General features: G+C 36.9%; 1 long non-coding RNA gene and 1 other non-coding gene across 2 annotated transcripts; both read right to left on the reverse strand.

Annotated features, from left to right (window-relative positions):
* Window positions 1-11,825: 11,825 nt before the first annotated feature.
* LOC132426049 (uncharacterized) lies at window positions 11,826-81,390 on the reverse strand. Its single transcript, XR_009519579.1, has 4 exons — window positions 74,997-81,390; window positions 63,830-63,957; window positions 17,952-18,094; window positions 11,826-11,894 (listed from the first exon to the last, which is right to left on the reverse strand). It is a non-coding gene; the product is annotated as an uncharacterized lncRNA (long non-coding RNA).
* TRNAR-UCU (transfer RNA arginine (anticodon UCU)) lies at window positions 24,766-24,838 on the reverse strand. The gene has a single exon. It is a non-coding gene; the product is annotated as a tRNA-Arg (tRNA).
* Window positions 81,391-144,179: the final 62,789 nt, after the last annotated feature.

The following is a 144,179-nucleotide window of genomic DNA, read 5'->3' on the forward strand; positions in this document are numbered from 1 at the left end:
TCCTATGTGCTAAAACCACGCCTGAAATCTGCAGGGGTGCCTTGATCACCAGTGCCCTTAATGACATTATTCTATAGGTGCCTGACTGCGAGCTGGACAGAATGACTGCTGAAAATGCACAACTCAGGATAACTCATTTGGAAAAGAGAGCTGCACCTTCCTTTCTTGCCTGAAGATAGCATGTATTCTGTGTTCTTTTAGTTGATGGGCAGTTAGGTGTAGCCACAAGAGGGGACACAGAAGGGACAGAAGAAAACAAGTTTATTCTATTCCTAGGTCCTAAAGAGGGGATCACCGCATGCCATGCGGAGTCACAGGGGAAGTGCCATGTTTTGATCAAATAGCAAAAGACAGGAGTAAGCAGAAAGCTTAGGCAAAAAGCTCTATGGAGTTTCCATGAGAAAGTCAAAACAGGGTAGAGAAAACAGTTAGGCTTGGCTAGTTTGCATAGTTTTGTTGGGCTTTGGGTCATAACGGTGGTCTCTAGCTGCCTGGTACCTAACCCTGGGATGATTCAATCAGAGGAATATTGCTTCCTTCAGTGTATGGGCCAGATAGAGGCGATTTGGATCTGGACTAGTTAGTTTATATATCAAAGGTATGCTCCCAGCTGAGTCCTTTGCTGTCTCTAAGCACTGGCTAGCCTCAGGAGGGACAGTCTCTCCCCAGCCAGAAAGGTTTTTTAATATGGCAAAGCATCATGATATACAAAAAAATTTTAAAGATATATACAATACAGCATGGTTGTGAAGTTTCTTCTGCAGATGGGTTTCTGGATTGTGACAAACATATCTCGAGACATCCACTGACGGTGAAATCAGCTGTGGCTGTGCTGTTGAAGATGTAGTTTCTGAAACAAGAGGCTCTCCAACCCCTGAGAGCTTATGAGGCATGCAAATTCTCTGCTCCATCCCAGATCTCTAGAACCAAAATTTCTAGGGTCTGGAAGGGGAAGGCGGAGAGAAATTTATGTTTTAATCAGCTTGCCAGATTGCTATTCTGCACACGAAAGCTGTAGCCTTTAGTAGCCCATACAAGTGACTATAAGAAATGAGAAAAGAAAAATAATTCTACTTATCAGAGATTCAGTTGCATCTAAGGTAAAACTTCAGTTAATGAGAACCAATTAAGTGGAATCCTAAGGACAATTTTAGTTCTTACTCTACTGTGTATTTGCTTGGACCCTCAGGAAATCACATCCTATCCAAGATTCAGCCACCCGATTGGTAAAATAAGAAAGATAATGATCTTGGAATTTACGAGACTTAAAGGTATTGATGTATTTAAATACACTTTGTAAACAGTAAAGTGTAGACAAGTATTAGTTGCATATTAATAATCCTTATTGGGCATGCCATTTGAAGACAGATCACAATGAAACAAGTTTACAACAGGACCCGGGTAATACCAGCTACTCTGTATTTATTAGATTCATATTGTGTGCCAGACACTGAGTTAAGCATAGTACATACATTATCCTATTTAACTCTCAAGACAACCATATTAATGAGGCTGTAAAATTGTATCACCACAATTTTTGAAAGAGAAAATTAGATAAAAGAAGTTAAGCCATTTGTTATAGGACACGCAGAGTCCCGTGCCTGTGAGTCACACTCAGAGCTATCTGACTTCATGGACTTTCTTAACCCCAGCACAATTCCTCCTCTGGGAGAAGAAAACAATTTTCACTGTATTTTCTAGTATCATAACTTTATCTAAGTCTTGATCTATAGTACCATGATTACTAAGCAATAATTATGCCCATAAATTATAGTAAGATGCTTAGAATTAAAAAAAAATGTGGGTACTATGAGTAGTAAAATAGAAAAAGATAATGTAAAATATTTTTAAAAATTGTAATAGCATGAGAAGATGCTAAGAGGGGTTATCTTAAGGCTTCACAATTAAATTAATGTTGTTCTAAAGTATTTTAATTATTCAGGGTCTCACTGCCTTATATAAATATTATACAACACATCTTATTGTGGGAGTCCCCCAGGAACTGTGGTGTGATTTCTGATATATGTATTTTGACTCATCAAATATACAGGCATAAAGTAAAAGATCAGGATATACCTAAACCAGAGACATTTCAGATGTCAAGAGCTTACCTATTCTTATAGCAAGTTCCCAGAGCTTGACAATATAAGCTGTTCCTTGTTTGGTTTGATTTATCACTGCCAGGGAAACAAGGGTTTGGAGTATTTAAAGTGACTTTGTACTGCTGCATCCTCATAGCTTGTACATCCCAGGGCTGACACTGCCTCCCTCTCTTTCTTTTCCCTCGTGTGTGTGTTGGGGAGTGGAGAGAGAATTTCTCTTTCTCTTTTCCTTAAGGAGACTTCCCAGGCATTGCTACTGAGTAGTTTCTTTGTAGACTAGACACTGAAAGAAACTAAAGCAGGCAAAAGGATAGGAGAGAAACAGAGCAACAGAAAGACACAGTAACAAGCTACCTTCCTGAAAGGAGAGCCATTGTGTCCCACAATGGTCCGAGTATTTCAATGCACAGGGCAGAATAGAATGCCCCAAACTGTCCTTTGCTCATATCCTGAAACATGAAAAGGGTTGTCCTAGTTTCAGTCATTTGCTTTTCTTCTTTGCCTCAAAGGGAGCTAATGAAACAAAAAGCGAGGTCTATACAAGTGCTGCTCTCTGAGCGAGCTGCGGGGGAAGTGGCATTTCCATCCTTAGTCTTGCTATTCTCAGATTGTTTCTGAGCCCGAGTAAGCATTTCTCTTGGTGAGACAGATTCTCCTGGATGGCAGGATCATCTTCTCTAAGTTCCTAGCTTTTCTCATCAAGTCCAGATGAATATCATGTAGTCCACTGACCAATTTGATGGAACATTAATATAATGGATGCCAAGAGTTATCAAAGGTATGAGATCACTTCTCCTTGTAGGAACTGATAGCATAACCTTTCCACACTTGCTCTCTTTCTCTTGATTACCAGATAGTTTGGACACAACATTCTGGGAGGCCACTTTATGGTGGAATAGACATTTTTAAGCCTTGTGAACTAGAGAAATACACTTAACCTTTCTGAGTTTCAATTTTTGAATATGTGATCAGAAGAATAAAGCCTAATTAATGGGGGAATGAGCCTGTAAAGTTTAAGTTAGATGAAATGTTAAACTATTTCTTCCTTCATACATTTGGCTGACAAACATTCTAAGTTTTTTCTATGTTCCAGTACTATACAAGTCCTGGGTATATTAAAATGAAACCCTTAAAGAACTTATGGTCTAAAATTGAAACAAAGATCCTAGAATTCAGGTTCTCCATGAACTTGGTTTGAAATAATAATTATGTATTTAGTTTTGCTTACCTTTAGTAAAATCTAGCATTTGTTAAAATCAGGAATGTAGACAACAAGCCACAGTAGTACTTTGGCACAAGTAGAAATTACAAATATATTAGAGTGGCAGAAGATACCCTGAAATATTGTTTTTACTAACCACCACTTCTAAAGTACAATAATTAGTGGACTTGCTGCTAGGCATTCTTAATTAATACTTTAAAATTTTTATTAAATATATTTAAAACATATAATACATTAGAATATGTTTTGTTAATATTTTGGTAACTTTATATCATTATAATTTTTTCTTTGTAATCAAATTTTTTTGTTGCTTTATGTGTTTAAAAACATGGTTCTGAGGATGGGTCTACAGGCTTCATCAAATCGCCAAAGGGTTCATGGTATGAAAGTGTTAAGAATCCTGGCTCTAGAAAAAGTGATATTTAAGTAAATCAACAATTCCAATACATTGTAATTAATGTTATTGCAGCAGTGTAGTTAATGTTGTGGTAGGAATAATGTCACAGTCTGGGACAGTGTGTATGTGTGTGTGTGTGTGTGTGTGTGTGTGTGTGTGTGTGTGTATTTGTGAGACGGGGGTTTTGGGGAGAGCACTCCTGGGAGGTTAGTCTTGGAAGATCTCAATGGTAAATAATGCTTTAGCTAAGCCTTGATGAGGAGGTGAGAATTAGCCAGGCCAAATAGGTCAGGTGAGGTTAAGGTATGAGGGAGGGAAGATGGACATTGCACAGCAAGTGTAAAAGAGGGATGTGTGAGAAGGCTGGGTGTACCTGGCAACGTGTACATGCGACAGCATGGGAGATAAAGCCAGGGAGGTCAGCAAGGGCCAGACCAGGCAAGGATCTGGATACCTTGTGAAGGAGTCTGATCATTACCCTAGATGAGGTGCGGGACCATGGCAGTATTTTTAGCAGAAGGATGTTGTCAGCAGATTTGTGTTTTAGAAAGATCACTCTGACTATATTGTGGAGGATGGAATACTGGGGCATAGCAATTGTATGGGTGGAAGCAGGAGGCAGTCAGGGGAGGAACAAGAGCTGTTATGAGCCTTCCGTAGCAATCCAGACAAGAAACAATGAGGGCCTGAAGCATGGCAGTGGCAGAGTGTGAAATTACTTTGTAGAGTGTGAAATGTCACAGTGGCATTGAGAGAAGGAAGGAAGGAAGGAAGGAAGGGAGGGAGGGAGGGAGGGAGGAAGGAAAGAAAGAAAGAAAGAGAGAGAGAGAGGGAGGGAGGGAAGAAAGAAAGAAAGAAAGGAAGGAAGGAAGGAAGGAAGGAAGGAAGGAAGAAAGAAAGAAAGAAAGAAAGAAAGAAAGAAAGAAAGAAAGAAAGAAAGAAAGAAAGAAAGGAAGAAAGAAAGAGGGAGGGAAACAGAAGGAAAACAGTAAGGGAGAGAAGGGAGACAGAGGAATTGAGTTTTCAGCTAAGTTGACATTTGAAGTCAAAGTGTTTCATTAAACTACAGTCACAACTGTTAGTCTGCCCTGAGGTGCGATAGGATTGCTAGTACGCCAGGTCTCAGCCAATCAGCCAGAAGGCCACTGATTGGTTCTACTGAAAACTAATCAGAACCTTCTTCAGTGGTTCAATTGCTGTGCAAATAGCCACAGCCCAGGTGAGCTCACTGAACAGAACATGTTCCCAAATACACATCCAAAAGGAAACAGGAAAGGTGGCACAGTTTCTTTTTTGACAGTCAGCAGAAGCTAGGTTTGTTTACAAGTTCCCAGAGACTGACAGCACACACATATACACACAATTCTGGAATTTTGCATTTAAGGAACATAATATAGGCTGTATTTCATAGTAGATTCAGTATGAGGGAGTTGCAGGAGCACATCTAAGGGTATATTCTGACCCAGAAGAAGTAAATTAATATATGCTCATTCTAACATGGAAAATTCGAATGGAAAAATATTTTCTAAAAGCAACCACACAAAGTAATATCTGAAGATGGCTTCAAGAGAACCAAACTGTTCTTATGAGCTCAATTATGTCAATTCTTCAGTTCTTTTTCTTTCCTTTTTTATATTAATTATTGATGTCAAGCAGGAATCACCTATTAGACACCACTGAAGCTATTTTTGAGTTGTTATGTTATTGAAATTTGTTCTTCTACATGACTCTATTCCAAACAAATGACATTCTGCTTTCATCTTGATGAATTCCTGAGTAATTGAATAATTGTCCAGAAGAGAGCGAGTCTGATTTTGGAAAATACTCCAAGTCAAAGATGCTAAGAGGGGAGTCCCCATTCAAAACATGTGGTTATACAAATGAATGAAGTTACATGTAATTCCAAAAGAGATCTTAAACAACTCTCCCCATTCAACAACAAAGGTTCTATTCAAAGTTCACAATTCAGCGAATCTGAATCCAAATCCACTTATCAATAGATTACTTTTTACATAATGGAAGGGTAAGAGAAAGGTAGATAATCCCAAATAAAACAGGAAAAGCAAAGGACTCACTTAGTATAAAAGTTCACGAGAGCAGTGTCATCACAAAAGCATAAAATTAAATTTGAAAAAAGGATGTCAACATAGCTTTTTTAGGATAAAACTTACATGAAGGGTGCTATTTCTTTATTAAGTAGATTAAGATTTAAATCTCTGTTTTATACAATGTTGATGGTACTTCGTAAGATAAAGCCTGGTGCATTGTTGTTCCCAAGGTTTAGGATATAAAAAATGTGTGCAAGTTCTATCCATGAAACCCTTGCGCCTTTGAGGAACTGGGTTTGTGGGAACATCTGCCAGACCAACAGAAAGAAAAGCTCTTATTTCACACAATTTTCATAGAGCCAGAAGCATTTTCAACACATTCCAAAAGCCCCTAATGATACTTCACCCAATTCAGCCTCTGAAGCTTGGTACATAATTAATGAGGTAGTGGAAGTTCTCAAGAATTAGTTTTCATCTAAATAAAGGTGCCCGATGTTTATCTGTACCCTTTGTACTCATTGTTGCCTTGAATATACCGAGCTTCCTGTTGGTGGTACAGGGAACTATAGATTTGCTGACTAATCTTTTTATCTGATCATTATAGATTGTAACTCTCAGTCTATAACCTTTACACACACTGCTATTGTGGTTAAATAAAACACAATACAAAATAATTAACATGTTCCTATATCGGTATTTCTCTTCCAGGCAAGAGCAAAGAGAAGTGAGACTTTGACTTGACAACTGGACATTCGTATTTTTAGAGAAAAATATAAATAAAAGTTGAATATACAATCTTTACTTCTTTAATATAAATTACTCAGGAAGAAATAGTATGGAGCCTTGGGGAAATCAACAGCTTCTTCAATTGGATTGCTTCTGTCACTGTATGGACACAATCTTGTTTGATGTCCTCCCACCATTTGTCTTGTATGGAGTCTTTTATCTAAATCCAAAGTAATGCAGTCATAAGGGCTGCAATTCAATAATGGCTCCACAGGAGCTGTCATCCACAGTTTGCTATTCATCTTGTAAAAGGCTTTGAGTTTTCAAAGTACCAACTAAGGTTGGCATTTCAATGCCGCTGGATAGATCGCTTAAAGTTCTTTTGTGTTCACAAGAAAGGGAGTGAAATGGAGAATGGGGTGAGATTAAATGGCCAACCTGCTACTCTACCTGACTACCTAGGGGTAACCCTGAGCTACCCAAGGGAGCGAAGACATTAGGTGATCTGACCCTCGCAGTAATGGGACATTATGATGAATGGGGGACTCATTGTGTGGTGTTTCCTTCACACTGAGCTCCACTGCTATAATTAAGAGGCAACAAATTTATGGAAATTGACACAGAAAAGGCAAAGTTAAAAAAAAAATAAGGCAATGATGAGGAAGAGAATTTCTTGAAACATTTTCAGAATCAAAGCATCTTAGAATTAAGAACATCCTTAATGGATTTAAAGATGGATAAACTAAAGCTGAAGATGTGAATTAATAGGTCCAAGTTCTCATGTATGGCTGTTGCTCTTTGTATGTGAACAGCCTGGACTGGGATTACCATCACTGGACCTGACCGTTTAGCTCTTTGGCTGGAAGTATGGATATTTCCCTGTTCTATTCAGACTCAGTTTCCTAGTTCTTCCATGACCATGATATATGTACATTAGGAATGACTAGACTAATAAAGCATAGGGTAAGAGTTCCTGGAACCATGAAGTCAGTAAGCCAAAAACCACTCTCCCAGACCACCAACATTCAAATATTTGCTTGATAGTCCCTGAGTATAAAGGAGTGTGGAGACACTGAAGCCACCCAACTCCTGCACTAATTCCCTGCAATTCTGGCTCAGAGCTTGCACTTTTGGAATGAGGATATTAGATGAGAGGAGCTATAACATAATAAAAAGAGTTCAGAGCAGTAGTGAAAACCTACATTCTAAGTCCAGTTCTGTCATTGTGATTAACTGTACAATCTTGAGCAAGTCATTTGGTTTCTAGGCTTCAATTTCCCTAACTAATGAGAGTTTTAAAATAAAAGTTTTCAAAAGTACTTTTTTTCCCAAACACACTATGATTCTGTGAATGTAATAGGTGATGACTATAGTTTTTGCACATGTCATAGGTTCATCCACTCACTCACTCATGAAACATCATAATAACAATACTAATAACTATGTATTGAGTTTCTTCAGTTTGTCAAAGTGCTGTGATAGTGGCTAAGGATGGAATGGGTTTAAAAAGCATATTTTGTTCCTGTCCTCATAGAACTTGCACTCTAGTGAAGAAAACAGACATTTTATCTATCACAGCCACAGGTGTACATTTACAATTGTGATAAGTGCTAAAACTGCAGGGTGCTGTGAAACTCACCTAGTTGAAGAGATCAGGGAAAGCCTCCCTGAGGATGTAATAAATAAGCTGAAATCTAAAAGCTAGTGAGGTGATCTCTTTTGCCATGATCAGTCGAACCTTCTTCCTGAAAAGAATCAAGAATCACTGGAAGATTTTAAACAAGATATAGCATAATCAGATCTGTATTTGCCTCAGATTTCAGAAAGACCATTCTGCTGAAAGTATAGAGAAAGAGTTGAAGGAGAGCAAAGCTGAAAGCAACATTAATGTTCCTTGTAAGACAAAACAAGTGGAACTAATTTTCAGCAGGAATATTAGGAGATACAATAGTGCTTAAACTTTGCATTGCCAAGAATTGAGGCAAGACACAGGTAGAGAGCTGTGTGTGATTGTCCCTTCAAATCTAGCTCTGAGAGTTGGACCCTAAATTTAAAAGTATTGCTTTCTTCCAATTTGTGACAATGTTATAGGGTTTTCTGTCAAATCAAAAATGTTGGTTTAAAGAGATATAGGTTGACTTTAAAGAAAACAAGATTTCTTCATCCCCATGTGACATTTAATGATGAATTGCCATGAGAGCAGCTGTTAATATCTGTGGCAATTATAAATAATTCTGGTGAATTCCAAAGCTGAATCGTGACTTTATAATGGTTGGACTAAAATGATCATCCCACAAAATTTTGCTAGTTCTGCAGTATGGTCCATAATCTTTTAAATGTTATTTTGTGAACATGCTTCTCTGAAAGGTCACAGGTAAATGGGAAATCTTGATTGAGTATTTTAAAGGCTGTTCATGGTGACTGACATATTACTAAAAAGGAGGAATTTCCAAGCAGATCCAAAATATTTCTTCAGAGTAACTTCTAAATGTTCTGTCACATCCATAGTTAAATTGGGGAAGATAACTTATTTCTGCTTGAAACACCCTTTCCAATTTTCTTATTACTCACAATTCTTTTCACTAATATATTCATCTTTCCAAATTGACATTCTCAGTGTTCCAAATTGACATTCTCAGTGTTCCAAAATAAGCTTCATGTGATTTCATCTTCACTCTTTATATCAACTCATGCCTACATGCTTCATCTACCTCACAGTCTCCTAATCCAACTCCTATCATTCCTTCAAGGCCAAGTTCAAATTTTTCCTCCTGAAGGAAGATGTTCCATTGTCTCTCAATTTTCTACAGGTTTTATTAGCTATAGTATCCTTGATCTTTATACCATTATACTAGATTATTGTATAATGTTTTTTTATATTTATTATATTTATTATATATTATTTTATATTATATTATATTTATTTGATATATATCTTTTAATGTATACTTAATACATATTTAATATCACCTGAAAGAATAGATAAGAGATATTTGTTGATTGGATAAAATAATACCAAATGAAGAATGCTTCAGATCCTTCAAAAAGATTATATAGAAGAGTTTCAATATAAAAAATAAAGTTATAGTCATGATATTACCAAGGAAATTGATTGACTTGGATTAATTTTTCTAAACTGGATGTACCAGCCAAATGTACGGGATGCTTTCTAGTAGAAGCATTATTAAAATCAAGAGTTAATATGGTGATCAGGGAAATAAAAATAGATTAAGAATTATAAAACCTGGTCCCAAATCTCTGCTGCAACTTGGGGCATTCATGTAGTGAATACAGCCTTTGCTAAAATTAATGTTTTGGACCATTATTAGAGGACTTTATGGTATTAACTAGATATTAATAAAACTTAAGAGGCAGACACTCTCAGCCTTTCCATAACCCATCAAATTATAGCTCCCATGACTTTCCTTGAAAACTCTAAAATAAAAAAGAATATGGAACCTCCAATTTATTGAGGGTCTGGAAAATTATTGTAGCACTTACAGAAAGCATGAAGAATACATCAGCAGAACTGTGTGGTCTTACCTTGGCTTATAAGACCCTGCATGATCTGGTCCCTGCCTCCATTTCCAATCTCATCTTGCACAAGTCAGCTTGGGCTCTAGCCTCAGTGGATTTCAAAGACCAGAGTCTGAACATGCAGAACCCATGCGTATTCTGGCTATTCACTCCGCTTGGAATGTTCTTTGCATTGATCATTTCATGGCTCACTCCTTCTTGTTATTCATAGTTTAACTGAAATGTTACCTGTTCATATTGGTCTTCTGCCCAGCTGTTTTGGAGTAAGTCTCCATCAGTCAAACTCAATCTCTATCATCAAGATTTGTTTTCTTCATAATACAGCATACCATAGTATAATAGATGATATATATGACATACACATGTTCATGTCTGGGCCAGTAGAATCACTCACACATACTTCCCCCAAGGTGTGAAGGTTCTTCTTCATCTTGAACATCTCTGCTTTGGTCCATCCAGCAGGATAGCAGTGGTTAATCAATCTCAGGTCTTCCAGATTTCTATTACGAAAGTCGGATACCATTAATTACATCCTCTTCAAAATGCAGGAGTTTCCCATCAGGCTCTTAGTCGTCCATTTAAGTACTGGAGGTGAAGGATGAAGGAACCCCATCTCTCACCCTGGGGGGTTGGATGGGCTTAATACCTCGGTGTTCCCCAAAGACATCTTGCCTCCCATCTCCATTATTCCTGTGATGTCTTCGTACACCTCAAGTGAAGCGTGGGAGAGTTTGCTAGTTAGTACCCAGACACTACTATATAAGTTCTATTTGATGCTCAGTTTCACATCTCATGATATTACCTGATAGGTGCGAGTTTCCATCTTAACCCAAATCTCTGTTTTAATAATTCAGCACCTTTAAATTTTTTTTATAACTATTATATTTTCTTCCTCAGAAAAAGAACTTCTTCGTCAGATCCCACTTTTGTTTTGTATTTTGAAACACCAGGCAAAGGAGAAAAGCTAGAGAAAAACAACAAAGTCTAGAAGATACATGGAGTGGGAAAGAAAGAAAAACAAGCAAACAACTACAACAAAAACAAGCCCTGAGTTTACCAGCTCCAAAGAAAATATATGATCACTGTTAATTTAAGGGGAAAAGATATGTCAACTCAATGAATTAGGTTCATCAGTTCTCAAACATTTTGATCAAATTTTAAACTCTTAAAAATTAATGAGAATCCCCAAAAGTTTTTGTTTATGTGGATTATATCTATCAATATTTACTGTATTAGTAATTAAAAGAGACATTTTAAAATACTAGAATATATGTGTGTATGCCTTTCACCATCAAAGCAATATCATCACATTTCATGCAGCTTCTGGAAAACTCCACAATTCATTCATGAGAAAATAAGAGTGAAAAAGGTAAATAATATCTTAGTACTATTATGAAAATAGCTTTGACCTCTTGGTGCTCTGAAAAGTGTCAAGGATCCACAGGTATCGCAAGACTCTATTTTTGAGAACTGCTTAACTAGGTTGTCAGTAACTAATATGACTTTAGTTTATGAGGGGCTTTCAAAAATACAAATGTGAATTATAACTACTCACAGGCAAACTTTCATCTCAGGCCACTGCCTGAGTATAAACATTTCCAGAACTCTCAGCTCAGATAAAGACTCAAACTGATGGAAAAAAAAAATTAGCTTGTCTGGCTTTAAATAAGTTCATTTAAGATACACCTAAATCAATTAATATTTCTTATTGTACTTTATTTATTAACTATATTCACCAGAAGAGAAATAAACATAACAATTTTGTCTATTTACATTGGTGTATAATCTGTACTTACCGATGGATCTCAAAAATACAACTTTTCTTTTTCTCTTTTTGAATAAGGTCTGAAAATTATTCATACCTGCAACATAAAATAAACTTTAAATTAAACTATTTCCAACAGCACTGGGGAATGTCACCTCAAAGATAATAACATAATAGTAGTTACTCAGAGCACCAAACTTGCATGAGTTCCCTTCACAAAGGATAGCCTGGCCTACTTTATGAAACACCCCAGAGGATATTCCAAGTATCAATATCACTGACTCAGACAATTTATTAAGATATTCTTCAAAAAGTATTCTCTAAGAATTATTCTTTCCTATTTTGTAGTTAAATGATCACCTCCATACTTTTTTATTAAGAATACTTGCCCTGAGGGAGGTATTTAACAAAAGTTCCTGCATGTCCAGAGTGGCAGAGATGGTGGTTAAAACTGAGATTCAGTGGATGCCCCATGGGCTTGCTGTGATCAGTTTTGGGATGAACAACTCATGCCTGGTGCGAGATGAAATTTACAGAGATTTGCATCTCAGAGAGCCAGTGTCAGCCGGAGCAGGAGCCCAGCCAGCAGGGGAAGAAAGTGATCTCCTCACCCAGCTTTGCTGATTCAAAGAATACAAATTTCACCCAGAGGCAACCAAAATGAACACAACCCTCCATTTTTGCCAGGATAATAGGTACACCCTGCTACAGAGTTTAGGGAAAGAAAAGAAAGACAGGAGAATCCTGAAAGAGAGATTTCATTTAAAGTGGAAGTTCCCAAACTGACCGTGAATTGACAAAATTCGGTTTTAAGTCAGTGGGAGAAATAGAGCCTTGAGAACTAAGTTTATTTCAGACGTAGAGAAATAATGAAAAGTAAGTCTTTGAACTTTGCATTCACAGAGTGTTGTGATGGTGAATTTTATACTTAGTGCATGAGAATATAAAATACTTGTTCAGGACCATCCCACTGATGACAAAATACTACTTAACGTGGGAGAACTTGAATGCGAGGCAATATGCAAGGCAACCTTACAATTTTTAAATACACTATATTTATATATTTTTAACTGTCACTTCTTCCTATACTCCCATCCCAAGGGAAAATCAGGGAGTTTCACCTGCTTTGTTTATTACTATATTCCAGTGCCTGGTACATATTAAATGCTTAATAAATATTTGTTGAATGAATGACTGATTTGACAAATGAATGCATTAGTCAGAATCTCCTGGAAAGTTCTTTAAAGTGTAATACCCAGCCGCAGAGTATCTCTTGAGTGGGCCCTGAGTCTGGATTATTAACAAACTCCCCAGATGATTCTGATGTACTTTGAAGTTCAAGAATTATCCTGTGACTGGACTGGTGGATAGGGGAAGCATAGAAAACCAGATAAAGGGAAAGGAGACTCAACGTGTACTTGGCATTAAATCTCTCCATAAAATGACTCCTCAGCCTACCTTTGTTTTAATTTCTACCTTAATAAAATTGTGATATTTGCATTCATGTAGATCAGAGAAAATGGTGCATTAGGCTACCATAAACTTTAAAGTTGATTTCCTACATCTCGACAGTGTTTTTTTGTTTTTTGTTTTTTGTTTTTTTTTTTTTTTGCAGTACGCGGGCCTCTCACTATTGTGGCCTCTCCCGTTGCGGAGCACAGGCTCCAGACATGTGGGCTCAGCGTCCATGGCTCACGGGCCCAGCCACTCGGCGGCATGTGGGATCTTCCAGAACCGGGGCACGAACCCGTGTCCCCTGTATCAGCAGGCGGACTCTCAACGACTGTGCCACCAGGGAAGCCCTCTATAGCCCCAATCCTAAATCCAGTCTTTATTGACCCTAATTTGCTGCCTATTGACTGGTTTAACAAAAAAATTTCAACAAGCATGGCTTTTTTTTTCCCTTTTGTACCATATTAGAGGCAGAAAAGTAGGAGAGCAGGACACTGCATGAGACAGGTGCAAAAAGAGAAAGCTGATGCCTTATAGCAAGACAGAAGAAATAAAAGGAAAACAAAACAGGGTAGAGGATATCCTGTCTCTTAGAAGGTCCTTTTCTCTTAGAAATGGTGGCCCAAAATCATGGAGAAAGATTTAAATTACATATAAATACAACTCTTTTTAGGAAGACAAGTAGGTGAATAATTCATTTTTATAATGATTTATATTAAAAATAGTTTACACAATCTGTCACTTGCAAACCTCAACTACTTAGAAAATTGACATTTGACTTTAAAAATGATAAGCCAGTGAGGGCATTATTGCTACCTCTTCTCTTGTTCAAGAGTCTTCAAAGTGACATATCTGACAATCTGCAAATGGACATGGTCATCTTCCCTAACTTTTATGCTTTCAAATGCTCTTTATCAATCACTAAGTCCAGTGTCTATATTGTTTCCTATTTCAAGCCATCATCAAAACCAGTGCATTAATTATCACTGTCTTCCCACTTTCCCTGTCACAGTCTCGGCATAGTCTAGGTCCTCATCACGGTATACCTGTATTACTAAAGTTGGCCACTTCGGGCTACTTAGCATCCATTCCCCTGTTCTTGGTACAGTACCCTACTTTTGGCTCAGATATTAATTCTTGCACCTCACAGCCCACATGCCTCAGAGAAGCTGACTTCTATCCTGTCATAGAGGTGGGCCTTGTAAAATCTTAGCCATTTGGCCACAGCAAAATTATTTTGGGATGAGTACATGACCTAAGAGCCAATCAAAATGAAGTCCAAGACTTTTTGGACTTTTTGGTTCCATGGTTGAGAGAAGAGGTACACTTTGCTTTTCTGCATATATACAAAGGGTGTAGTAGCCCTTGGAGGTGCAGGCAGACATCTTGGGACCGTAAAGAAATATCATTGCTGAACTTGGATTTAAGACTGAATAAATAGAGAAAAGAAATGGAAAGAGAGAAACCAGGGAATATTTTGTGTTTGACTTCTCATATACCATTAGGCTCCTTAGTAATGAAGGAATATATGAAAAAGTGAATAACATTTGTCTTTAATACAGTATTAAGAATTTTTGAAGTGCATCTATGTACATCATTTAATTTGAACAGCATTTTTCAATTACAAAAAGTAATTACATATTTTAATTTACTCTATACACATATATGTTATAATGAAAAGAGCAAAGATTTTTGTGTCAAAATTAACTGAGATTTTCATCAGACTTTGTTGTGTGTTCATTGTACGATCTTTGGTAAGTCACACACTCGCACAAATCGTAACTTTCCATATTTTAGAAATGGAACTGCCACATAGCATGATCAAACAGGAAGATATTTTCACTTTATATTTTATAATATTTATGTTTTCTAATGCATAAATATCAATGTAACTTTCAAAGTTTTAAAATAAAGCCAACTTTTAGACCATATTTTAAAAGATTTTTGCACACTTCTAATGTTTGAATCAAGAATATATTTTCTTATTTCTTCATATATATATATTTACTTTGCAAAGTAATACATATACGTCATAGAAATACATATACATTGTAGTGTTACATACATTATATATGTACAAATACATAAACATTGTCAAAAATTTAGAAAATACAGAGGAACTAGAAGAAAATTAATCCTATCATTGAAGTAATAAACATTGACAATATTTTGGCATATATCCTCCAATTTTTTTCTCTTTCTTTCTTTTTTTTGTTGTTGTTGTAAGAACACTTAACATGAGATCATCCCTCAACAAAATTTAAGAGTACAATTAACTGCAGGTGTTAACTGCAGGTGCAATTTTGTACAGCAGATCTCTAGAACCCTACTACTTGCTTAACTGAGACTTTATACTTGTTGATCAGTAACTCCACAAGGAATGTATTTTTAAATTGACATTTTATATACTAATTCTAAAAATGTGGTTTCACAAAGTATTTTTAGTAGTTTGTAGCCATATTACTTATTCCCATCATATAAAATCCTAAGACTGCCTTCTCTCTGTTGGTAGGAAAATCACATTATCTTTAAAGAATTTTCTTCTCATGATTCTTTTAAAAAGCATTCAATATCTGATTTTTTTCCTTGCTCAAATCCAAGCCAGACTTCATTATTTCCTAACTATCACCATAATTTGTTTTGGTAGACATTACTAGTGTTCACCAATATCTGGTTCATTCTAATTTTCAGTCATCATGCAATTGGAGGAATTCATGAGACTAGATCTGGCCACTGGCTGTGGTCAGGTAAAACATGTGAATTTCTGGGCAGAAGTAGAAAAGAGCTGGTCAATACCTTTCCAACTGTCTCTTCTTCCTCTACCACATTGACTGAGTAGATCATGTGTCTACACAGGCATAGGATGATGGGATCTCCCTCAGCCTAGATGGCTGCCTTAGTAAGTGGAGGACAGTTGCCCTACAGTTGAGGCCTCAAGAGACAGTTAAGCCCTAATTTGTGAGGGCAAATTGACTTCTCTCTTACGCATCTAGAATGATGATCATATGTATCATCCTACAGAGAATTGAAAAAACAGCTCTGTTGTGAAAAGCTGCCCTTAAAAAGGTGCTAGACTTGCAGTGGACTTTGCCTGAATGAAAAATAAACTTTGTTGAGCTTAGCCACTGAGACTTTGAATTTTTTTTTTTTTTTGGCGGTACGCGGGCCTCTCACTGTTGTGGCCTCTCCCTTTGCAGAGCACAGGCTCCGGACACACAGGCTCAGTGGCCATGGCTCACAGGCCCAGCCGCTCTGCGGCACGTGGGATCCTCCCGGACCAGGGCACGAACCCATGTCCCCTGCATCTGCAGGCGGACTCTCAACAACTGCGCCACCAGAGAAGCCCCCCCGCCCGTTTTTTTTTTTTTGGTTACTACAAAATAATGATGTCTATCCTAATACTGTTGTTTTAGGAAAATCCTACCTTGAATAACCATTTCAAATTGTCTCAGTGTGAGAAATCCCAAACCACGTTTTTTTATATGCATGTAATTTAATTCTTCATTGAAATGGCCAAAATGCATCAGTTTTCTCTGTTCTCAGGGACCCACAATTACATCTCCATCTCTCTATACTCTTACAGCACTTATTTGTATTACTCTATTTATTTATATTACAATTTTCCTCTTGACGTGTACTTGAGTAATATTTAGATAACTCTTATTATTCCAGCCTGAAAGAGAACATCCGTGATAGTCATAAATATGGTCTGTGGCTCTGAGTTTCCATTCAACGTAATTTCTAATATATAAGCATTCTAACTCCCTCTGTCTTCAGGCAGAGTCCCAAGTACCTCATGTGATTTCGTTGGCAGCCATTCAAATTCTGATAAAGCTACTAGTGCCGACCTCATCCCTACCAACTACCCTGAATCTGCTGCTTTTCTGCCTTGTGACTTGACCTTGACATTTCTGCTAGAATGTGACATTACTATCACCTCCCACATTGTTGTCACTTCCCTTTGTCAGTACCAATGGTCCTTTTTGAAATAAAGGGGTACCTCTGTCTGCATCCCCACCCAGTATTACCAATGAATACTAAGAGAAAACTTAACTCAGTGTTTTGGGCTAACTCACAGTGTAGGGGTGTCTTTAATGCTCTTTCATTAGCAATGAGTTATTGATCCTAAGATTAGGAAATATGGCTTAATTATGATTTTCATTGGATGGTGGCACTTAGATTGCTGGAAATACATAGTGCTCAGTCTAGATAACCTCAAAGAATGTGGCAGACCTGAGCTTGCTCTCATGGACCTAACTGAGAAAGAGATGTGAGAGTCAGGCAAAAACCAGATCCGGGAGAATCAAAGTGGGAAAAGAGGAAGACAAGGCATACTATTTTAAATATAATGAGTTTGAGGTAACTGTGATGAAATTGGGAACACTAGTCAGTGGTTTAGAAAAATAGAAAAACACATAGCTTTAGCAGTCAGCAATATAAATGAAACTGTGGAAGTATATATATGAGGATTTTCTATCTATCTGATTAGTTACAAGGAACTGCCACACCTGAAAACGTGGCTAACTAGATACCCAAAAAGTTTTCTGCTATGAAACACCTAGGAGTATTGAATTGTAATATAATAATCATCTTTAAAAATACATAGCTGAGCTTGCAAGTAAAAAGAGGTTTCTTTAGGGGGACAAGATCATAAAAGAAGCTGAAAATAAGAAAATAAGTGGGGTGATGAAGCTATACCTACCCTGACTGCATGTATAAATCTTCTGTCACCCAGAGACTTGTGTTTCAGTGATGCTGGGCTCACTCAAGCTAAGGATTTAGAATTAGAAGCCAGAGTCCTTACGGGGCCGTGTGAAAGTATGGACCAGAAGAAAAAATATCTGCCTGAAAGGAAAGGGAGAAACAAAGGAAACATATATTTTAGCTCAGACTTAGATGAACACAAAAGTTTCTCTTGAGAATTTATTAAAATCAAGCCATCCCTTAAGTGGAGTTGGAATTATTTGTACTATTTATATGATCTGACAAACTATATGCTAAAAAATAATGAATTCAAAATGATTTCAGGTTAGTAGAACCCTAGTGTGTCAAGCAGAAGCAAACATAGATATTCTCTGGAAAAATGTGCTCTAATAAAACGCCTGCAGAATTTCTCCAGATAAAGCCCAACCATTTGGACAAGAATTTGTAATTCAAAATTAATAACACAAAGGGAAACAGGCCACCAGAATAAAAGTCAGAAGAATCAACCAATAATAGAAGTAGACTTCCCAGGAACTTCTGATACTGAAATTCCCAGCCACAAAATTTAAATAAGCATTTTAAAAAAATAAATAAAAAGTAGAATTGAAACATAACAAGAAGTTAGACTGTCAAAAGCAGAGTTGAAAAAATAGAAATTCTCAAAATAAAAAAGTATAATCATTAAGATTAAAAACCTCAGTAAAAGTGTGAAATGTAAGATTAATCACAGCTGAAGAGAGAATTAGTAACCTGGGAGAAACCTGAAAAAAAAATACCTAAGATCCAGCACAAAGGAGCAGAGGTGTCAAATATGAAAGATTGTTTTAAAATATGGAAGGTAATGAGGTCATATGCTTCTAAATGGAGTTTCAGAGGGAGAGAATACAAAGAATGAGCTAGAGACAATATTTGAAGGGTTAATAGCTGTGAAATGCTCAAAGATTCTAATTCTCAGTGTGGGAGACTGCTCTTGGCACAGTAAACTAGTTTTTCAAGCCCCCCTGCATTTAGGAGAGCCATTCAACTAGTTCTCAGAAAAAGAATGTAAGCAGAAAAAAAAAAATGAAATGGGCACTTACTGACTTATATAGTTACAAGTAGGTGCACATTTCCCATTCCCCATTTCTCTCTCTCTCCACTAAACGTGATGAAATCATGTCAAACTTGAAGAAACCTGGATTTCAGAGTTCTTCCTTAGAGGATAACAGCCCAGGAAAGCCACTCCCCAGGAACATCTGCATTGAAATTTGCATGAGCAAGAAATAATACTTGTAGTATGTTAAATCAATGACTCTGGGGGTTATTTGTTACAGCAGCTAATACACTGAGACACAGGAAAACCAGTGAATCTTAAGCATGGTAAATAAGAAACACTTATGGGGATTTCCCGGGTGGCACAGTGGTTAAGAATCCACCTGCCAATGAAGGAGACACGGATTTGAGCCCTGGTCCAGGAAGATCCTACAAGCCATGGAGCAACTAAGCCCATGCGCCACAAGTACTGAGTCTGTGCTCTAGAGCCCATGAGCCACAACTACTGAAGCCCATGCACCTAGAGCCCGTTCTCTGCAATGAGAAGCCACGACAATAAGAAGCCCGCACACTGCAATGAAGAGTAGCCCCTGCTCAGCAAAACTAGAGAAAGACCGCATGCAGCAACGAAGACCCAATGCAGCCATAAATCAAAATAAATAAATAAATAGAAATATGATGTATATCAGACTAAAACAATAAGAGAACAACAAAAGTAAAGAATAATCTTAATCAGAAACCAAGTTCTATATATTCTTCCTTTGATATATCTCTCAAAGTTGACTACTTTTTCCTGTTTCCATCACAATTCCCTAAATCAAAGCATCTGTCATCCTTCCCATAAAACACTGAAAGAGCTTCCTAACTGATCTTCTATCCTCCACTCCTGTCCCTCTTCCAATTCTTTCCTCATCTATAAGAAAGTAAGATCTTTAAGAAGTGGAAATCCACTATTACAATACTTCTGCTGTAAAATTTAAATGGACTTCCATTTCTCCTGGGTATGGTTCAGACTTTATAATTTTCAAGGCTTTCATCAATGTGACTAAGCCTACCTCACCGATTTCATCTCTTGCTATTCTTCTCATTGTCTCTGACCATACCAGACTTACTTTATTTCATTTAATGAGTCATTCTCTCATTTAATGAGTCATTCTCATTTCCAGCTGTTCTAGCATTCTGTTTATTTACTTGAAATACTTTCCTTTTCACCTAAATATCTTTTATGAATTCTTCAGGTCTCCATTCAAATGTCCTTTCACCTGAGAAGTTTCCTCAGATAACCAAGATTAGTTTCAATCTTTGAGTTTCACTTTGGAAGCACTGAGAATCCTCCCACAGTAGATATGATTTACTGCTACTTTTGAAGCATTTACCATTATAATAATTATTGGTTTATTCTGATTCTGGGATTGAACCTTAGTTTGTGTCTTAGGGGTTGGGTTTTTTAACTTCTTGATGGCAGTATACTGAATATAGTTGCCAGTGCATAGTAATGCTCAGTAAATATTTCTAGAATGAGGTTGAATAAATGGATGAATGAACCAAAAGAACAGAATAAGATCATGTTTCAGGAATTTTTCTGCTTGTTTGAAAGACTGGTATTTGATTTTGGTCTCTGTCAGTAAAATAATCAAATCTTGGCAATTAAAGTAAAAAAATGTCATCTCTCGGGCTTCCCTGGTGGTGCAGTGATTGAGAGTCCGCCTGCCGATGCGGGGGACGCAGGTTCGTGCCCCAGTCCAGGAGGATCCCACGTGCCGCAGAGCGGCTGGGCCCGTGGGCCGTGGCAAAAAAAAAAAGTCATCTCTCATAATTTGCTCTAAGTATTAATGGACTTCAGATGCACAAAATGGTGTTAACCACAAACCTTGGTACATTTGGATTGTGAATAGTAGTATATTCACTCACTTATTTGCTTGTTTGCTTATTTGTTTGCTGGTTTATTCATCTACTCATGCATGAATTCATGCATCCAATTGTAGTGGTATTATAATGAAAATTTGTGAACGCAGTATCCAACCTAAGACTTGAAACACTCTCCTTGTCCTCTGACTTGCCCACTCTCTGATGTAAGAACTATCCTGGGTCTTGTGTTTATCATTTTTTTTGTTTCTTAGAATTATATTATTATGTACACAGATATACCTCAAGTATATGTGTTTACTTTAGGTCCTAATTTTAACTACAGTAAAGGGTATTTTTCAGCATGTCATCTGGGACATTTTTGCTCAGTATCCTATTATTGAAATTCATTCATGTTTTTGTATGTAGCTGAGTTTATTTATTTTGCTGCTGTTTAATATTTCATTATATATATATATTTATTATAATTTATTTATTTATTGTTTGTCCTACTAGTGGGCATTTAGTTGTTTCCAGTCTTTTGCTTTTATACTTCTTATGGACATTCTCATACATGCCTTTTATGGTAAATGTGGAAGTATTTCTCTTGGGTCTATATGTAAGAGTGGAACTACTGGGCCATGAGAGATAATGCCAACTTGTCTTCCAATATGTCTATACAAGCAATGTGTTTGAGATCATGTTGATTTATAATCTATCAGACACTTGGTATTAACAGACTTAATTTTTGCCAATTAAATTGTTATAAAATTTATTTCCTGGTGGTCTTGTTTTATATTTTCCTTTGCTTTCTATTATTATAAAATATTCAAAATCAAAATGACCTACTTGCAAGTTAGTGACCTCCTTGCTTTCGAAATGGCCAAAGATTAATTAGATACTCAATTGATAGGGTTTCTTCTTTGGGCCAGGCTTAGACCATTCATCATTCATTCAACAAACATAATTTAGCATCATGTTGGATTCTAAGGATATATCAGGGAACAAGATAAGCCTGGTTGCTGCTGTCATGGAGAAAGACTTCTAAGAGTCAATTATTAATGTGATGAGTACTATGAAGAAGTGTAGCGAGCTACAGAGTGAATGACATAAATATCTGTTCTGATCAGAAGTTGGGAAGGATGTAGGGAAATCTTTCCCATAGTAAGTGACCCCAAAAGCTTAAACCTGAATTATGCATAATTTTACCTAGGAGATCAGGGATTTTGTGGAAGGGCTCTCCTCAATAGAGGAAGTAGCACGTGAAAACACTGTCTTAGATTTCTGTCTGCATTTCCTCTCTCCTAAGGCTTAAACAGAATTCTAGGGTCCAAGGCAGAAATTAGTGCCTCAGCAGCCATGTTTATGTTCTCCCAAACTTTATTTCTCCCAGACAGGGCTTCCTCTGCCAAAGGAACCAAAATGTAGCCTCCGGCTGGGGCCTCGTACTACAATTAAAACATAATGATTATTGAGCATCTCTGAGAAAGAAATGCAACTTCAGAAAACAGGTTGGGGAGTAGACCTCACATAAGATTGGCTCTTAACATGAGAGCAATCTTAACACCTCTAATACATTTTTAATAATATGTATTAACATATATATAACATATATAATATATTAAATATACAATTAATATATAATATAGATAATTTCATGTACATACCTTCTCTTATTCTGGGGACTAATTCTGTGTTTTTCATTTTTGAGTTGTTTTCAACTCAAGATGCTAAGAAATTAAAAGGTTGTGAACCTACTATAGAAAGTTTTTTTTTTTGGGGGGGAGCTCCTAACAGCAGAAAAAACTCAATAAATAATCAACAGTATTTTGGGGAACCTACTAGATATTTATTGCTATTCTCTGATCTGAAAGAAGCCAGACAAACATAAGATGCCATATTTGAATCTCGTCTTGTTGGGTGTATTTATTTACATATCTGTGTATTCTTTTATTTAAAAACTTTATACCCTATATAAATGTACACATAATTAATTATAATTTAATATATGTACTCTAAAAATGTATATTATTTATATATTAAGCTTTCTCTTCTGAGGCCTTAATTTGGAAAATTGAACTTGTTCTGTCCTATTATAAAGCTTATGCATGGCCTTCTAATATTCTTTGTGAAATCTATTTGACAATAACAAACTTGTTCTCCTTTAATCCTTGGGACAAACAGTCATTTCTATTTATTTAAGTCTTAGTTTTCTGACTATTAATGTGCAAGGGGTTATACTGTGAAATAAAAGCTTAACAAATGTCCTCTTTGGAATATCAGTGAGTTACCTTTAATCATTACAAGGAAAACGCAAAGATTCTTTGAAAAAGTAAATACTAAACCGTCACAAAACTCATTTTGGAAAAAACGAAATGAAAACATATTCATTTGACACTGCCTGGCTTACAGCTTGTTTTCAGGCATGGCATGGCAGCTATAAATCTGGAAGTCACCTTACAGCTCCTAAAATAATAAAGTCCCTTCACCACCACTCCATTCCACAGATAAGGAGACTGAGGCCAGGAAAATCAGTATGAATCCAAAGTCACACAGCAACTTGATGCAAAGTCAAGCTTAGAATCCATGGCTTTTGACACCTGATTGACTGCTCTTTTCACTGTACTATGGTTTACCCCTGATAAGCAATTTCATCCCAGAAAAGTGTTTATGTCCATGGTGAAGCATTAAAAGATTAAAAAAAAAAATTGGATTGGTGGAGTGGGCATCTTTTTCTTGAAAATTTTCTTGAACTGGCATATCTGCCTGCCTACTATAACACCCCCCACACACTTACCCACTCATATATACAAATACAAACACACATAAATGATTGTGAGATACTGAAGAATGAGGCTGTCTCTTAATCCTTGTGATCCCACAGGAAAGAACCTAGTTCCTTGCACATAATAAGCTGAACTGAAATTTTCTAAGCACATTTTAGCATCCCTAAAGCACCCAAGTGTACCTGTTTTATATAGTAAGCTTCTTTTTACACTCTTCATTTTCATCCTCTCTCCTATTTTGTGTTGGGACGGGTGGCTGTCTGGTGTGAACAAAGGAGTTCAGAATTTGAAGTCAGACAAAACTGGACTGCAATATTTACTTAAGTTTTACCATATGTGCTACATTGGAGAAGTTAATATTTTAACATTAAGCATTCAGTTATCTGGCCCTAGTTCTCAAGTAGGTTATTATACAAGTAGTTGCGTGGGCTGTCAGTTTCTGTCCATATTCTCTCAGGCCTTATATTTCTGTGCACACCAGCCTAACTTCTAACTCATAGTATCTTCATCTTTTTGCTAAGGGCTTATGTACACAGCAGGCTGATGGTGCCCTGGAATTATCTCCTGTCCACCAACACTCTCGTACCATTAGCAATAGCCCCTCAAAACAGTGATGAGTGGATATTGGTGTATAAATAATCAGCTCCCTCACCCTCCATTTGAAACAACTGAGACATATGTTTGACATTGATTTCCAGAGTTCCTCAGCTGATTTATGTTCTGGTTGCCAAAATGGTAACTTGTATGATGATTTTATTGGCTTTCCTCCTTCCCCTGACTCATTTCTCCACTCCCCTACCAGAGTTGCCTGGACTCAGCTTCCTAATAAACTATTTGTACTCAAATTCTTGTGTCAGCATCTGCTTCTGAGTGAACTCAAAGACTGAGACAGACAAGTGAAGAGACCATTACAAAACAATGTGTGAAGTTCTATGAGAAAGTTAACTCAACATTGTAAATCAACTATACTTCAATAAAATAAATAAATAAATAAATTATATATATAAGAGTTAGGAGTGGGATTTTGCAGAAATATTGATATTTAATACACGTTGTAAGGGGCTTTGTTCAAAGAACATTTCCTGGAGTAGGTATTTAAGATGCTTTTTTTTTTTTTTTAGCCACACCGCATAGCTTGCAGGATCTTAGTTCTCTGAACAGGGATTGAACCTGGGCCCCCTGCAGTAGAAGCACAGAGTCCTAACCACTGGACCACCAGGGAATTCCCCTTGAGGTGCGTTTTTTTTGTTTGTTTGTTTGTTTTGTTTTTTTGCGGTACGCGGGCCTCTCACTGTTGTGGCCTCTCCCGTTGCGGAGCACAGGCTCCGGATGCGCAGGCTCAGCCGCCATGGCTCATGGGCCCAGCCGCTCCGCGGCATGTGGGATCTTCCCGGACCGGGGTACGAACCCGTGTTCCCTGCATCGGTAGGCGGACTCTCAACCACTGCGCCACCAGGGAAGCCCGAGGTGCATTCTTGAAAGTATGAAGAGGTTAGCTAGACAACCAAAAGATGGAGGGTTCCAGTAAGGAGGAATTACAAGTACAAAGTCTTGAAGGCAAGAGACAGTATGTTATCAATGTTTAAGGAGCTGAAAGTGGTCAGATGTGCCTAAAAAAAAAAAAAAAAGAGTGAGCATTAGGGGTAAATGATGAGAAGAAAGCCTGTAGAGGTAGGCAAGGGACAGACCAGAAAGACTTTTATGAGCTAACCAAGGAGATGCTCCTTTAGGCAAGAGTCATAAAGAGGCATTGTGGCAAGTTAAGCAAAGCAGTGATATCAGATTTCTGTTTCAGAAAGATTCACATTTGATAGCACTGGGGAGAATAGATTGCAGGGATCAAGATAAAAAGCTGGAAGACCCATTAGAAGCCTGTGGCAATAAGCCAGGTAAGAAATGATATGAATCTGAACAAAGTTACTGGTAGAGAAAAAGAAGAGAAAGGACAGATCTCAGAGATATTGTCTGCATCACATCAACAGGACTTTTGACTGATTGACTATGCAGGGTAATGGGAAAGCTAGAATTTGAGAATGACTCCGAAGTGTCTGGCATTGGTGATTGAGTCAATTGATGCAACTGAAGTGGTAGTCACAAAGGGAAAGGTATGGCATGACACGGGGTGATGCCAACATTTAAGGGGCAGGCGGAGAGAGAAGAATTCCATTAGGAGACTGAAACATTGGCAAGAATTGAGACGCCAGCTGCGTGGCATAAGGACCACCAAAACCTATTCATGTGCCCACAGCACACGTAGTAATTCATCACAGATCTCTTTCACTTCATCCTCTGATTTAGCCTAGAATCTTCCTCAACTCGGCACACTTGGAGTAGCAAGGGTCATAACTACTACAAAAAGCTGTTGTGTGGATTAAATAAGATAAATATGTAAAGCACTTAGCATACCACTCCACAAATTGGCCAGAACCTAATAAAAGATATATAACAAATGATAGGGTTGAGTGCATATAATTTGGTCATAAGAGACGGGGCAGGGGAAGCTGAGCGAATTCTCTTCTGAAAGTCTTTATTTTCTCTGAAGTAGGCATCCAGGCTATCTATAAAGAGGAACAGAGGAAGTGGTAGGGGAGAAGCATGAGGAAATTGGAGATGGTTCCAGATAGCTATTGTAGGAAATGGGTACAGGAGCTGACAAAAGACCCACACAGGAATTTTAGGGAATTGCTGCAGACCTGGATGAGGCTGGACACAATAAATGACTTACCCTAAATAAAAAGTTTTGAATCATGGTCTCATTTTCCTTCAAATGTGAGACAATGAAACAACAAACAAACACTACACTAGCAAAAAGGAAAAAAGGGAAACAATGCTCATAGGTAAAATAATCCCTATGCTACGTGTTACATAAATTACATAAAGTTCACAGAAACTACCTGAGTAGGATATTATTATTTCCATTTTTTATATGAAGAAACTGAGGCTAAAGATTTTATATCAATCACCCAAGATCACATTTGTAGTAACTGGCAGCGCTGGGATGGAATTCAGGTCAGCCTAGAACCAAGTCTCTGCTATTGGCAGACATATCCTTAATGTGGAATCCACATCTCCATTTTTTATAATTGCTGATGTATTTAATCTTCTTTCTGCTCTGTTCTGATATTTCACTACTCATATCTAAGGGAATTCCTTCATAGTCAGCTATGAAGTAGACACTGAATTGCTGTTAATGATTTCAAACCAGTCTTTGTTGTCATGCTGTTTTTTTCTTCTCTTATGGTTGTGGAGTATTTGATCTACTTCAATTGAATTTGATTTAATGCAAAAAATTAAAATAAATGCCTTTGTCAGCAGAGATGAATATTCCAAAACAAAAGACATTTTAATACTATTTTAATACTCACATTTTTTATCCTTTTCTCTGTTCTCTGCTCTCCCTCTCCCTTCCCTCCTTCCTCTCTCTCTCTTTCTCTCTCTCTCCCTCTCCCTCTCTCCCTCTCTCTCTCTCTCTGCAGGTGGTTCTCATTATACACAGTCACTATGTTTATAAAATCTCCACAAAAACTGAATCAATCAATTACAAACCACTGCTCCTAGGAGAAACACAGAGTTAGGTTCCTGTGAGACTCTGGTTACAATATTTTTGTCAACCCATAAATACATTAGCCTGTTTTATCTGTATTTCTGTTTAAAAACACCTTATTCAATAATATTGTTGATTCATTAACACTGAACTCACAGCCAGCTGCACTGTAACTTCTGCCTGAACGAAGCTTACCTGACACATGTATTTTCTCCCTATGGCACATCACAGCCTTCGTGCACTCACGCACACTAGACAGTGCTGTGCTTGGGGACGATTTTAAATGGTAGAATCACCAAAAAAAAAAAAGCACACAAAAATTTGAAAAACGTGGCCCTAAATAGACCACGAAAGGACGCTTATTTATAGCATGAGAGTTGAAACAAGGAAACAAAGCACCACCGTGTTAGACTTAGCTCAGAACATCAGCAACTCACATTTTCTCCACTCTGTGCAGGTCTGCGAATGACCAAAGTATACCATGAGTATTGATTGTGAGGTTTCAAATACATTTTAACAAGTTGACAGGTTCAAGAATACAAAATCTGAGAATAATGAGGACTGGCTCTGTGTGTGTATGTGTTTGTCACAAATTTAAAAGCTATCCCAGCTTCCAGCTAATATTTCTTTAGGTATCAGAAACTGTCCCATGCCACAAACAGAAAGGACTGTGTATTGATGGAAAGTTCCATGTGAAGTTTCCTTGGGAAAAGATCCTTGGAAAACCTTGTGAAGTTTGGAAACTACTAGAGAATAAACTCCTAACATTTGACCTGCTTTTTTTTTCTTTTAATAATATGTCTCTTTTGAACTGCCTTCTTTCCATGAATTTTTATATCTTTGCATCTCTTTCAGCAGCAGCATGTCAAAAGAATGACTATATTCTGTGCACATAAAGCCAAAGTACAACACTGGACTGGAAAGACCTTGAAATTTGTTTAAAGCATTTCTGCTTTTGCCAGAACATTAGAAACTAGTTTTTGGCTTTTACTTTTTAAACAGCGGTTGTCAGGATATACTAATATACATTTTTAACCAATCCTTTAGATTACGGCACTTCTATCCTTCAACATTTTGCCTGCTGGAGTCAGAGGCTCATCGCCTCTGGTGAGCACAGTAGCAAAGAGGATATAAACTCTGCAGTAATGCACCCCCTTCACCTTCAAAAACAAAGTAGAGTATCTTGGACTCTATTCCTGGACCTATTGCTGTCCTAATGAATCATGTTTTGTGTAAAAATTGTAATGACTTTTTTGCTGCAAAACAATTGTAGAAGCTGTAAATGCTTTGGGGTCCTCAGTGAGCTTCCCCTCAGATATTCAGAAGTCCCCATCTTCATGCCATCACGCAGCCAAATTATCTTCTTTTGCTACATCTTGGGTAGAATGGTCAAATTCTTTCCATCCATTGCCTAAATAATTTCAAATCAAAATAGATTGTATGTCCATTAGGGCTTGATATTTAAAATCTCTTTTCAAGAACTCTCTATCCTCTAGTTAGCTTCACTGAGTAGGAATGTTATGGTAAAAGCCACTCCAAGTGTATCTTCAGAGCCCACAATATTATCGTACAATAAGTTATCAGCCCTAGGCTGTACCCTCCCCCAAACACTGAGGCCTTATTCATTAGGAACAATTCACCCCTCTAGTGGAAGAATGTGGGTATTGCAGATTGAGTTCTGACAAATAGCTAACTTGAGCTTAAGGCTGGAAAAACCCCTACAGCGCTTTTTTTATTGTAAGATTCCCCCTTTTCTGCTGATTTTATTAAATATAAGCCAAAAGAGAAATCTCTTTAAAATGTTCACTTGATTTCTTATGTTTATACACCGGAAAATGCTTAGAGCTATAAACAGGCAATACTAGCATTTGACTAATAGATTTCTGTTTATATTCATCTCCATTTTTCCCTTGTTCAGAGTCAAATAGAGATTGATTGAAAAAATGGTGTGTTGTATACTTTACAAAGTTAAACAGTAACAGAAGATAGCTTTTCTCATATGCTTCCTATAAACAGTTAGGTTATGTTAAAATCCACAATTTGGCAGCAAAGGGGAAAACTGTTCAGCTGAACTGGATCATAATGGGAAAACAACGATATCACTACGGGTAAATACCAGTAGCCATAGTGGGAATGATGTGAAAATTCTGATTTCAGCTCTGTTATTGTGATGTCCTTGTCAGTAAAAATGTTGGAGTTGAAAAATGCTTCCAAAGATTTACTAGTCCAAAAGTCTGAAGGGGTGAAAGAATTTGTCCTAAGTCGCACAGTTAGTGGCCAAGCATGAGTCCATTTCAGAAATTGACAACTCTTCCTAACACACTCCTGGTCATCACGGCATGACTCTGAAGTCTGGCTGAATGAGTTTGAATCCCACCTTTACTGTGGACTGTCTGGACGATCATAGACACGATCCTTAACCACTCTGCACTTTTCTATTCTTATCTGTACAGTAGGGGTAATGGGGATGCCCATCTCAGAGATGCTTTTGCAAGGATTAAAAGGAGATGCTGCAGGAAAATTACTTATCATAGGACATAATGCATAATATGTATTCAGTGTGGGTTGACAATAACTCCTATTAGGATTATTACTACTATGGGCTTTTCTCTCTGCTGTTTTGGAACATTCTAAAAACAGAACTGCTTTTCACTCCCAGGAGTAAATGAGTATGTAAATTAGGGAAATTTAAGTCTTTGTATTTTATTCCATTACTCATAAGTATTTCAGTACTATGAGAGCATTACTAATCTTCCCCTTCATTTATGCAGTGATATAAGGGTGATAACAGCTGTTTTAAGAGAGAATTTTGATTTTTTTCAGAGTATCATATGCACTGCCTCTATTAAGCCAGATTTGTAAAATAATTCTAGTATAATTTAGATACTGTGGTATATTAGAAACCAAAGATTATAAAGTGTAAATGAGATTTTTTTTCTTCTGCTGACATCATAACAGTTTTTACAGGGCCATTATCATCTCAATGGATACGGATGTCATGCAGTCATCCTCAGATCATAACGAGGTGGACCATTAGTGCTTCCTTCAGAGACCTTATGGTCTGAGATGTTAATGAGCCTTTGGGGAACCCTAAATCCTGGGATGGTTGGGAGGGTACTCCAGACCATAACAGCACCTTCTTTGCAATGACAGTGGATCCTGTCAATTTCTATTAAGGAGCTTCTTAATTCCCCAATCATTAAGATAGTGGAAGGACTTATTATACTAGCCCATAATTAAGGAAACTTTCAGCCATAAATCCCTTCCGTAGAGTAGAGTCCTTCCTTTTATTCAATATGGAATGAATAAAAGGTAAGTCTTCCATAGGAGGAACAATGTAGACATCATCCACCTCAGGAAAAATCTTGTAGAATGAGAATTCTCTCTGGTTTCCCCCAAAATCTTCAGCCTCTACTCACTCCTTTATAAAGGCACACAACAAATGAGAGCCCTTGAGTAAAAACTAGAGGTTCCCCAGCAATGGCTCAGTGGGCATCTCTTGTCACAACTGTCATTTGAATTGAACGGGGTTCGAGTATTTATGCTAGGCATTATGACAGAGAAACACACAAGCTCAAAGCGCTATCTCTGCCCTTAAATAATTCACAAACTGATTGAAAAGAGTGAATATGAAAGGTATAGTAATGACATCAGAATTCAAGGCAACAACACAGAGAGAAACACAGGCAGTACCAGAGTGATTTTCCAACAGTGGGTACAAAGAGTATGCGCTATGAATTAAACGACAAACTACGCATAGAAGTTGATGCTTCGTGAGTATTGCATCCTATTTTAGAGGAGGATGAGTTCAGTAGGACTTGTTTACTATTGACCTTATTTCTTTATGCCTCAGTTTCTCAATAGGTAAATGACTAGATTAACATCCTGCTATAAACTATTACCAGAAAATCAAATGATCATGTTACATTTTTTTGTTATTTTCTATAAAAGGAAGTGATCCCTGGCGTGCTAAAGTGACAGGTGCTATAGAAATATTCAGATAGGGAGAGATACAGGCTTCATTACAAGTGAGGTTTACTATCATAACCCAAAATTTATTGCTTAAAGAAAAGCAGGGAGCCAACTAAGAACAGAAATTATGTGCTGTCATAAAAATCAAAAATGAAAAAATCCAACCCGTTGACCTTGAATGTACAGAAACTTGAAGTTCCCTCATTCTTTTTGATAATCCCAGACTTTTCATCTAAATTTCATTCGACCTCAAGCAGACCTGCATTTGGCTTATTACTGAAATTTCATTGCTGAAATTTTCCAGTGTAAGAAGTTTTCTAATCAGAAGTTAAATTTGTAGAAAATCTCCACTATATTGAAGAAGAAATATATGTCTGCTTATGCATTTTCTGCTTTGGGAATTTGAGTTAGTTTTATTGTGGTGTTTCCAAATCAGGTCTTCTTCAGTACCAGCAGGGGAAAGAATCACACAGCACTCCATCTCAGAGTGAAAGCCCTGAATGAATTGAAGATTTATAAAGGGGTCTGAGCTTTGCTTTAAGTTGTTAATAAGAAACTCCTGGGTTTCAGTCTCTCATCTCAGGTAACTGGCTCTTTAAGGGCATTCAGAAACCAAGGTCTATGATACGATATTTGAGACTTTCTTTATTGTTCTATTTAAGTTCCTTGAGGCAATTCATCTTTTTGGTTGTCATTGTTTCTCCTCTGCTTCTAATCACTTTGTATTTGACTGTCATGTCAGGGAAATCTGCATAGCTCTACTAAGCCTTAAAGATAGGTGCAGTAAGCTAGCTGGCTTGAACATTTTCAGCCTCCAAGGGCATTTCACTAGCATTCCTCAAGTTTATCCATCATATTCACTCCTCCTACTTCTCGTAACAGGAAAGGCCTTTACAATACTGACCACCCTCCGCTGATGCCCAATGTGAGCATACAGCCTTCTGGACACAAAGTTGCTTAAAAGGAAATGTGAAAAGCAAAACAACAATAACAACAGCAAAAGGGAGTGAGGCACGTGGCTTCTTGCTCCCTGCCTGCTTCCTGGATCCTGGATATGTGCTCATGCACACACACACACACACACCACATATGGTTTTTCCTCCCTCTACTCATACCCCTCTGCCCTCCTGCAAAGAGCAGCTCTGTGGAGAGAGGCTTTCATTTAGAAATTCAGAGAGCATTTCAGAATTCCGTTGACTATCTGAATAAGCCCCAAGTATACACAAGCTCTGACTCAGGAACTGAGCTTCTTCTTAAAGGATAGTTCTGTACTCTTAACAACTGCACAAGCAACTTTGGCTGCATTATCCAACAGCGTGCCCCCTTGTTTCAGTCTTCAGATGTGGGTGATGTGCATTTATGAGAGATATATACTGGAGCTGTGAAAAAATGATCTGACATTAGTCCCAGATCAAATTAGAGATTAAAAAAAATACTCAACCAAATATAAGCCCTTGAAGGGCAGATATAAATTGGATAAGCTTCCATATTACAAGACTAACGAGAAAGAATTCTGAGACAAGAATGAAAAGCAGAATGCATCCACTCTAAGTAGCTGCTGAAGGAAAAGAGAGAGTGAAACGTGGGCTCATGGGTTGCTTTTCTTGCTTATACAGGAAGGCATTATCTGGGCATCCCTGGGATACCATGGCAATTATTGGTAAGAGCTACATTTCCCTCGAGAGGTGTCCAGTTATACTAAGAAGAGTCAACAGCTTCACCTGGGATGAGGGAAGGAGGTAGGATATAGAAGCTGATCTCCTGCACAAGTGCCTTCCAACTTGGGCATGAAGGATGCTGTTTCATGATTCCTGGTTCATGTGACTAAAATAAAGAAAAATAAATATCCATGTGCCCGTTCTGATATAAATAAGTGATTGAATAAATAAGTAAATGGGGAAAAGAAACAAATCTCTCATACAGAAGCATTCCAAATAATTTATATTATGTAGCTATATCTCCTTCAAGGGTTAATGTTTAACTTTGTATTTATTTACTTACTTTTTTTATTATTGCTGTTTATATTATTTGTGATATTGTTGTTAACTAAGGGCATGGTATACTGTTTGTTTATTTATTTTGTTTTAAATTAGGGGAGAGTAACATAGCTAAGAGATACGGCTGAAAGTCAACAAGGAGTGTATTTAATACCCATTCCATTAAATGGGCCAGTGCATGGAGAAGAAGCAGAGAAACTGGTAAAATAGTGACATCAAAATGTATCATCCACCAAATATTAATGTTATATTATGATGCTTCAGGTATTAAAATTGGATTATTATTCGCGTGGTTTTTCCCAAATTGGTTATGTTTTATTTTGCTGCAATTCTACTGTTATTTGTACTATAGAAGAAACACCTATGTAGGAAATTTCCTCCAAGAGTACAAAACCCTTTGAAACTAACCTTCATTAATCTCCCCAGCACCATCTGTGTTAGGGGACAAGCTCTGTTCTTCAGAGCTGCTACTTCAAGACTCAAGTTGATGAGCTTTTTAGGGCATGCGGCTAAGCCAAGATGGGCTGAGACCCAACTCATGGATCCAGTGTCTGAATACGCGGCAACTTCTAGGCTGTTTCATCTGAAGAATCCATAGAAGTAATGAAGACGCTTTCATCTGAAGTTTGCCCTGTACCAGTGTGACCCCTGCATTTTCCTAATGAATCTGCATGTTGAGAGAGGTTAAAGGAGTTAGTCCCCCAATGAGTCAGCAGTGTTCCATGGAAATAAGCACGTGACACCAAACCTTCATCCAGGGATCTTTCTAAGATGAAAATCAAAAACTACAACTATGTTCCCCCACCAATTGCTTCAACATTATCAACGACCCCCTCAATGCCTTGGGGTAAAATGCAAAACTTCTGGGCATATAAGGCAGACCCTCGATGATTTTGAACTGCCTCATCAGACTCATCTTGCATAATCCCTTCATACATTTCTACCAATGAAACTAAACTCCTGATGCATCCAAGCCCTCAACCCATGCTGTGCCTTTTTTGCACGTTGTCCTCACAGCCTGCCACTGACTCCCCACCCCTACTTGTACCTCCATATGGCCCACTTGGCACATGGCTCATTTTACCATTCAAATCTCTCATCTGCAACTTCTACTACCACATAGGGTGACAAACCATCCCAGTTTGCATGGGACTAAGTGGTTTGTAGGGACTCAGAATTTCAGTGCTAGAACCAGGAGAATTCCAAGCAAGCTGGGACAGGTTGGTCACACTGTGCCACCCCTCATTGACAGAATTAATCTCTCTCACCTCTAATTTTCCTCCACTTTTTACTTTTAATGTTTCTGTGAGGGGCACACTACATTGCATTGATTCACACCTTCTCTTTTAGAGTGTAAACTCAGAGGGCAAGGAGGTGGTTTCATTATCTTTGTAGCCCTACAAAGTACCCCTTAAGGGCAGCAGCATGTTAGAATTGGCCAGAAGGTTTGTTGTTGTTGCTGTTTTAATACCCTCTAACTTCCAAAGATTCTGAATGAATTGATTGGGGTGAGACCTGGGCATGGGTTGTTTTCTGAAGCTTAACCAAGTGATTCTAATGTGCAGTCAAGGTTGCTAACACCTGCTCTAGGATGATGATTCTGCACTGGGGGTGGTGTGTGCCTCAAAACTACACACAGCACCCCAGGTCCAGCTGCCCACAGATTCCAATTTAGTTTATCTGGAACGGGGTCCAGGCAGCTGTATCCTTTAAGCATCAGGTGATTCTAATTCATAGCGGTCATTAAGCCCTATTTAATTACATATGTACATATAACCAAACTAAATTCCAGGCCATTCCTATTGCCCTTAACTCTTGCCAGGCGTCTATAAATAAGCGCTGATCATAAACAGATATTAACATCTAATGGAATTAATACTTCAATTTTTCACTCATTCCATTATACAAGCTTGTTTTTCTCAATGAATCTCTCCAAGTTGGTTCCTTCATACCTAGATCAACCAAGTAACTACTCCTTCTCTGCCTTCAGGTCCTTGTTTATAAAAAGCCCTTCTCAAAGCCTTTGTCCTAATCTCTTTTTCATTCTATTCATATTCATGATTTTATCTTTCTTCCTTCCCATCATGTAGCACTTGTACAAAGATTAGTTTTCCAGCTCTGCTGTGCCAGCTCTCTAATTCTCTCCTGGTTTCCTACTGCTCCCCAACTCACCCATCCACCCCCCACCAGCACAGCCCACTGACACACTGGACTTCTTTCTCTCTCTTGAACACACTAAGCTAATTCCCCAAATCAGAAACCTTTCACTTTGGCTGAAAGAATTTGCTCGCAGATTTTCAAATGTCCTGCTTCTTTCATGTCACTAAGGTATGAGCTCAAATATCACCTCCCGGGAGAGGCCTCTCCTGTCTGCCCAGTCCAGAGGAACTTCCCCACACTCATGGTCCCCTATCCTTCCAGCCCCTGTTAGTTGTCTCATAGCATTTATCATTTTCTGAAATTACCTTGTACTGTTATTTGCTTTTCTTTTTATGTCTAACTCCCCTTTAAAGAATGTAAGCTCCATGAGGAAAAAGAATTTGTGCATCTCGTTTCCTGCTGTGTCACCAGCACTTACAGCAATACCTGGCCAACAGTATGTATGGAAATGAAATAAATACTGACATGTGCGCAAGAGCATAGGAGCTAATTAGGTAACCAAATCTCTGAGTCTGGAGCTATTGACTTTTCTACCAAATGGACCTATATGTAGTGTAATTCAGACTCCAAGCCAAAAGTATGTCTCCCCAGCCAAAATTTATGGCAACATGGTCAAGACCGTGTGATTTTATGAAATAATGTACTCTGAAGTTAGACACTCATTGCTTGGAATTCCATCTGACACTTCCCAGCTGTATCATCAAGAGCAGTTTAATCAGTGACCATCAACAGTAGCATCATCTGGGAGCTTGTTAGAAATGCAAGTGTCTGGGCCCCACCCCAGCCCTACTGAATCAGTGTCTCCGGAGATGGTGTCCAGGAAATTGTCCTACCAAGCTCTTCTCATGATTCTTGTGTACGCTGAACTTTGAGAAGCACTCATCTAGGTCAAATTAGGACACCCTTTGAACCCCAGTAACATCCTTTATGTTGCAATAATTGTTAGAGGACTAAATGACAACGATGTATGCAGAAATGCTTAGCACAAAGGAGGTACTCAAGAGATAATGGTCTCCTTGCATTTACCTTTATTAAAAAAAAAAAAAAACCATTGTAGACCTGATTAATTTCTGTTGGGCAGAATTCTGACAATCTGCATTTTTTTTTCTGGATATCCAACCCACTAAGAAAAGAGAGAAAGTGAAGGCAAGCTAACTGTGTATCCGTAAGGAAAGAAACAGAAGCACCATAAAAAGGATATCCATCTGGGGTCATTTAGGACAGGGGCAACCAGTCCTTCATACCTCAGTAGCCCCCTACACTACAGCACAGTTCAATAACTGATGTCTGTAATGATGATCCTGCATTATTGAATGAATGCAAAAATCTTCTATTAGGAAGATTTCCATCTGAAATATTTAAATCACTTTCTGGGGGCCCAAATGGGACAAGTTTGGTTACTTGAAACATTTTACTGGATAAAATTATCTTGTTCTCTGCAGATTCCAGAAGAATTAGACATTAGTGTGTGTATATATATACACTTATATGTATGTCAACATATTTCTCCTAGTGAATAGAGCACCCTTTAACAGAAGGGGCTGTGTCTTCTCTGCCCTTGGAAATCCCATTCAGCACCTAGTTCAAGTGACTCTACACAAAAGCTCCCCCAGAAGTTCTGTGGTCTGAAAGGCTGGTTGAACTCAGTAACCTGTATTTTCTGCTGAGAAGAGGATGGGTCATCAATATAATCACTGCCCTCTTGGATACCCTTTAAGCTTGTGCTCTTGCCAGATAAGCTAAAGGGAGAGCAATTCTCAAAGTCACTGGCATTTATTGAAAGCCAAAGAAATTAGTGAGCTCTGACATTTATAGGTCTTAAACATTAAAGAATTTCGAGCAAGGTCCAAGTCTCAAATGTAATTTCATAAGAGTTGCTGTTAATTCTCTAATAATTACTCTGTTTATTATTTTAACAGCCAGATTTACGGTCCTGGTCAGCCCTAAGTTTAACAACATTGTCTCTCACATTTCAAACTTTTTAGTTTCCCAATAACATAAATTGTCTCTGATTGGGCATTCCCAAATGGTTCACAATTTTGAGCACTTACTATAGGTCAAGATTTGTTACAGTTGCTTCACGTGTATTAATTCATTTAATCATGAAAATAACCCAGTAAGGCAGGGACCATTATGAAATTTGTTTTACAGATGAGGATTCAAAAGCACAAAGGCTAAGCAGTGTCCCCAGAGTTCCACGGCTAGTAGGTGGGTACACAGGCATGCTTTACACTCAGAGTCTGTATGCTGAATCTTTCTGCAACACTGTCTTCCAGTGAAGTTAAGTTTCAATTGAGGAAAATACAATAAACTCTTAATTATTCATTATGTGGGATAGAGGCTATAAAGCTCTGATTTAGGAAAAACTAGAATGCAAGGAGACCCTTCCGCCCCATTGGCATTCTCCCCCTTTCTCTGCTTCAGCACCCACATCCCCCATCCCTCAGCAGCACTGTGGGAATAGAGGGAACTGTCTCTCAAGTTCACGTAAAGCACTTGCATGACTTCTCTGCAGCACTTGCTGTTCCAAACTTGGTGCAGGTAGTCTGGGCAGCAAGAGCTTTGGGAAAAGATTTTGTTGCAAATGAGGTCAAAACCATTGTTAATACGAGGTTTGGACAGTCTTTGTTGATTTGACTTTATGCAGCTATTCTTGGTCTTGGTCTCCATTAGAGTCAATAATTGATGCCTGGCTACATTTCTTTAGCAATCACTGACTTTGAACGATACATATATATGCATACATATATACACAGCACATTCATATACATGTATATGTGTATATACACTAACATACATATATATCCATATATGTGATATACATACATATATATGTATGTATAAATCTGCACAGCTAATGCCTTAGCCTATAAGAGAAAATAGTGGAGGGTAACACTAGTGCAAAACTAATCCAAAAAGGAGGCAGGCATTTGCTTAGTTGTATTGAACAAAGTAAACAAAACCTGTCAAACAGGCTTGAACTATAAACAAAATAAAGCCTGTGATGAGCACAGCAGGTTCATCCTTGAAAGAAGCCATTTTGTCTGGACAGGTCTTGAGCCTGAAGTGCGATGCACGAGCAGATAGGAGCAGCCTCTTTCACCTCTTCTGGGCGAGATGCAGGGCTCAGTCGGTATGGGTGAATGAGAAAACTCTTTTGGCTTTTCAGTGAATACAGAATAAATGTCACTTTCTTTGGAAATGACCTTTCTGCTATTCTCATCTTTGTATATAAAGTTGCTGTGTGAGAAAATCCATGCCTATGAATTTCATTTCTGAAGGTACAACAGAATCATTCCATAGACATTTTCAAGATGGATGGGCTAAAAAGTATCAGAATCAGAGATGAGAGTCGATTTCTTCAGTGATCTTGAAAGAATCAGGGTTCTCATCCAGTGTAATTCAGTAGGGGTTTTAGACTCTCATCAGATGAGTATTTGGATCGAAGTATGCAGTGCATTTCTTAGAAAGGGGTTTGTCTGAAATTGTTTGGCTTTCATCTCCCAAAGAAAATCGACAGCATGTACCCTTCATTGGGGATTTTTCTTGGCCTTTCTGTCTATAAAACAGAGCTCAGATTAATCCCCTTGAAATTTTAGAGATGGGCATATTCCTGGTGGTGTTAATGAAAAACAAAAGTATATACCCTTTGGTAGAATGGCCAGGAAAAACACAGGGGTCTAAAGCACAGGTATTAAATGGCCAGCATTTATAAGACATGGATATTCTAGCTTGTACAAACAGAGAATTGCTACAATTGTGTTGCATCCTTCCAGGACTAATAACACAACGCCAAAAACAATCAAGCTTTTAAAAAATCTCAGCTGTCCAGCAAATGGAGGATCATTATTACAGCAAACCACTAAGCACCTAAGAACAAATGAAGTTTATAGTGCAGTGCAATCCAACCGTGGGATTTCATCACCAGCTCTCCAGGGTCGTACAATCTCTCATAGGAATACAATTGGTAATTTCAATCTGGAGACCTAACCAAGGTCTCATTAAGAAACAATTGCAATCTCCTCCCACTCCTCTCTCCCTAACCCCCCTCCCCACCCCAAATCTGGAAGCTTCCTCATCTTAGAATGGTTATCTGCCCTAAACATTCTTTTGGGAGGTATTCTTTCAAAATTCTGACCAGAAATCTCATTCTTTTGGTGCCAGGCCTTACCTCAAAACACTGATATCAGATTTCGGATGCAAAAAGAAAAAAAAAAAATGTTGTGTGTAAGTGTTATCACTGGGTTGCAAGCTCCTTGAAAGGAGTAACTGGATCTTATTCACTAAAATGAGATCATTTTAGCCCCAGCACAATGCCTAGGACCCAGCACTATAGTTATTGAATAAGGTAATGAGTTACAGTAAAATATCATTAACTTAGAATCCCTTAATTCAGGATTTGTGTTAACTCAGGCAAATCTCAAGCCTAGGTTGTGATCTGACCCCTTTTATGATGATAAGTCAATTATTATTCACTTATTTAGGACTAATACATTGACAGTTAGCAGGTGTGTATGGTAAAGGATAAGCTCTGTTATACAGCAGTATTTTAAATGCAGTATTTATACACAAATAATTATTATGCTAATTTCACAGCATCTTGATCTACTCATTAACACAGATACAAAGAATCAGCATGGTGTGGTGGGAAAGCATTAAAAGGGTAATTAGGAGCCCTGGGCTCTGATCCCAACTCTACCACTTATTAGCAATGTCACCCTGGCCAAGTCACTTAACCCCTCTGAGTGTTTCCTCATCTGTAAAATAAAGAGATTGATCTAGAGCATTCTGAGTGCCCTTCCAGCCTTAACATTTTATGATTCTATGATTCCAATGAACGCCCAAGTGGCAGCCATACTCTCCTTTTAATTCATCCTACGCACAGTTCCCCCCTTAACACAGGACCAGCTTTTGCACACAATATTCTCTGAGCCTGAGACACTCTTGGTGAATTGCCCACACCTCCCTTACAGTGATTAACTCTTCTGTTGCTTCAGGAGGCTGGTTCCTCAGGAAAATCATCCTTGATTTCTCAAGTCAAGTTCTACTATGATCTTGCACAGTTATGTCCCTTTCCTTCAGAGTATGTATCACAATTCTAATTTTTAGTTAATGTCCATCACCTCCACTAGATTGTTTGTTTCACGAAGACAGGGACAGTGTCTGTTTTTTCTTGCTATGGCTCTATGAACACCTTCTATGATGTCTTTCAAATAGTTATGGAATAAACAACTGAGTGAATGAATGAACATGAGACACAGTGCCAAATACACTGATAAATGTCTTTAGATGAAAGGCGATGGGGAAGGGGGTTGACACATGTTAGCCTGACTCTCATTACTATGTGAACTTAAAAGTCATAAAATTGCCCCTTTTCAAATGTACCTCATTTCTTTAATTAGATCACTTGCAAATTAATCCAAGTTAAAACATTTTTTTTTTTACTAGTTTCCATGTCAGAATTAAAGTAATGTGAACTTGAACCAAGATTTTTAAATGGTGACATTTGTGGAAGGAGAGAGGTCTTATGGCTAGTGCCAACATAAATTTGAGCCTATACAGTATTTTTCCTCCATAAATGCTGCCATTATTCTGTTTTAATATGTGTACAATTTCAGCCTTTAAGTTTTTCTATCATAGTTTCATCCATACATTCATGATCATCTGTGAAGATTTTATAAATGTACATATATATAAAATTTTACTAAACTCTCTTAGTGCCAGATCATTCTTTTTAGTTTTATCTTGCGTTTCTCTTGTTTTTTCAAGCCTGGTATGTTTTCAAGCAGCTTTCCCCAGTCATTTTCTCTGGTTTTAATCCTTTCCATTGGTAATGAATTTCGATCATGAAGCACAGAAATTTCACATTTGCAGAAGTTCACTGTATGAATATATTTCATGCTATTAACTCGTCTCAAATCATATGTAACTAAGCACAGGTACCCCCTGTCATCGCTGTCTTCTGCCCCTTTCTTTTTCCAGAGAAAAGAAGAAATTGTGATTTATACTAAATCCTGGCATTAAGAGAATACCTTATACGTCTCCTTTTGTGATTTGTTCTGGTCTTGAAGGATGGCACATAATAATAAATAGTCAGGTTTCTAAGGTGACAGTTTAGAATTTCAAAAAAGAGAAATGACGCATCAAGTAGCAATATTACCATCAGAAGTGTAGCTAAATAGGTTGAGACAAATGAATCGAATTCACTTCTTTTGTATGTGAGCCCCTGGCTATAAATCCTCAAACTATCTCTTCTTATTTTTACACAGAATAGCAGTTTTTGACACAGCATCATTGGAGAGCCTACAATTTATGTAAACACCATAGACAAGAAGACTTTCATTTATAATTATTCCAAATTTTCAAAACTTAAGATGCTGTCACCAAGGGCATTATGAGTACATTCTTCACATAAGCATATTCCAAATCTTCCCTCCATTCAGATTTGTGGACTGGTGACTATCAAGTTCTTAGGAAAACAAAAATTGGGCTACAACAATCCTGAGAGAATTTTTTTCTTCCTCTTTTGTCTTGGATATGACCTTTGTATTTTGATGCACCAATATTTTTAACATGCCACTCTTTTTGGTTTGGGGTTTATAAACACATTAACATATAAGTCCTAAGAGAAGACATCTTTCTGATTAATAAACCACCCAAAGTTATTCAGAGTCAGGTGTCATTTGGGTGTTTTTTTCTGGTCTGTGCCTGGTGACAGCCACATTCAGCTGCAGCTCAGCTGGGATCTCATTCTGTTCAGCTCTAATCCTTAAACCTAAACAGCTACATGTTAGTACCACAGATTAGAATCAGAGACACAAAACCCAGGAACTCCACTATGAAGTTCAGTTGGTGCCTATGTAAGGGAGGTGAAAGATTTCCATGTGCTCTGGCAGAGCTAGTTTCCCTCACTCCCAATGTCTAGATATTAAGATGTAAAATGGAGAAAAGTGGAAAAGAGGAGCCACTCGGGTGAGAAAAGATGACACTGAAAAAACAGTGAGTTTTGGCAGAAAGAGAATTAGATCACAGTTCAAGGGAACTGGCTGCATTCTGAGTCATCATCTAGAGGATCTTTCAGTTGCCTTCAAGTTTCATCCTCAGCAGTCCATTTCATGTTTGGTCATCCCATTGGGAGTGATGTGTCTATGCTTTGACACTTATACAGGGCTTTACACAAACTAACTGTGGAAAGGAACCCATCCAATGTACCACTCAGAGGATGAGAGTATTTAGAATATGTTAGGAGCAATGGCATAGGAAAAGAATTCTCTTATTCCTGAACAATGTGAGAATAGACAGAATAATTTTGAAACCTACCACTAATCTGGAGCAACACCATATTATGTTTTTTATGAAATATGTGAATATTTCTTTAGACTTATGCATGCCTAGCCCATTAGCAAAAAGTATAAAGGCTTTCCCTGTCTTGCTTTTTTTCCTCCAAATTTTATATTTATATAAAATAACAGGCCTATGTGAGTGCTGTAATTTTTAAAACCATATTTGACAGACTTTTCAAATCTTTGGAACAGTTAAAAATTGATTTGGGACTCATCTTCCAAGAATATGTTACTTGCAATAATAATACCATCATCCTCTGAGTGGGCCATTAAATGTGTTTACAGATCAGACATGCAAAAAGACATTTTATCATAATCCTTTTTGCTGGTTTGTATTTAGATTGCTTCTTGAAATTTCTACTTTTAGTGGTTAAGAGTCTTTCTGGTTCACTTTTGAAATGTACAAAATCAAAATGCAGAGGCAAAATTCCTGTCAATGTTGAAAAAAATATATTGAAGAACTGTTCAAATCAAATTTATATTTCAGTCATTTGATTTCCCCAAAATGGAGGAAAAAAAGCCTAATCAACAGAAGAGCTTTTTCCAGTGCTTCATAATTCTCTTTAAGTGAGAACTCAAGAAAAAAAAAACACTCTCCCAGCACCACACTGAGGAGAGAAGAAACTCCCTGAAGACATATTAAAGCGATGAGGGAGAGATTTTAAGGGAGGGAGGGAGAAATAGCCACAGTGGACAGGTCGACTGGCTGGAAGCAGTCAGAATGGGTATAGCTCTGACTGAATAAATGCCTAGTGAACCCAGAAGCAGTGGTACCAGCCTTAGACCACATGGACAGCCCATCTGCACATTCAGTGAGGAGGACCCTTCTGCTGGTCACACAATGATTGTCTTGGAGACATGGGCATCCAAGGAAAGGGGAGAGGGGAACGCAACTTTCTTCACAATAAAAAAGAACAACAGCCACACATCCAATTCTGTGCTTTCAAAAGTTCCCCTTTTGAGATGGTGTATAGTAAAACCTCATAAGTTTGGACCCTATTATAGGTCCTTTCCCCCAGCTGTCACGATGGTTTCCTGGGAAAGTTTTATTGCCCACCTAAAGACAAGGAACTCGGTGGGAAAGAGTGATGTGACAGCTAAAGTCTGTCTTGCAGAAGAGCATTTTTAGCCATGCTTATTTTATTCACAAAACCTCCTGCTCCTTTAACATAGAGCAGGATAGGAAGCTTCTCTTTTCACAGGGACTTACCTCTTATTTGTTACAGGATTCTGGCTTGAGCTGGGGTCTCAGCTCAAAATCACTTCCTCATTGGAGACATTGACTACCTGAACTACACCAGCTCCTTCCTTCATTTTGTTCTCTTAATAGTTCTTTTTACTATGTAAAATCATCCTACTATTTGCTTGTTTTTTTTAATCTGTCTGCCCCATGCAAATGAAAGTTCCATGAAAGCAAGGACCTACTGGGGATTGTTTAGTACTGTATTCGTTAGTGCAGTATTGTTCAGTACTGTTCTATTAGAACAATGCCCAGCATGTAGTAGGTGCTCAATAAATATGGTTAAATGAATGAATCAATGAGGTAGTGCTTGTGGACCCCATATTACATGGAGACAGGTGGTAAGGGAAGGTATCTAATTTGAATTCTGGTCCCCAATTTCAAGATACATGTGGGTGGGGCATGGTTCCCCTATATCAACAAGCAATGCTTGGACCCCAGCTGGGTGCCCTACAGTTCAAGTAAGTTCTGACATTATCTACCTGGAGATACCATCAGGTCTCACAGGTTAAGGGCTCATTTCTACAAGACTACCCACCCCAACTTCAGGTGCCAGTTGCAAGTCCAAGTTATCACTTGTGCTTCTGATCTACAGGCTATAAATTAGAGAATCCAAAGATTCCCTCCTTGGACTTCAGACAACAGTCACAAGTCCAGATTGCTACCTGTGCTTCCGACTGACTGGCTGTAAACCAGAGGTTCCCAACCTCTCTTTGGGTTTGAGTAATCTGCTAGAGCAACTCACAGAACTCAGAGAAACATTTTACTTACTAGATTGCCAGTTTATTGTAAAAGGATATAACTCAGGAAGAGCCAGATAGAAGAGATACATAGGGTAAGCTATGGGGAAAGTGTGCAGAGAGAGCTTTCATGCCCTCTCAGAGCATGCCCGCTCTCCCCAAATCTCCACATGTTCACCTGGAAGCTCTCTGAACCCTCTCCTTTTGAGTTTTTATGGAAGCCTATTTGCATAGGCAGGATTGATTAAGTCACTGGCCATTGGTGATTGATTTTATCTCCAGCTCCTTCCCTTCTTGAAGCTCCTAAAACACACAGTTGATTCTCTGGACAATCATTCCCCCAGCCCTAGGCACAGTCCCAAAGTCACTTCATTAACATAACAGAAGACACATTTATTACTCTCTTCAAAGGAAATTCCAAGGGTTTGGGGAACTATGAGTCAGAACTGTGGACTAAGGCCAAATATCTATGAGAAATATATATATATATATATATATATTTTTTTTTTTTTTGCGGTATGCGGGCCTCTCACTGTTGTGGCCTCTCCCATTGCGGAGCACAGGCTCGGGACGCACGGGCTCAGCGGCCATGGCTCACGGGCCTTCCCGGACCGGGGCACGAACCCGTGTCCCCTGCATTGGCAGGCGGACTCTCAACCACTGCGCCACCAGGGAAGCCCGAGAAATATATTTTGATCATCTAAATGACCAAGTATATGTTTCTTATAAATCACAATACTGCACTATATATAAGAAGAAACCATCGATACTGATGTCAGAATATAGTGGGAATCATCTAAGCAGAGGAGGATGCAGAGCTAAGCACAGAGTGAATGGAGTGGATGAGTTGGAATTGGAGGCAGGAGCTAGAGCATGTAAGGTCCTTTGCTCCTCGCATGGAGTTTAGATTTCATTCTAAGTGTAATGAGAATCTAACTTGCATTTTTTAAACTTTTCAACCATTGTGGATGTACTTTTTAAAAATTTACTCCTATTAACACCCCTGTAATGTATAACAGTTGCAGTTTTGTCAAAATGAGATGTGAGTAACACATCTTTAAGCAGCTAAGTGGATTAAAAATCTCACAATGAATAGGTAGTATGAAAGGAATTTAAACCCAGGTCCATCCAGTACAAAGAAAGTATAATTTTCTCCACTCCAAACTCTTTCCAAGAGGCACGACATGCAAACAATTATCACACCATTTATTATTGCTATTTGCTGCATGAATTATAAGCCATTTTAAAGTTATATGTTAAAACAGGTTTCCTGAAGAGCTCTGCTTTGCAATACTTTATTTGGTCTAGTTCGAGTAATTGCTTGCTCTTGAAAGCAGTAAGCCTACATAATCTATGCAAAAGCTATTATTTCTTGGTGGTATTTAACCATTCTGATTTCTTACTAAGTCAATCCCCCCTCCAATCAGTGATGATCAGTTACATGCAACTGTAGAGTGCTACGGAGAAGCACACTTTTGAGAACTTGAGCTCCTAAGACCTAAGCTGCTAAAAAAACCACAGAAACCTCAAGCTCCATTCTTTTCAAATCTGAAGAAACAGGGTCACAGATGGTTTCATTTCTAAGACTATGTGCAATGTTTTTTGTTTTTTTTTTCCTGTTCAAAATAAGTTTCCTGACTCAACTTCAGGGAGTGCCCTCAAGCTTTCCATCTTCTTGGAAAAATAATTGACAAAGCCTCTTCCTTTTCCTGTAGTAATTAGGAGGTTTCTGGCTCCTTCTGCCCCAAAAGGAAAACATTTTCATCAATTTTGCCTCTGCCTTTTTTGAGCTCTGGATGAAACTCGGGGAGCTGCATGAAGTGTGTGGAGCTGTGCCATCATCACTGCTCACCCAAAGCAAATCTCTCCCTCTGACACCGACATGCTTCCCATCTCCCCAGAGAGTGCGAATCTGTTCAGAAACACCTGCTAACAACTGCAGAAGGAGAACTGCCTCCTGGAGGGATAATCCCACACAGTTTTTGATCTAATGTGGCAGCCAGAAAGAAGACTTGCTGTGGGGTCAGAAGCATTGCTATTCCAGAACTGCTAGGCACCACCCCACAAGCATCATGTGAGGCCTGGGGGACAGAATAATATAGCAGTTGACAAGGGACTCCAGTCAAGGGGCTGCTGAAGGCTTCTGATGGCAGGCTGGGAACTGTCCTTTCCCCTTCTGCAATGCAAACTGGAAGAGAAACTTGCCTCATTTAAAATATCCCTTAGAGGATGAAATAGCAGAGTGAACGTGGCAAAGTAACATTGAGGCATTCCTTCAAAAATGCCTATTTCTATGGACTGGCTGCATAGGTGACCAGGGTAGGTTGCCTCTTGCTGCTTCTTTTGAGGAGTGGGTTCTAAGTTGTGTGCTTGAGCCCCCGGCCCTAAATGTAATTTTCCTGGTGGCTATCAGTAAAATCAGATGATTTGTCAGGAATAAAGCAGGCCAGGTGCAAGGTCTCCAGGATCCCAGACACAGCCTGCTGCTAATGGAATCAACTGCTTAATGAATGAGGGACTTTACACAGACCCCGAGGTTAAAAGTCAACAGGAAGGGCTTCAACAACAACTTTATTAGGCAGATGCGCGCCATGGTATTCTAGCCTGAAAATACCTGTCTTGGATGGTTTCTCTTCTATTTAAGGATTCCAGTGGACAAAAACAGATTAAAAAACACATACATACACTTAATAAATTACCTCAGGATAACTTCCTTTTCAGGTCATTAAAACTACTTGGCTTTAAGCCTCTGACTTAAAAATACCCCCCAAGATGTGCAAATAATGGCTTGGAAGTATGAATCCATCACATTTGTTAGGTAGAAATTTTTTTCAATTAGGGCCAATATGTGGACGAGGAAATTACCAGTGAGGGAATACTTAACACAAGTTGGAGGAACTGATACACTGCCAATGTTATTACATAGTTTATTAATTTAAGAGCCAAGTTTGTAAACTTAATTTGAAAAACACAGGATCTGATTCTGGTTTTAATTGGCATATGACTAGTGGCTCTTGAAGGCGCTCCAAGTTTCTTAGGAAAATTTCCAAATAAAGATATAAAACAGTCTCGCAACATCACCAAAATCTAAAACTAAAGTCAACTTATTGCTAGACTCTTGGAAGAATTAATATTATCAGTAAGGTCAATGGGAGTACAAACTATACAACAGAAGAAAAATAAACGCACATGGATTAACAGGGCTTTTTAAAAATATGAATTAAAAATCAAAAATTTCCAAAGAAGCAGCATGAAGAAGAAAAAGCCAAAACAAACAAAGTTCTATATAAAGAATGACCAATAAAATTCAGAAATCCCTGGACTGTAGAGAGAAACAAAGGATAAGAGAGAGATAACACACGATCAAACGGATGATGTATAGAATACCGATATAGATGTTTCAGCATCCAAAATAAAAGGATTTTTAAAAAAGACATAAATAAATAAATTATTGGAGCAATAAGGGAAAGACATTTCCCCAGAGACACAAAAGAATGTAGGGCATTAAGCTTAAACAACCTACTGAGTACCAGCACAATAAGTAAAAAGAAAGCCACACCAAATTTTAAAATCTGTAAAATTTTAAGACCCCAAAGATAAAAGAAAGATTCTGAAAGTTCTTAGAGAGACAAAACTGATCACAGAAAAATAAGAAAACTCAGACTGATATTTTTCCAGCAGCACCATATGCTAGAAGGCAACAGAATGGTGCCACGAATATACTAAGAAAAAAATGATTTTCAACCTCGAGTATTATACCCAGTCAAATTATCCATAAAATTTGGAAGTAAAATATTTTCAAGCAAGGACTCAGGAAATGTTTCCCACACACCATTTTTAGAAGCTACATGAGAATATATTGCCGCAGAATTACACCAACAGAAAAATCAACACCAAAATGGTCTCTTCAAAGAAGATGGGTGGAGAATGGAGATAGGTACTCTTTTTAATTAAAACACTGAATTTAAATGACTTAACATTAGTGGAAAATGAATCAAAAAATGATTTGCTTAGAAGATCATTTTTCTCTTACTCTGAGTTTCTCTTAATTAAATAAAAAGTCTACACTAACCACTAGATCAGTCATTTAACAAACTTTAGAATTCACAAGAAGTACCCAGGTTTCTGAAATTATGGGTTAGTAGCTCTGAGATGAGGGCCAGGAATCTGTTCCCCAAATCGTTTTGAAGCAGCTGGTCTATGGACTACATATTAAGCAATACTAGATTATGCATTTCTTTGGAGCAGAATCGATGTTTTTCCTCTTGACCACAGCAAATTCAGAACACAGCATTTTCATAAAGAATTGAATGCATTCAAACACTGGGTCTCAGGGCTTCCCTGGTGGTGCAGTGGTTGAGAATCTGCCTGCCAATGCAGGGGACACAGGTTCGAGCCCTGGTCTGGGAAGATCCCACATGCCATGGAGCAACTGGGTCCATGAGCCACAACTACTGAGCCTGCGCTTCTGGAGACTGTGCTCCACAACAAGAGAGGCCACGACAGTGCACTGTCCGTGCACCGCAATGAGAAAGCGCACCGCTTTCTCTAGTCATGGCCCCCGCTCGCCGCAACTAGAGAAAGCCCTCACACAGAAACGAAGACCCAACACAGCCAAAAGAAATTAATTAATTAATTAAATTTAAAAAAAAACTGGGTCTCTGTAGATTCTGCTCTTTTGGATAGAGTGTTATTCCAACTTAAACAACATCTTGTTCTGTATCTAGTCCTAGATGGAGACTTTCAGAAAATAACTAGAGGAAACATGAAGACAAAGGGTTCAGTGCACTACAACTTATAAGCCCTACAAGTAAAGGACTGTGAGTGAGGCAAAGATGGGGAAAACAGAGTACATTTGGTGGAACAACTTTCCTGACCTTTGTTCACTGGCAGGGAGCAGTAATTGACCAACGTAGAGACAAATGAAAATCTGTTTGAGATTGTGAACAACGTGCCTCACTTTGCTCTCCAGCTCTAAATCCAAAACAATGATCTAATTAGCACCCAAGAGGAAATTATTCACCTGATTTGTTGACAGATGACTAGATTTAAGATGGGCTCCCCTAGAATAAGAGCCTGAGATAAGGTTGGGGTGCAAGTAGATTATATGGGAGGAGGTCCCAAGAAGCTTCCATCAGGGAATGAAGAAGTAATGAACAAAAGGGAAGGCAGCCAATACAAATGCATTAACAAGCAAGTTTTGCTATGAGAAACTGGTGCTCAGACCCACTGCAGACCTCTGGGAAAGAGCTTAGAGCATGCCTTAAAGTTGTCCCAACTGAGAATTTAAGAAGCTGGACAACTCCCATTCCACCTTGGGCTACCCCCATGAGGACTACCCTCAGGGATGACAATTCTCTGGCATTTCTGTACCCAAGCATGTTGGAGAAGCCTCAGGTGCAGAATCCCAGATGCTTATAGTAGGAAGCTAGTAGCCAGCCCAGAGACAGAGTAGTGAAGGGATACAGCAGCATCTTTTATGTACCTGTTGTGAAAGGTCTATCTTCATTACATAAGAGAACTCAACATAAAATCACAACCTCATGGAGGTGGGGTATTTTGAAATTAAGAAACAAAACAATTTCATCTTAAGAGCACAGAGAAGAAACGTATCTCTGAAAACTATGTATTATAATAGCTAGAAACAAGTTTTGGAAAATGTTTTATATTCTTACAAGTATATAAACAGTATGGCCTCTATGTAAACAGTATGGCCTCTATGAAAATGTTTTATATTCTTACAAGTATATAAACAGTATGGCCTCTATGTAAGCAAAGCAGAAAGCCATAGGAGAGAATAGACTGTGATAGAAAGACCAATAGCATGTGAAGAAAGGCAAAACAGTTGGAAAAGAAAGTCTGGGGAGAAAGAAAGATAGAGTTAATTACAGAAATTCTGCACTGAAATTAGTATAACTGATATAGTAGAAAATAGAATGGTTGATAGAGAAGAAATATTTGAGATCTTAGAGAATGCACAAGAAAAAGGCAAACAATAAAATTTTCTGAAAAGGAGAGAAAGTTGAAATTCTCCTGAAGAACTATAAGATTGCCTCTCCAGCCTTACTTAGCAATGGAGCTTCTCCCCAGGTGCAACAGAATATGTAAGGTACAACAATAATAAAACTAACACTAATAAGAGAACAAAACAGTAGCTCACAGTTGCTGGACACTAGTCGTTACCAACAGTGTTCCAATGGCATTATGTTTGCTCATTCATTTATTCCTTTGTTGTCGAGCCTGAGAACTGAGGCAAAGAAAGCCAGTGTGTAGCAAGAGAGAGAAACAGACAGGCAACATGTAGAGCAAGGCAGAGATGAGACAAGAACCACTGAAAGAACAGACTTTCCTCACTTCCATTGTTCCTGCTACTTTTTGACTTTTCCATTGCTCTTTTCAACTCTGCCTAGCCTGTGGTCCTTAACCTAGCCCAGGATCCTTACATTAAACTCCTGTTTTTGCTGAAACTGGTTAGAACTGAATTTCTGTCACTAGCATCTAAAAGGTCCTTACAAATACAGAATCCCAGTCTAAGAAAACTATGAATTACTATTATTGCTAAGGAAGAAAATGAAATATTTGGAGAACCAATTATTAGACTTAAAGAAAATATTTCCTGAGTGGGTTAGTGGTGGACACACCCTAAAGTGACTCTTCTGTAATCCTCTTCCTTGAGTACCTGCAGAAACTATCACTTACTTCTAACCAAAAGAAAGTGGCAAAGGTGATGAAATGTCACTCTCGTGATTACACTTCATAATATAAAATCCTGTGTTTGTAGATAAAGAGAGATTCTCTGTGCTGGTTTTAAGAAGCAAGCTGCCATGTTGTGAGAGGGCCTATGGAACCAGAAATCTTCTAGGAACTGGGGGCAACCTGCAGCTTACAAGCAGCAAAAATCCAGAGCATTTAGTCATCCCACTGTAGGAAAATGGATTCTGCCAACAGCTTGAATGAGTTGGAAGCGGTCAACACTAGACGTAGCCTAGTGAGGCTGTAAGATAGGACACAATCAAGCTGTGTACAGACTCCTGACCCACAGAAACTGTGAGATAATAAATGGGTATTGTACTAAGATGCTGAGTTTGTCAGTTATTCAGCAATAGAAAAGTAATACAACGGTGATAGGCTTAGAAAGTTACTGTCAAAACAAATGAAAAGACTAAGCATATCTGCTTTGGGAAAATTTTTATTTTACATTCCAGCAGAAATTTTGTATTACAATTATTTTTTTAAATGTCCTACATAGAAAAAATGGTGGGCGGTTATTTATATAGGAACAAAAACTAAATTTAGTTATTAAAAAAAATTAACCTCCAGCTTCTCATCTAAAAGAGTGAAAGTCTGATGGCAATGTGGCAACATTTACAGGGCTACAGGAGAAGGGTTTTTACAAGAAGCTTTCTACCACAGTCCCTTTCATGCTTGAAAGAAAAATACATTCTTAGTTATATGAAAACTCAGAAACCATTACATTTATATTTACATATGACTGTGTGTGTGTGTACTCCAACTTTTGGTTGGCTGATATATATGTGACGATATATATGAAGATATAGATATACACATGTATGCATTTTTGAAATATATAAATAGATACATTATGTATATATAGGTTTCTTAGTTGTTGTATCTTCATCTGTCTATTGGTATATCTTCCTATGTATCTTTCTCTCTATTATATATGTATATCTTCATATGTGTGTGTTATGCACTGAATGTTTGTGTCCCTCCAAAATTCATATCTTGAAGGCCTAACCGTGAATGTGATGCTATTTGGAAGGGGGGACTTTGGGAGATAATTAGGTTTAGAAGAAGTCATGAGGGTGGAGTCCTCATGATGAGATTAGTTCCCTCATAAGAGGAGATCAGAGAGCTTACTTTCTCTTTCCTCTTTTTGCCCTATGAAGATACAGCAAGAAGGCAACTGTCTGCAAAACAAGAGAGTTCTCACTAGAATCCCACCATACCAGCATCCTAATCTCATACTTACCAGCCTCCAGAACAGTGAGAAATAAATGTGTGTTGTTTAAGCCATCCAGTCAACAGTATTTTGTTATAGCAGCCTGAGCTAAGACATCATGTATTTATCAGCCAACCAAAAGTTGAACAAAATTAACACCTGAATAGTGAATAAATTTTGGTATAAAAAGGTTGTGGATTTTCCTGTACAAATATCCACTAGTCCAAAAACTAACCTGCTCACCACAAAGCTAAGAAGGAACATCAATTTATAAAATAAATTTGACTGAATTGGTCCCAGTAATGAATCTCCAAGAACATTGAGGCACTGATGATATTTCACAATACCATCTGGAAAGAAAAAGTCAAACGAAAAGAATTTTGTTTTGATTCATTATCTTTCATCATAAGAGTACTTAAAATGAAAGAAAGTAGACATTTAACATTTCTCTGTTTTAGAGTCAGATTCAGAAATACAGATAAATGTCATTACAACCCTGTGAAAACCAAACAGATACCACCTGGCCAGGGGCGGAGGGTGGGTAAGGCATAAAGGGAGGTGGAAGAAAATATGGCAAAACTTGAGTGCATTTGTTTGGGTGACAGAACAATTAGAAAATTGTTTTCTGCTAATTCTTCAACTATTCTTTAACAAATAGGATAACATAAGGCTCCTTACTAAAAAGAATAAATATGGAATAAGCAATATGAGTCTTTCTTTCATAGCAGCAGTATTCACAATAGCCAAAACATGGAAACAACTTAAATGTCCATTGACAGATGAATGGATACAGAAGATGTGGTACATGTATACAATGGAATACTACTCAGCAATAAAAAAGAACAAAATAATGCCATTTACAACAACATGGATGCAACTAGAGCTTATCATAATAAGTGAAGTAAGTCAGAAAGAGAAAGGCAAATAACATATGATATCACTTATATGTGTAATCTAATATATGACACAAATAAACTTATCTACAAAACAGAAATGGACTCACAGACATAGAGGTCAGACTTGTGATTGATCTCACAACCTCTCAAGGGGAGGGGAGCAGAGAGAGAGGGATGGACTGGGAGTTTGGGGTTGGTAGATACAAACTATTACATTTAGACTGGATGAACAACAAGGTCTTACTGTATAGCACAGGGAACTATATCCAATTTCCTGGGATAAATCATACTGAAAAAGAATATAAAAAAATTAAAGTATATACGTGTATAACTGAGTCACTTTGCTGTACAGCAGAGATGGGCCTAACGTTGTAAATCAACTATACTTAAGTTTTAAAAAAGAATAAAAACTGCATAAATTAAAGAGAAAATCTGAAGAAATCTCAGGAACATTGGATTAATCCACACGCAATGCAATAAGTGACCCTGATTTGAATGTTTTGAACACCTTACGAGCATAGGAATCTCCGATCTTGTTTTCACAGACTAAGTACTGTTTGTTTTCTTTTATTTCTTATGATGTTCACAAGCCCTTGCTCACTTGCCCTCAAGGCTCAAGGAAATTAGAGAGATCACTACTATGTATAGCCTCTTTTTAAATCTACTTTAAGAATAATTTCATCTAACCCTATGTCATTGTAGATATCAAATGTAAGAAAATATTTTAGGTAATTGTATAAAATCACATTCTCAAAGCATGGCTATTAGTTAAATATTTAAGACATAATGAGATGTCAGAATCTCTATTTTTTTCTCCTAGTCCACCTGTGTAGGTCCTTTACTTTAAACTATGAAAACTGTGTAACTTCTGGTGTTTGAGATAGGAAATTATTCTGTGCATCTACTCTCTGACATGGCTCAATAAACTTAAAAAAAAACTATAGTACTATTTGTACAGTTGAGCCAGTGATACACTTCTAGGAATTTATACCAAGGAAATAATCAGAAATACAGTTAAATGCTATATGCAATAGTATTTAGCACAGCATTATTTATAGCAAAATTAGATGAATTTTGAAAAGAAAATTAAGGATATAGTTAAATGGATTATGGCAAATTACTGGGCAAATAAATATCATGGTAATTTACTAAAATCCAACGGCTTGCCTTCTTTATAATGATTCCAGTAAATAAAAAAAAATAATAATGATTTAATTACATTTTCTTTTTGTAACAGTTGTATATGCTCATTGTAGAAAGCTTATAAAATACAGAACTATAAACTGAAGAAGTAAATCACCCATAATCCATCACAGAGAGATATCCAATACTGGCTTCCTAGCTCTATCTTGTTCTCTTCTAAACAATTAACATAGTTATTTAGCTTTCTAATTTTACTTAATATTTTACTGTACAAATAAGTTCTGGAGTCAAAATGCCTGGATTCAAATCCTAACTAGACCACTTAAATGCTGTATGTTATTTTGGCAAGTTATAAAACCTTTCTATCTGTATGTTTTCTTACCTGCAAAGAGGAGATAATAATAATACTTATTCACAATAGTGGCCTTACACAAATAATTATTTTAAAGAATAAATAATATAAAATATATTGAGTTGAGACATGGATGGATCTAGAGACTGTCATACAGAGTGAAGTAAGTCAGAAAGAGAAAAACAAATATCATATATTAATGCATATATGTGGAACCTAGAAAAATGGTACAGATGAACTGGTTTACAGGGCAGAAATTGAGACACAGATGTAGAGAACAAACATATGGACACCAAGGGGGGAAAGCCGCAGGGGGGGGTGGTGGTGGTGTGATGAATTGGGAGATTGGGATTGACATATATACACTGTGATGTGTATAAAATTGATGACTAATAAGGACCTGCTGTATAAAAAAATAAATAAAATTAAATTTAAAAAGAAAAGAAAAGAGAAAGCTCAAATGCAAAAAAAAAAAAAAATATATCGAGTGTTTAGCATACATAATACAAGACAGACCTGAAAGGAGAGATAGACAAATGAACCATTGTAGCTGGAAATTTCAACACTCTTCTTTCAGTATTGGAAAGAATAAGTAGACAAAGAATCAGTAAAAATGTAAAATCCCTGAACCATATTAAGAAATTACTTGAATTAATTAATATTTACAAGACATGCCACTCAGTAACAGCAGAATACCTATTTTTTTCCACTGTAAATAGACATTCCATAGATATTCAGAGAGACCACAGACGTCCAAATAGACCATATTCTGAAAACTAAACCTAATCTCAATCAGTATAAATAAATTGAAATCACACACACACACACACACACACACACACACACACACAAATGTTCTATGACTACGTGGAATTAACTAAAAATCATTACCAGAAAAAATACAAGGAAAGTCTCCAAAAAATAAATGGTTAGGGCTTCCCTGGTGGTGCAGTGGTTGAGAGTGCAGGGGACATGGGTTCGTGCCCCAGTCCAGGAAGATCCCACATGCCACGGAGCAGCTGGGCCCGTGAGCCATGGCCGCTGAGCCTGCATGTCTGGAACCTGTGCTCCGCAATGGGAGAGGCCACAAGAGTGAGAGGCCTGCATACCGCAAAAAAAAAAAAAAAAACATTAAAAAAATAAAAAATAAATGGTTAAAAAATAAACAACACACTTCCAATAACACATAAGCATTCTGAAGAAAAAATAACAATGAACATTAAAAAATATTTTGAACTGAATGAAAATGAAAACATATCAAATTTTGTGGGAATGCATCTAAACCAGTGCTCAAAGAGAACTTTACAGCCTGAAATCTTTATATGAAAAAAGAAGAAAAATTTGCAATCAATACTGTAATTTTCTATCTTAAGAAACTAGGAAAAGAAAAGCAAATTAAATCCAAAGTAAGGGGAAGAAAGAAAATAATATAGATAAAAGTATGAATATACCGGGCTTCCCTGGTGGTGCAGTGGTTGAGAATCTGCCTGCCAATGCAGGGGACACAGGTTCGAGCCCTGGTCTGGGAAGATCCCACATGCCACGGAGCAACTAGGCCCGTGAGCCACAACTACTGGGCCTGCGCGTCTGGAGCCTGTGCTCCGCAACAAGAGAGGCCATGATAGTGGGAGGCCCGTGCACCGCGATGAAGAGCGGCCCCTGCTTGCCACAACTAGAGAAAGCCCTCGCACAGAAACGAAGACCCAACACAGCCAAAAATAAATAAATAAAGTAATTAAATTTTAAAAAATGAATATATCAATGAAATAGAAAAGAGAAAAATAATAGAAAAAAATCAGTAAAACAACAAGCTGTTTTTAAAAAAGTTTAATACTTAATAAACCTCTAACTATACTAATAAGTTATTTTAAAAAGGCAAGAGAAGACATAAATTTCCAAGATCAGATATAAAAGAGAGAACATCACTATTGATCCTACAGATGTTAATAGGGTAATAACAGAATTTTATGACAACTGTTTGTTTATTCAACAACTTAGATGTGATAGACAAAGTCTTTGAAAGATTCAAATTACCAAAGTTCATTCCAAAGGAAATAGATAATATAAATAGCCCTATATCTATTAAAGAAATTAAATTTATAATTAAAAGCCTTCAATCAGAGGTATAAAGGGGTTGGGGAGACTCCAAGCCTAGATGGCTTCATTAATGAAATCTACCGAATATTTAAGGAAGAAATATTACAAATTTGACCCAAACTCTTCCTGAAAATAGAAGAAACAGAATACTCCCCAACTCATTAAGTTAATATTACCTTAATACCAAAAGCAAATAAAAATAATCCAACAAACAAAAACCACAGATCTATATATCTTATGAATGTAGACACAACAATCATTAGCAAAAAATTAGCAAATTGAATCCAGCAATGCATAAAAAGATAATACATCATGAACACGTGAGGTTTATGCTAAGGATGAAAGTTTGGTTCAACATTTGAAAATTAATCAATGTAAACCATTAAATAGACAAACAAGAAAAGAAAAAAACTAATGATTATCTTATAAACGCTGGAGAGGGTGTGGAGAAAAGGGAACCCTCTTGCACTGTTGGTGGGAATGTAAATTAATACAGCCACTATGGAGAACAATATGGAGGTTCCTTAAGAAACTAGAAATAGAACTACCATACAACCCAGAAATCCCACTACTGGGCATATACCCTGAGAAAACCATGATTCAAAAAGAGTCATGTACCAAAATGTTCATTGCAGCTCTATTTACAATAGCCAGGACGTGGAAGCAACCTAAGTGTCCATCAACAGATGAATGGATAAAGAAGATGTGGCACATATATACAATGGAATATTATTCAACCATAAAAAGAAATGAAACTGAGTTATTTGTAGTGAGGTGGATGGACCTAGAGTCTGTCATACAGAGTGAAGTAAGTCAGAAGGAGAAAGACAAATACCGTATGCTAACACACATATATGGAATTAAAAAAAAAATAAAGTTCTGAAGAACCTAGGGGCAAGACAGGAATAAAGACACAGACCTACTAGGGAATGGTCTTGAGGATACGGGGAGGGCGAAGGGTAAGCTGGGATGAAATGAGAGAGTGGCATGGACATATATACACTACCAAAGGTAAAACAGATAGCTAGTGGGAAGCAGCAGCATAGCACAGGGAGATCAGCTCGGTGCTTTGTGACCACCTAGAGGGGTGGGATAGGGAGGGTGGGAGGGAGACGCAAGAGGAAGGGGATATGGGGATATATGTATAGCTGATTCACTTTGTTATACAGCAGAAACTAACACACCATTGTAAAGCAATTATACTCCAATAAAGATGTTTAAAAAAAAAAGATCATCTTAATAAATGCAGAAAAAAACACTTGAAAAAATTTAGCTTTCATCATGAAAAAAACTCACAGTGATCTAAGAATTCAAAAGAACTTGTTGGGCCTGAAAAAGAGTATATACAGGAAAGCTATATATAACATTATACTTAATGGTGAAAGAATTAATCAATTAATTAAAGAATTGTTTTAAACTATTGCCACTTGCAGAAAACAAAATCATTTATATAGAGAATCCTAAGAAATTTTAAAACTACTAAAACTAATACATGAGTTTAAGTAAGGTTTCAGAATAGAGGCTCAATATTCAAAAGTCAATTATAATTCTCCACACAATAAGTGAACACTTGGAAATCAATTTTTTTAAATACCATTTACAATAGCATTAAAGACATAAAACATTTAGGGATTAATTCAACAAAATATGTTCAAGATCTGAACACTGAAAACTTCAAATCATTGCTGAGAGAAATTAAAGAAATCGTAGAGAAATGGAGAGAAATACAGAGCTCATGAACTGGAAGATTCATTATTGTTAAGACATCAATTATTTCCAAATATATCTACATGGTTAACATAATCTCAGTGATAATCACAACATGTTTTTGCAAAAATTACATGTTGAATATAAAATTTATATGGGAATACAAAAGACCTATCATAGCCAGAATAATCTGGAAAATGAAAATATTTGGAAGACTCATACTCTCTGACCTCAAGATTCACTCTAAATTTACAGTATCATTGGTATAAGAAGAGAAATACAGATCAATGAAATAGAATAGAGAATTCATATACAGAGCCACAAATATCAATTAATTGCTTTTCTTTGAAAAGTGAAAGGTAATTCAGTGGGAAAAGATAGCCTGATTTCAACAATAGTGTTGGAACAATTTGATAACCACGTGCACACAAATGAATCTCAATCCTTACCTTACAACATGTACAAAAATTATCTCTAAATGAATCATAAACCTAAATATAAGAGCTAAAACTATAAAATACCTGGAAGAAAATATAGGGGAAGATCTTTGCAAACTTGGAATAAGTAAAAATTCCTTGAATAGGACACAAATACGAACGATAAAAGAAAATTGATTGTTGGGTTTCATCAAAATTTAAAACTCCTGTTCCTCTAAAGACACTATTAAGAAAATGAAAATACAAGCCACTCATGGGGAGAAAATGATTGGAAGGAACATATCATATAAAGGAATTGTATCCAGAATATGTAAAGAATTTTTGCAAGTTAATAATGGGAAGACAAACAATCCTGCTCTCTCCATTCCCCCAAAATATACGTGGATAATTATTTGAAGAGTCACTTCATAAAAGATGATATACAAATGACCCTAAGCACATTAAAAATGTTCAACATCACTAGTCATCAGCAAAATTCAAATTAAAACTACAATAATATATCATCATAAGCCTACCACAACACTGTATTAGAGTTCTCTAGATAAACAGAACCAATAGGATGTGTATACAGAGAGAGAGAAAAAGATTTATTTTAAGAAATTTTGTCTTGCAATTTTGGAGACTTGATGAATCCAAAATCTGATGGAAGAAGCCAACAGGCTTGAAACTCAGGAAGAAGTTGCAGTTTAAGTCCAAACCCACGCTGCTGGAAAAGCAAGAAGAGCTAATGTTGCAGATGAAGAAAGTCTGCTGGAAAAACCCCTTTTTGCTCAGTGTAGTTCTGCCTTTTGGTCTATTCTAGCCTTCAACTGATTAGATGAGGCCCACCCATGTCACGGAGAAAAATCTGCTTTACTCAAATTCCACCATTTTCAATGTAAATCTCATTCAAAACAGCCTCACAGAAACACCCACAATAATGTTTGACCAAATATCTGGGCACTGTGGCCTCATCAATCAATTTGACATAAAATTAACCATCCCAAATATCTAAAATTTAAAAGACTGATAATACCAAATGTGGGTAAATTTGTGGAGCAATTCCAAGTCATATATATTGCTGGTGGACATGATACAATCACGGTGGAAAATACTGGGGTCATTTCTTGTAAGTTATACATACCTTTATCATACAATCCAGCAGTCCTACTCTAAGAGATATGAAAACACGTGTTCCCCCAAGACTTGCATGCAAATGCACATAAGAGTGATATTCATAATAGTCAACTACTGGGAACAATTCAAATTTCTATTAACTGGTAATGGATAAATAAATTGTGGTATATTGATACAATAGAATACCGCTCAACAGTAGGAGCAAACTACTGATAATACAACATTGTGGAGGAATCTCTAAAGCATTTGTTACATGGAAAAAGGCATATGTGAATGACTACATATGAGTCCATGACTGTATGAGCCCATTTACTTGACATTCTAGAAAAGACAATACTATAGGAATACAAAATATATCACTGGTTGCCAGGGTCTGAGGTGAGAGGCAGAGATAGACTGAAAAAGGATTCAAGGAAACTTCTGGGGGGAAGAAATTGTTCCATATCTTGATTATGATTGTAATTATAGATTGTTTACACCTGTCAAAACTCATCAAACTGTCTACTTAAGAGGATAACTTTTAGTAATGTAAATTATATTGCAAAAACCCTAACTCTTAAAAACAATGGATGAAGAAATGCATTAATTAACTAAACAATTAACTTCTAATAAATATTTTCAGATTATGAAAACTGAAATTATCAAAAAATATTTAATTAGTATTTAGTATTGTATCATTGTTATTTTCTCATATCAGTAAATTATCCTTTGATAATGTCTATAAATTAAAACTGAAAGATCAATCTCTGTGTTACACACACATGCATACAACACACAAATACACACACACAGTTTTCTGGAACATTGGAAAGGCAACAAAGATTTCCTTGGTATCAGCATAACAAAAAATGGCATGATGGAATGTGTGAGTAGGGACCGAATTCTCCCTTTTTCCATAGCGTGCTGTTAGTGTAGAGACGCTGGCCTCAAGCAAAATTTAGGGAGCCAATTTAAGAATCATGAATTTGGTAGGTCAAACTTACATCAGTGTTAATACCAGTGACTATTAAAGGGTTGTTTGAGAGCAGAGGCAGAGGTGGAGGAAATGTGGCAGTTGCCATGCAGTGGTGAAAATTACACGTTCAGCTTCTGTCAAGGGGAAGCCCCTGGGGTCTTCCATAAATAGTTGATGAGACGTGTTCCCTTCAACGGCAGGTAGGTATGAGCCTGGGAGATAGGTTTGACACTAACTCTAATGAGCACATAATGTTCCAAATCCCGATGTTTTGATCTTTGATGTAACAGAAACTGTTTCTACACTAAGCCTTCAAACAAACTGAAAGCAAAAGGATATATGAGGTTTATGAATGCATTTGAATATCAGAGCTGCATGTTTATTTTAAAACAAGGAGACATGATCTGCATTTGAGGACATGAAATAATGTCCACTATTGCCTGGATTTTGGGAGCTTCCAGTCCTGCCCCTGCCCCTACCTGAGCTCTATGACTGGACAAGGCATTTGGTTTTTCTACATCTCATTTTCCCTATCAATAAAATGGGAGAGTTTAACTAAATATAAGACTAAAAATAACTGGATTCAGGACCCAGGCATGTTTTGTTTGGCATTTTGTTTTGGTATATATATATATATATATATATATATATATATATATATATAATTTTTTAAATTAAATATGTTGCCAACATTGAAAAATTAAGAGTTTTTACACAACATACAGATTTACAGCTGCTTCAAAACACCTTAAAGATACTCAATCTTCATTTAAGCTTGAGGCCAAATGTCTGGATTTGATGTACAGTTGTCATGTTTAAACAATGTGTCGCCCTCCATTAGCCAGAATCCCATTACTCTACGTCACCTACCTGACTCTGTAAGGCGTGGGAGTTCATGACACCTGAACTAGCTGCTACTAGGTCCCTTCCATCCTTAAGATGCCATGCCTCGCACTTAATTACTGCAAACAGCAAAACTAGTGAGAACTGCTACCAAAACAAGCTAAAATCTACCGATTGTCTATTCTATTGTACAACGCCAATTGCTGCCACTGCATCCCAAACATCCTTCTTCTGATCAGAGAGTAAACTTCGAGGAAGCTGTTTCACAAAAGGGGAGGAAAATGCAAGAGAACCCAAAGGAATATGTCCACTGCTTTGTAACCAACAGCAAAATACCACCTCATGACAAAACTTCCTGACCTGATCGGTCGGCAGTTGAAACGCTGCACCCGCTCTGTCAAGGAAGATTAGCGTCATTATTAAGTTTAATTGAATGGACATTTTTGGGCACCCGGTGAAGACCAGATCCTATACCACATAATAAGAATACGGAGATCCATAAGACACGATCCTTGGCCTCATAGCCTCAGACACTTAAATACATAATTTTAAAATATATATTTTATATAATATAAAATATATTTAATTAAAATGTTAATAATCGAGAATTACAAAATATTTTAATCAATGTACTGATAGAATTAGATATGGGACAGAGGTAACATAAAGAAAATGTGGCTTTCCAGAGACTTTGCATTTACTGTTTCTCTCTCTGGAACATTCTTCCCCTAGTTTCCAAGTGGTTCATTCTTTCTCCTCCTTCACATCTTTGTTCATATGTCTTTGCCAACCAACCTGTTTCAACTGAAATTACCCCTTCCCCCAGCCTTAGTATCCTGTACTCTTTCCTGCTTTATTTTCTCCATAGCACTGATAAGTATCTTTCATTCTCTACATTTCACTTACTTATTTTGATTATTGTTCATGTCCCCTACTGGAATGTAAGCTCCATGAGGCAGGGATTTTTTTTAATGTTTTGTTCACAACCATTTCCTTATTTGCTAGAATAGTGTGTAGACACAGAAGGCACTGGGTAAATATTGGTTGAATGATTCAATGAGTGAAGTCATCAGTTCTCCTCAAGTAGGTCAGGGCAAACTTCCTGAAGATATGATTTATGAACAGATGGGTTTTGAAGGATGAATAAAAGTTCACTATGTTAAATGATGAACTCAGGGGAGAGCATTTTAGGAAAAGAGAGCTGCATGTGCAAAGGCAAGAATGTGAGAAATGTCACTGCATATTCAAGAAGAGTGAGTGTTTATAGTTATTACGTATATATTATTATCAATAATAATAGTGGTGCGACTTTCCAAGTTATAGTTCCAAAGAGTGTTAGATACTCTCATAAGTTCTTTGTAGGCAATGCTTAATTTCACTCTCATAAATCCTTTGAGGTCATTAGAATTCACCCTGTTTTGGGGGCTCAAACAGGTTACATTTTGCCCAAAGCCACAGAGCTAGTAAATGCCAAAACAACATTTAAATTAGTTTGGTGTCTCTAAACCTGTGCTCTTTCCATAGGTAGACTCCGATCCGACTTTAGACAATACTGGCTCCATCATTAACCAGAGGTTTAACTTAGTCAAGTACAGTTGATGATTCTCATGGTTTTGAACCCTTTAAGAATGTTTTTATGAGTCACATACATGACAAAAGGACTGGATGGCATAGAAAATCTTCATTTCTTTGGTCTAAAATGACTTACGTGCAAGTTAAATTGATGTTTCCCTCCCAGATTCCATTTCTTCATCTGTGTGTCTAAAGACACACATGCACTCCGTGATAAGAAGCCAAAAGTTTCAACTAAAATCTCCTTCTTCATTTGCAAGAATCCTTTATGATATCATAAAAGAAACAAAAAAGAAAGGGAAGTTAGAGAAAAAGAAAAAGATAACTTCTAATTTCAGAACATACTAATCTTGTCTCTCTAAGGACTGCTATTAGGCGTTTGTTTAGCTGTAGCCGATTCAGAAGCCAATTGAATATACAGTGTTTATTTCAAAGCATTATTTTCCTCTGCCACCCTGTAATTTTTCTGGGAGAATATTTGCATTTAGATGTTACCTGTATAAAGTGATGGATATGACCATAAACAATTTGAAGACAATGAGAAAAAAAATAGTTAAAGCAAAGTGAAAGGCAGCTGCAAAGGCAAGAAGTGAGAAGATAAAATAAGAAAAGGGGGCTCATAGATTTAACTTCACATAAAATAATGTGAAATCAAAAGAGACATGGAAAAGAGTAAGGACAAGTCAAAGAAAAATCAAAGGCAATGAGGGTGCTATTTTTATATATTAAAACATAATTAATATTCATCATGCTCTTTAAAGGGGAAGTGGAAAATTGAGGGAGAGAGGAAAGCAAAGGAAAGGAGTGAATAAATGGTTCAAGATAATAATAAGGGAATAAAACAGAGATAATTGGAAAGATTCTATGGCCCAAGCCAAAGTATAAACAGTCCAACAAAATGCTATTTTTAAAATGTTATAAAATATAATGGAAAACAATCATTCATTCATCCACCCATTCATTCAGCCAGTGTTTCGAGGGTACCTACTGTGTACCAGCCCTGTGCCAGACACTGGAAATATGAAGATGAATAGGCCTGATCTTTCCTTCAAGAAAACTAGAATTGGACACTTAGGTTAGGATCAAATTTTTTGAGTAGAAGTAAGAGATTCAAGAGTCATTTCATATTGCCTCTCCACTACAAAATCGAAAAGTGTTATTTGAAATATTAAACTACCTTGCATTAAACGCAGACTCTATCTTGTTTTTCATAAGGATGGCTTTTGACCTATACTTGGCATTCTATGTAACTTGCATATGTCATGAGTTTCAAAAACAGAGAATAGAAGGGGCACAGGGCAAGAAAAAACGGTGAGAGATAAACTTTGCAATTTGTAAACATTAAAACAGAGAACATAGGTCTGGTTCAAGTCAAGCTTTAACGGAATAATTGCTTGCCTCTTTTCTTGGAGACATCCATAGGTCCAGAAGAAAACTGGTTATGTGCACACTACATGGATGTGCGTGCACACATGTGTTTCGGATGGTGGGGAATCTCAATCTACAGATGGCTGATTACATTGAAGCCAGTGAAGATCAGACTTACGTTGAAGGAGAGACACTAACTAGTTGAGTCAGAGAAGAATTCTGTGCTGGGTTATCATGTGTTGGGTGAAGCAAGCCGTAAGTGGAGAAAAAGAGTTCTGAGTAAACCCAAGAATATTATCTCTAACCTGACATTTGCAACAGCCTCCAAAGTTTCCCCTTCATCTTCAGCCTTTTGATACTCTATGCACTTTTCTTATTGATGCTTGATTATTCTACCTGGGCCACAGATCTGGTCTGACCACACAGGTCTGGTCTCCTATCTGATGGTGCTCGATTGCTCTTATTAATTCTGGTTACTTATTAAGCGTTTGACATCATCTAAAACCTGACCCTACACTCTTTCCAATTTTATTTCTCATTTTACCCTTTGGCAAACCAATTACTGCCTAATCTTAGGGAATGTCCTACAGGTTTCTATTTCCAAACCTGAGTGCCTTCTGCGGGCTGTGCCTCCCTCCCCACATTACTTCGTACTCAGGCCTTACCCATTCAAGATCCAGCTTCAACGTTACTTCTTCCATGAAATCCTCCTTGATGTTGCCAGATAGAAATAACCGCTTTCATCTCTGAATTTCTACAGCACATTTTCTGTTTTGGTCCATAGTATTGATTACACTCTGCTTAGGTCAGAGGAATTTATCCTTTTTTCCCTTTCTAGATTATAATCTAACTAAAAGGAGTACCTGTTTCTGAGTCAGGTTTATATAACCTAAAGAGTACAGCACCATACCTGCCTGTAAATGACTAAATTAGAAGTGGAAAGGAGCTCATATAGGTGTGATTAGATGGAAACAGTAGAATGGGGGTAAAAATAGAGGGAAACAGGGGTTGGACAGAGGAACTGGAAATAGTTAGAAGGTGATCAGTAAACCGGTCTTCAAATACTCAAAAATACTATAATATTTGTTAACACTAGGAGATATCTTAAGTAAACTGCCAGAAGTCAATTTAGAACACATATACCATGTACTTAATTTTATAGTTTTATTAAACAATATCCAATTCAAGAATTACATTTTTCTATTTATTGTACATTGGTATAGATAAATATTTGCTGGAGTTATCAAGTGTGTTTATCCATTTGGGATGCATTAAAAACTTTTATACAAGAGAAATGGTGCCCTCTCTCATAATTTCTCATTTTTTCTTCCTCTCTTTATACCTTTACTTAATCGTTGTATTTTGAATGTTCATAAATAATTACATCATGTGCAATAACCTTGTCCATGGGGTTAAAAACAAACATTTTTAGGCCTGCAAACATTGATTTTACCAGACTAGGGAATCTCTCTGTGTATTTCTGACACATTCTAGAGTCATGGCTTGTGCCCTGATGTGATTAGCCCAGCTAATGTCTGAGGATGAACACCTGAGACTCTTTTCCGGTGCTCAGAACCCCTCACTGCTGGAGTATCATTTTAGGTCCTGCAAAACTGCAGCACAATTAATTTGCAAGCTTTGCACATGACTTTCTTTCATACCTATGGTATACATGTACAATGTATTAGATTTTGTAAACGGATTGTATAAAGCCATTGCAATGATCACTTTACTAAAATGCTAAACTCTCTTCAACCAGATTTATTCCCTTTAGAATGGTCACCTTGAGAGTGTCTGTATTCATTCTAGAACTGGAGCATTTTCTCACAACCTCTCTGCATTCACAGTCTTAGGGATATTATTTAGGGGTTCCCCTCCTTTCCCTTGGCCTCCTGTTTCCATGAGGCGACCTCAACATCAACATCAAAGTGCTGGCTGCTTAGCTCAGTGCAGCGTCTCCTAGGAGCAGGGATGAGTTCCTTGTTTGTTAGGTGCCATTTATTGGCCCATGTTTCTCATTTAGCTGTAATGGATCTAATACAAACCTGGAGGCCCTGGGGACTGTTTTCCTATACTTCTCTCTCCTCCCTCCATTACTGCAGGGCAGCCCAAGATGTGCATACAGTTCTGGTCACCACGGGCGAGGAGCCTGACCCTGCACCAGACATCTGCTTCTGCTCCATCAGTCAGGGATTGGGTGGATCATCTGTCTCATACCAGGGTTGATAGATCACCAAGGCAACACATTTCCAGAGATCTCAAGTCAGATGTTTCAATCAGCATTAACACTGTTAATGTGGTAAGTTGCTCTCTAACTATGGAACTCCTGCATCTGTCTCTTAGCTGTTTCCAAATTCAGCAATGGAAGATAGGGATGTTATATATTGGCACCTTGAAATTCCAATCAAGTTATTTTGATCATCTTTATTGGCAGCAAATCTACCTGCTTTAAGGATGCCTTTATATTTTGAAACAGCCAAAGATATTTTATAAATCTTTGGGTGAGATGAGTGTGGTGGGTCAGATGACTGGGGACAAAATTGAATGTTGCAATTTAGGACTATAAAAAATTAAAACCATGGACTTTGTTTGATTCCTTAAGCTGGCACTGAATGCATATTTTCAGAAACAGTTTTGAGCCACAGTTGCATCATTAGCACAGATTCACAGCCTCCCAAAGGTGATGACTTGGAATGATAGCACTCATTTGGATGTACAATTCCAATGTCCTTATTAAAAAATAAATCATACTACTTTATAATTACATTTGGAACTTGAGAAGAATTGCTGCTAGATGCTTCAAGCTGGGTTACGAGGCTGCATAACACTCAGCTATGATTTAGCCTCTCACAGAATTGTTCATACAATACTGTGTTTGGCACTTTGCTGGAGGGTTTGGTTGACAGACGCTATAAGAAAAGTTCAATCACTACTTGCCACTGTTTTTGTACTGCTGTGTCATTGATAGCATATTCCAAGACATCACACACATCCCCCTTTGAGAGCCCATGGAAGAACTTTAGTTAAATTTGTTACTAAATGAAAAATGTAGTCCCTTTCTAAGCCAAAGTTCTTTGTTTTTCCTGTCATATTGTATGTTTTTATATTCAAAGGCATGAAACCCTGCTTATAACCAAGTGGAAATAAATAAATGCAAAGAGATGGGAAAAAAATTGCATTTACCTAAGGTATTCTTATGAATATCACTGAATGTGCTTGAAAGAACATCTTTTATAAGACTCTTCATGCAGGGGCAAGATCTAAAAGTCATACTCAAATAAAAACAACAGCAACAACAACATTCATTGAGCTCTCGAGATGACAGCATAGTGTATGGAGGTTAAGAGTGTGGATACAGGTACCTAACTGCTTGAGTTCAAATTCCATCTCTGCCTCCTACAGACTATATGACTTAAGCCAATCACTAAATTTCCCTGGGTTTCAATTTCATCCTGTGTAAAATGAGGAAGAAAAATCAAACTGCAAAATATCTATCTCATAGTGTTATTTTTGAGATTAAATGAATTCATACATGTAAAGGTCTTAGAAGAATGTCTAACACACAAGTTCTATGGAAGCTTTACTTCTTTTTATTATTAAGAATAATAATAAGTAAACAATGACTGTTTCAGTCATTGTTCTAAGAGTTTAAATGTACTATTTCATTGGATTGTCACTTCAATCCTGTGAGGCAGGTAATATTATGTCCATTTTGCAGATAAGAAAACCAAGGCATAGGAATGTTATGTACTTGCTTGAGATCATACGGATAACAATTGGTAGTCAACAACAGCTACAAAATGACCGCAAAACTGCATCTAAAGAAAGATGAGTTCTGTTAGCACTAGGGCTTTGGGTCTTTGTTGTTGTTGTTGTTATTTTGGAATATGCATATTTAAAATAAGAAGAGAGTTTCTCAGGGCAGCAAATGAGACACTGAGCACTGTGAGAGAGAACTCCTAAGAAGAGACATGTGCAGTGCCTTGGGAGAGGGTAAACTTGAGATCAGAGCTATCAGATGACACAGCATTGGAGAGCATTTGCTCTGAGTATGCAATGCAGGCTTCCTCTCACTATGACATCCTCAGTAAATGTATGGAATATCAAACAATGGTTTCAATTCACCATTCTCCTCATAGCAGAATTACACATCTACACCCTTGCCATGGCCTCACCATAGGCTTGATTGTATATCTCACCCACTAACGTTTGGATTGTCCACATTGTTTAGACCAACGAAATGTTATTAGACGTGATATGACTAAATATTTAAAATGTGCTTATGCAGTTGGGTTTATTCTTTTGTGCTTTTGTCATCACCACAAGGAGAACATACTGTAAGTATCCACTGCCCTTCAGCCTGAAATCCAGAATGAAGTACATGGGTCAGACCTGCCACTTGGATCTGAACAATCCACAGTCTAAAACAGAGCTGTCCCAGCTGACCCTCACATGCACAATTGACAAGAAATGAAAATGTTTATATCTGTAAGTGCCATGACTTCTGACACCAATTACCTATAGTTAAGCCAAACTTCACAGGTTAAGGGCACTATCCTCCCTAAGACTGCCTTCATGTTAGACACCAGTCACATCTTTGAGGATCCCTAGGATACCCTCATTTCTGATCAACTTGTTATAAATTTGGGGGTCCCCACTACTCCCTCAGGTTCAATAATTTGTCAACATTCCTCATAAAACTCAAGAAAGCACTATACTTCCAATTACAGTTTTATTATAGAAAAAGATTCAAATCAGAACCAGCCAAAGGGATTGATGTATAGGGCAAGATCTGGGAGGTTTCCAAACATGAAATTTTCATTGTCCTCTCTCCCCATGGAGTCGGAATGCATTGCCCTTCTGGCACACTGACATTTGACAATACTCAGAATATTGCCAACCAAGGGAGCTCAGGCAAACTTTGATGTTCACATAGTCATGATTAACTAAATCATTGCCTATGTGGCTCACTCTCTAGTCTCTCTCCTCTCTCCAGAGGTCCGGCTGGTATCACATGGCTTCCCCAACCCTGTAATCACGTGGTTGGTCTTTTTGGCATGACCAGCCCCCATCCTGAGTTAGCATAAACTACCAGGACCTACCATGACTAACAAAGCCACTCCTATCACTCAGAGGATTGCAAGGATTTAGAGTCTACCTCCTAGGAACTGAGGACAAAGGCTAGCCAAATTCTTTATTACACGGTAGGCCACCGAATCTTACAGGTGGTTTGTTATGCAGCATAGTTGTAGCAATAGCTGACTGATACCAAAAGTCCATTACAAACAAACAAACAAAACACTAAATACCATACTGGTTCAACTTTTTAATGAAAAAATCAATGGGGATAAGGATCAGATGAAGAGATAACCACACATCTGGGTCTCACATTCAAGCAGATATATAATCTCAACCACTTTAATATATACTGAGCTCTCATTCTGGATTTTAAAAATATGGCTTTGTAGTTCATGATCTATTATATTTTTCTGTCTCCCTTACTTTGATGTAAGTCATGAGAGTTTTTAGGGCTGAAGATGAAATTTTTTGTTACTTTATTTATTTTTATTTTTTTAGCTGGGCTGCACAGCTTGCAGAATCTTAGTTCTCCGACCAGGGAACCAACTGGTGCCCCGCTACGGTGGAAGCACAGACTCCTAACCACTGGACCACCAGGGAATTCCAGAAATTTGTGACTCTTTATGAAGACTTTTTTCCCCAAGAGATAGTTACCATTGTTCTCCTTGACTTTAAGTGTTGAAGAGGGAGTAATTCATTCATACCAAAATCAAGTGGGGTAGCCAATTACCTAGCTAGTACTAACAACCAAGAGTCTGGCATTTGCTTTATATGGAGATTTTTAAGGTTCTCCCTAAAAGTGTCTTTAGTGATTCTTCTTTCCTTCATGTATTTAAAAACATAGTTAAACCTCATTTCATTTTAATTTTTATAGGGGTAGCATAATGATAAGAAAAGAATAACTAGCCTATCCTCAGGGAATCTACTTCAGAAACTCTGTTCTTCATTTGCTGTGTGACATTGATCAAGTCACTCCTTTTCACTAGACCTCAAATTCTTCATCTATAAAATAAAAAGATAAAACAGCAGATCTCTGAGTTCCTATTCATCCTGGAGAACTCTATTTCTCTATGTCTTACCAGGGTAACCTTGGAGGAATCATTTAACATCTTCCAGCCTGACTCTCTTCATACCTCCTCTGAAGTACACTCCCTCACCTCAATTAATAGCAAAATCCATGCTTAGAGTCCATTCTTGTCTCCTACATCTCAAACCCCACATTCAACCTGTCAGGAAATCGTGTGGGTGCCAACTTCAACATATACTCAGAATCCAATCACTTCTTACCATTGTTACAACCTGGTCTTCAAAACCCAGTGTGTACTTTATTCGTAGAGCACATCTTAATTTGGACTAGCCATACTTCAAGTGTTCAATAGCCACATGTGGTTAGTAGCTACTGTATTATGCAGCAGAAGTCTAGCATAAAAGTGTATTCTTCTGCCTAACCAATGTCCCCACAGACATTGTTCCAAACAGAGCTGCTTGCCTTAAACAAGCTTTCATGCTCTAGGGGGTTACAACTGTCACCACCAAGCCCCCAGTTTTACAGCCACCACTACCACCAGCTTCTTCTCACTTTGCACCTCTGTTCGTGGGACTGATCTGCTAATATCCATCTCAATTCTTGCAAGAATGCTCATGACTAATAATATCTGATACATTCCTTTATTTATTCAACAACCTTTTATGGAGCTTCTGCTATCCGCCAAAGTGGGTAACTTGTGGAGAAGAGAAAAACTACTGTTTTCATTATTCTTCCCAGACAACTGCTTCTATAAAGAGGATCGCTGGAAATAGACTGCTGTTACCCTAAGGGATAAATTTATCTCTGATGGTAAGATTCAAGTTGAGTTAGGGGTCAGGGAAAGAAAGAAAAATGATAATTTAAGGCCTAGGTGGATTTTTTTCTTGCTCCTTATATCGTAAATATTGTTGCTTTCTCTGCTTATGCATTACAGGAGTTAAGACAAATATTCCTTTTTTCCCCCATTCATTTGTTTATTAGTTTAGTGATCTATTGATCACAATGGACCAAGCACTAACTTAGTGCTGTAGGAATGCAATTATATGTTCTCCATCCTCAACAAACAAAGAAGTTAGAATGCTTTCTCTTGATGACTTTTCAAGGTACTATCTAATCATCCTAAAGGGCAGGAGCAACAAGAATCTTTGGATATGTTAGACGCATACTCACTTGTACCATGCATGCCTTATGTGGGCATTTTATTGCAACTTCTTTTCTAAACTCTTAAAGCAAATCAAGTTGTCAAAATCATAAAAGCCATTCTATCAAGTGTTGAAGAGTAAAAGTAATCTAGAAACATTTTTCCCTTCCATAGGATTTTGGAATCACTGAGTGGTAAAGATCATCTAGCCCCACCCTTTACTCCATAGAAAATACATGTGGGCAAAAGGATGAGTAGCTTTTATAAGACCATATAATTAAAAGTGATGGTGCTAGGACTGGGATTTTTTTTAATGCTTGATTTTCATTGTCTTTAGTTCTTTGTATAAAGAAAAGCCTGGGAAGTTTGTCTTGTTCTCCAACTCCTTCTCCTCTGAGAATTACACAGTATTAAGAGGATGCTGGATTCCTCTCCTAAGAGTGGTGGTTACATGTAAGCAAACAAGAAGCCCTCCAAAGATGTACTGAGACGCACCCTTCCCACAAGCATAAAAGAGCTTGAGAGGTCAAGAGAAAGGCTGTCAGGTTGAGCCACTGGAGGGCACCAAATTATCTCTTTTAACTGGAACTATCCACTTGTGGAGAGGAGAAAAACTACTGGTTTGTGTGGGTGTGAAGACAGAAGAATGGGAATTCCCACAATGCTGATTTTAATTCCACAAGGATAAAACTAAAAAATACTAAACACAGGCCAGGTATTCACAGGTAGGTATTATTTCCTGGGATCAGGGGTCCTCCTGGTTTATGCCAGACTTTCAGCGGTCCAAGACCCAAGGGACTGATACTCTGTATTTTCACAAAGTGATTCTTTGGAGAAGACCAAGAAAGGTCCGTGCAGAGATTTTACTGAACCAGAATGATTTTTCACCTTTATTTTAAACTGTTCAGCCAGAGTCACTCGCCAATAGCCTCAGCAAAATATAAGATGAATGTCCATCTGTTCAGAAACCTACAGAATCATCTGTTTTCATGGAGATAGGACTCGTCAGCATGTCATCCCATTTCTTATAATTCAGCCTGTTCGTCCTCCAACTGATTTAGGTAGTATTTCAGTTGGTGACCCTCAAAGCCCATTAATGAGTTTGATATTCCTTTTTTGCTCTGCTGGTTCTTCATTTGTCTGAGAGGCAGCAAGAAGCAATGAAATCTTACCTGGCATCTCTGTTCTATAGCAAGGGGAGATAATTTGAGACTCCAGAGCAATACCACAGGCTCACTTTGGAAAGCAAGGATGCTTCAGTAATATGTGCACAATTCAGAGAGTTACAAATCTTCAATGAAGTTACTAAAGGCCTTTGTTTCTGATGATCGTCATGGAGAGAATAAAAAGAGCTCTGGTTTAGCCTACAGAATAAGAAGTGAATAAAGACCTGCCTGGGTACCTCAACTAGTGATTGAGAACATGGTGTTCCATTTCTCAGTGTGAAGCAATTTGTAGAGCTCTGGAAGATGCTATGTAAAATAAATTTATCTAGTACCAGGGTATAATTTGTCCTTTCACACTAATGCTTTCCAAACAATACAGCTAAACTCAGAAACATCCCAGGAAATCTCAGGAATACAGCTGATTGCTTTTGTATCACACCATTAAAAGCCAAGAACTGGACTACCCAGGCTCAGCCACTGTTCTACTATTAGACAAGTAATGGAGAAGGCACTGGTTCAGGTTAGAACTGCAATTCTAATGAATTCTACCTCTTAACTAAAGTAGATTATGTATAGTATTCTATAAGAAGATGCTTCTTATTTCACTCATGGAGGTTAACCCCCAAAATAGTAACAATTAGAAACTGTTAATTTCTGTATCATTGGCAAAGAACTTTTCCCCTATATATCCTACTTAATCCTTTCAATAACCTATGAGGTTATTATTATTTCATATTAAAAATGTAGACAAAAAGTAAAACAAAACTAAGGCAAAGAATGGATGAACAATTTGTGTTAGGCAATGCAGTAAGTGGTCAAGTCAGGGTTCAAATTCTCCTTTTTCAGGCAAATATATCCAGAGATTACTGGAATTGTAAATGAGTATTAGTCTTCTACAATGTTCTCAGTTCAAAAGGTGTAATTTTGTTGATTCCTGTACACATTTACTAAGTAAATGCAGTAATGTTTCTGCCTCCTTGTTTCGCATAGAAAGCTCTTTATGTATCTGTGATATGATTTGCTCTGTGAATATTTATTTTAGCCACTGCATTATAAGCTCCTTGCAGGTTGGGACCATGCCTCATTCATCTTTACAACCCTCTTTCCTCACAGCCTAGCACAGTGTCTATCCATATAATAGATCTTCAAATATTTATTGAATTAGTTGCTATAGTAAAGTTTGTAATGGTCTGAGGCATCTTGCCAAATGATGCCTGCTTGAATTTCTTCCAAGACCCAAAGTGAGATATTTAATTGTGTTATACTCTGTTTGGAACAAAAAGAATTTTAAAACCAATATAAGAACTATAATTATGAAGAACTATGGAGACCCTTAACAGTGACCCCACCTTCTGCATTCTAGACTTAAGTAACTGAAAACATTTAAGAAGTGGAGAGCTGGAGACCGTTTTGTAGCAGCAAGCAAAATGCAGCAATATTGCAGGATATATTCTTACAGTTTTGTCTAGTAACAGCCCATGGCCCTATCCATCTACCGTCTGGCAAAACAGACTGCACTGACCTGAAGGATCCATCAGTGTTTATCTGGAGACTGCTGCAGAAGAAGGCTTGTGTGTCCTCTGTAGGCTAGCAAGTAGAATTATTCTTCTCTTTGCTTCACAGACATTCTTGGACAAAGGCTGATGACAAACTTGAACATGTTCACAGAGAGCAGAGTGAGAATGTACATGCACTTGTGGGGTATAGAAGGGAAGAGGGAAGACAAACCATCATATGAAAAAGAGATGAAAAATTGGGAATGAGTACCCTGGAGGCAAGAAAATTTAAAGTAGATATTTAAAGAATTTTTTTTGCATGGAATATACACAATGTACAATCACCTGCCATAACTATTACTGATGATGGCTTGGACTGAAAAATAGCAGTAGGTAGCACATCACATACAAAGATACACTTGTAATTTGTTCTTATTCTACCTAACACCTTCTCTCTGATGAAAAATGTACTTTCCCTTCAAGATTCATTTCAGGTAACATCTTCTCCATGAAAGATCCCTGATTCCCCAACAATATTATCTCCATGGTAGTTTACCTCATTCAGCATGTGCCACACTCTTTTATAGCTTTTTGTCTACTTTATCACCTTCACTAGATTGTGAGCTTGGAGTAGGATGCAATAAATATGGTTATTTTATCTTTGTATGCCTGGTACTTAGTAGAGTGTTTAGCATGTACTAAATGCTCAGTGAGAATTAAAGGGAAAAAGAGAAGGAGAAAGAGAGGAAAGAAAGAAAATAGAAGAGGTTTATTAGGAAAGGAACTATAATACAACACAGAATTGAGCTATAACAGTCATGTCCCTGAGTTGTTAGGGGTATAGAGTGAGAATATAATAGTGCTGCCTAGGGAATGGCATGGTACTGTCAAAGGGCCAGCATCATAAACTAAATAATTCCACCATAATTTTTAATTGCCCCCATTTTAATGCTGCTAAGCTCAGAGAAAATAGTATTCCTACCAAAAGACTCCAACTGCCCCTGGAGAAACTGGTCTCAGTGCACTCTGTTTAAAGAGGCAGAGAGCTGCAGCATCTGGCAGACTTAAATAAAAAAGTCTAGAAGCTTCAGAGATTAGTACCAAGAGAACTGAAATGAGAAACGGTGCCCCGTGGCAGAAGGCACAAGGCAAAGATGGCTTAGAATGCCCACAAAAGGATGTAGACCAGATAAGGACAGAAGAGAGATGATATTCTTGCTTACACTGGGTAAACAGTGTCACCAGTCTGTTAGTCAAGAAGAGTTAGACACTGACATGAGAACACTTGGAAACACCCTGTACGGCTCATTGTGTGTGTATGGAATAAACTGCATACAATTCCCTACCATAGAGATGGTTCAGTCATTCTCAATAAAGCTTTTTCTTTATGAAATCTCAAGTTAACATGCTTATCTAAATATTATTATCTATAGATATAAACAGATATATACCTGGAAAGGATGAGCTCTACCTGAAGATGGAAATCAAGATTTGGATGCTCACTATATGTAACACAGGTAAGTAATTACCCTTTAAGAAATTTCTAATCGGGCTATCTTCTGTGTGGGTGTGTAATACATCCAAGAAGACCTTCAATAGTACTGTATTCCCAGTTGTGCTTTTGTATTCCTATTGATGGCCCATGGTATTAACATTGATATACAGATTCTACTCTATCACATGACCAGGTCTTATAGCAACATGAGGCTTGAGTCTCCCAGATCTAGGACTGGCTGGGCACAATTTTCAGCTGTGTCTGGGGACCAAGGCTTTAGATCCCAGTCCATTCTTGTGACCTCACTGTGACTCATTGCTCACCAGCATATCCCACCGTGAGTTTGTAACATCCATGAGGATGAATGCAACAGGCTTTTCAAGGAAGACTTCTATATGTGGGGGGATGGGGTGTCACTCCCCACCCCCATCAGTTAAAAAAATGTCTGTATGAGAAAGTTTTGAAACTTATAAATAAAAGTTTTTATTTCACTTGTTGAGTTCCAAAAGCACCCCAAACACAAATTTCTATAGCTTCACCATACTCTAAGGAAGGAGGAAATGAATATCATTGCCTAGGTTTTTTGCTTCATAAAATGGCAGCTCAGAGAGTAGAAGTGCATTGTGTAAGGTGCACAGCAGGTCAATTGCAGAAGGTATAGAGAGCTGATGTTTCTAATCTAACCTGCTAGCAATTTAGTTCTTAAGCCATTGCAGCATTCTTCTACGTAAAATTACACAGCTCTCAAAGATGCTGCCTAATAACTTGCATAGATGTTTTTACATGAATTGGAGGAGTATATCTTTGAAATGATATCTGCAGTCATGGTTATATGGTTTTATAAAGCACTATGCCCTGTACTGCAGTCGTAGTCATTAAATCATTTTTAAAATACCAGCTTACTTTGACGACAATCCCCATGTTAGAAGTTTTCGATGGAAACAGCCCAGTCATTTCAGTGTGAAAAGCCTGGCATTCTAAAGCCAGAGAGCTGAAGGAGCTTTTGTGTTTTTAGCTAGGTCAGTTCTTTATAATTTTTATGAACCTGAGACAGTTGTGAGACCACATTAAGAACTCAATGTTAAAAGCTTGCTGAAGGAATATTAATAGTGATTTGAATGAGGTGGGAGGATGTGAATGTCCCAAAACCCGATTCAGCCCTTAGAGAACCCTGTGCAAGTGTCCAACTGCACTGGATCTAGAGTCAAGAGTCCACATGACTTGGTCAAATGTAGCTGCACAGCTGCCAGCTACTTTTTATTTAAGTTTTGGAGCAAGATATTAGGAATAGAAATCAATCCTGCTCTTTGATCACTGTCCAGAAAGCTGTATTAGTTTCCTAGGGCTGCAGTCACAAAGAAAAAAAAAAGCTATGTGACTTTAAACAACAGAAATTTATTATCCCACATTTCTAAAGGCTGGAATTCCAAAATCAAAACAGTCTAGAATTCTAGTGGATCCTTGGCATTCCTTGGCATTTCTTGGCTTGTAGATACATCACTCCAGTCACTCAGCCATCTTCTCCCTGTGTGTCTTCACATCATCTTCCCTCTGTGCATGTCCACATTTCCCCTTTTTATAAGGACACCCCTTTTTATAATCCATATATTGGATTAGGGTCCATCCTAAGAACCTCATTTTAACTTGATTACCTCTGTAAAGAACTTACTTCCAAAAAAAATCACATTTTGAGGTACTAGGGGTTAAGACTTCAACATATCTTGTTTGAGGGACACAATTCAATCCACAATAGAAGCCTGGAAAAAAATCAAATCTCCAAAAATATGATGCCTCTGATTCACATTCATAAGCAATGAAAAATCTAAGCTTATGTTTTCTTAAATGATCAATGATCTGAATTAGAATTCCAATGTAAATAACTAATTTTGGAAAATCAAGCCTATAAAGAAAGAATATTCTGTGTAATTCTAAACTCATCCCTCTTCTCTGTTCCCATAGTCACTCTCATGATATTTGTCATTTTGTGGTTGTATCTTAACACCAATATGACTGTTCCACTGGGCTGTGGCAGCTTAAGGCAGAAGCTGCTTTATTTTTCTTTGAATCTCCAGTGCCTAGTAGAATTCCTGGAACATACTGATCACTTGAGAATTTTTTTGTCGCATGAAGGAATGAATTGATAAAAAGTAGGGACAATATAGAGTACACGAAATAAAAACTTTGGAACTCAATACCCTTGGCTCCAGTCCATAGGCTGTTAAGAATGAGTTATGTGACCTTGGGCAAGTCTTTTCACCTGTATCTGATTTCTTTATTTGTACAATGGCAGTGTTTAACTATGACCTCTAAGGTCCCTGTGGGCTCCCACATAGAGGATTCTAAGGGACACCTGAAATAGATGGTGGTGAATAGCAGACCTTGCCACAGCATTTTTATGCACACTTGCAACTGACTAATGCAAGCAGGGAAATTCAATGAAACACTAAGGACTCTCACTAGTTCCTTACAACCACCCTTCAGCCTCACTTACGTGTCCCCTTTGACTTGGGTTCAGATCACTCATCTCCTTAGAAAGATCTCTTTGTGCACATCCTTCCTTTGCTCTTTGCCCAGAAATCCCATGACATATTTCTGATGCCCTTTAAATTCTGCCAAAAGTGCACAGAACTCTCTGTAAGTTATGGGTCATGACCCTCATTGTTCCTTTCAAATAGAACAGAACATCCACTTGCATTTTTGTCGACGTCCTGACTGTGCTCTCTCTCCCTTCCAAAATAGATCATGATTCAACAGTTTAGTATGTCAGTCAGTTCTGATGTTTTAGGCAAGCGTTATAAATATATCTGTGATGATAGAAGGATTTTCTAAAAAAAAAAAACCATTTCTATGTTCAACCTTAGTCCAACAGGTTCTATATTAGCTTCTTACTGTTTAGTATTTTCTCTCTCATTCTGATTCCCATTGTGTGTTGGAAAATAACCTGTTCTAGACTAGAGATGGAAGGTGGGAAAGAAAACAAATATTTTTTTTCCAGAATTGCTTGTAACACGGGAATAAAAGTCAACACTAAACATTCTCCCAATGCCTCAGTTTCCCATTGGCCAAATAAATTCAATGCTATTAGCCCCCTACCTCAAAGACTTGCTGGAAGGATTGATTAGGTAATTACCAAACTCTTTGATCTTGTCCAATATACATCAAGCAGTCAACTAATGATTTAGAAGTCTATCTCCTAGTCTTTCACAGCCCTGGACTGGGACGTTTACAGCCAAAAATCTATATTCATTGTGGTGTCAATCATTTTAATCAAAACTAAACTAAGAGTAGCTTTAAAAGCCTAAGTTATAACAGTATCTCTACAGAAAGAGGATGTAATTAATTGGTCATGAAAAGAGATTCCTCTTTGGACCCTGGAGCCCTGAGACTAAAAGACATTAAAGCATCCTTTCAAAATCAGGGAGTTTACTACAGTGATTCAAAAAAATATGGAAGGTTTTAAAAATTGACTTAGATAAAACAAAAACATAGTGACACATTCTGATTTGGGGCATCAGAAAAAGGGACATTGATATCCCTTTTCTCTTAGAGAATATCTTATGGCAGGTTTTAGCTAAAATTATTATTTAGAAGACTTATGAGTACTCCCTTTTCCTTTATGGATAGGAGGTCTGTATGTATAAGAAATGAAGTGGCAATTCTGGGTTTATTTTCTGCAAAAAAGCCTCCAGTTGACTCCTTTAGGTTTATGCCACAAGGAACATCACGTTTTAGCTTTGAGCAACAGAGCAGTGGAGGAAATGAAGGAATAGGACTCAGTACCATTTGGCTAGGTCCAAGATATAACCAAGATGCTTTACCTCCTTAATTTTAGTTTATTTATGTATAAATGGAAACCATATTACCTGCTCTGCTACTTCAAGCTTTTCTAACGCAATTTTCATAGCCCCATGCTCTTCCTTTGTATTTTTGTTTATGTGTCCCTCTCCCAACTTTTGCACATGATTTTTAGAATCTGGATACATGAGAGGGCTCCTTGTGTAGCCATGTTTGTTTCTGTAGCTACCTGAGGTCCTATTTGCATAATTACATTTTAAAGCTTGCTGTCATTACTTCTTGAGCCATCTCTTTTTAGAAGTTCTGCTCAAAGGAGAATATCTCATCTTCGCCTGAGTCTATATTAACTGGTTCATTGTAGGTCTTCTGTAACTCTGCTGAATGAATTGTGAATGAAAACTGACTTCCTAAAGTACTCAACTATCCCCCAAATTTCATTCCTTGGCTGTTAAAGCCCCTAGAAGTTTATTACATTCACTCTCTCCCGAGGTCCCTATCTCTTTTGCTTCACAAGAATGAAGTTCAGGGCAGAGGTTTTCTGGTTAGCTTATTCAATCTTAAAATCAATGAAACTGGAGGCAAGGGATTTGAAAGTTTATTAGATGATCTCTTTTTCCAAGAATTATATGCCCAGGTATTGAAATATATCCTTCATTACTCAACCCTTTAGATCAGTGCTTCCTATACTCACCCAATCATTAAAATTACCTAGAAAGATTGTTCAAAATAGAAAAGCAGGTTCTTTCCCAAACATACTGAATCTGAATCTCCAAAAAGTAAAACTTAGACATCTGCATTTTTAAAAGTTTCCCCAAGTGTTTCTGGTACGTAGCCAGGTTTGGGAACCACTGTCTTCGAAAGTTGCTCTTTGAACTGAATGGAAAGCCCTTCTACATTTTTTAATATGTAAAATATAGTGTCTTTCTCTTGAGGTGGGCAAGGCAGATAGATTCTCCAAAATATTTTTCTTTGCCTTAATCTATGCCTTTAAAAAAAAAAAGTCAGATAACGGGGGTTGGATTAATTATCTAGGACTATTGTAACAAGTACCACAAACTGACTGACTTAAAAACAGAAATGTATTCTCTCAGAGTCTTTTTTCTTCTTTATTGGGGTAAAATTGCTTTCCAATGTTGTGCTAGTTTCTGCGGTACAATGAAGTAAATCAGCAATATGTATAACTATACCCCTCCCTCTTGGACCTCCCTCCCACCCCACCATCCCGCCCTTCTAGGTCATCACAGAGCACCGAGCTGAGCTCCCTGTGCTATACAGCAGATTCCCACTAGCTATCTATTTTACACATGGTAGTGTATTTATGTCAAACTTCATCTCCCAATTCGTCCCACCCTCCCCTTCCCCGTGTCCACACATCCGTTCTCTACATCTACGTCTCTATTCCTGCCCTACAAATAAGTTCATCTGTACCATTTTTCTAGATTCCACATATAAATCAAGGTGTCAGCAGGGCCATATTCCCTCTGAAGTTTCTACGGAGGGATCTGTCCCAGACCTCAATCCTCGCTTCTGATAGTTCCTTGGCTTTTGGCTGCATAACTCCAATTTTTGCTTGGCATTCTACCTGTGCATGCATGTCTGTCTAGATAGTAAAAGATACAAAAGGTGAGAGTGGAGGAAGATGCTTCATATGCTTGTATGTACCTTGCTATATTTTTAGCTGCCAGAGTAAAAATAGGCAATAGATTCCTGGCCATACAGTAGAGAGAGGACAGGATGCTACTCTCAGGAAATCAAAGGTCATGGGGAGAAGAAAATTTCTGTAGACAAGACATAACAGGAGGAACATCAAGAGACATGCTGACTGATGCATGAGAAATTTACAATATGATTGACAGGAAATTATAGCTTGAGTTAAAGTGACAAGTCATTAAATGAATATCAGAGAAAAATAAACCAAAAATGATATTCCTCAGAGACAAATAACCCAGTAGACACTATCAAGAAACTGCTAACAAATGTGCACGTGGGAGAGAAAAAGAGCTTCAAAGCAACATTTGTGATGACACACAGTGACAAATGAAGAAGGACTACTTTAACTAGAGAAAGAGACGGCAACACATTCCAGGGTGTTAGTATAGGGGAGCACAATAAAACCTGCCTAGAAAACAATGCAAAAGCACATGGACCAACATGTGAGGGTTCAACCTGCAGAAACACTGGAATATTCAATCAACTGGGTTTGATCTAATCACTTGAAAAAATTAACAAAGTATTCTAACTTAAATTACTGACCTTACACAATTTAAACACCACCAAAGACCTGCTAATCAACTAGACCCTATGTTTCTTTCTTGTAGCAAATGAACTGAAAAAGTAGTATGAACAGTTAATCCTATATAATTGATGAAAATCAGAGCAGATTCTATGTCTGAGAATTAAAACTATGCATTAACTGTACTGTCCTGAACTATTGGTTTATCTTATCCTTTTTGGGATGCATACAAAAACATTTTACTAATCCAGAACTCAAATTCTGGCGATGTTACCTTTGTGAAACACAGCTGAGAACTAAAAAGTAAACACAGAAGTCCTTTGAAGAGTCAAAAGAAGTATCCCAAATCTATTTCGTTAAGGCTCATGTAGTTTCCTCTTAGGGAGATGCTCTGTTCCTCCTTCTGACACTGTTTGGGCAGGCTCTGCATATAGCTCCAGTATACATGATTATCTGGTTTCCCAACTAGTGTTAGCTGAAGAGCAAGTGATTGAAAGGATACAGTATATCAGTTCATGGTGACACATTGATAGCTGCAGCAAGTGATAGCTGACAGCAAATGAGAAATCATAGAAATGATAAAAATGAAACTCAAGAAAAAAAAGCACAACAATGATCTGAAGTTGTTTAACAAAGGGAAACAGTTCTATCTATCTCAATTATTCCAACAGCATCACTGAATTATAGCATGGTATCATGACAAATGATTATAGTGATGACCCTAAGCCATCAAGAAAAAAATAAATTTGGTTCAAGATGCATCATTTAAGGTGGCAGAAAAAAGCGCAATAAAATTTTCGATCATCCAAGTGATTACATTTTTAAAGTTTTAGTGCTTACAGTAATGAATCCTTATTATTCAAAAACTTCAACTCTTAAAAATAACTCACTCTTTGCATTATTCATGAAATATCATTATATTTCTGTGGTCCTGACCTGTCTCCTAACATTTAGATCCAGATTTTAAAAAGTTTGGGAACATCTCTGTTTAAGTATCCCAATGATTTTTCTTATTACATGTCTGAACTCATATTATGACATTCAACCTCAAAACTTATCCTTGCATCAGTTGTGTGCCACTAGCCATGCAGGAATATGAGTCAGAAATTTCGAGACCCTCTCCCTGATTATATCAATACCATCTGCCTCTCACTTACATGCAGTCAACCCAATTTTTCCATCTTGACCTAAAACCTATTTTGTATCTATATTTCTATTTACACCTTAGTACTTTTGCCTGAGCTTGCACCATTTCCAGCACCTCTCATAGTCATCCTATGTTAGAGTCACACCAGATCATTTTCCATTTGCCATTCTATCTTATTCTCTCATGTCTTTCCTCCTGCCTGGTCAGAATGAGTCAAGTGCCCTCTTGTTTAGGTAACTCGTTTTACATGTGTGTGTTTGTCAGCTTTTTTTCTTTTTCTTTTCTTTTCTTTTTTTTTTTTTTGCAAGACAAAAAAAAAGATATTTGAGACTAGGCATCATTTCTTAGGCACTTAGTGACTATCTCTTGAAATATTTACTGAGTAGCTAATACAAGCCAGGCAGTCTGCTAGCACTGGAGTTAGTTTCTTCCATTCAAGAGCACTGTGAATAGGCAAGTTCCCTGAGTCTCAGTTTCATCACCTGCTAAACGAGGGAAGTAACAGTAATCTCATAGCATTTTCTGAAGAATTAATTGAGATAATGGAAGTAAAGTGAAGTATCTGACATACATGGTAAGAGGTCACTACACATTTATATTTTAAAGTTCCATTAGAAAAAGTAAAGGATACCCATGTATATGATAGGACCCTAGATTTCTGCAATGTACTATATACAGAGTTAAATCACATTTATAAAATGCCCAATTATTGTAGTGCTCCCATATCTATTATCTTTTTTTTAATGAACACAGTGTGTGAGCAATTAGTCAAGTTTAAAATACCTCACTCTATACATATATTTATAGAATACAGTCTTTTCATTGGATCATCTCATTTGTTCCTCATACAGCCTTCTGACAGGCATCCTTATTGTCTTTGCTGTGATAAAGAAGTTGAGTCTTGCTGAGGTTCTAGAATTTGCCCAGGTTTACATTAGGAAGATGGACAGATACAAAAGCAGACATAGTTTTTGGACTTAGTCTAGTATCTTTCCACTGATGCTTCTCCCCTGCCCAACTGCTCATCCATCAAAACATACTTTTGCCAAACATGAAAATCTTCATGCAGAGGAATGTGAATGTTTAGTGAAGAGAAACTGCTTTTACCTTTCTTGAACTATGGACAAGTTGGCCATTCCATCTACAACAGGAAACTGTATCAATGGTGGTGCTGGTAAAAATCAGATGATCCATTCAAAGGGTTAATTGGAGAAGGTTCAATGAAGTCATTATTTACTGAGAGGAAAAGAAAGTCAAGGTAACTAGCAAGAGATGGTGGAGCACCCAGGGACTAGCAATAGTAGGAAGCTGTTATCAACCGAGACCTGAAAGGGCAGAGGAGGGAAAAATGTTACTGGTACTCAAAAAATGTTGTAGCATGAGAAAAGGAACCTCCACATAGGATATGTAACCTCCTCCACATAGGATATGTAAAAAACATGGCGCAGCAGGGGAAAGTAGAGACAGAAATATTGGTAGCTCTCCCCAAGCCGTTCCTCGATTTTCTCGCCAGTGACTTCCATTAGCAGAAGCCAATTAGAAGTAGAGAAAAGTGGAGCCCAAATTATGCCATTCTTGAGGTCAGATTTTTGGGGCAGAGTACAGGGATGAGAAGGGCAAAAAAAAAAAGACTCTGGAGGGAAAATGGAGAATGATCAGCACAGAAACTCGTCTACATGATGAAGAAAGGAAGCATGTCATTTTCCTATTAATTCTTAGGATTCTTGTGGTAATAGGATAGGGGTTATGTTATTCAGTGGCCTCTGATTAAAATTAACTATGTCAAGTGACTCTTGGCTTAACAAGGCCACATTTAAAACCATGGACCTCAGAACCTGCCCAAGCAGTTTCCTCCACTCAACAGCACTGTGAATAGGCAAGTTACTTAATTTCTCTGAGCCTCAGTTTCATCATTTGTTAAATGAGGGAAATAATAGTATCCATCTCATAGCAAGCTCTGAAGAATTAAATGAGATAATGGAGGTAAAGTGAAGCATCTGACACACGTGGTAAGAGTTCAATAGACATTTATGACTTTAAAGTCATGTGAGAAAGAGTAAAGTATACCCAAGGAGCACCATTCCCCAAAGAAAATCTGTATTAGGTAGAGAAGGCATGTGGAAAACCCAAAGAATTTAAGTTATGATGACCTTATTTTTGTAAATACTTTATTCACCCGTTCAGGAGCTTTTAACCATTTCTGTGCCATGCCTTTGTCAAGCTGATGAAATCTGTGGAAAATAACTTTCTCAGAATAAACTTTTGAAATGCATAAATAAAATTTATAGGATTATAAGTGAAAATAATTATGGAAATATCTGCATATTTTATATTAACCAATCATAGAAATAATTAGAGAAAAAATTTATGATATAGTAATGTGTGTTCTTTTTTAGTAATACATTATGAAATAAAATCTCATGGTAAATCAAATAACCAACATAATTTTAAAATACAGTTGATCTTTGAACAGTGCAGGTTTTAACTGTTCAGGTTCACTTATACACAGATATTTTTCAATAGTAAATACTACAGTACCACACCATCCACGGTTGGTTGAATCCTTGGATATAGAGGAAGCATAGATGCAGAGGATTGACTATAAATTATACTCAGATTAACGCCCTGTGTTGTTCAAAGGTCAACTTCGGTAACAAAGGTAACATTTCTAGATCTCAACAATAACTGTAATGTGATAATAAAATATTTGTGATTTCTAATGATGACAAAAATCACAGACAATGCTAATATTGCTGGAATTAGCTGTTTTACATTTGCAACTTGGAGAATTAATGATTAGCTAGTAAGAGATTTTTAGGGCAAAGATAGATTTATTTTTCCTACCCAAGTTCACAGATCACATTGGTTTCCATCCACAGTATTCAGAGTCCATGGAACTCCTGACCTAGATAGTAACACAATGGCTGGTAAGTAGTATACATTTAATAAATATTCACTAAACTGAAATAAACATGACAAAAGAACCATACCTACAGACACAAAGTATTAGACAGAATTTCTTGCAGATAGTGAATGACTCTGAATAAGCCGATAAGATTGGAGTCACTAAGGTAAGATTTCATTAGATCCCACCTGTAATCCCACCTGTAGGTCCCACTAAGCATAGACATGAAATATGTCATATGTGGAAAAGAACCAGGTCTTTGAATTATCCTGTAATCAAGAAAAGGTTTTATAGAAAGACATGAAGAAAAACTGTGGAGTATGTTAAGGAATAGACATTTTAAAATTCGTGATAAAGGAAAAAGTAAACCAAGAATAATAACACTTTCATACATAAAACTTCTTTTCTGAGGAGGAAAAAATTCTCCTAAGTCAGTAAGTGACCCCAATCAACATGGCAACCAGTCTATGAGAACATACTCATTCTCTCCGAGAAGCAAAGCAGCAGGACTTGAAAAATAACAGGACACTCCTTCTATCTATTGAATCACTGTGAAAAAAAATGCTAAGAAGAGTGTGATGAAATGGGAATTTTTCATATTTTACTTATAAGAAGGTAACTTGGAGCAACCATCTGGAGAATGATTCAATAACAAGCATCAAAACCTTACAAGCTATTTAAGAGCTTTATGTACATTATTTCATGTAATATTTAAAATACAACAAAGAAGATATGAGTATCCCCATTTTATAAATGTAAACCCAAAGGATCTGTGAGTTAATAAATTTGTCCAAGCCACAGGGCTAGAGAGAACCAGAAACAGAATTCCAGTCCAAGTCTCTCTAGCACCAAGCCCATGCTTTGTCTACCACATCACACCACTTCACTTTTGGTTAAGTAATTAGATCTTTGCTAATTTGACCTAATACAATAACTTAAATACAAAAAAATTACATGCACCAAGACAGTTACTGCAACATTATGAGTAATATTAAAGACAAGCTCAACAATAGAGGAAATGTTAAGGGAATTATCATGAATTACATTTCTAATTAGTCTGCAGCTATTTGAAATTCTATTGCAAAGTGCTGATAATCACATGGAGAAATATCTATGGTATTTAAGGAGGAAATGAGAGTAGAAAATAGTTATGATCAAAACCAAAAAAAGTTTAAAAAATAATTATACATAGAAAAAAATCTTAAAATGTTAAACGTAACACCCGTTTACCCTAAATGGTAAGCTTTGAGTAATTTGTTTCTCTTTTCTTTCTACCTTACTGGATTCCTATATTTTTTATAAAGGACATTCACAACTTTTGTGATGGAGGAACTATAAATTTAATTTTGAAAGCTAAAAGTAGAATCATATTGCAATATATAAATGTATCAAACCAAAACCTTGTACACTTCAAACTTACACAATATTATATGCCAATCATATCTCAACACAAAAATAATTTTTAAAAAGCCAAAAGTAGGAGTTAAATTAGTTAACTAATATATTTAAATTGTTTAAGTGCTTAAATATCACTATACCAAGTCATAATATTGTCCCATCGATCCTAACACCCAATTTCTTTTTCTTAATTTAATTTTATTTATTTTTTTATACAGTTCTTATTAGTTATCTATTTTATACATATTAGTGTATATATGTCAATCCCAATCTCCCAATTCATCCCACCACCACCACCTGCCTCCCCACTTTCCCCCCTTGGTGTCCATATGTTTGTTCTCTACATCTGTCTCTATTTCTGCCTTGCAAACCAGTTCTAACAGTGATTTTTTAATGTGTTGTAGGAAGCATAGTCACGTATTTTGATATGGCCCTCAAGAGACCAGAAATAATGGCCACCATGGCAGCAAAATAGCATTGAAAATTCTCAATTTCTCCCTGGACTCTGCAACTTATTAATTAGTTTTGTGATTTGGGGCAAAGTCCTGAAACTCTCTGATCCTTATCTGCAAAAGATTGCTATCATCAAATTATTATTAAGATGGTTACAAAGAGCATATTGGATATTGTATGTACTGTTCTACATGACATCAAGCCACAGGTGACAGAGTGGAAGTCATCATCTCATACAGATATTTACCTCACTGCATTTAATTGCACTATATCCACCTCTTTCTAAAAATAATAATAATAGCCAGCTGTCAGAAGCGATAAATATAATACAATTATATAAGAATAAAGTTTAGGATGGAAAGATGGTCAAAGGAGAAAAGCCAACCATTCCAATCAGAAGATCAGTACAATTGCTGTGACTAAGCATAAAGTCTGGCTCTAAGTTTTCCAGCAGCCAAAGCAAAGTTAGTTACACAACTTTAATCGTCAGACAGAAGGAAACAGGCTAGTTTCTCAAGATATATTAAGGTTTTACCAGAAACAAACTTGGAAGTGTTTTTTCCTATGTGGAGTATTATGCAGAAGAATTAAATGATATAATGGGTAAAACTCACAAATAATTTTTCACATCAAATAGAGAAGTAGATTCCACATGACTAGTTTTTATAGTGACTTCTGTGAACAGCCAAGAATATAACATAAATCCATAACTCAGTGAAGGCAATTCCATAAGGACTCAAGTGGTATCAGCCAACACTATGGATGTTCAGTTCTCTTTTCTCCCTTTCTTTCATTTTTCCCTCCTTCCCTCCCTTTTCTCTTTAAACTCATTTGGAGACAGCCACTAAAAGTAGCTAACAATGTGGACTCTTGGATCAGATTACTTGGTTTAAATTCTTATCCTCATGTATACTAGTGATTGACCCTGTGCAAATTATTAAATCACTCTGTATTCTCTTCTGTAAAATGGAGTTAATCATGATACCTTCCTGCATGGGATTTGTATGAAGGTTAAATTAGAGAATGCATGCAAAGTAGTTAAAATAGTGCCTAACACAGAGTAGGTAGCCCATAAAGGTTAGCTTTAATAATAATAATAAGCAGATGAAGAAGAAGAATAATTATTTAAAGAATATTAATAATTATTTATTTATGAATCATCTTTGAATGCCTATTATGCATAAGTTAACATATTAGATATTGACTGCTCAAAAATAAGCTTTTCCCTGACCTCAAGAAACTCATATATAATGTTAGAGACAGACATCTATAGAGATAATTCTAAAACAAGTTAATATTGTAGTTGATTATAAAAGAAGCACCAAACCTAGTTTGGTAGAGAAGAGAGGGAATCAAGGAAAGCTTCCTGGAGGAGGTTATATCTGAGGCAAATCTAGTAAGAGTAAACACTTGCATAATGCTTTACCCTATACCACTCACTGTTCCACATACTTGCATATTTAAACTCATTTAATCCTCTCAACAATCCTGTAGTGTGCTTTTATCACTGTTTACAAATAGGGAAGCTGAGACATGGGGAAATTAAATAACTTGCCCGCTCCGGACATGCACAGGCTCGGCGGCCATGGCTCATGGGCCCAGCCGCTCCGCGGCATGTGGGATCCTCCCAGACCGGGGCACAAACTCATGTCCCCTGCATCGGCAGGCAGACTCTCAACCACTGTGCCACCAGGGAAGTCCTGAGTGTTTTCTTAATCACTCTAATTGCATCTTTGGTGTCTTAAACCCAAAAGGACTTGTGGCAGTTACCCATGCAGAATGAGGCATACCCTGCAGACAGAAAGGGACAGCATGGTATGGGGAAAGAAGATGATTATTTCTCAGCAGTAGATAATGTCAGGGCTGTAGCAACAGGAGGTAATGAAGGTGGAGGTGCAGGGAATGGGAATTTGTGAAGATGCTTGCACGCCACACTAAAAGATTTGCACTTTATCCTGCTGGACCTGAAAATGATGATATGTGAATTTGAAACATGCCACTTGAGCAAGAATTTTGCTCCATGTGACATTGAGCAAGTTACTAAATATCTTGAAGTTTCAATTTTATTAGGGGGAAATGGAACAAATAAGTTACATTACAAGGCAAGCAATGGTGTATGCATATATGTAAAGTGCATGGTAACTTGTAGACATTCAACAAATGACCTTTATTCTTGCAAAACACATAGTGAGCAGCCTGAATGGAGAAATAGAGGACACATATGTGCCCAAGGTTCCACTGATGCCAATGAAGTACAGAGGACCTACATCCTATATAGACTTGGGGCCTATCCTGAAGGGGTGCTGTAGTCTGAATGTTTGTGTCCCCTTCATGTATTGAAATCCTAACCACCAAAGTTGATGGTATTTGTAGGTGGAGACTTTAAGAGGCCAGTTAGGTCTTAAGGGTGGGGCCCTCATGAATGGGATTAGTGCCCCTTAAATCATGTGAGGCTACAGGAAGTGTGCAATCCAGCAGAGAACCCTAACCTGACCATGCTGGCCACCCTGATTTTAAACTTCCAGCTTCTAGAACTGTGAGAAAGAAATTTCTGTTGTTTATAAGCTACTCATTCTGTGATATTTTGTTATAGCAGCCCAAATGGACTAAGACAGCAGGTGAAAATCTCATGAAACTAAAAAGTACCCTTGAAATTCCTTTAGGAAGTTGTTGACATATCATCTCTCAGCAAGTGCAACATTCAAGCATTGCAATATATTAGTGTTGCTTCTATTGATGAAGGGTTTTTTTTTTTTATCTCTGTCTTGTCTGTGTGTCATCTCTCTTTCTTTGTGTCTATCCTTGCCGAATGAGAATAGCTGACTTCACATAAATTAAATGAACATATAATTCAAGTGCTTCTTAGAAAGGCCAAAGGGGGGAAATATGATTTGCCCATTAAGTGTAAAAAAATCCCTGAAGTAGACGATCTATCATTAATTGAGTCAAAATAAAGCCTTCATACACATACTTTACATTTTTAAGTGAATTATTCCAAAAATTACTTTATTTTCTGTCTTATAAATCCTGAGACCCATCCATTATACAGAGAGAAAAACAGACTGAGAAAAGGAATGAAAAAAAGCACAGTTAATAGTTTCAGAATTAAAAACAGTCATCTTGCTAAGAAACTAAGGGCTTTATGGCTCCCCCTTCCCTCAACAGTGCTTCTTCACACTGTCTCACTGGAAAGAAACCTTGGTACAGAAACATGGGGCATCTCACCAAAAACCACCAGGGAGTATTGACAGGTATGTGTTACAGAGTCTCCAGAGCTAATAAAGCAGGGAAGAAAAAAGAGAAAGAAACATGGATATACAGGGACTCAATAGACTAAGATTTACCCCAGAACAAAAGCCTTCATCGGGAAGAAATAAAAGGACTAAATTTAAGAGCCAAAGTCACCAAACAGCTAGGAACCACCACCACACTGTTTCTTATAATGAAACTGGACTGAAGAAAACAATGGAGATCAGATACTGAGAATAGAGGTGAAGAGGTGCCACTTTTAAAAGCTTAGTTCAGGAAGAAACAGTTTAGAAGTGCTCCTTATATAATACTTACAGTGGGAAAGATTGCTGAAAAGTAGAGTGTTTGGGATATGCTTAAATGTACACCAGGATTACTAAGCATAGAAAGTCGTCCCTAGAAAAAGAAAAAGAGTAATTATACATATTGATTAACCACCTTTTGCTGTGATACTGTCCTTAGAGTGAGCTCAGTGTCACCCTCTGTTGGCCCAGTTGTCATGCTGCTGGCAAGTAGCAGAAATGGGTTTAAAGCCAAGTATAAATCCTACAAATATTTCTTCCGTATAATACCAAAAAAAAAGCAAATGATGTCGGAGGAAATAAGCTTATGTAAGAATCTTGGGGGTAAAATGTGTCCAGAAAGGAAGAAATATGAAATAAATAAAACCTCTTACATGAAAACAGAGCAAGATTAGAATACCACAGGGGGAAAAAGACATCTATACCATAGGGAACTTTTTCCTTTCCTGATTATTTAAAATTCAAGTAGTGTTTTGCAGGCCCAAAAATTTTATCCTGCGTCCTGGTACCCTAAGACTAATCCATTTCCGTTAGCTTTAATGATCAACATAACATGCCAGAACTTACAAAAAGATTTAGCTCTCACTCACTTCACATGTTGGTGGCTGTGGGTCAGCGACTGTGTCTCTACGGCATGTGTATTCTGATTCCATTCTCCAGGTGAACAAGCAGCCTCTTGCCAGGATATATATTCCTTGTGGTGAAGGGAAAAGAGCAAGAGAGTTGGAGGAAACTCGAGAAACCTCTAAAGGCCTCTGCTGGCAAGTAGCCTAAATCAAGCTGGCTCGTGTTGCTTGACCAAAACACATGCAGCTCAATATCAAAAAAACAAACAATCCAATCCAAAAATGGGTGGAAGATCCAAACAGACATTTCTCCAAAGAAGACATACAGATGGCTAAAAAGCACATGAAAAGATGCTCAACATCGTTAACTATTAGAGAAATGCAAATCAAAACTGCAGTGAGGTATCACTTCACAACGGTCAGAATGGCCATCATCAAAAAATGCACAAACTGTAAATGCTGGAGAGGGTGTGGAGAAAAGGGAGCCCTCCTACACTGTTGGTGGAAATGTAAATAGGTACAGCCACTATGGAGAACAGTATGGAGGTTCCTTAAGAAACTAAAACTAGAGCTACCATATGAGCCAGCAATCCCACTCCTGGGCATATATCCAGAGAAAACCATAATTCAAAAACATACATGCACCCCAGTGTTCACTGCAGCACTATTTACAATAGTCAGGACATGGAAAATACCTAAATGTCCATCAACAGAGGAATGGATAAAGAAGATATGGTACATATATACAATGGAATATTACTCAGCCATAAAAAGGGATGAAATAATGCAGCAACATGGATGCACCTAGAGATTGTCATACTGAGTGAAGTAATTCAGACAGAGAAAGACAAACATCATATGACATAGCTTATTGAAAACAAACTTATGGTTACCAGGGGGTAAGGGATGGGGAGTGATAAACTGGGAGATTGGGATTGACATATACACACTACTATGTATAAAATAGGTAACTAATTAAAACCTACTGTATAGCACAGGGAACTCTTCTCAGTACTCTGTAATGGCCTATATGGGAAAAGAATCTAAGAAAGAGTGGATATATTCATATGCATAACTGATTCACTTTGCTGTACATCTGAAACTAACACATTTTAAATCAACTATATGCCAATAAAATTTTTTTAAAAAACCCACACCATACGGCCACTCCCAACATCTGTGGGGAAATCTGTGCACTTTCCCACATAAAGGGCAATGGCTGAGGATGAGGATGTATAATCATCTTACAGGGAAAGGAGAAACAAATCGTCAGGAGTAACAGTACAATCTGTTTCAGTCTACTTATACAAGGAATATAGGCTTCCTTCCAGCAAACAAATTCACTTAACCTCTATTCATGGAATACACTCTTAAGGTCTCATGCAGTCACAGCACTGGATCTCTTGGTCTGTAAAATGCATAAATGTGGCTTCACTTAATTCACAGTTCTGTGAACTGAAAACAAATAAACAAACAAACAAAAAACAGGTCGTTCACCATCTATCTGATGCTTATTTGCCAAAAAGAGACAACGAATGCAAAGATCACTCTCCTTCAGAAAGGAGAAAACCTTGAAGAACACAGCAGTGCTGGTCCAAAGCAGTTCTGAAGTCTGGGAGAGTCTTCCTGTTTCATTATCTACCTCGGCCATATATGAATAAAAATTTGCATTTAACCCTATCTTAGTCCAGTAGGGAAGTGTGTACTGAAAGGCAATTTTATATTTTGAACAGTAATAATCTGTTTAAAGCCTGCATTCAGGCTGTCTGCAGCTTTGATAATTCAATTTTCTGAAATACCTTGCTAGTGTCTGTTTTGTTTACTTGTTTGTTTGACTCTAATCATCTTCATACACCAATAACCACATCTCAGTTCTGTTCCAGATTTTCCTCTCTCCTAAGAGAGCTAATCAAATGTTCATGGGACCACACTCTTAGTCCCTTTTTCCTTGAGTCATTTTGTGCCTGGAAAGGACTGACTTACTTAACCCTTAACTCATTCAAAACTTTTAATAGAATTATGACAGCCATATTAAGGAACTCACCATTGTTGTACCAAATGTTAAAGCTGCTTTATCTCATTTGTAGGCATCATTTTAAAGTAAATCTAGCACGTTATCATGGCACATGGGAGTTGTGCAACTTGACATATTGACTGTAGCTTGGTGAAATATAGCAGCATTTAGAAAATTCTGCGAAGAAAAATGCAATGGTGATATATCTATATATCATATAAATGTACATATATCATATATATATAATTTATATTTATATTATACATACATTAGAATGCGATATGCCGCAATCCACGATGAAAGCACAGTGCTGGGATTTTTTTAAAAATGGTGTTTATAAAATTACGTGAGTAGTATTGGCTGAGTAATTTTCTTAAAAACAGAAGTCCTGGGGCTTGAGTGCTCTCCCTAATAATTTACCAATCCATCATTGAGCATAAGAATATATGTGTTAATTCACAAGCATGTTTTGCAAATTATCTTTATAGACAAGAATACATAAGATGTAGAACTTCCTTTTTATTGAAGGGTGAAAAATTTAAAGAGGTAAGATTTGGGAAATAAATGAAATCAAGGAATCCAGTCAACAGAAACCTAGAGAGCTTTTATGGATTAATATTAGTTTCAGAAAAGTATCCATGTACAAAATTTATAGAATCTCTCATAGAATTTTCACATGGTTAAAACTCCCTGATGCTTGTTCACAGACATACTCCCTAGGTACCCTGAGCCCCAGGTTAAGAGTCATTGAATTGGAGTGCCTGTAGTCCATATAGTCTATGAATATATGAACTTTTTTGGCAATAATTTTTATTGTCTAGCTCCTCTTCCTATGCTAACTTGGGTAATGTCAGGACTCACTCCTGAGATCCCTTATCTTTCCATGCTACAGCCTCTCTAAGGGACGGCACTAATAATATGCTTCTAAATGCCTCTAAATGTTGCTGTTTCCAAATGTATATCTTTAGCCTAGACATTTCATCTAACATGTAGACTTGGAAAACAATCTCACAAGTGCCTCAAACTTTGCATGCCTCCCACAGACATGTACCTCTCCTCAAATGAAGCTAACTTCTATTCACCTAAATGATCGTATCATAAATCTAGGAGTTGTCCTTGGTACCTTCTACTTTTTCAACATTCCTATACCAACATGGGCAGGTTTTATTGATTCCACCTTCTAATTATAAACTCAAGTCTGCCTACTATCTCCACCTCTAAGTTCACCTTCTTGGTCCAAACCACCATCATCTCTTTCTCAGAGTACAGTGATTGCCTCCTCAGTGATACCCTTTTCTTCTCTAGCCTCCCTCTGTTCCATTGCCCACAAAGCGGCCAGAAGGATCTTTATAAAATCCACAGTAGGCCATAGTATTCCTTTGCATGTGCATAAAACCATTCAATATTTGCTCAGAAACCTTGGAATCAATCCCAACACTTGAGCATGACACACGCATCCTGGACTTCTTCATGCCCCTCCATCCTCTACTCATGCCACCCTCCCCTTCAGAGTTCTCCAGACACACTGGCTTGCTTTCCTTCAATTCCTTGAACATGGCATGTTCTTTCCAACCACAGGACATTTGCTCAGGCTTTTCCCTATGCTGGAAGTGTTCTAGTCTCTACCATGCAATGAGTGAACTCCTAGTTGTCCTTCAGGCCTGAGCGTAAATGGCACTTCATCAGAGAAGTCTTCTTTGATTCCTCAGTGAAAATGAGGACCCCTTGTAATAATCATTCAAAGTTCCAATTCGTTTCCTATAGCACATTTCTTACAATTAGTAATTGCACAGTTTGTGATTATTATTTGTTTGATTTCTGACTACCTACCTCACTAGATTGGAAACTATATGAGAGCAGAAATAAATCCTACTTTTAAAATAAGATACACTGTTGCATCCTCCACATCTACACTTAATACTGTGCATTACATGCCAAAATATATGTGGAAAAAGTTGCATTGTGACTAAACATATGTTTATAGAATTGTTTATAAGTCCAGCAATACTTACGGAGTGTCTACTATGACTAGGTACTGGGAATTGAGCAGCGTTTAAGCAGGAACTATTCCCTGCCCTCATGGATCTTGTGGTCTACACTCCTAGAGTCATATTTCCTATAGAGAATTGTCTAAAGCCTCTTTAAAAATATGGCACTTATGCACTTAAATTTCCCCTTGAAAAGAATCATAATTCATGGCAGAAACACTAAGTCAGAAAAAGAAATCCTGTCTTCAATTTAAGCTATCTTATTCACTTACTCTACCTATGCTAGCAAATCATAAAAGTACAAATCATTGACTTTAATCTCAAATTCCTTTTGTTCATTTGTATCAGAACCATAATGTTATTTAAGCTTTGTTTTTTGTGCTTAATGGATATGAGTGTTCTGATAAATGCAATGCAGCAGTCAATAACACACTAAAGCCTGTCCATAATTGGCTAACTTGCTGGGAAATGAACAGCCTTGCTTGTTAAGTCTTAAATAATATTCCCTGGGAAAGTCTGAATATCATTTTATCACCTTTTATAGGAATTTAGATGTTCAAATCCAAGTATTATTAATGAGAGTTATAATCCAGCTGCCCACAACCTATTCTAAAAATATACCAAGAGCTATACTGAATTTTCTACTCACTTCAAATTTTTACCTGATCTCACTGTGCTATGTGGCTGCTTCCCACTAGCTATCTATTTTATATTTGGTAGTGTATATATGTCCACACCACTCTCTCACTTCGTCCCAGCTTACACTTCCCCCTCCTTGTGTCCTCAAGTCCATTCTCTATGTCTGCGTCTTTATTCCTGTCCTGTCCCTGTGTTCATCAGAACCCGTTTCTTTTTTAGATTCTATACGTATAGCTGATTCACTTTGTTATACAGCATAAACTAACACAACATTGTAAAACAATTATACTCCAATAAAGATGTTTAAAAAAAAGGTACAATCCAGAAAAAAAATGTTTTACCTGCTTCTTTCAGGTAAAAATGGGGTTAGTATACAGTCTCAAATAATTTTTAGTCTGCCTCAGTTAAGATAAATTTAAGATTGTAAATTTAAGATTGTAAATACCCTTTGCATGTTAATAGACAAAGATATACAACTTAACCACATAAAAACTATAGATACCATATTTAAATTATAGGAAAATGCAAATAGTACCTCAATTAGTCTCTATGTCAGAGGATTTGCAATTACTTTTCACTGTCAAGCATGATGTCAAAGTATGAACTCTGTCATTTAGACTTCACTAATAATTAGCAGGGAACGTTTGACAAATTTTCATGTAACTCCATATAAGATAGCAATGTAAGCTAATCAGCTAATGGAAAAGCTTTGACACTTCACTAGTCTCTAAAATGCTACAGGATGGTAATAGAGAATCACATTGCAGTAAGGCAAATAAATCTGAGACTATATGTGCTGTGTATCAGTTTCATGTGGTACTTAAAGAATTTCCTGGAAACGTTTTCAATGTATAAAGATAATGAGACAGGAAAAACACATCATTCATCAAGTGAAACATACCAAAGCATACTTTCTCATGCAATTCTTGAAGGAATAATACATAAAAAGAAAATAATCCATTCAAATCCATAGAGTTCACTGCCTCGTTCTAAAGCACCAACTGACTGATCAAAACCAATTTCAATTGGCACAGTGAAAATAACCGACACAACACGAGAAGCAAATGAGGAATTCTTAAGGGAGAAAAAATTGGGCTTCATAAGTTCTAGAGCTGGGACTGGAAATCAAGAACCCTTGAGTTCCAATAGACAGCAATAGACTAGACTGGCTGGCTTCAGCCATATGCCATTCTATGTCATATGTCTTATATCTATGGCAATGTCTGTGCCTACCTACGTCATCTATGTCTATTAACATATATGTAAATATATTCAACAACTATTATGTGTCAGATATCAATGCTGGTATAGTATCAAGCATTAAGGAACTCAACAGAACAGAATACACAGAGAATGCCGTACAATAACTAGCAACATGACCTACGAAGCTCTACTCATTAGGCACTACACGCACAATGGCTCAGGCCCATGAACTTTTCAGAGACCAAGAAAATAGTTGAGTATTGAATTAAACAATCAAATTTATGGTCTAAAAGATGAAATCAAAACTGCTAAGTCAAAATTCACAATGGCTTAATCAGATGTCTATAAACATAATATTATGTCAGCTTCATTCACGATGATATCCAGCATTCATAAACATTTCTTTACACTTGAAATCAACTTGTAGGTTAGATTTTCTTGGTTCACAAAAATTTCTGAGTGTGCGCAAAGACTGCTGAGAAATTGTAGCTGACTTTAAATTAAATTAGATATTTGTAGCCCCCAAAATTTGAGGCCCATTATAAGTATTCTCATAAAAATTTTCACTGGCAAAATATACTATTTTGAATGAAGGATTTGGATGCATGTTTATAGGGTTGATATAATGTGGGGTAGGGACTCCAAAAGAAAGAGTGCCAGAGCCTATGGAAGTCTCAGAATCACCTGGATGTGCCAAGGGGAAACATTGGCATACACAGAAAGGGTTTCTTTGAAGATGCAAAATTTGAAATACAATTAAGAGTTCATATGACAAAGGGAAAGAAAATACATACATCTTCAAAGATACAGTCATGCATTTCGGGGCATTGGTAAGGCATTTCTTATGACTGAAGGCTCAGGTTTGCAGCTGGAAGGGAAAAAGTTCCTGGAGAAGGATTAATGCCAAAAAAAGAGCAACTCAGGAGAAAAGGACCAGCGAAGCTTTCTCAACAAGAAAATGACATGATCAGATACACTTTCTTATAAGGTAACTCTGGTGGCAATATGGACAATAGATTTAGTGGGATCACCCATTCGGAGACCATTGCAATATAAGACATATTAAAGATGATGAGAGTCAAAGCTCTGGCTGGAAATTCAAGAGATATTTAGTTTGTGAAAGTGATTCTTGGAGATAAAAACAGTCTCCTGCTCTGCACTAAGCCTTTGAGAGCAATTCAGAGAAGTGTTGAGTGGGATCATTTTCTCTGAGGTGCAAGTTATTTTATAAAGTGGGTAAGTCCAATCCACAGCAACCATTAATGCATCCTTTCTCTTTTAGAAATGTAGTGTGATTCTCTTTTGTTGAGTCCGGCAAAAATCTGAGTGCCCACTACGCAAGCAACATTATTACCTTGTAAGGATTGGAGAAAATAAGCAGTGGCTGTCACATGGCTCTTGCTTCTTGTCTACCTCTTTACCTGTTCTTTGTACTTGGGTGGCTCTTTTGTCTTTAGCTAGTCAACTTGCCATCCCCAAATGATGCTCTTACTATGAACCCAGTGTGCTACCTCACTACCCGTTTTATCCTCCTACCTTCAAGTCGCTAATTATGCTTACCTAGCCTGTATCAGGCTGGCTTACCTGCCTTACAACCCATCAATATTCTCCACCCAACACTCATCTGGGATTTGCCTTCCCTTCTAACATGTTGCTGACTACCTTTGTCTGCTAAATTTACAGCTCCATGCCTTTTTTTCAATCTTTCAAAGCCATATTATAAATAGTCCTAATTCTATTGTTTATAACCTAATAATACCTTGACATATTTAATAAGATCATGACAACCCTGCAATTCATTACTCTTTCTACTCCTAGAGATAATGATAACAAAAGAAACGGAAATGTGATTTATGTATCATCAGGTATCCAAGAAACCTGTTTATCCTAAGAGAGGTGGTAAAGAAAGATTTTATTATTGCCTTTTAAAAAATACAGTGACTGAGCCAGAGAAAGGTTAACTGACCATGTTTACCCATTATTTGGTTTCCATGTCAAGGTAAGGTTCATGCTTCAAATACATCTCCATACTCTTCTCACAAGCTTTTTGTTTTTGTTTTTTCTCAATAATCCGTTACCTCAACAGAAACCTAGCACAATTCTTATAAAGATGTTTGTCTTATAAATTGATTTTGCCTCTGGGATTCAGATATTTATTTTTATTTTACTTAAATTGGTTTAAGGTGCATCCTCTGAAGAACAGTGTTCTGTCTCCATCACTCTAGAGGGGTAAGAAAAGGGAGAAAGAAAATAATTGGCTTTCTTTTCCTTTCTGTCCCTGCTCCTGTACCTCCTCTTCATCTCTAGCTTTTCCCATTGTTAAATCTTGTTCCAATAAAGGGAAAATTTAAAAATGGAATAGGAAAATGTGAACAGTGAAGGAAGTTCTCTGATTAACCACTGAGTCATAATGACCTCAACTACAGTGTTCTCTGGTTGGTTAACAATTAAAAAAAAAACATATCTGAGAACATTTATAACATAGTAGGTGTTCAAAGAATTTTGTGGGGTTGCTTTTTCCTTCTGTGCACTCCAACCAACAATTTCAGTTCAGTTAATTTTTATAATCCCAAATGGTGTGTTACTGTAATTATGCAAAGATCATACATAAACCACCATATTTTTTAAATTATTCATTTTGCATATCAGCCATCTCATAATTGTATTCATTAAAATGATCCTTATTTGAACATCCATCCAGTGCAACCTTCAGCTTGCTGGACATTTGTACATAACCTGGAACTATGGACTTCATTTGGCTTTCTTTGTTGAATTACCAGCAAATATAGAGAACTGCTTTTGTGCAGTTTTGTTTGAATTTTGAAGGCAGGTAACTTACTAATCCTCCTTTCAGATGCTTCCTTTGTTCTTTTCTGAGATGTGTATTGACTGAATGTTTCAAGGTCTTCATTGTTTAAAGTCAATGAGATAATGGAATTCCCTTTGATAAACTAAATTTGTTGACAGAAATAAAAAAAGTGCAGAAATAAAAAATTGTATTTCCTTTGCAGAAATAAAAAAGTCTTCAATGTATAAATGTATGTTGATGGAGGTGACTGCATCTCTTGGTAAAACATTTAGCTGCCTGTCTTCATAAGATCTGGTATCTTAATAGGAGAGCATAGCTTTCTATCTTTCTGTTGTAACTTTAACCACCTAAAGGTGCTGGCAGCAAAGCAAAAGAAGCAGGAAGTCTAATAAAGACATTAATAATGCATGTCCACAAATCCTCATTTTCATAGACACTTCCTATGCTGCATCTACACTTAAATGAACAATTTACTTCCTTGGAATCATTTCTAAACCTTCTCCAATACATCCTCTCCCCCAACGATCTACATCTGGGCACCATATGCATGCTCAGCTGCTTTCCTACTGTCTCATCCCACACTTTGCACTGAACTGAGACATTTGCTGAAGAAATAAGAAGAGTACTGCCCAAAAAGTAGAAGACAATGAGTTCTATGGCCACCCTCACCATTTATTCTCTCTTTCTGCAAACCACTGAAATTCTCTAGGCACCAGGAATCTCATGTGTAATGTAGAGATCATCATAGCTTATCTTCCTAAAATTAGATGATCCCTGAATGCTCTTTCAACTTTAAGGCTCCATTTCAATTGAAATATATGGAGAGGACTTTAAGCCTTGTCAAATTCAAACTTTGTATTTTGACCTTATCTTCCCTATTTCATAGGAATACTATGAAAGCACTTTAAAGATCTACGAAATAATTATCTAAAAATAAGGGGAAAATGTATTATTGTAGAAAACCTAAATAAAATATCTTAATAACTAACACAGGAATGTCTCCTAGGGTAGAAGTGAAGCTGTGCAGAGAAAATACCTTGTTGGAAGAAGGTGAGGCATACGCTGGGAGAAACCAAGGTAAAAAGAGAGGTAGGTAACTGGAATTGAACAGAATTCTGGTACCTGGGCCAGAATTGAACCAAAACGTTTGTTGAGGGATAGTCAAGCAGAGAAGGGTAAAGTTGGAAGAAAGCTGCATGACTAAAGAGTATATGATGGACATCAGGAGCCTCAGTTGAAGTTATAATTTTCACTTTGACTTGAATGTAAATCCCTCAAACCTATATGCTAGAAAGCCTGCTTCACATACAAAATCCTGGTGAGTAAGTCTTCTTAGTAGAAATTATAGAAAATGGTTAAAGTTCTGTTTCTCAGTCCATGCATTAGAACTGAAGGATAATAAAGTCCAGAAATGAGATACTGTCTAAACTGAAATAATTCAGAAAAAGTAGGGTCTCAGAAACACAGTGGAACATGAAAAACTTTAGAACGTGAAAACCTTAGGATAAGTGTAAAATTTGTTTTGGTCATGATCTGAATCTTACTTTTCTGAAATATTAAGGGGAGGTGATCAATCTCAGCTCATATCTGGATGATGATGGTGATGAGGAGGAGGGGGAAGAGAAGAAGGGAGGAGGGCGATGGTGATGATGATGACTGGTATTAGGATAATTTTTATTTCCAGAGAAATTTAATGATATAGAAGGAGAAGAATCAATATGCCCTAGTGAAAAAGGGGGTTGTCAGTGAAAAGAACAGCTTTATAAACAAGATAGTAGTTAAAAACCATGAACCAAAAGGACACAGGTAATTTGTAATGGAGAAAATAAGTAAGGACAGAGGAGTGGGGAACAATCCAGAAAAGAAATGTGAGACTTTGAAGGAGATGCTATGAGGTTAGACTACATCTTAACATGCACAACAAGTTTCCATAAAATTAGCATTCCTTTTTGAATAATAATTATTGTAACATTAAAGGAAATAATTGAAATGAATTAGTAGTCTTCTTCAATAAATGTCTTAGCTACTATTTCAACTAATAGAACAGATGCACTTCCAGAATTCATTTATAACAGTAAGATGAAAAACAACATAAAATGAAGGTGACTAATGTGATGGAGAAAAAAGAAAAGAACTGGACTTAAAGTTCTAGGATCTAAATTCAAACTTTGCTTTAGCTATTGAAAATTATTTACTGAATTTCTATGTGCCTGACTTTGTGTTATATTCAAGGATATACAAATGACTAACATGGTGTCTGAACTGCAGAAATGCACAGTCTACTCAAACAAACATGAAAACAGATTACTTTATTACAATATGAAACGCTACCTTAACAATTTGAATGGTAAGTACAGTGCAGTGTGGCAACAGAGAGCATAGACCCAGAAGCTAGACCTCCAGAGTCCAAATTCTGTCTCCTGCATTTCATTGTTGTGTGATCCTGAGTGATTTATATAACTTCCCTGTGCCTCGGTTTCCCCACTAATAAAATGGAAATACTAAGATTGCTTCATGAGGTTATGGAAAATTGTAAAATACTTACAACAATTCCTGGCATATAAAGAGGGTTGTGCCATCACCATTCTCTTCACTGTCATCATCATCACCATCATCTTCCCCACTATGGAAACACTAAAGTGAGAAGAGCTAATCTTGTCTAAGAAAACCAAGAAAGGCTCACAAAGTAAATGTGTATCCACTTAAAGTGGATATTCCAGGTAGATAAATGGGAAACTATATGCCAAACAGCATAAACTATACATCCAAAAGTGAAAAAATTAACACAAGCCCTGCTGAATTGCTGGCTACCAGGTTAGGCTCAGCTGGGTTCCTGTCCCTTTCTCTGTAGTCTCAGAGCTTCTCCACATGGTTTCTCCAGCAGAGTTGTCAGACTTCTTACTGGTGTCTCAGGGCTCCAAAAGACGGAGGCAGAAGCTGCCAGTCCTCTGAAGTTCATGTGTCTATTGCATTCCATTGGTCAACTGGTTACATCCAGTTCAAAGGGAAGGGAAATTAACCTTACCTTTCGAAGGGAAGAGGGTCAAGGAATCTATGGCTATCCTCCATACATGTAAAGGGTGGAGGACGGATTAAGGAGCTATGTCTAAGAATCAGCAGGATATGCTGTCCATCAGTGTGTGGAATGGAAATGAAAGATAATATCATGAAGAAACACAGTCAAAGATAAGAGGATCATTTTTGCAATACTCAAGCATACAGAAATGGAAATTGTAAGTCCTGAATTTTCCAAGAAATTAAAAAGAAATTATGATCAAGATGATGGTCATATCCAGGAGATTTATTTCAAGATGCTATTTGTGTAAGATGCTTATAAAAATTCTACAAAAACACACCAAAAAGCATATGTTAAATCAAAATAAACTTTATTTTAGAAAGTCACTTTAAGTATGTGGTGATATAATTAAGCCTTATTAATATGCTGTTTATTTAACAGATTAAAAATGCATACGAAGCATGTCCCATTCATCTTAATTAGACAATATGCTTGTCACAATTATTTGCTTTATATTTTCACTTTTCATGAACATTTTGAAGATATCCATTGATGCTATTAAAATCAACTTTCCCCTTGTTTGTAGTTCTCTGATCTCAGTGCCACAGCTCTCCTGAGGCACTACCCAGGATTTCTCACCTGACTCTCTGCCAACGCCTGGCTGTTAGATCTGTTCTGGAGCTAAGAACAGCTACAAGAAAATGACTGCATGTATTTTCATGTTCTCAACAGTGTTCTTGCTTTCTTTGTGATTCAGATTTCAAAATTTGCCCACTCTCAAGTATTGCACACAGCTATGGGTGTGAGATAATAGATACTGGCTGACAGAATATCCAATTCTAGAGCTGCAAGAGGTTTTCAAAATTATCCCTTCTAATTTTTTCCAAACCCAATCATTTGGAATCATTTTCCAAACTCACCACTTTCACCACATTGCACCAACCATTGACATGCTATTATTTTTTCCTGTAAAGGTATTTATATTTTAACTCATATACTTTGAGGAACGTATATATTGCTATTACAAATAGAAAACTAGTTGAATCTGCCATAATTGAAGACGATAATGCAAATGAATATAACCAAAACAAAATAATATTAATAGATTCTAACTTGATGTTTTTGCCTGCCTGACGCTCAGGGCCTGAGGTTCACTCACTCTGTTAGAAAAGTAAATTCTCAAGTTTGAGATTACCAGGATCAAATGAAGGTTTCTCCTTGAACCAGAAGGATTAGAAGAAAGTTGTAAAGGTATAAATGCCTCCACCATGTCATCCAGTAGACTGCACCTTTGAGGCATCACCAATCACTTTGGTATTTTCAGCGGCATGGAACCCTTGCTTGGGAAGCATTTACTATTCCTTTCCCCTCATCAAAGACACACTTATTGATACCTTGTGCCCAAGTCTTGGTTTCTAATACCATTTCTGATAAAAGAAACCAGGGCTTCTTGGTGATTCTAGGACTGAGATAGAAAATATACAAAATTAGCCTAGAGCATCTTGTAGTGCCAGAAAGTAAGGATATTCTGAAAAAAAAAAATTAAACCATGATGATGGGGTATGTCAAAGGGACCCAGGAGCCAATCAAAAGAGCTTCCAATGGTCAAAGCTGGAACAATTTGAATAATAAAGTCAAGTAGTATTGGATTATAAAGAAAAGCATAGAATAAATAGCCATGAGTCCATGCTGATAAAAAATAAATAACTGAGTAAATGAGGAAGAAGAGACAAATCTCCCAGATAGAAGACTTGCAAATCATTTATGTAGATACTTCATGCTCAGGAAGGTGGAGTATAACCGTCATTCCTTAAGTGCAGATTGAGCACAGTGACTTCTTTCATGGTATGGAAAAGAAGAAAACTTTACGGCAGAGAAACGTTACAAACATTACCTCAGCAACAGTGATCAAGGTCAATAACAACAGTGATAAGTCATTTTGATAATATGTGCCCTTGATATGATGTGATGAAAATACCACAACCCCAGGATAATTGTGACAAAACATCAGACAAATCCCAATAAGGGGACATTCTACAAAACACCTGACTAGTACTACTCAAAACTGTCAAGGGCATCAAGAACAAAGGAAATATGAGACATGACAACAAAATGTAATGTGGTATCCTGGATAGGAAACTGAAATCAAAAGAGAAAGGGAAAAAAAGGACATTAGATAAAAACTAAGGAAATTTTAATAAAGTGTGGCTTTTGAATAAAGTATGGAACCAATAATGTATTGGTTCATTAATTGTAACACTGTACCATGCTAATGTAATTTGTTAATAATAAGGGAAACTGGGTGTGGGATATATAAGAACTCTTTGTTCTCTTAACAAGTTTTCTGTAAATCTAAAACTCTTCTAAAAAATAAAGTTTATTTTTAAAATATGCATTTATTCGTCCATTTAACACATATTTTTCAAATGTCTAATAGATGCCAAGGTCCAAGCTAGATGCAAGGGGCACAAGATGGTAGTTGCCCTCATGGAAATAACTGACACACAAAAACATTAAGTGGCTCATCCAAAGTCATATAGCTGGGAAGGAAGAATTGCCTCCAAACCCATGATTTTGCCACTCAACCTTAGCAGCCTACTTCCTTCCATATTCTGACATATTCAAGAAGATATTCCTTGTTGAGTTATTGTATGTAAATGAAACTGAATCAGCAAATGTTTATTAAAAATGTATCTTGTTCCTAGGACCAAGCTACTTGCTGAAAATTAAAAAGGGAACCAGTGGTCTCTGTCCCCAACAACGAGTATGTTCTTTCTGTGACTGTAGAACAGATATACAAGCATAAGATTTAAGGATGATCCTCAATAAATTTGAGGGGTAAAGATCACAAAACAATAGTGGTCAAATAAAATGAGAATGTTTTAGAAGAAAAGGGGATTTAAACTGGGCTGTTCTTCTAGGTAGAGTGTTCATTTGGAACAAGGATTTTTTTTATTAAAGCATTATAATGTGGTAAAGCTACACTTCCTGTGTTCCAATCCCAATTATTCTACTCACAAGATTTGTGATCTGCAGATTGCTGAAGCCCAACTGTTTTCCTCATTTGTAAAATGAGGCAATAATGGTATATTCCTGAGAAGGTTGATTTAAGTATTCCATGATATATCAGCCAGGGTTCCAAGAAAAAGGATGACCCATTCACTCTAGGGAAATTCAAGGAGAATATATTTTATGTCATAGTCATATATATACAATTGATCAAAAACACATAACTGACAATGACATGAGTTTAAATGAGTTGGAATATGAACGTTGGAGGATACTAGGAAATGGAGTTGCAGGGGGAGTTCATGAAATCTTTAGAAAACAAAAATCACACTCTTAAAATATCTACTGTTCCACATAGAGGGACAAGTTAGGAAGTGATAAGGGGTAGTGACATGCAAGGGAAGGATTCAAGCTTCCAGACTTAGAAACATGTTCGCCCATGTCTATATGTCTTTGTGCAAGTTTCTTTCCCCTCTGAGCCTGTGTAATTTTATTTGTCAGCATGGCTGAACCACAGAGTGCCCAGACATTTGGTCAAACATTATTCTGGGTGTGTCTGCAACGGTGTTTCTGGATAAGATTAACATTTGCATAGGTAGTCTGAGTAAAGCAGGTTTCCACCTCTAATGTTGGGGGTGGGACCCACCCAGGTTTCCACCTCTAATGTTGGGGGTGGGACCCACCCAATCAATCGAACACCTGAATAGACAAAAAGGGTAAGTAAGTAGGAACTCCTGCCTTACTGTTGAGCTGGGACATGGGTCTTTCCTAGCCTTTGGTCTCCAAGCAAAACAAGGGCTCTTCTTGATTCTCAAGCCTGGTGGCTTTCACACTGAGCTTACAGCATTGGCTCTTCTAGTTCTCAGACCTTCAGACTCAAAGTCAAAGTACATCATCTGCTCTCCTGGGTCTCCAAATTGCAGATCTTGGAATTTGTCAACCTCCATAACTGTGTGAGCCCATGCCTCATAATACACACACACACACACACACACACACACACACACACACGCACACACACACACACACACACACAGGTTCTGTTTCTCTGGAGAAGCCTAATACAGATCCCTGATGCCCTAATTTATAAAAGAGGGATTATCAGGAGAATTCAGTGAGAAAACCATGCAATTATTGCCAGCACATAGTAGTCTTTCAATGAATGTGTTTGTTCCCCCTGCACAGCCAGTAGAAATAAAATAAAGGGCTATCTTTCTAATAGACATCCTTTCTGCTTCCAGTCTTTAATAGAGTCCATTAATATCTATCAAACATTCCTGGGAATGGAAATATAAAGCTATCGTTGCTATATATGTGGCAGCCTGATGAGCCAGCTTCTCCCAGTGAGGCAATAATTTACTCAAAGGTCCCAAAGTGGCCAGCATGAGTTCAGACAGCTTTCCAAATGGGCCAGTTCTTGCACAAAGAACTTATGCTACCCTTTCTGTGTGGTTTGCTCAACGAAGCTCCATGTAGGATAAACCAATGCGATATCTGCCCTCTAAGACATTTCCCTGCAGGGATTTCAGTGCCAACTTCAATCCCCCCAAAATCATGCAGTCAGCTCTCCTAGTTTCAGGCCAATGGAGTTCTCCTAAAACACAGCTTTCTCTAAGTCATGTATATCCATTTCCCCCAGGAGGGAAGGGAGGGGCAGTGGAGGCAGGGGAGGTGGTGGTAGTGGGGGCTGGAGGAGGGATGACATTGGGCAATTTCTCAAGCTCCATTTCTCAGTAAAATATCTCAATATTTGTGTGCATAAGAGCTTTTATATGTTGGCCAATGCATATTGGGTGATGATATATATATATGTCACTTCACAGTGATGGAAGGCCCTGCTGCAGAAACCATTTTCTGAAGTCAAGGATTGCAGCCCCAGTGCTAATTCGGCAAGAGAGATATTTATGACCTTAACAATGGTACTAGAAGGCTCTCCATCTCCCCTTTTGAGTCTGGACAGTGCCTGTGGAGAGACTGGATTGCATTTTATTCACCAGAGTTTGATGTTTAAACATATTAGAAAATACTTAGCCAAAATGACTGAATAAAATGATATGGAAAATGAATCTAGTAGAAAGAGCACTGCCTTAGAAAGCAGAAAACTGAGTTATCAGACCTCTTCCAATCCTGTCAGTGTCACCTTGGGCAAGTCACTTAATCTTTCCATGATGAAATTGTGTGACCTGAAAAATGGGTTAATAATATCATTCTAGGGCTTCCCTGGTGGCGCAGTGGTTGAGAGTCCGCCTACCGATGCAGGGAACACGGGTTCGTGCCCCAGTCTGGGAAGATCCCACATGCCGCAGAGCGGCTAGGCCCGTGAGCCATGGCCGCTGAGCCTGCGCGTCCAGAGCCTGTGCTCCGCAAGGGGAGAGGCCACAACAGTGAGAGACCCGCATACTGAAAAAAAATAAATAAATAAAATAAAAATAAAATAATAATAATAATATCGTTCTAACTTTAATGCCTAAAGAAAGTAAAAAGATTTCCTGAGGTTCTTTCCTGCAGTATTATATCTAAAACTGTGCTTTTTATTCTAGGTAAAGGCAACATTAATCACCATCAGCCTATTAACACTTGATAGATTCCCTTTGTATGGTGCTTCTGATTTGACAAAGTATTTTTTAAGATTATTTTATTTTTGGACTTCCCTGGCAGTCAAATAGTTAAGACTAAGTGCACACTTCCACTACCAGGGGCGCACATTAGATCCCTGGTTGGGGAACTAAGATCCCACATGCCATGAGGTGTGGCCAAAAAGTTAAATAAATAAAAGGGTAGATGGCTAAAAAGAAAAAAATTATTTGATTATTTTATTTTTTTTATTGAAGTATAGTTGGTTTACAATGTTGTGTTAATTTCTGCTGTACAGCAAAGTGACTCAGTTATACATATATATACATTTTTTATATCCTTTTCCATTATGGTTTATAGAGAAAGACAAGTACCATATGATACCCCTTATATGTAAAATCTAAAATATGACACAAATGAATCTATCTATGAAACAGAGACAGAATCACAGAGGTAGAGAACAGACTGGTGGTTGCCAAGGGGGAGGCAGTTGGGGGAGGGATGGAGTGGGAGATTGGGGTTAGCAGATATAAGCTTTTATATATAGACTGGATAAACAACAAGGTCCTATTGTAAAGCACAGATAACTATATTCAATATCCTATGACAAAGTATTTTTATATACATTGCCTAATTCAATACACACAGTATTGCTCTTAAAAACTGGCAAAATGAAATTATCATTCTCACTGGGAAAATGAAGAAAATGGAAGCTAAGAAGAATAAATGACTTACCTAATGTGTTCCAGGTACCAAGTACATGCTGCCTCAGTTCCTTTGAGACTACTCTTCCCTGCCACACTTTCTCAGCTATCTCCCATCTCTCTTCTTAACCTCATTCAAGCCTCTCTACTCAATACCACCTTTTTAGAGAGTCTTTATTCCTTGATCACCCCAGATAAAATAGTATCACACTATTCCCTTACCTTGCTTTATCCTTCTTCAAAGAACTTAATATGTCAAGAAAAAGTCATCATTTATGTGTTTATTCATTTATTGGTCCCTTGTCTCCACTTGTAAGCTCTGTAAGAGTAGGAACTTTGTCAGTTTTTTGCTCATTCTTATGTTCCTAAAACCTAGAATAGTGTCTGATCAGTAGTAGGCACTCGATAAATAATTGTTAGTGAATAAATGAACAAATGAGGTGAAACGGGAAAGCCACTGGAAACTTTGGTTTTTATTCTTAAAAAAATGGAGGGTATCCATATCCCTTAACTGTTTGAGTTTCCTAGGATATCTTGATTGAATTTTATTTCACATATATTTTTATCTGTCTTTCTCATGAAAAATTAGACCTATTATTTTTTTTCTTAAACCATGGCGAAATGTAATTATATTTTTCTAGTTCAGGAATTATAAGAGTGGTCCTTCAGGTAGAAAATAAAAATAAATATCAGTGATTCCAAGCTTGGCTGTATATCAAAATCACCAGGGGACATATTTTTAAACTCTAAATTCCTGATGCCTACCGTTGAAAATTTTGAATTCATTGGTAAAGCCAAGATTTGTACATTTCAAACATTCCCCAGTTGATTCAGATGCACAGCCATGTTAGAAAACTAATGAGTTCAGTGAGAAATTCCTTTCTGCTCTGCATATTATTACCCGAGGCTTGATCAAGCACCATGATGGTTGAGTTACAGCCATAAGATCTATTTTGGAAGAGTAAGAGTTATATTCTCATCAGAAGCCATCCAAAATTTGTTAGCCATGGGGATTTCTGATTATGTGGATAGAACACAGAGATCAAGCAGTAGTGTTTTCCTCATGCTAAAGGTCTATCCTCAGGGAACAGAAGCCCAGTCATTTTTCTGAGTGTGGAATAAAGCTTTTGACCCCATAAGGAAGCCAGGTAAATACAAAGTAGTACAACCCAAAACCTAGAAGCAAGGAATAAGGCAAAATCTTGGCTCAGTGCACAGGGGCAACATGATGGACAGCATGAAGTGAATCTGAGGACATTCATTCAACCTTCTATGGATATTTACTGAGCATCTACTAGGGCCTAGAAACATACAAGTGAGCAAGATGGTCTCTGCCCTCCAGAAACAATACATTGAAGTGAGAGAGAGAAACATACTAAACATAATGATACAGAAGAATTGGATTTCAGTGTTTAAACATTGAAGAAATGTCTACCTCACTAATGAAATAAGGAGAGTTAGATCTAAACTCAAAATGGAAGGATGTGTTAAAGATGACAAATAGGAAATGGAAAGAGGAAAAAGAGTGTTGCAGAAAGTAAAAAAGAGCAAAGAGGTTGGTCCAGACTTATGCTACAGCTTCAGCATTTAAGGAAGTAAAAGTCTAGAGAAAACAGAATGACAGAGATTAGAAGTCTGAAGTGATAGAAGATAAGTTTGTTTGAAAGACTGTGTTTAATATTTTTAATGATGTTTTTTAAAGGGAAATTCAGCCAGTATATGTTGAGTTGACCCAATATATAGGTTGTGCCTAACACAGGGCATTCATTGTTCTCGGAATTGGAGATACAGTGGAAAGAAAAAGAACAGACCAGATCCTAGCAACCTCAAAGCTAGCATCTGAATAATTGGTTAGCCAATATACAAGTGAATAAAAATGTAACCACAGTTCAAGTGATGGTGACTTAGGCTAACTTTGGCAATGGGAATGGAAAAAATGAAGAACATGTAAATGACCACCTGCAGAGATATAGCAAGAAGAATGAGAATGGAATGGCATCCTTATAGGGGTTACCTGACCCTTGGATGAACCTGACTCTGTCTGGATAAGTGGTTAAATTCTAAGCTCCACTATATGAGAGATATTGAACTTTATATTCTGCCTGCTTCAGTGTATGGATTCCAGTTCTGGATCCAGGTGAAATGTTCTAGGAAGGAATTGCTTGGAAGAATTGAAATTGAGTCTGACCCCATTTATCTGTGAAGAATAAACAAATTCTATGCATTTGGAAAGTTGTATAATTAAATTCAAATACTGAAGTAAATATAAAACACCCAAATGTTCTCTCTAAACCCCAGTGATCATTGAACTAACCTTAAAATAATTTTGAAGGTGACAACAAAACAAAGAGTTTGAAGTCAAGATTAAACCTACATTTATCTTGTTTTATTTTATAATGAGGTGAACTTGTTTGTTATTCCCTTGAAAATCAGATATCTGATAGCAGTACACCTTTTGAGTTATTACATTATGATCTTATAAATCTCTTCTCAACCTTGCATGTGAATGATTCATAGATGTAAAATGAAAGGAAGGGCTTATAGCTAATGGAAAAAGTATCCATAATCCAAGTGGACATCAGCAAGAAGAATTAAATCACAGTAAGACAAACAGAAGAGACAAGATCTGAATGAGTTAAGAGAGGTTAATCAAAATGCGTTCTCACTCCAGAAAAGAAGGGGAAGTATAGAATAATTGATAGCCTCAGGAGAAATACAAAAGTTATGGGTAATCTAGTATCTGATGGGCTGGGTGTGAGGCTTCTGTACACAGTGCCTTACAAGCAAGCGAGACTGGACTAAGCATAAAGGAAAAGAAAAGTTTCAACATCAGTTGTCTATGGAAAATGAACAGATGATCTTCTAGCCCCTAGCAACACCATAATGCTTCCTGCCTCTATGACTTGGACTATTTTGTGTGGCTGACACGGGCTTCATGCTCCAGCTGGGTGTCAGGCCTGCGCCTCTGAGATGGGAGAGCCGAGTTCAGCACATTGGTCCACCAGAGACTCCCGGCTCCATGTAATATCAAATGGCAAAAACTCTCCAAGAGATCTCCATCTCAATGTGAAGACCCAGCTACACTCAACGACCAGCAAAGTACAAAGCTGGACACCCTATGCCAAACAACTAGCAACACAGGAACACAACACCACCCACTGACAGACAGGCTGCCTAAAATCATAATAAGGTCTCAGACACCCCAAAACACACCACCAGATGCAGTCCTGACTACCAGAAAGACAAGATCCAGCCTCATCCACCAGAACACAGGCACCAGTCCCCTCCACCAGGAAGCCTAGACAACCCACTGAACCAACCTTAGCCACTGGGAGCAGACACCAAAAACAACGGGAACTAAAAACTTGCAGCCTGAGAAAAGGAGCCCCCAAACACAGTAAGTTAAACAAAATGAAAAGAGAGAAACACACAGAAGATTCAGGAGCAAAGTAAAAACCCATCAGACCGGGCTTCCCTGGTGGCGCAGTGGTTGAGAGTCTGCCTGATGATGCAGGGGACGCGGGTACATGCCCTGGTCCAGGAGGATCCCATGTGCCGTGGAGCGGCTGCGCCCGTGAGCCTTGGCCGCTGAGCCTGCAAGTCCGGAGCCTGTTGCTCCACAATGGGAGAGGCCACAACAGTGAGAGGCCCGCGTACCGCAAATTAAAAAAAAAAAAAAAACCCATCAGACCAAACAAATGAATAAGAAACAAGCAGTCTACCTGAAAAAGAATTCAGAGTAATGATAGTAAAGATGATCCTAAATCTTGGAAATAAAATGGAGAAAATACAAGAAACATTTAACAAGGACCTAAAAGAACTAAAGAGCAAACAAACAATGATGAACAACACAATAACAGAAATTTAAAATTCTCTAGAAGGAATCAATAGCAGAATAACTGAGGCAGAAGAACGGATAAGTGACCTGGAAGATAAAATAGTGGAAATAACTACTGCAGAGCAGAATAAAGAATGAAAAGAATTGAGGACAGTCTCAGAGACCTCTGGGACAACATTAAATGCACCAACATTCGAATTATAGGGGTCTCAGAAGAAGAAGAGAAAAAGAAAGGGACTGAGAAAATATTTGAAGAGATTATAGTTGAAAACTTCCTTAATATGAGAAAGGAAATAGTCAATCAAGTCCAGAAACTGCAGAGAGTCCCATACGGGATAAATCAAAGGAGAAAAATGCCAAGACACAGATTAATCAAACTATCAAAAATTAAATACAAAGAAAAAATATTAAAAGCAGCAAGGGAAAAACAACAAATAACATACAAGGGAATCCCTATAAAGTCAACAGCTGATCTTTCAGCAGAAACTCTGCAAGCCAGAAAGGAGTGGTAGGACATATTTAAAGTGATGAAAGGGAAATACCTACAACCAAGATTACTCTACCCAGCAAGGATTTCATTCAGATTCAACAGAGAAATTAAAACCTTTACAGACAAGCAAAAGCTAAGAGAATTCAGCACCATCAGACCAGCTTTACAACAAATGTAAAGGAACTTCTCTATGCAGGAAACACAAAGGAAGGAAAAGACCTACAATAACAAACTCAAAACAATTAAGAAAATGGTAATAGGAACATACATATGGATAACTACTTTAAATGTAAATGGATTAAATGCTCCAACCAAAAGACATAGACTGGCTGAATGGATACAAAAACAAGACTCATATATATGTAGTCTACAAGAGACCCACTTCAGACCTAGGGACACATACAGACTGAAAGTGAGGGGATGGAAAAAGATAGTCCATGCAAATGGAAATCAAAAGAAAGCTGGAGTAGCAATACTCAAATCAGATAAAATAGACTTTAAAATAAACACTATTACAAGAGACAAAGAAGGACACTACATAATGATCAAAGGATCAATCCAAGAAGAAGATATAACAATTGTAAATATTTATGCACCCAATATTGGAGCACTTCAATACATAAGGCAAATGCTAGCAGCCATAAAAGGGGAAATCGACAGTAACACATTCATAGTAGGGGACTTTAACACCCCATTTTCACCAATGGACAGATCATCCAAAATGAAAATAAATAAGGAAATACAAGCTTTAAATGATGCATTAAACAAGGTGGACTTAATTGATATTTATAGGACATTCCATCTAAAAACAACAGAATACACTTTCTTCTCAAGTGCTCATGGAACATTCTCAATAGATCATATCTTGGGTCACAAATCAAGCCTTGGTAAATTTAAGAAAATTTAATTGTATCAAGTATATTTTCCAACCACAAAGCTATAAGACTAGATGTCAATTACAGAAAAACATCTGTAGAAAATAAAAACACATGGAGACTAAACAACACACTACTAAATAACCATGAGATCACTAAAGAAATCAAAGATAAAATAAAAAAATACCTAGAAACAAATGACAATGAAAACACGACAAACCAAAACCTATGATGCAGCAAAAGCAGTTCTAAGAGGGAAGTTTAGAGCAATACACTCCTACATCAAGAAACAAGAAACATCTGAAATAAATAGCCTAATTTTAGACCTAAAGCAATTAGAGAAAGAAGAACAAGAAAAACCCAAAGTTAGCAGAAGGAAAGAAATCATAAAGATCAGATCAAAATTAATGAAAAAGAAATGAAGGAAATGATAGCAAAGATCAATAAAGCTAAAAGCTGGTTCTTTGACAAGATAAACAAAATTGATAAGCTATTAGCCAGACTCATCAAGAAAAAATGGGAGAGACTCAAATCAATAGAATTAGAAATTAAAAAGGAGAAGTAACATCTGACACTGCAGAGATACAAAGGATCATGAGAGATTACTACAAGCAAGTATATTTCAATAAAATGGACAACCTGGAAGAAATGGAAAAATTCTTAGAAAAGCACAACCTTCTGAGACTGAACCAGGAAGAAATAGAAAATATAAAAGACCAGTCACAAACACTGATATTGAGACTGTGATTAAAAATCTTCCAACAAACAAAAGTCCAGGACCAGAGGGCTTCACAGGCAAATTCTATTAAACACTTAGAGAAGAGCTAACACCTATCCTTCTCAAACTCTTCCAAAATGTAGCAGAGGGAGGAACACTCCCAAACTCATCCTATGAGGCCCCTATCACCCTAATACCAAACCAGACAAAGATGTCACAAAGAAATAAAACTACAGGCCAATATCACTGATGTATATAGTTGCAAAAATCCTCAAGAAAATACTAGCAAACAGAATCCAACAGCACATTAAAAGGATCATACACCATGATCAAGTGGGGTTTATCCCAGGAATGCAAGGATTCTACAATATACACAAATCAATCAATGTGATAAACCATATTAACAAACTGAAGGAGAAAAACCATATGATCATCTCAATAGATGCAGAAAATTGTTTCAACAAAATTCAACACCCATTTATGATAAAAACCCTCCACAAAATTCAACACCCATTTATGATAAAAAAAAAAAACCCTCCAGAAAGTAGGCATAGAGGGAACTTACCTCAACATAATAAAGGCCACATATGACAAACCCACAGCCAACATCGTTCTCAATAGTGAAAAACTGAAACCATTTCCTCTAAGATCAGGAGCAAGACAAGGCTGTCAACTCTCACCACTATTATTCAACATAGTTTTGGAAGTTTTAGCAACAGCAGTCAGAGAAGATAAAGAAATAAACGGAATCCAAATCAGAGAAGAAGAAGCAAAGCTGTCACTGTTTGCAGATGACATGATACTATACATAGAGAATCCTAAAGATGCTACCAGAAAACTACTAGAGCCAATCAATGAATTCAGTAAAGTAGCAGGATACAAAATTTATGCACAGAAATCTCTTGCAGTCCTATACACTAATAATGAAAAATCTGAAAGGGAAATTAAGGAAACAATCCCATTTATCACTGCAACAAAAAGAATAAAGTATCTAGGAATAAACCTACCTAAGGTGACAAAAGACCTTTATGCAGAAAACTCTAAGACACTGATGAAAGAAATTAAAGATGAGACCAACAGATAGAGAGATAGACCATGTTCTTCGATTGGAAGAATCAATATTGTCAAAATGACTACACTACCAAAAACAATCTACAGATTCAATGCAATCCCTATCAAACTACAAATGGCATTTTTCACAGAACTAGAACAAAAAATTTCACAATATGTATGGACACACAAAAGACCCCGAATAGCCAAAGCAATCTTGAGAAAGAAAAATGGAGCTAGAAGACTCAGGCTCCTGGACTTCAGACTATACTACAAAGCTACAGTAATCAAGACAGTATGGTTGTGGCAAAAAAAAGAAATACAGATCAATGGAACAGGATAGAAAGTCCAGAGGTAAACCCACGCACATATGGTCACCTTATCTTTGATAAAGGAGGCAAGAATATACAATGGAGAAAAGACAGCCTCTTCAATAAGTGGTGTTGGGAAAACTGGACAGCTACATGTAAAAGAATGAAATTAGAACACTCCCTAATGCCATACACAAAAAGAAACTCAAAATGGATTAAAGACCTAAATGTAAGGCCAGACACCATCAAACTCTTAGAGGAAAACATAGGCAGAATACTCTATGACATAAATCACAGAAAGATCCCTTTGGACCCACCTCCTAGAGAAATGGAAATAAAAACAAAAATAAACAAAGGGGACCTAATGAATCTTAAAAGGTTTTGCACGGCAAAGGAAACCATAAACAAGATGAAAAGACAACCCTCAGAATGGGAGAAAATATTTGCAAATGAAGCAACTGACAAAGGAATAATCTCTAAAATTTACAAGCAGCTCATGCAGCTCAATATCAAAAAAACAAACAACCCAATCCAAAAATGGGCAGAAGACCTAAATAGACATTTCTCCAAAGAAAATATACAGATTGCCAACAAACACAATAAAAGGATGCTCAACATCACTAATCATTAGAAAAATGCAAATTAAAACTACAATGAGGTATCACCTCACACCAGTCAGAATGGCCATCATCAAAAAATCTACAAACAATAAATGCTGGAGAGGGTTTGGAGAAAAGGGAACCCTCTTGCACTGTTGGTGGGAATGTAAATTGATACAGCCACTTTGGAGAACAATATGGAGGTTTCTTAAAATACTAAAAGTAGAACTACCATACGACCCAGCAATGCCACTACTGGGCATATACCCTGAGTAAACCATAATTCAAAAAGGGTCATGTACCACAATGTTCATTGCAGCTCTATTTACAATAGCCAGGACATGGAAGCAACCTAAGTATCCATAAACAGATGAATGGATAAAGAAGATGTGGCACATATATACAATGGAATATTTCTCAGCCATAAAAAGAAATGAAATTGAGTTATTTGTAGAGAGGTGGATGGACCTAGAATGTGTCATACAGAGTGAAGTAAGTCAGAAAGAGAAAAACAAATACCGTATGCTAACACATATATATGGAATCTAAAAAAAGAAAACAAAAAAAAAAAACTGTTCTGAAGAACCTAGCGGCAGGACAGGAATAAACACTCAGACATAGAGAATGGACTTGAGGACACAGGGAGGGGGAAGGGTAAGATGGGGCGAAGTGAGAGAGTGGTATGGACATATTTACACTACCAAATGTAAAATAGATAGCTAGTGGGAAGCAGCCACACATCACAGGGAGATTAGCTCAGTGCTTTGTGACCACCTCAAGGGGTGGGATATGGAGGATGGGAGGGAGATGCAAGAGGGAAGAGATATGGGGATATATGTATATGTAAAGCTGATGCACTTCGTTATAAAGCAGAAACTAACACACAATTGTAAAGCAATTATACTCCAATAAAGATGTTAAAACAAAACAAAACAAAACACTGTGGTAAAACACACATCCTAGAAAGAGCATGTTAGGAAAAATATGGAAATCTGGATGCTATAGTTTTAAGAAAAGACCTTTGTAACAAAGTCATGTAACACAACATTGTGCTTTAGTTTAGGTGTTTTAATTTTCTTCTCAATCAGTCCAAGAGCTTTCTTGTCTCTCTTCCTCAAGTCTCTCTTTATCTTTTTCCTATACTCAAGCTACATTGGAATAATCTTGATCCTATTAGTTGATTTCTTTTTTTTTAATATCTTTATTGGAGTATAATTGCTTTACAATGTTGTGTTAGTTTCTGCTGTACAACAAAGTGAATTAGCTCTATGTATACATATAACCCCATATCCCCACCCTCCCTATCTATCCCACCACTCTAACTGGTCACAAAGCACTGAGCTGATCTCCCTGTGCTATGCAGCAGCTTCCCACTAGCCAATCATTTTACATTTGGTAGTGTATATGTCAATGCTACTTTCTCACTTCATCCCAACTTCCCCTTCCCCCCCGTAAATGTGTTTTCAAAGTAGGTTCATCTTTACCACTTAAAGAGAGGTTTATCTGCTTTTTGCCAGGCAAGCTGTTAGATCAAGTCATTTAATATCACATATTTGAGATACAAGCAATATAAGTTGTTGAGATCAAGAGGAGATTTGCACTTAAAATGAGTATGTAGTTGTTGATTGACCTCTAATAAAATGCAGTGTCCTGTTTTCTTTGGGAATTAGATTGAGAGGGTGGTTTTTACATCTATTTTTATGTTCAGTTTCCAAGATGATTCCAACAGATTCCATGAAATCCACAAAAACAAATACTCAAACTACAGGATAACATATGCTAAAATTACATGTGGGTTTAAACCAAGATAGGTACAAACAGACCCAAGCTGAGCAATTTTTTTTTAAACAGCAGGTTAATTTTACATACATTTTATAACTGAAATAGTGGCTAACGAAACATTATATCAGCATATGTGGTTTAAAATTAAATGATAGCTTGGATTTCCTTGTTCAAGGGTTCTGGCAAAGATCATCTTAAACTTAGAGAAACTACCATGATATAAAATGGGATATAAATGGCAAAATCAACCCCACCCATGGTTTGTAATTTTGAAGAACCATAACTAATCAGTACCAGAAAGAAAAGCAGCCAAAGAGACATACCAATGTAATTGATATATATTTAAATCCCTAATCTGACTTCGGAATAAGACATCTAAACTGATAGCGCTATTCATGTACCACTAAATAAAACTATAATTCAAAGTACAGTGATACTGAGACTCCCTTAAACAAGTTATCTAACAAAGATATGGAAAGAAATAAAAATGCAAAAGCCAAATTTCAAGGTAGAAACTGATTCCAGGCTGCTTTCTCTGTTTCCCAATAAGACTCCCTCTAAGCTGTCGCTTTCCTCCCTAAATCCCCTTAGCCATGTAGTCTAGAATTGAAACATCGAGCTTTTGGGTAGCGAGAATCTCATGGCTTTCTGTTCACTGAGTTTTCTTGCCTCTGTACATAAAGAAGCCAATCCTGACATTGGGAACTTGATTCAATTGGCTTAACTACCTAGAAAAACACTCTTGGTCACCTACCTTCTTAAAGAACCCTGTTTCAGCAAATCGTTAGCAGAGACAAAGTGGAAAACTTCATATCTATAATGCTGAACCAAAGAATCAAAATTCTTATTTCTGCAGGAGCTAAAGTTTGAAAGATTCTGTCAGTAGATCACGGAGAGAAATATGGTATATAAAAGTAAAATAGCATGATTGTTACATTTCAACCTCCTTCAAAATGCTGAGCTTTCCTTATCCTAATAGTTTTCCCTTTGGTATACATGGAGTGGAAAGTAACTAAACCCTTCTGAGACAGTCAGTGTACAGATTCAATAATAATCATCCTTATTTCTCCTTTCAGGACATGCATAAAGACTGTTTTAATGTTACTGAAAAATAAGACTATATATAACTAGCTTTCACCAGAGCAATAAAAACACATGGTTCGACTAACATTTCTAAAGGTTTTTTATATTCTAGCAACAGGTGTGGTCAACTGAACCCCTAATGTCCACAAGGATGAAAGCCCTGCATTTGAAGAGATTTTGAAATCCTAAGATCTAAACCCTGGTGTTTCATATATGGAGAATCTGGTAAGTTATATAGCTAGTTAGCTGCAGCAGTGAGAGTAGAAATCAAGAAAGCAGGTTTCCAGACCAGGGCTTTTCCTCATCCATCCTCCTGTCTCTCTCTGTACCTTGTCTTTGTAAAGTTACTTGGACACAAAATTGGGAAAGGCATGGTGATTTTCAAAAGATCATCTGACGGCCATTGGTCTTGGAGGAAGGCATTACTGAGAGGAAGAAAGAGATATCCTTAATATCCTATGAGTGGAGACCGAGTTGTTGAATAAGATAGTTCACATGAAGACAATTAGAATGCTGCCTAGCAGGCAGAAAGTGTGCCTAGCACCCCATGAGTGTAATAAATGTAAACCACTATTGCCTTCTTCATCATAGTCTTTTTCTTTTTTCTCCTCCTCGCCTCTTCTCCTCCCCCTCTTCCTCCTCCCTCTCCCCCTCCTCCAAGTCTCCCTCCCCTCCTTCTTCTTCTTCCTCTTTATTACCTTCATCATCATTACCATCTTCATCCATGTCTCCTTCACTTCACAACAACCTAAGGATAAGGAGCATGGGCAGGTGTGAGTTTCACCAGCACCCAATACAGTGTGGAGTTCTTCATCCATACTTTGGACCCACTTATTTGTAGCATTTCCTTGATTTCTTTGGCCAATATAAACACATCTCCACAAATCAATATCACATTGTTAGCGTCCTCACAGAATTATTTCCTAGAGTTTGTGTTGAAATAAATGTGTTCAGAGTCAAATTTTTTTCCCAGGAGGAAGCGAAATGAACAAGTTCCCTGAAACAAGCCCTCCACCTGGAGCAAGGATGATGGAAAAGCTAACCAGACTCCTCAGAAGAGATGAGTCTGACTCTAACGCTCTCTGTGCATCTTTGCCTTCTTTGGGTGAAACAGAAACTTAATTATGACATTTCAATATTGAAATAAAATTAGTTTGGAATATATTCCTCACTCCTGAGAGGAAATTATGCTCCATTTTTAACTGTGCAAGACAACTACCAATTCATCTGTGGAGTGATAGCAGTGTTATTTTTGTGCACATTCAACTGTACATATGCAGGACCTGCTCAGGGCTTTCTTTCTTGTGGGTGCAACTTGGTATCCAAACTCTTGCTAACAGAAACTTTTATGGACACCTCACATGTCACAATGCCAACCCTGCCAACTGCTCATATTGGTTACATTCCTTTAGCAACAATAAACATAGCCAACTATGATGGCATATTTTGTCTGTATCCCTTATTTGTGCCTAGTTGTAATGGACCAAAATAAAAGGTTTAGAGAATTATCTTATCCAGTTTAACCTAAATATTTTTTCATCCCAAATAGAGTATGTGCAACTTCATAATGTCCCTAGATAATGAATCATATATTAAGGTTTTGTTTAATATATTAGTAAAGTTTAAAAATCATGTAATAAATATTAAAGACCATATAGCCAATGTAGTTTCACTCCTCTTTAAATGCCTCTGGCAAGGACTTAATTTAGATTTAATAAAAGCATTATTATATTATTTATTTGATTATAAATATGCTAATGTAAATGCCATGCTATAAATACTTCTGCTAATTAAATACCAGCTGACTTATGGAGTTCTATTTAGGCACAACTAGCAGTTTCTTAAGATCTATGAGTTGAAACTCAATAACTGTATTCTCAATAATCCATTGATGTTTAATAGGTAATAACCACATTACACTCAATGCAGTGCCTTTATATGTATTCTTTCTATTGAATGTTAGTTTAAAAGTAATTACTATATGTATTCTTTCTATTGAATGTTAGTTTAGAAGTAATTATCAGTAGCATATTTACGAAGCTTTGATTGTTTAAGAGATATTCATCTTAACAAAAGAGGTTGTTATGCGCCAAAAGATATTCACAATAATCAGTTTATATTTAATTAACATATAATAACTCCCTCATTAAACCTAAGTTAAATCCTTATTTGAAATCCTCAATTTAAAGTGCAACTGAAAATATCGCTATAGAAAATTACACAGCTTACCCTGCATTGCTTTCACAAGCACAATGAGCGATGGTCCTAACCATCCAAGATGGAATTTCATAGGACATTGAAGAATGTTTAAAATACTCTTTAAGACCACATATATAGATCATAAAATAGGACAAGTTTTAAAGTAAATGACATTTCTTGTTGAACTCATATTTAAATGTTTTTTACAATCACTAAATTCTAATTATCTAGAAACTAAATGAAACACTGAAGCATTTGATGTTCTTAAATAAAATATACCAATTAAGGTGAAAGGGAAGCTGTACCAGATATTCTTCATTTCTCCCTTCAGATCTTCTCTCCACCCTTCCCTACCTAGTTCTCTGACCCAGGAGGCTGACCCCTAAGGAATGCCTCATCAGTGTCCCTTGCCCTCTAGATTCCAGTTGGTTTTGGCCAATGGGAATCGCCATCAGGAGAGGAGTGAAAGAATAGAGAGATGTTAGGGTCTATATCCTTTCATCTCTCCTTGCTGAGCTGTGGTTTGCTAGTGGTTATGTTTCTGTACTTAAAGCCACAGGTTCTGTCTGGCAGCCCTTCCAATAGCTCTAGTTCTCACTGCATGGTGGCAACACTTCCTTCTCTCCACTCTTTCAGTTTTGGGAGAAGTAATGGTTTCCTATATTTGCTAGCTCTAGGGTGTTTCGCCCTTGTTGGTTCCCTTAACCCTGCCCATAACTTTGTAAATACTCTATTAATAAAATTATCTCCAGTTACTCCTTTTGACTGTGTCATCTATTTCTATCTATTTAAGAACTTGGACTGATATGCAGCTTAAATTAACAAAACAAATAACAACTAAAACAGCAGCAACAGACCTTTGCAAAACTTTTCATATGGACTCAGGTTTTCTGCACAAAGGCACATGGTTAATAAATGGAAAAGCCAAAAATCAAACCCAGGTCTCCCAATTCCATATCCTAAATATCTTCTATTATATCAAATAAGAAGAATTAAATCCTACTTAGTTTCAAGCAACATTCTGCTAAAGCAGTAGTTGACAAATTTTTGAAGCCATAGAACCCTTTCTTCAAACAAAATCCAAAGGATTTCAACAAGTAAAACAGATAAAAGTAGAGCATCTTTGGTCGAGGTAATCTTTAGTAATCCCATTCAGACCCTGAGGAGATGACTTCACAAAATCTTGCTCCTGGGATTGTCACATGTCCCAAGACTGCCCATTTGGAGCTCTCTATCGCCCTCACAACAGTGATTAGTTCACCATAATCACATCATCCAAATGTCCAATGTCTTCCCCAGAAGTGCTGCTTTCTTCTGGAATGTCAAGCTGAAAATACATGAAAGCCTTAGATCTGCCAGTAGTTACCTTGGCTGTCATACAAGCACAACTAGCTTGAGAATATAGCCAAATACAGAGGAAGCCTGAACCAAGTGGAGGGGATCAGAAAGTCTTAATAATACCTTTTGAACCCATGGATTCAAATAAGACTGAAGGCAATGCTATCTTTGGAATAAGCAGGTATGGGAATCAACCAATTCTCTTTCTGCTTAAGTTAGTTTGAATTGTATTTCTAACACTTACAACCAGTAAAACAGAGCTCCACCAAAGTTATATAAGTAGTTAGTTTGGTAGTGACTTATTTGTTATCCAAAAGGCATGGTTCTCTCTGACTTGGAGATTTATCTGGAGATTTGATGGCTTATTTCTAGATTATTCTTGATGGTAGTCAAGTTGATCCTTGTAAAGAATTAATACAACACAAAATTTTCCAAAATATATGTAACTCTTTTGTTTTATGGTAGAGTAGAACGAGCACTGAGACCTCCAACTTTGTAGCTGCATCCTTTGCAAAACTCATTCTCCTTTTCAAACTTTAATTCCTCACTGATCATTAAATTAACATTACCAATCTTGCTTTTTCACAGTGTTACTGTGAGGTTCAAATTGGGTTTAAAATTTTTTATAATGTAGAAGAGTTCTATATTGTACAAAATATAAGAAAATCTGTCAGTAGTTTACCAAATGTCAATTTTAATTATTTTTCAATATTTTTTATATAAAAGCATATCAAATTATATATTTGTGCCATATATACTAAAGGAGATAATGTGTTTAAAAATATGTGTCACTATTTGTTATTTTTGGTCTGAACCCTGTAGTTAATGTTCTTAAAGCATTTTACAAACATTAAATGATCAGATTTCTTAACAGTCTTCTGACACATCAGTGTTATAAAGGGGAACACTTCACTGCTATAATGCAGACTTGTATTTATTTTCCAGATTTAAAAAATTCACTTAAAGTCTGGGCACTAAAAATAAATTTAAAATAAAATTAAACTATTAGTGTATCCAAAAGAGAGGAATAACAACATTAGGCTATGTCTATTCCTGGGTCAAATGACTAGGGAGTGCAGGCAAACATCCAGACACTTAGGACATAATGCCCTAAAACATCAACTATGGGAGCAGAAGAACGTTGGGAGGACTTGAGTTTCCCAAACTAACTCTCCTGAATGAAATCCATGTAGATATTATTCTACCTCCATGTGCCTAAATAAACCCAACTTCTGTCTTTATTTTTTTTTTGATACGCTCAGTTGGTATGTCATAGGTAATAACCATATTATATTCAAGATATTGCATTTAGATATCTTATTTCTATTGAATTTTTAAGAATAATTACTGGTAACTTTATCTTTTTACAACCAAAGTGTATTTCCATCTTGTAACCTCATCCATCCACATGGTGTAAACATAATCATTATCAAACTGGGGTTTCCCTCCACTCAACCTGGATCACATATTTGCCCTGAGTATGGGTGAGCCCAAATTTAAACCACAACTTCCCATTCTACCATTCCTGCTCTGGCTTCCGGCGGGGTGGGGGGGAAACAATCATTAGTATTTTCTGGCTTTTTATAACTTACAAATTTTTTCCTAGTGACAAAAAATAAAATTGGCCATTGCTAAAATATATTATTCTACTTATATCAATTGTTAAGAAAGGGCAGAAAGAGAGCAAACTTGAGACATCTGGAAATAATGATGTGAGATCAACACTTTGCACGGTCTACAAGGGACAGCCCCTCACATCCCTCTACAGTTCCAGGATAAATTTAATATGTACACTGCCAACTGGCATAAATAGGGTCAACTAATTTTATGCCTACATAGCAAATAACAAATATTATAAAACTTTTGGTTGGGTCCAGATCTCATATCTATAGTCACATAAATCACTAGATTGTTAGAACAAAAATCTCTATAATTGTCTTTCCTCACCACGTAAGAGAGTACAGAGTAGTTATTAGGTATGTGCGCTCTATTTTCAGACTGCCTGGGTTTGAATCTTGGCCTCACCTCTCTCTCACCTTGTATTAAACTACTTTATATTCCATTTCTTCATATGTGGAGGTAATGATAGAGCCGGGCTCATGGTAAAGGACTTGATGTGTGCCTCAAAAATAGCCTACGTGAACACCAAGTATTAACAATTGTAAGCTCTGCTTGGAATGTTAACTCTGCTTAAAATCCCACTCTGAGCCCTGTCCAGTTAGCTCCAGCTCAGCTTTTAGATTTCTTTTGGTCACACACACCTCAGTCTAGATTCTGCCTTCTGGTTAAAGCTTTCATATCACTCAGCACTTTTCTTTCAGAGATATGATTACTGCTTTTTATTACACTTATGAGTTTTTATAATTTTAATATTTGTATCCTCCATTAAACTCTAAGTTCCACAGAAAAGAGGTCATATTTTGCTCACATCTTTATTTGTAGTGCCTAGAGGCATCTGGTACATAATAGGACCTCAATAAACATGTGTTGAATGAATAAAGGAATGAATAAATAAATGATTATAATATAGGTCTTAATTTTATTTCTTCTTTACTTCTACATATTTTCACTCTTTGAACAACCAATGCTTCAGCAAATATTGCCTTCTTTCCTATTCAGGCTTTTCCTATAATTCCAACTGTCTTTTCTAAACGATTGAATTATTTTTCATGATGGAGTTAGGCAAAATCACTCTAAACTCAGCATTTTGTAAGACTTACAATATGACTGAAACAGAATGTAAGCAATGAATTTGCTAACAGTGCTCCCCAACTGATTCTAATTTAGTCTACTTTTTCTGCAGCAATATAATGGGATTAAAAGTTTCCTTTATATTGCCACAAATCAATAAATATGCATTTTTATGCCCACTATGGCTTATGCACTATGGCAAGGTATCCTATTTACAATAGACATTGTGCCTGTTTCAATTGCCTTATGTAGCACATAACCATGTAAAGATTCAATGACAAATAAATACATCTTTATGTCAATTAAATAAATTGGTGGCCACAAACCAGGGCCAATTAAAGAGTTCTAGCGTCAGAATTCTAAGGAGTTTATTGCCAAAAGGAAATGAAACTACTTAGGAGCTCCACATGGAGTAGATGTTAGAAATTACAAATGCAGTAGGAATATTGGAGAGGTCCACATCTGAGCAGAGTCATCACCATCTCCATAGAAACCAGCCCCCCACCCGCTTCTGGGGAGAAAGCAGCAGCTGTTCAACAGCACACAACCAAGAAAAATGCAAATCAGTAGGAAGTGGAAAACTCAGGATCCATTTCAAATTGTTAAGGGGGTGAAATTTGAGGTAAAGGAATGAGATTAATGAAGCCATGATTTAGCAAATAGGCTCAGCCTCCTGTGCATTGTGAAGAATGCCAGGGAGGTAGAGGGGCAAGGTGAACAGAAATTCACATCAAACATCATTACATAGCTATGTTGGAATAATACATGGCAGGAATTTTGAAAAGTGCAATTGCAAGGAGAAAAGCATAGTTTTTAAGAAAGAAACCAGTAGAGATACGTTTGGGGTTAGTTTTGAAGAAGAAAAAAGAAAGTTAGGCACGCCATTAAATACCATATAGAAGAAAATTTGGAAAAGTAAGGGAAATAAAAGAAAAGGTTGTATTCTATGGGCATAACCAATAAACTTGATTGCTTTACATGTTTCTTTCATGTGATCTTTTATGTGTTTCACATAGGTATATGTTCTGCGACAAAGGTTTTACTTAAATGTAATACTCAGTACTCAAATAGGGAGCCTTAGACGAATACATGCAGCCAAATCAGGCAGTTTTAGCCATAGCAAGAAGGATGAGGATCTGGATGGTTAGTGGTCTGTTTGCATGAAGAACTCAAGATTAAAATGAGAAGAAATACATGAACACTCCTAAGTGCTAGAGTGAGAAAGGCCTCCTGTCTCATCAGATTTTACGTCTTCAAAATTTAGAGCTTAGATTCCTTTAGTCAGCTGCAGAATGAGGAGGAGCTACGATGCAAGATTCTGCAATGGAGATGGAAAAGCAGAAAGAGAAGAAGAAGGAGGAGAAGAAGAAGAAGGAGGAGGAGGAGGAGGAGAGGGGGGAGGAGGAGGAGGGGGAGGAGAAGAAGAGGGAGAAGAAGAAGAGGAAGAAGAAGAAGAAGAAAGGTGGAGGGAGAGAGGGAAAAACAGGAGGAAGTGGAGGGGAAAGAGGGGGAAGGGGAGGAGGAGGAGAAAGAGGGGGGATGGAGGAGGGGAAAGGGAAGGAAGAGAGGGAAGGGAGGAGATGGAGAAGGAGAGGAGAAGGGTAGACATTCAAAAGAAGAAAGCAGAGAGAGTTTCTAATACCTGTCCATTTCCTGTTTTCAGTCCCATTTCAAGGTCCATCTGCATTTATGCCCTAAAATCCCCAAAACACCACTTTATCCTTATAAAGAATTTTCCCTCATTATGTAAAGTAGTTCAAAATGATTTCCCTTACTGGTACCCCAAGAGACATTGTTATTGCCCTGCTCCCCATTACGCACTGCCTGGGGGTAAAGGTCATCTTTGTAACGCTCTCTGATATAAACACATACACAAACATTGTAAAAGCTGGAAAAAGAGGTCAGTTTGTGGGGAAAAATATTCAGAATTTTAGACTTGTGTGAGAAAAAGTACAGTAATCACCGATGAGGAAGAGTTTACCAGATTCAGTAGAACTTGCAGACGAATATGTGTGGAAAAATACCAACTTATTTCCTTTAATTCTCTCCCTTTTTTAATGGGAGTAACCTTAGCTATTGTTGGGGTTTTCCCCAGGTTAACGCCAAGATTCTAGGGTCAATTCCAGTGACAAGCGTTGGATGGTTCACTGCAGTCTTCAGCCACTGGCCAACAATGGTTATGGATGAAATGCATATGAGCCTTGCTTATGTGGTCCTTTCAGGTTAGTCATTGAGACATTTCCCTACTGCTTTTGAGGCTCATGCGTTTGTAAAGATTGGGAGCCTAGGCCTAAGACAGCAACTGAGTACTTCCAACCGTATGCCACTTTCTCAGGGTAGTGCCAAGGTACTACCTTGGGACCCACATACCCCTCCCCTCCCCACAGCCTCAGGAAATGATTTTCTGGACTGAGGTTAGCAATCTCCTTCTCTCTTGCTTTTTAGAAACACTCCGTCTTATTCCATCTTACCCCATCCTTGTTTTTATTTTTTGTTTTGTTTTGTTTTTTAATGCTCTTTGTCTTTTGGATGCAAAAACACTGGAAGTCTTGCAGGTTGCTACTTTTTCTGATTTGCCACATTCTTCTTCCTGGGCTTTAAAGAACAGAGCTTGAACATGTGGAAGAAGAAAAAAATATTGGGAGAAAATAGTTAATATATCAAATTATGTTCAGCTCACCCTCCCATAGGCTTTCTCTGACTTTTCTTTGAAAAAGAACTGAAATTCTTGTGAAATATAAAATAAAAATTTTGAAGTTCCATCCTGAAATTTCTGTTGGAAACTCAGAGGACTCAAGGCAAGACTTCTTCATGACCTAATGTAAATAATGGGGAAGGTTCCTTGATGACAGTTGGGCTTACAGAAAGCTGTATCTGAGGAGCCGTTTTTGAGCTCTCCAAACGGTGACAGTGACACTTCGTATCCCTAGAAGAAAGTTCTGTATTTTGAATTCCATTCACCAATTGACTTTTGTGAAAGATTGGGAACACCATTCCAATAGAAAATATCTGATCCTCAAGATATCATAAATTCCATGTGTGGGTACTATAAAGTTTAGAAGTACATATTTAAAAGAAAATGCTGACTTCCTGATAAAATATTAATACTGTTACTCAAATTAAGTCACTAGATAGGAATGCAAAGTAGCCAAAGTTATTATGTTTAGCCTGATAGCTTAGGCTCTGAAGGAAAAATAGCAACCTTCACTCAGTGAAAAACACGTATATGATTGCCAAGTTCCTTAATGTCTGTCCAGCCCATTCTCCAGTTTCTTAGCATTCTGGGCATGGATGGAGACCTTGAATGAAAAGCTAGGGAGGCAGAAGAAGAAACAATGTGCCCTGGGCACTAAACTCCAAATTAGAAAACAGGAAGAAAATTCTAGAAACACATCCAATCTTCCATGTCTTTCAAAACACCCATTCCTATCACCTATCACCTCCTGAGCCTCCTCTCATTATTTTGTATCATTTTATCATTTTCCGTGGGTGTGATAAGTGATTTAGGATATAAGTGCCTAGGGATTCATATATTATTAAATATCATACTATAAAGATGCTAATATAATCTTTAATAGTATTCATGCTATATAAAGACAAATTCTTACTTTTCCCATTTAACAAGTGATGCATACTGTTTCCTTTACTTTGAATTAATTATGTAATGAAAAGCATGAATTGTCAACAAATAAATTCAAAAATGATATATATTGTTTTTGTTTGGAGAACTAATGAGTATTAAAATGTAGATTAAAATTTAACTATGCCTCATGCCATAAAAACATAAGACAAAAAACTTTTTAGTGACTTATAGTGTGGAGTCTTTGAAAACTGCATTTAAAAGAAACAACTGTTTTATTTTTTACTTTGCTTATGATTTTTTGCTACATGATGGGATATAAATGTTACTGTTCTTTTTTGCCAGCAGTTGGCAAATAGCAGGCTGAAGATGTAAACACTCTTTATTCCAATAAATCAAAAACCAAATTGGATTCAATTGTCACTACCTCTTCAAGTTTCAGCCAGGTAAGCCATAAAAGAATATCTGAATTAATTCAAAGATATGCTATGTTCCTGGAAGGGAAGACCTAATAGTGTAAATATATTAATTTCCCCCATGTCAAACTAAAATTTCAGTTAAAGACTTATTAAAACTCCAACAAGGTATTTTTATAGAACTTAATAAGGTGATTCTATTTCTGGAAGGGAAACTATGCAAGAGGTACTGGAAAAAATTTTTAAGGTAGAATAATGATGAGATCTTGTTTTATCAGATAACAGGATATATTACACACCTACAGAAATTCAAATAGTATGATATTGGTATGAGTATAGAGGAATAGATTGAAGAAAAATTATACAGTCTAGAAACAGACTGACACATATATGCTTGTGTTATGTGTTAAACTTGATACTATATCAAATTTAGTGGGCAGAGTATAAAAAATTCATTAATGTTGAAGTAATTAGTTCACCAGTTTCAAATATTTTTATCACTTTGGTTTAGGAAAATCTTAAAATGCAAGAACAAATAGCAGAAAGGAGGTGGGGAGAGGTAAATTTTAATTCACTAATTTTTTTGTGTGATTGAAAATGATCATAAGAAGCCTCAAAATAAAACATACACAAAAATATTAGCAACACATGTAACAAAGGATTTATATTAATAAGATAGAATGTCTTTAAAATAAATAAAACCAAATAATCCAATAGAAAAATAAGCAAAGCATTTAAACAAAAAATTCATAGATGAAGAAATATACATGATCAAAACCCAGAAAATGTTATCTAACTCTAAAATAATTAGAAAAAATTAAATTAGAATAATAAAGATATATATTCATCCAACTGGTAAAAATGAAAATTAATTGTTAATACCCAGTGTTGGTCAGAGTGTTTAAAACAAACCTTCTCATTATTGAGTTGTATGGGAGTTTTGGAGGGAAATTTGACAATGTCCTATTTTGCAAACATGTAAAATGCATTCCCTTTGATTACCAAACCATAAATTATTTATTTAAAACCATAAATTTATTTATTTATTAAAAACCAGAAATCTGTAATACATATGCACATATAAATGTATGAGATGTAGGAATGGGTACAGCTAGATTCCTGGGCCCTACCTACGCCTCCTGATTTACTATTTGAGGAGATGGTATCTCGGATTTTTATTTTTTAAATATTTCTCAGAAATTTTCATGCAGCCATGTTTACAAATTACTGGAGCTAAGCCAAACACAAAGAAGAACTCTTGGGCATCTACATTGTTCATTCATTCAGAAATATTTATTGAATGCTTATAATGTGTCAGTCCCTGTTCTAGCCTCTGGAAATTCAGTAGTGAACAAAATAACAACTGTGACCTAACAAAACCTCAATTTTATAAGGAAAGAAAAAAATCAAATAAGAGAATTTATTGCAAAATGTTCTCAAAACTTGATGTGCATTTTAATTTTCTTATTTAATAGATACAAAATATACAGCTACTCTCTTTTGAAGATACTGAACATTTGTTACATGAAAGAGTTCTTGACACTGAAAACCAATAAATAAATAAATAAACAAACAAATAAATAAAATAAAGGAGCCATTAATACAGATCTGCATTTTCTAGTTAGTGAATTGTGTACTACCCTAGGTTTCAAGAAATCATTCCAAAATATTCACACCTATTAAAGTAATGGTGTGTTAGTTTTGCTTATACCAGAAACAGTCATTGTTGAGATTGAAGTAGAGCTAATTTAAATGAGAGATGGTTTCATGAAACACTGGCAGAGGGAGAACACGTGTCTTAGAATTATACAAGGAAGCTGGGGTATTTAAACACCAACTTTCATTAGCCATAGAATGAAGAGGGGTTTCTGGGGGTGTTACTTCTCCATAAGTCTAGCCACATACTCAGAGAAGGCTGTAGAGGTCAGAGGAAGCCATTCGAAAAACCTTGCACACACTCACATTTGAACATTAAGTATTGAAAAGATATGATGGTTAGTCTTAGTTGTCAACTTCTCTAGGTTATATTATCCAATTAGTTCATCATACATTAATCTAAGTGCCGCTGTGAAGGTAATTTGTAAATGTGGTTAACATCTAAAATCAGTTGACTTTAAGTAAAGGAGATTATGCTTGAAAATGTGGATGGGGCTCATCCCACCAGCTGAAGGACTTAAGAGCCAAAACTGAGCTTCCCTGGAGAGGAAGAAATTTTGCCTCAAGGCTGAAGTACCAAATCCTACCTGAGTTTCCAGCCTGTCCTATAGGATTTGGCAGCCTTATAATTGCATGAGCCAATTTCTTCAAATCAATCTCTTTCTCTCACATGTATGTATGAGTAATATAGACATACATTACATATATATTGAGTATATGTATTATATATTATAATATATATTATCTCTCTCTCTCTCTCTCTCTCTCTCTCTCTATATATATATATATATATTCTGATATATATATTCTGATTCTCTGGAGAACCATAACTAATGTAAATGGTAAGGGCCAGGAGGATGTAAGTCAGGCACTGAAAGCACCTGCTACAAATGATATTTATACCCATTTCTTTGTTTTTTTTAAATTAAAACACAAAAAACACCAGCATAAATTCCATCCCACCTCCATCATGAATACTAAAGATTCAGAGAACTTCTTAGTGTGTACTGTTTGAACAAATGGAGACTTGAGTGGAAATCAGATGAATACATCATGTCTTAAACACAGCACTCAGCTAAATCCTAATAGCCAGCACGATATTCATGACTGCTATGAACATTCAATTATATTATATATATTGACATAGTTTTAATTTATTCCCCAAATTACAATTGTTTAAGCACAGGGTTCAGAAAGAACACTGCTATTTAAATATTCAATACAAATTAATAAGCATCAAAATAAAAATAGGAAATTCATCATTAGATGATCTACCCAGATCATTTATCTGATCAAAATCCTTCTATGAAATAGCAATATATTCTCAATACATATTCTAAAATTAAACATACAATATGCAAATGTGCTCTTATTTTTTAAATCCAACAATATAAAAGTATATCGATTAAAAAGCAAACATAGTACTTGATGGATTTTTCTTGCCCCTCTCATTCTTCCTCTGCAATCCAGATATAGATAACTATTGACCATTCGGAGTTATACTTCCAAACTTCTTATACACACACACATATGATACAGGCCATCAGTGACCTAGCCTTTGAAAAATACCAAAAGCCTGGAGGACCTGAGGGATTTCCAGCTTATCTCTTTTTTGTAGATATCTGTCAGTCTCTGATTTATTATATTTCTTATTCTGAATGCTTTAATACAGTAGAGACTGTAAAATCCTACATTAAACAAATTTAATAAATTCTACTTACTAACTCCAAAAATTGTACAGTATTGTACTTATGAAAACAATGATATATATAACAATTATATATTGTTATTTAATGGCTCCTGGTTTCATGTAGAAAACTCAAATTTGGCTCTTCCTGCCCAAGACTCTAATGAAAGAAAGTGATGACAAGCACGCTTGAGCCAAAGTCATGAATAAGATTAACAACATGACCAACAAGATCCTCAGTCGAAAAACACATTGAAAACTTTTGACTGACAGTGAGTGGAACTGAGAGCTTTGGGTAAGGAAGCTATAGGAGTCTAACTGGAACAGTAGAGTTGTCTGTCCAGAAGAAGGGGCCAGCTACCTGCTATGGACAGAGTGCTTGTGTTCCCTCCAAAATCATATTTTAAAACCTTAATCCTCAATATTATGGTATCTGGAGACAGAGCCTTTGAGACATAATTAGGTCATGGGGATGGAGCCCTCCTAAGTGGATTAGCGACTCTATAAGAAGAGACACAAGAGAACTGCTTCCTCTCTCTCTCTCCACTATGTGAGGATACAGCAAGAAGGTGTCCCTCTGGCAACCAGAAGTTGAATTGGCCGGTACCTTGACCTTGGACTCCCCAACCTTCAGAATTATGAATATGAAATTTCTGTTGTTTAAGCCACCCAGTCTATGGTATTTTGTTAGAGCAGCCTGAACTGACTAAAACAATCCCAAATAACAAAATTTGAAGGAATATTGGTCTAAGGTGACTGATTAAGAGCTTGAGATAGGGGCAATTGTTCTAGCTAATGGGCATAGGCACCAGAGGTCAGCAACTTTCTTGACTTACAAAGACAACAGACAGTTTATAAGAGGAACACTTGTGTCTAAATTCCTCCTAATAATAAAAAGTTTAGGTTTCATCATTCTCAAATGATTCAATTTGTCAAATAATTCTGAGCTCATAAATATTCTACTTCCCAGCGTATCAGTGACTTGTTGTGTCTTATTCATGGTCATGTGCTCAGGAAAACACAACTTCCATATAATCTAATAGGTTCGAGAGTTCATTTTGCAAAGAGATCAATATATGCTGAATTTTCTCCTGCTGAGAAAGCTTCAAAAGATATAGCAGTCTTCCAATATAAAATCCAAATACAGATGAGTTGCATTAGAATAAAGGTCTAATAACAAAACTGAATTTAATTCACTTTTGAAATGGAGTTTATTCTCTAATATAAAGTAACAAGACACCCTTTATAAACTTCTGTTTTAATCTTCCATTTACCCAAGATCAATGTCAACTAGCAATTTCCTGTTTTTTTTAATTTCTAAAGGAAAGTGACATAGTACCTTTACACATCTATAGTACTTAATAGAGTGCTTGATTATACTCTACAATCCCATTGTAACATTCTTAGGAGCCAGCATTTATGATTTTCAGAATAACAGGTAAAATTAGGTAACAAGAACCCCTAAGCTGATAGTGTGGAATAGTAGACCAATCTTCCTATGCATAATATGCATACATATTTCATACATATATATGAACACATACATATATATATTTCTTATGTATGCACGTGTAAAGATGTATGTGTTTGCTACAGCTCCTTTCACGTTTTTAAGGAACTATCACATCTATATATACACAGATATATGACACATAATATGTAATATGCCCATAGATAAGAAATAACATATAAATATATATACATAATAGGAATATATAATTTATACATATGAAAATGTATATTTAAGAACAGGAAGGACCTGAATCCTTCAGTTTACTGAGAAGCAACTGAGGTCCAAAGACAATACATGACTTAATCAAGGTTACAGCAGTGAGAAAAAAACAAAAGCCTGAGTGTCGTGATTTCAGCCCAATGTTTTTCTCACTCAGTATTTTGATTTTATATTTTGAATTTCAGAGATGGAGAATGAACTGTAGACTCCTTTTTACCCCAGCATTCAGCTGACTTGTCTGCTGAGATTTGCCTTCTCTGAGATTTGGATTGTTATCATAAGGCTCTGTTTTAGAAGGACCAATTGCCATTTTAATGCAACTTACTGATCATGCAGACAGCCAGCCTTTCATAAATCATGTAAAGTACCTGAAAATATGATTTATGAGCTAAGTTATGGGAAATGGGGCCCTTTAATATCCTTAGTTCTTCAGAATGTTGTTACCTATCACAGAGTCCCCTTACCTGATTCAACTGAAGGTGTGTCTGAATGTTTTCAGCCCAAACTACCCCTAACTCCACCCCAGGTAACACTGACCTTTACCCATCCCCCCCATCCATACAGAATTTTAAGCTTCTTTAATTTCATCAGCTGGCTCTGAAATCTTCATTCAGACCCTTACTCTGCTGTGCCTCTTACAGAATATGCTCCTGAGGCATTGCCTCACATGGTAATTAAAGAACTGCAGCTAATATCATCTTACTATAGAATTAAAAGATCCAGTGTATTACAGTTTGTTGTAGAAAACAGCCCACAAAAGATCCTGAAAACCCAAGATGAAACTAATTTAAACCATATGCCTTGTTGAAAAGGAATATGGGAAAAATGTCTGTAATATGCAGTAAATGAGGCCCATAACTCATTGGGGCCTCCAATGAGTTATGTGTTAAATCCAAATTTCACAACATGGTCATGCAGTTTTTTAGACCTCCCTGTCTATTAACCCTTTGCTTTGTGTGGGAGAGTTTCTAAGAACAACATAGTTCTGTGGGCATTAACATATTTACATATGCAAATAGAAATCCTATACCAATAGTTCTTTTTTACCCCCTCCCTTACGTCTCAACATATTCTCGCTTCACCAAACCAACAAATTAAAAACAATTTCCAATTTCTTCCACAAATATCTAGTGGCTAAATGTTATTAATGCATTTGTCTGAAAGGCACAAATTCAAACATTGCTCAGTTAGGGAAGAAGAATATACAGAGCTGATTGCTTGCAGTCAGTTTCAGTAATCTATATTTTCTTCACGGAGGTGAAAGTTTATCTCGCCATAGAACAACAGTTATAATTTTGCTTCTACCATTAATCAATTCTGATATTTCAGAGCCTCAAATCATCATTTTCTGGAGCTACAGAGTGAGCAAGCTGTTGACTATTTTCTTTTTAACACACTCCTTTAAAGAAAAAAATATTTGCCTGCACATTATGGGTTTATCTTCTGCCTGTGAGAGACCCTAATAAATCACATTTGCTTTCAGCTATCATAGATTATTAGGCTTTTATAATCATGAAATAAACCCAATAGACTATTGCAATTTTCAGAATATTGAAAATCACTAGGTAGTTGCCTCTTTGTATGAGTACATGAGTCCCTCATTTTTTAGGAGGGTAGCGTTACATGTAGACACTCTCAGCGTATTGCTTGCACAACAATGATGCTTCCAACAAATTGTGCTCCAGGAGGCAGGAGACAGAGTAAGCACAGGAAACAAGGGAGCTCCAGAATCGCGGGGCTTTAGTCAGCCTCTGCCATCCTTCAGTTAAAAGCCTGAAGTTTGGGCTTCCCTGGTGGCGCAGTGGTTGAGAGTCCCCCTGCCAATGCAGGGGACACGGGTTCGTGCCCCTTTCTGGGAAGATCCCACATGCCGCGGAGCGGCTGGGCCCGTGAGCCATGGCCGCTGAGCCATGGCCGCTGAGCCTGCGCGTCTGGAGCCTGTGCTCCGCAACGGGAAAGGCCACAACAGTGAGAGGCCCGCGTACCAAAGAAAAGCCTGAAGTTTATTTCACAATGTGAACCTCTCAAATTGTTCTCTTTCACCGTCTCTTTTCATATACAATAATTGCTGATAATCTTTTGTAGAACGATACTTTGAAATCATTTTAGCTTTAAGAGAGTACATTAAGGCCATCAAATGGAAGGAAGCCCCTAAAGGAGATTTATGCGAGTTCTTTTCACAACACAATTACTGCAGTTAGACACACGTATACCTTTGTGTCCTTAATATTGTAATTTTCATGGGGCAATGATTTGAAGGAGTTCCTTACTAGAAATAAATCTAAAACACAGGGTTTTGATGACAGTCTCAGCTAAACTAATTGTGTGAGCTGGGAACAAGGTAATGAGGACAGATGTCAAGGTCAATATAATTACTAATTTCTGAATCTGGGTTAATATTTCCAAGGGCCTTGAATATAAGTTACAACGTATAACTACCACTAATGGAAAATTCAACTTTGGTTTTCTGATGTGGATGAGGCCCATAACTCAAAAGCAAACTCTGTTTGCTTTTTTACAATTGTGTCCCAAAGTGAACTTTATTTGCCAAAGGAACAAAACCAAATCTACTTTCTTGTTGACTCTTCATCATATCGAAAGATGCAGATGTGAAAAACAAAAGAAACACTTGGCATGATCGCTGGAAATATGTGCATTTCAAAACGCAGCTCATAAAAAATCATATTTATCCCTTTGAGAGGAGACAGGCATAAAAGGGGACAAATTCAAGGAGGGATTGTGGTGTTGGGTTATTTACATTGCTAATAGTACTGAAATTATTAGCTAGCTATTTTCTTGGATCTTTTTTTCCCTATCAGCCACAGACTGTACATCTTGTGTCATAATTGCTATGAAAGGACCTTATTCCAAATGGCATTCATTTCCAGATTTTTATGCCTAAGTTGCTGGATGATCACCATGTTTCAAAGTGATATAAGAGTATTCCAGAAACAGTGTTTTAGAACTCTATTCACTTATCTTGGCTAGGAAAATTCAACAAAGGTAGAGAGGTGCTGATTAAATGGCATGCTTCAATGGAAAATTATTTCAAAGCCAAAATTAATAGAAACTGCTTAACTAAACAGATTTAGGGGCCTGGGGAAAAACTGGCATATAATAACACACAAAGGATAGCAACAAAATCAATCTCTCTATTTCTCTCTCTTTCTCATACACACACATGCACACACACAGAGAATTGCTCAATAATAATGCACGTTTGTCTTTATATTTCATATGATAGAAGTTTCTCTTTAATTAGACTTCTTCTTTTAAAACGTGCTTGTTGAACAGAATTCTATTCAACACAATATTTCAGTGTTCCATAGAGAGTGTGGATGGCAAGCTCTCTGAGTTGTAATTGTCCAACAGGTTTCTGGGACTATTTGGCTAATTCAGAAAGGCATCTCCTGCCTTAGGCTTGGCTGACTCTCCCCTCTCTGCAGAGTTCCACTGCCAGTCTGCCTCTGTCTGTCCTGACTTGCTCCACTTTAACACTGAGCCTTGCCTCATGCCAGTTGCTGAGTTCCACTGAGAAATCCTTCCCTTGTGGAACCAAACATTTAACATCCTAATTAAAAAACACTTCTCAAATTCAACCAAAAGAGAGAAAAGGAAATCTTTCCATCCCCCTTCCCCTTCTACTGACAGCTTGTCTCTCTCTGTTTTTCATCCAAATAAGCAGAGCTCTGTAAATCTTGTCCAGAAGACACGGACTGAAAGAATTAATCAAAGTGTTGTTTATGAGCTGCTCAGAGCAGATTAAGTGTTGTGTTGACAACACAATTTGCAAATTATCTATCAACATCAACAGACATATAGCAATGAGCCAAGCCAATTGGATACCTTTGGACACAAGAAGACCATGTATCTCCTAGCCCTGCTTCCAAAATTAAGTCCTTTTGAAAGAGTTTTATCCAATATTATTTGCAGTCTCATTGCTGCAGTCGAGTTCCTTTTACAATTTATGTTGGACAATGTCAGTTTTATTTCTGCCACATACAAGTCAAATTTTCATAATCTGACTACAACTTTTCTTCCCAGTCTTACTTGACTATCCCACTTCAAACATCCTGTATACCAATTCACCGTCAGATGTCTACCAGATAGCCACCTCTGGAAAATACCTGAAGCAGCCAGCCTCCAAAATGATCCCAACCTTCTGATATTCACAACTTCAAAACACTGTGTGTAGTTCCTTACATGTAATAAGATCAACCGTGTGACCAACAGAATAGGATAGAAGTGGTGGTAGGTCTCTTCTAAAGTGTGTTGTTGTATCTTTAATGTGTTCCTGTATACTTCTGAGGAGTTTTTCATTGTATTGTTATACCACAATTGGTTTATACATTTACCTATTGATGAATATTAGAGCAGTTTCCAATTTTGGCAACCATGAATAAAACTACTGTGAACAGATATATACAATTCTTTTTGTGAGTATATGCTTTCAGTTCTCTTAAATAAACATCTATGAGTGGAACCAGTCACAACATAACTTTATGCTTTGCTTTATAAAAATTGAAAAACTGTTTTCTAGTATAATTTTACAATCTCATAAACAAGGTATGACAATTCCACTTGCTCGACATCCTTGCTAATACTTGCTATTCTTGGTCTTTATAAAATTTTTGCCAATCTAATTGGTGTGAAATGTTATCTCATAATGGTTTAATTTGCATTTTTCTGACGCCCAGTAATTTTCAGAAACTTTTCACGAGCTTATTGGCTATTTGTATACCTTTGTGAAGTGTTCCTTCAAATCTTTTACCCATTTTTTTTCTTTTACCCGTTTTTAATTGATTTGTTAGCTTATTACTGAGTTGTCAATTTTTTAATATGTTCTTAATAAAAGTCCTTTGTCAGAATTACATACAGTGATTATTTTCCCCCATCTGTGGCTTGATGGTTACTCTTAATACTGTTTTACTACAGATTGAGCTTTCCTTATCACCTTTTATGGTTAGTAAAACATTTTTTTCTTTTTTTATGAAACTGTCCGAGAAACACTTGCCTACACCAAGCTTGTGAAGATTTTTTCTATGTTTTCTCCTAGAAGTATTATAGTTTATCTTCTTGATATAAATTGTAGAATAAGCCTAATAAAATCTATGAAATAAAAACTTTCTGGGATTTGAATGGGGATTACATTAAATTTAATTCAGGTAGAATCTACATCTTAAAAACATAGTCTTCCAATCCATGAATATTGTAACCCTCTCTATTCTGTAATTTTTTTGGTCAATCTCAATGTACTAGTCTTGCATGCCTTTTGTTACACTCAATTCTAGGTATTTTGATGCCATTGTTATTGTTGTTTTATTGTTATTTTATTTTTCAGATATAATAGACATACGATTGGTTTTGTTATAAATCTTATATCCTAAACCTTGTTAAATTCACTTATCAATTGAAGAAGACTTTTTTGTAGATTACTTAAAATTCCCCAGTACTTTCTTTTTCTTCATATGGTCTGTAAATAAATACAATTTTAAATCTTCCCTTCCTATCTGTTTAGTTACAAGTATGCTCCTGTTTTGTTTTGTTTTGTTTTCTCCTTCTTGTTATACTTGCAAGGACCTCCAGTATTATATTGAATAGAACTGAGTAGAACAGACATTTTTGCCTTATTCTCATTCTTACTCTGTTTTTACCATTAAGCATAATGTCACTTTTAGAAATTCATAAATATTTTTTATCAAATTCAGAAATTTCTCTTCTATTCTTAGTTGGCTGAGCGATTTTTAATGCTGAAACCAACCTTGCATTCCTGGAATAAATACCACTTGGCCATAATGTGTTATCTTTTTTAATTCATTGTTGTTTTCAATTTGATAATAATTTCTTGAGAATGTGTCTGGGTTCATAAGGGATACTGGTGTGTACTTATCTTTTTAATAATGTGTTTGTCAGGTTTGGGTATCAGCATTATTCTTACCTCATAAAATTTATTGAAAAGCATTCTATCCACCCCTATTCTGTGAAAGAATTTTTTCTAAAAATGATATTATTTATTCCATAAATGTTTCATAGCATTTACCAGTGAAATCGCACAGAACTAAAATTTTCCTTAGGAGTGCATTTCTTACTGTGTGTTCAGATATAGTGCTATTCAGATTTTTCTACTTCATTTTTTGTCAGTTTAGGTAAAATATATTTTTCAAGGTACGTGGCCCTTTCATCTAAGTTATTGAAAGTATTGGCGTAAAGTTGTCCATACTATTCTTTATATTACGTTTAATGTCTGTAAGATCTGTAATGATATTCCCTTTTTCATCTATGGCATTGCTAATTTGTATTTTATTTGTTTTTTGCTTGATCATTCTAGCCAGGTGTTTCTCAATTTTAGTATCCTTTCAGGGATAAACTTTTGCCTTTGTTAACTTTCTCTATTGTTTGCCTATTCTAATTCATGGATTTCAGTTATTTTTTTTCATTCACATATTTACTGTTTTTCCTATTTTACTTTTTACTGTCTACTAATTTACCATTTCCCCCTAACTTCTCAAGGTAGAAAATTAGGTCGTTAATTTAAAGAGGTCGCCATTTCAAATATAAATATTTAATACTTCAAATTTCCCTCTAAGAAATCTCTAATATTTCTTCCCACAAATCAATTAATTTTGTTGATAGTGTTCTTCAAATTTTCTATGACCTTACTGATATTTTTCTACTTGTTTCATCTTAAAGAGAGAGGGTTGTTAAAATTTTCAACTATTATTATCTCTCCCTTTACTTCTGCCAATTTTTGCGTAATGAAATTTAAAGTTCTGTTATTGGTGCATACATCTTTAGGATTGTTTTGTCTTCCTGTTGCATTGCTCCTTTTGCATTATAAAATGTCCCTCCTTATCTCTAATAATATTTCTTGTTCTTAAGTCTATATTGTCTGATATAAATAAACTCAATAGAGCTTTTTCTTTCATTAGTATGTCCATAGTATGTTTTTCTATCTTGTCTCTCTTAAACTACCTATATCTTTATATTTAAAGTACATTTCATGAAGACAAAATATAGCTATCTTATGTTTTATTCTTTCTAAAACTCTTTGCTTTTAACTAGAATGTTTAAACACTTTGTATTTAATGTAGCAATAGATATGGTTGAGTCTAAGTCTATATACTTGCTATTATTTGTCTATTTATCTCACTTGTTCTTTGTTTCTGTCTTCCTCTTATATGCCTTCTTTTGGATTAATTGGATGTATTTTATTATTCTATTTTATGTCCTCTATTGGCTTATTAGCCACATTTCTTTTATTTTTAATTACTGTTTTAGCATTTACAATATCCCTGCTTAACTTATCAAAGTCTATTTAGAGCCAATATTGTATTACCTCACACTTCATACCTGATAATTCAGCTTTATCGTTTCTCACATCGCTACTGACAAACTTCCTATTTTATACTTCACAGTTCCCAATTAGCAAATCTAGTAACCTTTTGCTCTTTCTTGTACCATAAAGCATACTTTAAAGCATTATTTATCTCTACATATATTTTAACCCTGACTTCAATATTATTTTTAAGCTAAATAGAAGTGTAAGTTTTAAGAAACTTATGAGAAAATAAATGAGATTTTCCTTTATATTCTCCCATTCCTGTTTCTTTCCTTCCTGTAGTTTCCATTCTCTGGTAAGATGTCCTATCTATTCATGTATTTAGA

The sequence above is a fragment of the Delphinus delphis genome, chromosome 5 (genome assembly GCF_949987515.2).
Source record: "Delphinus delphis chromosome 5, mDelDel1.2, whole genome shotgun sequence".
NCBI lineage: Eukaryota > Metazoa > Chordata > Mammalia > Artiodactyla > Delphinidae > Delphinus > Delphinus delphis.